Below are 107,923 nucleotides of genomic sequence, written 5' to 3' on the forward strand. Positions count from 1 at the left end.
AAAGAATTCATAGCGACGCAATTAAACTGAATGAGTATTAGAAGTAAAACACCCTCCCATCCCAACTGCCCCCCCCCCCACATCCCATCCAAGCCCAGGAAGTGCGGCCTGCTTCAGACCGCAGGTCCCTATCCAAATCCCATCCAAATCATCTCGTGGCTGAATCCTCCTCCTTGCAAAATCTCGTGATTCGTGAGATTTTCTTTCTCTAAGAATTTACCTGTTTTAACCTCAAGTTAAATGAAATATTATTGCACCATCAGATAGAGTAAAAGTTACTCTTTCATATTGGTCATTTATTTTGTATACAATATTTTGTTAAATAAGTAAATTTCTGGCCTGAAAATGTGCCTCAAAACTGAATTTTCTTCCTCTGTTTTCTTTTGCAAATTGTGCAAAACTTTTTATTTTGAGCCTCAATGATATCTATATCACCATAAAGCTGAACTTCTGTACTTTCTCACAATGCCACTCTTGATATGCGGCACCTTTTATTCGGGTCAAGATCACACTTTTCCCAACAAGGTACAAGACGAGATTTCTGAAATTTTGTACTTGCATGAAATCCAGAGCTCTGATTGGCTGGATAAGGTTCACGGTTCACAGAACAACAGGCGCGGGGTATTTGAGGAGATTACCACATGGGAAGTGTGACCTTCCCACGAACCCAGGCACTGGAACCGTTGGAATTTGCCATTGTGTGGTCTTTTTGACCAATCAGAGTGCAGTATTCTTGTTTTCAAGCTGCTTTATGTACTTGGCAAATGAAAAGTGTGATCTTGACCTGATTAAACCAATTCTTATTTTGAAACCTATATCATTTCAAAGCATACATATTCAGCTTTATCATGGTATAAAAATCATTTGGGCTCAAACAAAAATAAAGTGTGAAAATAGCAGCTTTTGTCAGGTGAAAATATTTATTTTGTAGCATATTTTAGATCAAAATTTTAACCTATATTACAAAATCTTTGAATAAATCCAAACACATGACCTGAAAGAATGATTCTTCTTCTTTACAGTGGTACCAAATTCATGAAATTCAATGCACAATTAGAGCAGCAATGACCGAATGAAAAGAGGTGTTTTGGTCCGCATCAAGCTCATTAAATATGCAAAACATCTCAAGTCATGAATATCACTTGGATGAAACAAGCCACTTTCTTGGGACCTGCAGTCTGACTGCTAAACCCCAGCTACCCTCCATTTCAATCGGCATTCTGTACCGCAACCATGATCTAACTTGCGCACCTGAATCTTCACTCCAAATGCAAAAGAGCCACTCCGGCCCCAATCACACCCCTCCCAGAGAGAGATAAGAGACTAGTCATTCCAGAAGCGGGATCCATTATATCTAGTGTATACAGGGACACTAATTATATCCCCGAGAGCGCGCCATAGCTCGTATATTCACTCTTTATATATACACAACGAAAAAATAAAGCCCCCCTTGAACAAACATCCATAATTTCCGAACCACTGGGAGTTTTTAATATATTTTTACATGAGCGTGAAGGTAATTTTATAAGAATACCCTCTTATAGTGAATGTTACGGACGTATCTTATGTCTTGCTTCAGTGAGCACCGCCAGAAGGCAAAATTGTCACTTTTGAAAAGTCACAAGCAAAATATCATGACTTTGATTCCAGTTTAATGGAACGAATTCCACATTCTCACCATGAAAAAATAGTCGGATGGCTTGTAAAAGGTACTTTCTAAAAGACGATACCACTTTTTTGGCTAAATTCACGGTTGAATAAACACAGTCAAAATTTGCTATCATTGCAATTTTTACACATTTCTATCGATGAACATGATCGAATATGATAAGAGTATCTTCAACAATATTCATCATTTCACGGCTCAATGAACATTCAATGAAAACAAAAAATACGATTTTTAGATATCATCGGCAAGTAATGCTTTAATTTGGTAACTGAAATTATCTTTTCTTAACCTGTTTCGTGATGTTCATGACCAATTATCATGTTTCAATAATTTAAAGGCGTTTAATTAAAAATTCACGCTTGAATGAACATGTGGAATGTGATTAGCTCTTTTTTACGTTATTGGAAAAAAATGCAATTGCTAACTATGGATATCTGTCACAAACCTTGCATACTAAATTTGATTTGATTTTTATGAAAATCCCTATGTTTAATGCTTCAGTGAGCACGCAGTATTCGAAATTATGCAAATGAGAAGAAAGTTCAAGGCTTTGGCCCCACTCTTTGCCGTATCGAATGGTTATTTTGGTGTGCGCACCTTTTGGATAGTATCACTCTGAAGCCATGTGCGAAGTTTCATGAGTCAAATAATTGGCAGAAGTAACAAAAACCGTCCATGAAACAAACCCTCATTTCACTTTTGTTAAAATTTTGACTTAATCCTCTCTCATAGACATTGTGTACACTATGGGTGCATAATTATGTTTGAGAATAAGTATAACCCCTTATTTAATATGGTGGAGCTTTTTTTCAAAGCTGTCCTTATATCATTTGGCAGTAATGTTTATTGACCTATGGGCAGAATTCTATGCAGAAATGAAATTGATTTGTTTATTTATGGATGAGTGAGCACGCCTCAAAGGGGGAAAAGGTGCATTTTCAATGTCACTGACTCATTTTGATGGGTTATAAAGTTAATAATGGGGGCAAATTTGGTATTAAATGTAACTTATTTGGTGTTGTTTTTATTATCCATCATTTTTATTACCACACACTTTCCGAACTTTTTACACTTTCATGGTTGAACGAGCACACTCAAAAACTTAGGAATTAATACTCTTTTTACTGCATAAACGTATACTTTTCCTAACAATTTTTCATGATCAGTTGGACAAATCAGTGGTGGATCCAGAATTTTAAAGTGGGGAGGTGCCGAGAAATTGGGGGAGGGGAGCCACTAACATTTTCAAATTTCAACATGATTTAACAACTTACAGAGGATACTACCATAAACACCCATGATGATACGTCACAAAAAGAATGTGTTCACTCAACTATAAACATACGTTATCAAAATTTTGTGTGGAGTATCTAAATGCTGGATAGTAAAACCGCATTAACACCATAAAATTCACCAAAAAACAACCTGTGCCCAACTTTGTCATGTTTGTATTTACACAATCTGAAAAACGACTCTTGTGACTTTCAAAAATTGTCATTTTTAATTCAGTCTTTGATTTCTCATGCATGACCACACCGATCAATCTCATTTTTCCCCAGGAGTTGCTTAATGCGTGTACAAAACCACCTACGAAATATTATATTTCAAAATTATTCCGTTAAAAAGTTACAGCATGTTGATTTAGGGGGGACTTACTTTTTTTGTTGTGTATATATTATTATTTCTTTTACATTTTCACTCCAGAAGGAACCATAATGCACCCCAAAGACAAAAAGCCCACCCAAAATGACTGCCCCGACCCACTCCAAGAGGAGTGCGACTATAGGGACCAGACCACCCACTCACTTGAATTTACTTTGCCCCAGCATCCCTAGAAAATAAATTTGTCCCATTTTCTGAAATGGTTTGTTAATAGACCTCTCTGTTCAGCTAGTTTTCTTTCTTCTAGTCTATCTTCTTGTATTTTTTCCTTAATATGGTTAAGGGACGGTGGATCTTTTGTGTTTCTACTATTTTTAAAAATTTTGCCTCCGACGAAGATTCTGCTAGGATCGAAAGCTTAGGCCCCTTTTTTACTTTATAATTTTTAAAAATCATATACTTTATTAGAATTATTATGTGATTTAATAATTGAGCCTCTCCTCTACACCTCTGAACACCTTTTTTTCATCTATATTTGTAATAATAGGGAGTTGAAGCATGTTCCCACATTCTTTCCATTTAGTTTTTATCTTATCACATGAAAAAAATATATGATCATATGTTTCTTCTTCTTTACTGCAGAATGAACATAAATCATCTGTTGTCATTTTAAATAAATATAAATATTTTTTGTGTATAGTATATTGTGTAATATTTTTATATTGAAATTCTCTGAGTCTGCTGTTCAGAGTGGATTTTCGTGGTCTTAGAAAAATGTCAGAAATATCTTTTCTTGTTATATTATATTTTTCCTCAAGCTTTTTAAATGCTTGTGGTATATCCGTTTTCATACTTACAAGAGTATCATATATTATTTTTGATGTGATGTCTTGCAAGTCAAAAATCCTGCCCTTTAATTGAGGGTGGCCCGGGGGCAACGATGCATGAGCTGAACTGATACCGATCCACGATCCAGTATATGTACGTAACTTGCCCTATCTTGACAAAGACATCCTTTTTACATGTTTTTTTTTCGCGCATGGTATCCACTCGTCAATGTAAGTGGCCTCCCGGGAGCGAATATTTTTTCCGTACATGGAAACGCTATGGGATATGCATTATTCATAAGTTGAGCTAAAAAACCGAAGTGCCCATGCAGGCGCATGGACTTCGCGATAGTTCTATAGCTTCATCACTTTGTACATGAACGTATGGACGAGCACAAGTTTCGATTTCTCTCTTCCCCTCTCTCTTGTAATCTCTATCCCTTCCTCTCTCTTAGCACACTCTCTCTATGTTTCTTAATGAATAATGAATGAATTGACTAGCATAATGTCCTCGCCACCACCCCCATCTAAATCGGGGCAGTAAAAATGGCAGAGGTAAAAATGGCAGAGGTAATAATGGCAGAGGTAAAAACGGCAGAGGTAAAAATGGCAGAGGTAATAATGGCAGAGGTAAAAATGGCAGAGGTAAAAATGGCAGAGGTAAAATTGGCAGAGGTAATAATGGCAGAGGTAAAAATGGCAGAGGTAAAAATGGCAGAGGTAATAATGGCAGAGGTAAAAATGGCAGAGGTAAAAATGGCAGAGGTAATAATGGCAGAGGTAAAAATGGCAGAGGTAATAATGGCAGAGGTAAAAATGGCAGAGTCAAAAATGACTAAGATAAAGATCATGACATGCTATATCAACAAGGAAAAGACAGAGCCTTTCCAGTTAATATCAGTCATAATTATTGGCCTTGAATGGAATCCTATCGACGGAATGAGCATTATGAACTGAAAAGATATTATTTAGATTTTTTTAATCATTTTAGGTTAGCTCTATACTTTATCGTTCATATGATTAAACTCAAACATTTTCAGGCCAAAATGATTTCAATTAGTGAGTGATGAAAGGATTTATCTTTGCCATTTCGTAGAGTAAAACAGCACTTCATCACATACATACCAAACGAATTTTAATGTAAACACCAAAATGTGCGCTACCATTAACACACTGAAATAGACAAGTTCGGGATTTCTTCGAACAACTTGCATAGTTGCATTACTTGGATAACAGAAAAATAACAAAACGCTCTGTAATAAAAGTAATTTTTCATATTTCAACATCATAATGGATCCGAATAGATATTGATATGATACGTATATAGTTCAATGTAAGTGATATAATAATAGCACTTAGTGTTTAATTTTCAGAGCAATACCTCATTGCAGCTAGTCCAGTGGATGGCAGGTTCCTAAACTAGTTTCTATGGGTAACAGTTACCGCATGAATTTGGAAATGTGTAGCGAATCAAGGATTTTATTTCAAATTTTTAGGCTTTTCTTAGGTACCATTCTATCGACCTGTTTTGAAGGGGAAATTCACACTGACAAATGATTTACTGTAAAAATAGCAGAAAATTTATTGGTGAAGGTTTATGGAAAACCCATCAAAGATTAAGAAAGTTATTAGAAGTTTGAGTTTTTGATCTATGAAGTCATATACGAGCAGCTGCCCCGTATTACTTTTCAAATTTTTAATCAGTTCATGATTGCTAAAAAAAGTCTTTCAGGGGCGGATGTGAAATGATTTGTTTGTTGATATACTACAATAATTATTTAGAGGGGTCCACACAATACAAGCACTGCTTTTTAGTGGATCCCTCCATTTTCTCAGAATTTTATTTTATAATGATATTTTGCTAATATATAATACTTTGTTTTGTTTTACTTATGGAAAAATATCATATATTGTACATGCCTCAATGTATATTGTCTGTATAATTTCATTGTAATTATTTCGATCACTTTACTTCGTTCTGTTGAAAATGAAATGAATTGAAATTGAAATAAAAAAAAATTGAAAAACAATAAAAAACATTTTCATTTTTTTTAATGACATTTCATTGATATTTTTTATTACACCAGATTTGGAAAAACTGCTCGCAAATGACGTAACCATTAAAATGTAAAATTCTAATAGCTTTTTAAATCTTTGATGGATTCCCTTAAACCCTAACCAATATCATTTTGATTATTTTCTGCTATTTTTACAATAAACTTTATGTCAGGGTGAATTTCCCCTTTAATACTTGGGTACAAAGTGTGCTTCAAATTTGAATATTAGAAGAGCGATTTGACATGAGAAGGCTGTGCATGTAAGTCCAGGAATAAATTAAGACAAACCAACTCAGGTGTTATCAATTTGGTGCAGAAAATCTACAGTATGATTTTAAAATGTTACCCTTTCCATTAGTCAAACATTATAATTCTAGTTTTCTTCTCAGAACCTTTTTTTATTTAATCTATTGTACATGGAGGGGCTTTTGGATATTTGTCATGGGGGTTTAAGACTGGCCATTTATACCTCTGTCATTTTTACCTCTGCCATTATTACCTCTGTCATTTTTACCTTTGCCATTTTTACCTCTGCCATTTTTACCTTTGCCATTTTTACCTCTGCTATTTTTACCATTTTTACACCGAGCCTCTAAATCTCTTTTCCTTACTCTAACATGTCTAATAGCCAAGTTTTCTTTCTCTCACGGTTGCTCTGTCTCTCCCATCTCTCTCGGTTATTTCCCCTTTCTCTCTCTTAAGTTAAAACAAAGGCATGATAATTGTAGTGTCTTCGGATAATGATTTTTGTTTTTGATCGACACCACGCGTTCGTCCATCCCACACTGCTATTTGTACCATCACTTAATATTTTTTAGATGACCATGTCGTCGGCGATCATCCGAACCGTCGCACAGGTACGACAGTGCAAACCCATTTCAGAGAAATTTGACTTCAAAGTTTATTAAAATTTCAAAGTTTATTTTAAAAAAATTGGGGGGGGGGCGATGCCCATGCACCCCCCAAATTTTTTTTTTGAAAGTTTCACTGTCGAATATTCCTTGCAGACACATATAAATAATTTTGTGGGGGCTAACCGAGGTCACTTAATAGATTACAAAATCATAGGATATTGCATAACGAGTACAAGGGAATGAATGTCCGAATATGGTGCTGTATAAAGGAATAAGTCTACACTCTGAAAATAGTTGGGCAAAAATGTCCAACTTTTAACCAACCCTGGGCAACATACTGTCTACACAACTATTGGTTAAAGTCTGTCTAAATTGGGTAATAAATTTGTTCAGTTGGATAATAATTGCCCAGAATATATATATATATATTACCAACATACATTACCCAACACAGTGGACAGTATGTTGCCCAACATTTTAAGTGTGTATGGTGAAAACAAGAGCTAGACAGGAGAGACAAAATTGCTACGGCGTTATCTCAGAACCTATCAACTTGATAATGTGTCTTATTTCGTCTATGCCTAAAGAAATTATGTAAGTTGTTGGACCAAAATAAGAATTAAAAACAATCAGAATGTATTCATTTATTTTTATTTATTAAAATATCTTTATACAGGATAACAAGCACAGAATGACTGTTTTTCAGCATGGTCCTGTTAACATGAAATAACAATAAATGATATACATGATAAATTATTGCAAAACCATCCATCGCACAAATTGAATGCTTAAGATATTGCATATAAAAATTTTAGAGCTATTTGCCAGATAAAATTCATGAAGATATAATATCCTAAAAAAATGACAAGGCTTCCAATCAACCTCTGACCGTATCGATATTAAAAATAATACAAAGTGTAAAGTTATTTTTTGTCAAAGACTGAATAGTTACCCCCAAAATGATAATAAACTTGCGAATTTTTATAATTATATGGGACATTATTATATTGCATAACATGAAAAAGGTCCATCATAATAGACCCACTGTAAAGCCGGTATAGTAAGGATTTTTTTTGTGGGGGCTTATTTTTTTTCGGGGGGGGGGTGTTCTCTAAAGTTGATTTTGTTTTAGTTTTGTAATAGTAGGCTTACTATAGGTGTATCCTTTAGAAAGGGCAGGCTATATCTGTCCATGTTGTTAAACTTTGTGGATGTTGGTATAGCTCTTGGATATAACCAACCACTTTATCAGTAGAACAATCAGTGGCGGCACCAAGGGGGGGGGGGGGGCATTTGCCTGCAGTCAAGATCGTTGCCCTTCCCCCCTAAAATTTTGACAACTGAATAAAAAAATGAATTAAATGCTATCATAAACATCCTACTCGAGCTATAAAGTGCTCCAAAGCAACATTCTTACCCTTCAAATATTAAAATTTTGTCACCATGCCATTGTTAGCTCCCAACAATATTAGTCTCTAACACAAATCTTTCAGGTCATTATATAAAATTAAAAATTTCGTCGCGCTTCGTGCTCGCAGTGGCTGTCGATTGAGATAAATAAATGCGTTCAATAGGATAACATGGGACTTAAAAATCCAGTTTTCAAGCCGATTTGCACAAATTCTTTTTCTAGAGATTCGAGTTTTCATTATTTGTTTTAGCAAGATATACGCATCCTGCATGTTCATAATTTTCAGCTACGCGCTAGCATCCATTGTTTAGTGAGATACCCATCCTGTTCATGGTTGCTTAAATGGTGCTTAAATAACGTCAAGTTATCATATCAGGATTTTTTTTTAGCTAGCGCTTTGCACTCGCATTATATATTGGAGAGATATAATCTTTATAGTTCTTAACAGGTCCATTTTCCAGTCAGAAGTGCCTACTTTTAGAAATGTTAGCTCGTGCTTCGCGCTCGCGATTTTGTGTAAACAGGCAAACTGAAAAAATTCATGTCCGCCTTTGCCCCCCCCCCCCCCCGTTGAAAATCCTGGTGCCTCCACTGGGAACAATAATTTCTTCAATTGGTCAGCAGATAGTCAGTAGGGGGCCTACTTGTAAAATGACCCCCCCTCCCACATGCCCCCAAGAATGAAAATACATCCCTTCATTATGATTAGTAACAATTTTATTAGTACTGCACTATCATTATTGTTTTTGCTATCATCCATATTCTTCTCCTTTTTGTTATTATTATTAGAATTGATATCATTATTATTAATATTAATATTATTATTACTACGATTATTATTATTATTATTACTACGATTATTATTATTATTATTATTATTATTACTACGATTATTATTATTATCATTATTATTATTATTGTTATTGTTATTATTATCATCAAGTCCTGTTTATACAGGGTATATAGCCTGCAGACTGTTCACACAGAGGGCCCTGTTACATGCCCACAAATACAAAAAGCAAAGGACAACAAAAAATAGAACGATACAGCAAAAAGAAAATAGGCCTATAAAAACATAGTGTAAGTTTTCAAAAAGACAATATAAAAATCATTGAAAGAGCAAGTTTTGTATGTGCTAGTCTTTACGTGGAGACACACTTGCTGATCAAATTTTCAATCAGGGTCTGTGCCTGCAGACTACTAACATAGCTCCATGATGGGATGTTGACAGTGCACTTCAGAACCAGCTCCAATTTTTGTTGGAGTTAAAGGGGGGGGGTTACCCTGAAGGTTGTAAAAATAGTAAAAATAATAGAAAATATTGGTAAAGGTTTGACGAAAATCCATTAAAATTAGAATTTTAACTTTTGGATTTGTGACGTCATAAACGAGCAGCTGTCCCATATGTTATGTAACATAAAATGCATAAATTTATTTTTTTATGGTTCATGATGACTTATTTTTGTTCTTTTTTTTAGGAACGGTTGTGAAATGATTTGCCTATATTAATATACTTAAAGTAAAAAAAAAATACAGTTTTCTGATAAAATGGCATTTCATTGATATGTTTACCATACTGTAGGAAAGATGCTCGCATTTAATGACGTCACAAATCAAATAATTGAAATTCTAATCACCCTTTTTTCTTTGATGGATTTTTCTCAAACCTTCGGCAAAATTCTTTCTGCTATTTTTACAATAAACTTTTTGTCAGGGTGAACTTCCCCTTTCCGAAGAGCAAAACGCGACGGTCCAAACATTATCTATGGCATGCTATGATGGGCTTCATACAAATACATGAGATTTGTATAGCACACTCGAGCGCACTTTCCATCTTGATTAGATGTTCAAGGCGCTTCAGAGCAGAACAAAAACTATTTACATAAGTTATAATACATGTCTGAACAATAAGTCAATGTCTATCAAAAAGCACTCTTATACATTTTTCAGGTTGCCCTTGAAGGTGGTCACCGAAGTCTGGGTTTTCAAACTCTGTGGGAATTCACAGGCTAGCATGAGCAAAGGCCCGTTCCCCGCATGATTACTTAGCAACTGGAATTTTAAGAGATTAGATTAGATTAGAGATTAGTATCGTAAATTTCTAGAGGGTTGGTAATTATGCATTGAGAATGATTTTTATTTTTGGAAGTACTTTAGCCCCATATAATATCAGAGGGACATTTTTGGGGGACGCGCTGTATATTATATACGAAACAAAAATAACGACGAGGATGGGATTCGAACCCACGCGTGCAGAGCACAATGGATTAGCAGTCCATCGCCTTAACCACTCGGCCACCTCGTCAATCTGGCTATACAGGAGCGCTTATAATTTTATATCTCCAGTGCGTATTGGGCTAATTCTAGCGACCATTAGCGCGACCGTAAAGATGTCGCGCAGTTAGCAGACCATCGTACCCAAAATACGGTGTCTTCAAAAGGACAAACAAAATCGAGAAGACTATATAAATTTTAGGTTTGGACGTAAAAGTACAATATTACACTGACTCATATTCATTACACGTAGACGGGATGAATGACTCATATTCATTACACGTAGACGGGATGAATGATTATTGTAAAAAAAAAAAGTATTTTGCTGAGGGAATCAAAATCAAGGATTCCATGCAAGTTACCTTTGGATGGCAGTTACCATTATAATGGTTACTTAGGCGATGGGGCCCTTGACCCTAATTAGACTTGGGAAAGCCCCCCCTCGACATTTTTCGTGATATATCCGCCACACAAAATTACTTGACTGCGTCGCTCGCTGACTTTATACTTCCAAGTCTCGTGCAACGAGAAAATTGTGACCCCCGGGTACGCGGTTCCGAAATTACACAACATTTCGTAAGTGCATGCAGACCCAAAATTGCTCAAAAACGTGAATTTTGTACAAATTCAATGCAAATAGTGTTTTTAGTCAAAATTCTTGTCTTTCCTTTTATGAATTGAAATAAATCAATTTCATCTTGTTTATGGTCAAAATAAAATCCCGACAATTTCCATTGAAAAAAAAACATAAAAATGCATAAGAAATTTAGAAAACAATAAAATACATAAAAAACTAAATGTGATTTTTTAAAGTAATAATAATTATAATAATAATAATTGTAAATTTATATTGCACAATTTCTATTTGGATATACTCAACTGCGCATTACAATACATAACAGATAAGCAGAAAAACAATTATTAACAGGATACGCTTTAGAAGTAAATTTAAGTTCGCTAAATTAATCAAAGAAAAATAAGTAAATATTTATTATTTCTACATAATACATAACAAAAAAGTGACTTATTTATTAAAACTCTCTTGAAATAGGTGGGATTTCAGTTTAGTTTTAAATAAGTTGACAGAGGATGCATTTCTTATTGAGGAAGGGAGACTATTCCAGAGTTTGGGTGCAGCACTGATAAAGGCACGGTCACCTAGTGTAATCTTTGTTTTACATGGTGGGAGACTGAGGAGCATTGTGTCATGGGAACTACGAAGCCCGTAAGACTGGGTGGGTGATTTTAATTTAAGGAGTTCACTGAGATAGGTGGGGGCCATGTCATGTAGTATCTTATATGTTAGGAGCATTATTATTTTTTTTTTTTTAAAAGCAGTATTTCTGCATTTATTAATAAATCAAAATTACAAATTTATAACAATGATATAAAATCAAACATACCTACTGATCAAGTTACAAAGGTGACAATTGTATAGTAGTTAAGTAGATATATAGACATAATATTCATGTAAACAATAACAAATGAATTTAAATGCAGAGGCCAGCTATCGTAAGCTGAAAGCTTGAAATAATAGCAGCCAGGGGAGGCTACATGGAAACCATAATAAAAATACCGGGTCTTTATTATTTAAAAATGATGTCACTTATATTGCTTAAAATATAATAAAAGGAAAGGGGGGGAATTTGAATTTGATTCGCTGACGTACTGGAAGCCAATGTAGATCGTGGAGTAGGGGCCTTACATGGGAAAATTTGGGGGAATTACAATTGAGTCTGGCACATGCATTTTGAACACGCTGTAATTTGTTTATCTGAGAATCTGGTAAGTCAAAAAGTAGTCCATTACAATAATCCAATTTGCTTGTTACAAGTGCATGGACCAGTGTATTAATACATGTGCTGCTTAAATATTTTTGGATATGACGTAAGTTGTAGAGATGATAGAAGGCAGTTTTGCATGTTTTGGATATGTGGGTTTCCATGTTTAACTGCGAGTCAAACCAGACACCAAGGTTTTTGCAACCATGGTCTGCTTGACTACAGTATTTCCAACTGTTATGCAATCTATATATAGTTTAGACACTTGTCTAGGTGTTCCAATGATAAGAAACTCAGTTTTGCTATCATTGAGTTTCAACTTACTGCTCAAGGCTCAACATCCATCTACGAAGTTCCTGTAGACAGTGCATGTTCAAGAACCAAAACACAGGACTGTTGTTGTTCCCTGACTGGGCTGAAGGAAATGTATAATTGAGTGTCATCTGCATAGCAGAGTGTGCTTTGATAACCGAAAAAAGTATACATAGTAGAATAGAGGGAAAAAAGGAGAGGTCCGAGCCTGGACCCTTGGGGAATGCCCCATCTAACGTCAAATTTCTTTGAGGTAATGTCACCAATTGATATTTGTTGCTGCCTATCGGAAAGGTAAGACTGCAACCAAGACAACATTTAATCAGATTCCTATAAAGAGTTTGTGAACCCAAAATGAGCATTTAAGTGGCAATATTTAGTTAATTAGGGCAAAATTTTAATTTTACACATAAATTAGCATAATTAATTAGCAATGAGATTTCTTGCAGGATTTTATCTTACAGTTTTGTAGATTATGACATGAGAAATGCGTGTGCCAATTTTTGTCGAAATCGCGAGATCGACGGCCGAGATAGGGGCTGATTCAGTCCCCCCCCCCTTCACGCTTTTTTTTATAATGATGACAATCATGATCGTACACAGGAGGGGCGTCGCTTGGCCTTTTCCAGTAGGGGGGTGTGGAGGACCTGATTACCGTCAAATATCGGTAGCGACTACCGACGTCCGGCAACCATGAATCTTGGGAGTGTTCGACATTCTCCTTAGTCACATTTTCTTTCGTCATACCCAGGATCAGTTTCAGCTTTTATCGATTGGGAGGGGGAGAGATATTTTAATCAACACTTTCCCGTCGCGGCCGCCGAAATCTGATTTTCTTTTTCTTTCATTAAGCATGTTAAGGGGTCAGTCCTAACTAAACTTTCATTTTTAGAAGCAACATAAGGTATTGAATGTGGCCTGAATATAAATTACCACGCGAGCGCGAAGCGCGAGCTCAAATTTTTGGATATTTAGCCATGAAAATTGTACATTGTGAGTAGTTTTTGTAATCATCATGGGGTATCTAACCAAACGATCTGAAAATGTTAATATAATGGACAGTAGAAAGACCTGATAAAGACTGTTCGCAGAGATCCATGAAATAATTTTTCTCTCAATGCGAGCGCGAAGCGCTAGCTAAATAATTGTATATTTCGACATAAGAACTTGATTGCAACCATGAAGAGGGAAGATATATCAACCAAACAATTGATGCGAGCGCGAAGCGCGAGCTGAAATTTTGATTTCCGTCCAGAAAACTGGACATTTTAAGCACTTTTTGCATGAGTACAGCAATTCATGTTTTATACTTTTAATTAACCTTTCTGAAAAAGGACATGTTTATCAACTGTTTGCAGTGACTCATTAATATAATACATTTCTCACTAATCAAATAGACCGAGCGCAAAGCGCGAGCTGAAATTTTTATAGATATTGGACCTGAAAACTGGACTGTTTAAACATTTTTTAATAAGGGAACGCAGTAAACGAGCTGAAGTTTTCTTCAGATTAAGAACTAAAAACAGATCATTCGAAGCAATATAACCATGAAGAATGTCGGCATAGAACTAAGCAACTGTTGCGAGCGTGAACTGATTTTTGTAAAAATTATTTTACAACCTAAAATTTGACACTTTCAACAATTTTTGCAATCATGAACATGATGGTTATCTAATCAAACTTAGATTTGAAATCGGACATTCCATGTAGTTTTTATATATAATCATGAAAAGGAAGGGTATCACTGAATGATGCGAACGCGAAGCGCGAGCTGAAAATTTTGCATATTTTCACGTGAAAACTAAATATTTTTATATATTTTTACATTAAAACAAACTCAGTTTCTGCATCTGTAATCGAACAAGCTGTGTATCTCAATAAACATTAATCCGAGCGCGAAGCGCGAGCTATTTTTTAAATTTTTATATTTGACTTGAAAACTAAACGTTTTTACATGATTCTATATCAAAACAAACTCGGTTTCTGCATCGGTAATTGAACAACATGTGCATCTCATTAAACACAATGCCAGTGCGAAGCGCAAGTTGAAAATTTTGGGATATTTTTACTTGAAAACTAAATATTTTCCATGTTTGTACAGGTTGATTTAATTTGAAACAAACTCAGTTTCTGCACCTGTAATTGAACAAGATGTGTATCTCAATAAACATAATGCGAGCGCGAAGCGCGAGCTGAAATTCCGATTTACCATCTCGAAAGGGAACATTTTAAGCACTGTCCAACATGAAGGAGAATGGTTCCCTGTCGGTACCGAAGTATGAAATGACAACTCTTGATACTTTGACCTGAAAACTGAACTTTTTCACAATTTTTATAAGAACAAACTTTTTTTTTCTTTCTTTCAATAGCATTTATTTAATCATCTGAATATACATTTCACATTTACATCAAAATACATTAAACATAATCAAATAATACATACGGAAGACGATACAGAGATTTACCAGTACAGTTTATGTTCATATCTAGTCTCCTACGCAATTCTGATTTAAATAAAAACGTTAGATTTGATGGTCTATTGTCTACTTTCCTGTAATTACGTAGCAAAATTGATTTATACACAGTCCAAAAAGCTATATTAATGATATCATCTAGTTCTTTGTGCTCGTTATATTTTATCAAAAGATCGACATCGATAACAACGTGTTTATTGAAGGCTTTTTTAATCAACCAAATTATATATGACCAAAAATTTTGATTCAATTCACAAGTGATCAAAGCATGTGTTATGTCTTCTTCTACATGGCAACTAAATTACAATAAGCATCTTCGCTTATACGCCATTTACATAAATTTCTTTTCACAGGCAATATATTATACAGTATTTTTAAATTAAATGATCTAAGTTTGTTTTCTTTTACTGTTAACAAGTTTCTCTCGAAACAAATATTCCAGCCTATACTCATTTTCGAAATATTTTCCCAAAAGAAACAACAATGTGAATTTGACCCTTCAAGACGTATAATATAATTGTAAAAGTATCTTGAAGGTACATGGTCCAGACATTTTACTGAGTTACCTATTTTTAGTTTGGGTATATCAAGATGCGCATATCTTTGTAGGTTCTTATTAAAAGATTTTGAGAGCCAAATTTTTGGTATAGCTTGCCTCAATTTTGAATAATAAAAAATGACAGATCTTTTACTGTTTTTAAATTTCAACATTGATGAAATTTCGGATACATCTTTAAAGCCTCCATCCACATTCAAAATGTCTTCCAAGTATATTATTCCGCTATTATACCATTCCTTGAAAAATAGTGGTGATTTATTAAAAACAATATAATGATTAAACCATAGAATATTTTCAGCCTCATGTTCTTTTCTGAATAATATTTCTTTATCAATCAGACTCCAAGCTCGAATTATTTCAACATAAAAGGGAGGTATTTTCTTGTCAAACAATGGGGTAACATTGTGAACCCGAAAGTCGCTATTCAAGATTAGATTAAGAGTTCCAAAACGCTCAAACCAATAATTTCCAAGTGTTTTCAACATAGAATTTACCTCATTTGTTAACCTTCCTAACCACCTTAATCTGAAACTGACTTCTTTCTTTTCTATATCAACCATTTTCAAACCACCTTGTGTGTAATCTTTGATATGTTCATCACATCTTCTAACCTTTTCCATTCGTGAATTCCAAAGAAATTTGAAAAACATTCTATTTAGTTTCTTAATAATTATTGATGGAACATAATTAAACATAAGCAAATGAACTACTTGGCTTAATGCCAGGCATTTCACAATCGTCACTCTACCATATAATGTCAGGTTTCTTTTTCGCCAATTATCGAGGAGACGCATTTTCTCTAACTTATTTTCCCAATTTGCACTGTTAGCAATTTGCTCATTATTAGAGATAAAAAAGCCCAAATATTTTACCGGGTTTTCTGCCCATGTCAGGTCAAGGTCTTGTATCACCCATCGATTTTTTTTTCTTACCTATCCATAAGAGTGCAGTTTTTTCTTTGTTAATTTTAGGACCGGCTACACTACCAAAATCTTCTAATTCAGTTAAAATAATTTCTAATGAGCTATCGTCTCCAACAAAAAAGGTAGTATCATCTGCATACTGTAATATCTTTAACTCAAAGTGACCATTGGTTTCATCAAAACAAACACCTCTTATAGTATCATTTTTACGTATTTTGTTTGCAAAGAATTCAGCTGCAATCACAAACAGGAGTGCCGAAAGAGGACAGCCTTGCCGTATTCCTCTTTGCACTTGAAACTCTTCTGTTATCCTGCCATTTACAATTACTGAACTTACTATCTGATTGTAAAGGACACAGATCCAATTGCGAAATTCATTGCCAAAATTCAACTTGTCTAAGCATTTCATTATAAAAGATATATCAATACAATCAAATGCTTTGGTGAAATCAACCATCATGACCGCACCTTCAACATTTTTTTCATGCATGTAATCTATCATATCTTTAACAATTCTTACATTGAAACCTCCTAATCGTCCTTTAATATACCCTACTTGTGTTTCCATAATAATACTCGTTAATATCTTTTGTAATCTTAATGCTAGAGCTGTTGCAATTATTTTATAGTCGCAATTGAGTAGTGTTACTGGTCTCCAGTTCTTTAAATCGTCACTGTTTCCTTTTTTATAAATCAAAGTTATGAGACCTTTTCGTTGTGAAGGCGACATCTGTCCATTACTGAAAAATTCATTGAATGCATATTTCTTCCCAGAAAACTTGATAAATTCGATAGGCAGGCCGTCCATACCTGGCGCTTTATTCCTCTTCATAGAGAAAACAGCCTTTTTGCATTCTGCCATATTCATTAAGCCTTCACATTTATTTCTTTCATCTTGACTAAGCCTTTTCACATCTTGTGAGAACACATATTTATTCATATGATCTAAATTAATATGATTTCTCTTATACAGATCTTCATAATACAGTTTAACTTCTCTTAAGATATGTTGTTGCTTAGTAACTACATGTCTCTTCCCATTCACTCTTAGTTGAGTAATAAGCTTATTTTCCCCATTTTTTTTTCTCAAGGGATAAAAAATAGTTTGTGTTTTTTTCCCCTTCTTCCGTCCATCTGATCCGTGACCTTACTGCGGCCCCTTTACATTCATTTATGTATAACTTCTCTAACTTTTCTTTAACTTGAAGGTATTTTTCTTTTGATATATCATTATTTCTATTGTCTAAATCACATTCATATTTGGCTAACTTAATTTCCAAAAGTTCTTTTTCACGTTTTGTTTTCCTTTTTCGTTTGCTAAATTTCTGAGAAAATTCTCTACATTTAATCTTCAGAATCTCTAGTTTCATCATAGAGGTATTTCATTATCACTGAGACATTTTGATATAACATTTCTAATTCCTGTCTTAAAGTTATTGTCACTAAGGTAGGAAGTATTTAGTTTACAATATCCTGGACCTTTAATTATATCGCTCAATCTTAATTTCAAAGAAATTGCATTATGATCTCCCTTATCAACGGGTCTAATGTCTGTAGAGACAACTTTCCCCAACATGTCCTTACTTATTATCCAATAGTCTAATCTGGATGCAATATCCATATTCATATTTCTCCAAGTGAATTGTCTTACATCTTTGTTAAATTTTCTCCAGACATTAATAAGGGAACTCAGTAAACGAGCTGAAGTTTTCTTCAGATTTAGAACTAAAAACAGATCATTCGAAGCAATGTAACCATGAAGAATGTCGGCATAGAACTAAGCAACTGTTGCGAGCGTGAACTGATTTAAAAAAAATTATTTTACAACCTAAAATTTGACACTTTCAACACTTTTTGCAATCATGAACATGATGGTTATTTAATCAAACTTATATTTGAAATCGGACATTCCATGTAGTTTTTATATATAATCATGAAAAGGAAGGGTATCACTGAATGATGCGAACGCGAAGCGCGAGCTGAAAATTTTGCATATTTTCACGTGAAAACTAAATATTTTTATATGTTTTTACATTAAAACAAACTCAGTTTCTGCATCTGTAATCGAACAAGCTGTGTATCTCAATAAACATTAATCCGAGCGCGAAGCGCGAGCTATTTTTTAAATTTTTATATTTGACTTGAAAACTAAACGTTTTTACATGATTCTATATCAAAACAAACTCGGTTTCTGCATCGGTAATTGAACAACATGTGCATCTCATTAAACACAATGCCAGTGCGAAGCGCAAGTTGAAAATTTTGGGATATTTTGACTTGAAAACTAAATATTTTCCATTTTTGTACAGGTTGATTTAATTTGAAACAAACTCAGTTTCTGCATCTGTAATTGAACAAGATGTGTATCTCAATAAACATAATGCGAGCGCGAAGCGCGAGCTGAAATTCCGATTTACCATCTCGAAAGGGAACATTTTAAGCACTGTCCAACATGAAGGAGAATGGTTCCCTGTCGGTACCGAAGTATGAAATGACAACTCTTGATACTTTGACCTGAAAACTGAACTTTTTCACAATTTTTATAAGAACAAACTTAACTTCCGCATATGCAATTGAACAAGCTGTGTATCTCAATGCGAGCGCGAAGCACGAGTGGAAATTTTCGATATTCTGAGGGAAATTTAGGTAACATTTTCACTAAAAATATGATGCGAGCGCGAAGCGCGAGCTGATTTTTTTAAATATTTAGACTTTAAACCGGGACATTCTTATCACTGTCGGTACAGAAGGGCGAGTTGAGAACTATTGATGTTTTGACTTGAAAACTTAACTTTTTCACACGTTTTTTTAATATAAAGAACAATCTAAGATATGCATATTCAATTAAACAATCTGTGTATCTTAATGCGAGCGCGAAGCGCGAGCGGAAATTATTTGATATTCTGAGGGAATTTTAAACAACATTTTCAGCAAAATTTTAATAAATATATGATGCGAGGGCGAAGCGCGAGCTGAATTTTTGAGATGTAGATCTTAAACCGAGACTTTCTAATCAGTATTGGTAGCCTATACAGCGAGCTCCCCACGATCACAATGCGAAAAAAATCTTTCTTTCTTTCTTTCTTTCCTTCCTTCGTTCCTTCCTTCCTTTTCCCCTTTTTTTTCTCTTTTTCCCTTTTCCTTTCCTCTTTCTCCCTTCTTTTTTCCCCTTTAGTCGCTCCTTTTTTTTTCATTTTTCCCGACGATATCCAAATAGTCCGCGACCGAAAAGATAGTACATGCCTTGATTTCTGTAATGTCCTTTTGTTTAATTTACCGCAGGCTCAGTTATATAAGCTTCAGAATGCAGCTGCTCGCCACTTTGTCAAGTAAACGCTCTCATATCAATCCCATCTTGTATTCGCTGCACTGGCTCCCTATTAAAAATCGGATTATCTTTAAGATTTTGTTGCTTGCTTTTCATAGTATTCTTGGATCAGCACAACACAGTCTTTCATTTATCAATTACTACAGACCAAGCAGGTCTTTGCGCTCATCCACTTCTGGCTTCCTTGTCATTCCAAAAGTTTCAAAAACTTGGGGGGAAAGATCATTTGCTTTTGTGGAATAGCCTTCCTGAAGACACTAAAAAATGTACCTCTGTCGAAGCTTTCAAAAATCTTCTAAAAACTTTTTTATTTAAATATTAGCTCTTTATGCGCCTTGAGCACTCTACAGAGTGGATTTGGTGCTTTATAAGCCACATTATTATTAAATTAGTGGGGGGGGGGGGTGTCGCCCCCGGTCCTCACCCCCTTTTTAGCGACGGTCCTGCCCTGATCGTACATGTGAATATTTTCATGGACATCTTCATGGATTTCTCCAAGAATCAAGTTCCCTAGCTATTAGTCAAGAAAAATACATAAATGTTTATAGGTTGTTGCCCTTATCATAATATCCTGGTACTAAGTAATACTGTATAGTGCCATTGTTTTGGGTTTCGGTGAAAAGTGCATAGATACAGGCTATATCTTAATCCAAATCAATAAAACAAGAAAGTCACTACTAAATGTAATTGCCATTTTAAAAGAAACTCTTCCCAATATCAACCTCATGTTTATACTTAGACAGCTGGCAGCCGTCTGTTTCGAGGAGTTTTTTAACATTTTATTTTTTTTCATTTCTCTGAGTGGAGCCAACGGAGTTTAGCGGAACGACCAACATAACAGAGACCGAAGCTTTTGGTCTAGGATATACTATGAGTATAAATGAAACCATTTATGATTTGCTATTTTCAAATCACGATAGACTTTTTTTTTTCATTCGTTAACTTCCTCCGTTCGATCTCGCTGTTGGTCGCTAGCTAGCTAGACAGGGTACGCTATCGATATCGCTAGCTAAGCTAGATCAATTTGTCGCATCACACCATAGAGATGTATACTAGTAACGCTAGAGGGCGTACTTCGTCAAATCGCTGTGATTACGTGGAGACCGTCCGCCATTGCTCGATAGGTATTCGCAGCCTGCCATGCGCGTACAGTACCTATGGGGCATGTACACGGATGAGCACAGAACATGACAAATTGATGACATATGAGCACGAAAGCATATGGAAAAGCAAAATTGTAAATATTGCACTGGATTAAAGTTCAAATACAACAAAAATCTAGCAAAACTGAGGTCAAAAGGCCTATATAGGCCTATCTATAGCGCATAATATAGGCCGATACAGCTATAATACAGGCAAACGATTTAAAGTCCCAATTGTTTTTGCTTAGGTAAAATTTCGATACATTAATATGACTTCTATTTTCTAATGATTTGGAAGAGATGAATATCAAAAATAACATTTAGGCCTAGGTCCTGATATATAAATTTAATGTGTTTTAATATGATTTGATGTACATTAACCTAAGAAAATTCATAGGCCATATCACAGTGTCTGATGCATCTGAGACGCTGTATCGAAAAAAAAACCACGATTGTATTTTTATAGTTCATAGTTTCCTAATTACTATTATGCTGATTGCTGATAATTTATTTCTTCACTTTAGATAATTGTTATAATTCATTTTCCATATATATATCTACACAATAGGGCCTATAATAACTCGATCCCTTTTCCCCATGTCTTACACGCTGATGTAAACCAACATCACAAAAACTCGCGAATCATAAAATGACTTTTTATTGATATTTGGAAATGATTTACGCATTGATTCAGTTAAAAATTGATGATTTAGATTTCCTTTGCTGGCAACCATCCCATCATATTTATAAATATGTATATAAAAGTATACTTTCTTACTTGCGATCAATGTATAGAAAAGTTTGTTGACAGCAAAATTTGCATATCAAATGCGCGCATGCAGTCGTACAATTTTGCAATGTACAGGAGGCCTAATGGGGGGTTGGATGTTTATGTACAGTGTTATTGCCTTGCAAACATTTTAAAACTTCGGAGAGTAAACAAATCACAATGCGCAAAACAATTTTACTTTGATTTTCTGGAAAGTATAGACTTGATTCTCCCCGGCTGAAAATATGCTGATCGGCAAACTGGCTGAAATATTTTGTTTATCGCCGTTGTTTCTGATCCTATAATGATTGGACCAATATCATGTGAACAAATCAAGGATAGAATAATAAGGAGAGGAAGAAGGGGGAGAAGGAGAGAAGAAAAGGGGCGGGATTATGATATATAATTTGTATTATACTATAAAGAATATTATTACTACTGCAAGAGTGTATAAAACTAATATCATGAAAGACATCAATGCAAACTTATCATAATTATGAAAACGGTTGCAAAATTGTGAGTACTAAAACCAAACATAATTATGAAACAATAATATTGCAAAAGTGACAATACTTGGAATAAGATATTAAAGATCCTAATTTAATCTCAAATTTGATACCTGCCTTGAAATTGTGTTAATTAACTGTGTCTGTGTCGCTTGAATAAATGAACTTTATGGCAAATATTTGTAAGCACTGGCACCGGCCTAACATATAAACAGATAAACACGCGTTTTGAATATCCAGTTTTGTTTTTCATTTTAAAAGTATAACTGAATTTGATTTTCTAGTTTTCTTCCTTTAATGTCATTTGCTGGCCTATGGACCTGAGTTTGGTTATTCGATCAGTTTTTTTTTAAATAAGATTTCCATGGATGAACAAAATTATTATATTATGTTACGGCGTCGCGGAATGATTTTGAAAGTGATGGGGTGTATAAAATCACAATCATTTATTATGTGTAATGTTCATTTTCATTTCAGGGAGGGGTCCGGTCGCGCCCCCTGTATTTTATTTTGATCAGTATGTTAAAGCGAATTTGCTTAGGTGTGTTTGTTATTTTAATTGCACACACGGCCCCTAAAAAGCGAATTAAAACAAATCTAACTTAAAGTGAAGGGAATTAAAACTGTCATTTTTGAAAAGTTTGAACAAATTAGGCTATATTCTCGACATTTTAAATCAATATTTTATTTTCGGGCCATATAGGCCTGCAGATTTTGGGGAATTTATTATGTTCCTATAAGAACAAAATCAGCACGTTCACCAAATAACACGAATTTCAACATTGATGGTGTAACGGGAGGCTCACCAAGAACAATAATGAGATGCCCTTTAATAGCGCATGTAGATCAAAACACTAACTTATACAGAATTATTGTACAACTTAATATATAAAAATGATAGGCCTATATTTCATACAAATTGAAGCAAGTTACATATCATGTAGGCCTATATAGAAATTACAAAATTATATCCAACATAAACATAGAATCAAAGGACGTATATGTGGGAAGGATGGAAGGAGGACGATGCAGTTAAAGGTAGGGAAATCCAGAGAAGGGCTAATTCACTGCAGTCTTTTGAATTAATTGTCAATCTTTCTATTAATGTCCGCTGTATGTTTTTATTTTTATATGATTGTTTATATGATAGTATATCAACATTGTTATCTATTACAGGCCTATAAACGGACAGGTAAATGCAAATTATTTAGAATTTCATCCCGAGAAATCAGGTTTTTAAAATGCCAAATTAATAGCATAATCCCCATGTAATCACTCTAATAGTGTATTGAGATGCAATTTGTCATTCATATTTTCGATTTTTATGAGGTTGTATTCTTTTCTTCAAGATAAAGGCCGGAGACGGCACCCCTTTTCACAGCGTTACAACGCACGAGCTATGGGTACATCCGGGTACTTTTGCGAATCTATACCTATCGAGCAATGGCCGCCACGCTCCACACAATCACAGACGTTAAGTACGCGCGCCTATGGCGACTCCGCACTCTAGCGTAGTTAGTATACATCTCTATGCATCACACAGATACATGATCACGACCGTGTTCTCTCTTACTTATTGAGCTGGAAAGGAAAGATAAATAATAACGATGTCTGTGAATCAAATTGAGATCATAGAAATAGACAAATGGATCGAAGAGAATAAGAAGTTTTTTCTCCCACCTGTGTGCAACAAGATGATGTAAGTGAATAGGCTCAATCGGTCTGCAAAAATGAGGGCAAGCCCCTACCGGCTACCGGTACGGTACGGTTATTAAACCCAGGGAGCTCCCGCCCGCGCAGCGGGCGGGAGCCCAGGAGCTTACCGTGTATTTGACCATAGGCATAGTCACCGGACTAGGGTGATTTATGGTCTAAATATTTCTCCAAATGAATTGTGAAAACAGAAAGTATACAATAACCACGATTATATGGATGAAGGTCTAACGAGTGGCAGTTTCCTGACATCTGGGCACAGACTGGAACCTCAAAAAAACGAAAACTTAAAGTTCTCTCCTCTACCCCAGTCCCGACCCCAGTCTCGATCGGCCATTTTGTTATGATAATTGATATGATTCATAACAAAAATTGCCGATTTAGACTGGGGTAGAAGGAGAGAACTTTTCGTTTTTTTGAGGTTCCAGTCTGTGCCTCGATGTCAGGAAACTGCCACTCGTTAGACCTTCATCCATATAATCGTAGTAAGTGCATAATTTCTGTTTTCACAATTCATTTGGACTTGGAGAAATATTTAGACCATAAATCACGCTAGTCCCGTGAGTATGGTCAAATACACGGTAAGCCCCTGGGCTCCCGCCCGCACAGCGGGCGGGAGATCCCTGGGTTAGATATAACCTTGACTTGTTCTCAGTTATATGTTAGGGCCTATAGTATAGTATATTTATATTATAATCTTGTGACTTTTGTGTGGCAAAAAAGGGTGGCAATGTTTGGCTTATTTTCACTTTTTCTTTGGGACAAATGCTTCATTTTTTTTACACTGACAGTTTCCATTACACCTATTCGTCATACAACTTGGCTCTTAAGTAAATTTGATTCTTTAAATTATTATTTTCTTAATTAAAAATAGAGATAAAAAAATGACAATTTTCTTGCCATATTACTTTCCACCAATAGAGGGCGTACACAAAAATATGCCCAAAAATCAAGTTTTTGAGCGCTCTGGTGAATACAAAAATTATTCCCAAGTTACTAATGAAAAATAAATTGCAACTGTATGAAAATTAGTAATTTTGGTTACAAAAGTGATATTTTAATGATTTTTTAAAGCGTGTGCTCTGTACAACATTGGCATACCATAGTCTGTCTAGACCAAAAGCTTTAGTCTCTGTATTTTGGTTGTTCCGCTGAACTGCGTTGGCTCAATCGCCAATACATAGACTGAAGAGCTTGGAGGCCCGTACGTACAGACAACGTATTAGCAGTAACGTTAGTTCTAACTTACTCTAGCATTCGGCGAAAACCCGATATTCCGATCGTTTTTTGTACATAAAATGTCACATTATGAAAAAGAAATCACATCCATATTTACGAAAAAATGTTTAAAATTCAGAAATATTGTACCTTAGACCGCAGTTACCGCTAATTCCTTTAAAATGATGATCGAAACATCGTCATCTTCGATCCTTTCGTTGGTCAACGTAAGTTGCCATCTTGGACGACGTCATCATCCTTACAGACGTATTTACCAGTCGCTATATATCGAGATTTGTGCCGCTGCTTTGCGCTTGTAGATGTGCCTTGATCGCATTGATTGGCCAGGATATAGAAAATTTAATCGGAAAGCCTTGATAAAAGCACAACTCGTTGAACGTAAAGGACAACAATGCACGGCTGCCATTTTTTCCTTTCCGGCAGAAAATTTAAAAAAAAGGAATAACGGGGGAATAACTCATCGGTAACGTATATTTTCGACATTTTTGTTGAATTTACATAGTATCAAAAGAAAGATTAAAGTCTAACGAAAATAGTGGGCCTTCGTTCAAGATAATATAATGTCATTTAGAATCTAAAAAAAATTAAAATGCAGGCTCGCACTAACACACTACCGTCGGTGAATGGGGACTACAGTAAAATGTCAGAAATTGTTGAATAAATCCCCGGAAACGACGGTTATTCCTGTCTAACCCTAGTCCTACCTGTAGATTCCCCACAGGCAGGATGGTTGCAGTGAACAAGTGGGCAGTATCCTGACATCGAGGCACAGACTGGAACCTAAAAAAAAACGAAGTTCTGTCGCGGTAGCTCTTCTTTCAGAATTCATATAGTCTAGTTCTAGACGATTTTAAACGAATCTATTTGCACCACGATATAATATGTTCTATTCCGTGCGTACGCCCAGCCGAGTGTGCGCGCAAAACCGAGAACCTGTACTCCGAGGAAAAATCGTCTAGACCAGTTGCTCTGCGGTGACGTCAGAGGTCAAAGGTCAACGGACGAGTGCTTCATAAATATGCATGAGTTACTTGTCAATCTCGCCGCGCCGAACAACAGTGCAACGTTGTTTACGTTTTGCACGTGTTATCAGCTGTGTGCATGCATTGTACACATGGGATTGATGTAATACTCAGTAGATCTATGTGATATGAATACATGTACACGTATCATACGAAAGTTTGAGATAGTTCATTATTTTTAAGGCTACAAATAGACATTTCATTGTTGGGAAATTACTGTAACATGCATAGGCCTATAGTTATTTCACTCAATGTGCATATCTTGGTTAAATCTGTGGGTATGATGTATACCATCATGATATATGAAAGAAGGTGCTAATGTACCAAATTTCAAACTTCAAAACAATACAGACTAGTTTTTCCACTTTATTCAGATGGAATAATTAATATATACAAGTTTGAATGATATATTTTATATTCTTCTTCATCTACACATGTAATTACATAGAGGTAATTTGTCTTAGTATGGGTATTGAAAATTAAGACTCATAAATGTAAACTCTCATTCTTGTGAATGGATCACATCACGGTACATTTTACTGTGGGCACTTGTAAATATATCATTTTCAATGTCTTCTTTACATATTTCACTGTCAGAGAGTATGACAAAAAGGGTTGAGAAGTACATGTACTTTGTACAGATTAGTACAGAGCTGTGAAAGGGATAAGGAAAACAGAATAAAAATCATTAATGATTTTTAAAAGTAGATTAATCTCAGGCTCACAAAAATTTTGTATGCGGATTTTGATGCGTGCAGTGCATCAGATTTTGGAAGAAAATCTTTGCAGTTGTCCTTGGAACTTTTAGTTTATTTATTTACTTTACATGAACATCTAGATAATGCGTACAATTATTTTTGTTGTTCAGCTACATTATAATCTAGCTACATGTAGCCAGGAAATGATATTGCCAATGATGTACATGAAGCCTCTTCTATAAATAAAGGCACCTTTTCTCATTACATTTGAAGTACAGTATTTATGAAATATATTTTTGCAGCCATTATGAAAGAGCATTGTGTTCAGATCTACATGTAACTTGCCAGTTAATTAAATTGCTAGTAACTATTCCATTGCAGTGTAAGTTTTACATGTAGTTTGCATAGGCGGATCCAGCTTTTGGCGAAAGGGGGGGGGGGGGGCACACTGCCGAGCGGCGCACATAATTATTTTTGCACTTCACCGGCGCCATAAAAGAAAATGTTGAAAAAGGGGTAAAGTCTGACCCTGTCAAATGCTCTTTTCAAAATGTAGGATTTTCAGTCATGCCATTTTGCATGACCACACGCAGATAATATTTCCGGGGGGGGGGGGGGGGGGGGTAACTCGAACATATTTTTGAAAAAATAAAAACGATAGAGTAAACGGTCCGAGCTGCTCAATGGGGCGATTATTTTTTTACAAGTGTAATAAAAGTATTTGGTGCACATCTCACATTTGCACATTTTTCATAGTTTTCATGAAATGTTAAGGGAAAAAATGTGTTTTCACAACAACTGATCGGGAATTTGCCCCCCCCCCCCTTCCCCCTTGCTGCGTACGAACATTCCCTGAAGTCCACTTAAACATATATCATTATAACAGAAAATATACATGAATATAAACATACTGTATAATCTTTCTAAGACATATATAGAGAGAGATTGAAAAAATTATTAAAGAAAGAAACAAACAAATTATGCATGTTATGTGCGATTTCAAAATCTCGTGTACTAACCCTTTTATTGCGATGAGGCAAATACTTGTGTATATTAATTGAGATACAAGTTTTTTTTTTACTATATATACAAAGGGGCGTCGATCCTTTTTTCAGATTGGGGGGGGGGGCAAAATCATGAATCAACTTTCCAAAGGCGCTCGATCACACAAAACAAACTCACACACACTCATATGTATATATATATATATATATATTTCAGCGCGAGCTGAAATTTTTTAGTATACTGACCTGAAAACAGGAAAAAGGTGCCTTTTAAAGACTGTTTGTAGTAACTCATGAGGAGAATACATATCTCACTACACAGATAATGCGAGTGCCGAGGGCGAGCTGAAATTTCTTTATATTCTGACCAGAAAGCTTGATATCTTATATGCATTTTGGTACCAATGATTAAGATGGGTATCTAAAAAAGACAATAGATGCGAGCGCGAAGCGCGAGCTTAAAATTTTAATATTTCGATCTGAAAAAAATGAGTTTAATGGACGTTTTTAAAAAAGAACAAGATTATATCCAACAAAAGATTATTGCAAATCGAAGCGGGACTTCTTTTGAGGTTTAGAACTGAGAACGGGACATTCTATTCACCTATGTAATTATGAAAAGTATGGGGTTTTGCTACAGAAATGGTGCGAGCGCGAAGCGCGAGCTGAAAATTTTTATATTGCAATCTGAAAAGCGGACAATTTGAGCACGATTTTAAACAAAGAACGAGTTGTGTAGCTCAATCTTGCTTGCTGATTTCTGTGTAACATTACCATCTTATTTTATTTTTGTACATGCGGAATTATTGGGGGAGGAGGGGGTGGGCAAAACGATATATGATCGACGCCTCTGTATATACAATGATACTACATCATGAATCATTCGGAATACATCACCAATCCAGGTTTATATATTATCATTCAATTTTTCATGTACATGATGTATACATCATGTACAGAATTTAGTATATATTGTGATGCTTTTCACTAAATCTAATGCAATTTGTAATGATGAGTAATTTTATCTAATTAATTTGATGAAACTGGATATGATGGTTATGACCTGAATTCAGAAAGAGATCCTTCAAGACAGAGCTTTGGAAATAGTTCTCCTGTTTTACAGGTATCGTTATCTTTGTTTTTAACTTCTTCCTGAGTGATCAGATGAATAATATTTAACTTAATGGAAGATGAAAATAAATCAAATTTTGTGGGGTAAACATTTAAACGTTAAAACAAAGATATTGACAAACTGTATTAATACATTGAAAATGATATTTAGTGGTTTAAGGTCTAACGAATATACGTCTGGTTGCGTAATTATACACTCCCTGTAATAGCAACGGGTTTTAGCAAAGTTTTGGACTAAAATATCGAATCATCTTCATAAAACACTTTAGTAGCCGTCTTACACTAAAGGCCATACAGGTGGCACAACGTGGAATGTGTAAAGAAGAAAAGTGACTGACCTTTTTTTATTAAAGCATTGGAAAATAAGATCAAAATTAAAGGATTTGCTCTACGCTTTTGTATGATTCTGGGATATTTTTCAATAACAAAAGTTTAGATTTTATGACATCTGTGTGAAACTCCCCCGCCCCAGTCCACTCTGTAAGGGCATGTGATAAGCTTTGTTATGACCATTCAACAATAAAATGTATAACCAGGTGCCGCTGACCATTCTTGACCGGCGCCGATCTAGATTTGGTTGGCAATAGGCCCTTCTTCATTATTCTACCGGCGCCTAATTATTGGAACCAGGGGACGCTGATTATTCTTGACCGGCGCCGATTTAAATTTAGGTGGCGCCGGTTAAGACAAAGGCAGCGCCGATTTGTCTTGACCGGCGCCGATTTAGAACAAGTAGTGCTGATTATTTTTACCGACGTCCAGACGTCACGTAAGATTCAGGCAGCGGCAAATGATCGACTGGCGCCGATTTGGAACCAGGAGGCGCCGATTATTCTTGTCCGGCGCCGATTTAGATTTAGGTGGAGCTGATTATTCTTGATCGGCGCCGGTTAAGACTCAGGCAGCGCCGATTTATAATCAGATGGCGCTGATTATTCTTGACCAGCCCCGATTTAGAATGGCGCTGATTATCCTTGATCGGCGCCGGTTAAGAACTCAGGCAGCGCCGATTTTTCTTTACCAGCGCCGATTTATAACCAGATGGCGCCGATTATTCTTGCCCGGCGCCGATTTAGATTTACGTGGAGCTGATTATTCTTGTCCGGCCCTGATTTAGATTTAGGTGGCGCTGATTATCATTGATTGGCGCCGGTTAAGAACACAGGTAGCGTCGATTTTTCTTGGCGCCGATTTATAACCAAATGGCGGTGATTATTCTTGTCCGGCGCCGATTTAGATTTAGGTAGCGCTGATTATTCTTGATTGGTGCCAGTTATATGCTGGCAGCGCACAGCTGATAATTTTTTACCGGCGAAGTTGTTGGGAAAAGGGTAGTTAAAAGAAAAGATAAGGAAGATGATATGACATTATTGTGCTTTGCTGGGGGATAGTATTTCCTTTACTGTCGCTAATATTATATCAGTGTATATTTTTTTTAAGCGGCGCCTTTTCTTTTCTTTCCTTTATTTTTATTTTTTCAAGCAGCGCCTTTTCTTTCTTTTACTTTTCTTTTCTTTTTTTTTTTTGGGGGGGGGAGCGCGCCCCCTGCGCCATCCCCCTGGATCCGCCACTGGTTTGTGATTTTTTTAATTTAGAAGCTGTATTATTAAGAAGTAAATATCTTAAAGTCACTATAGCGTATCTAAGGGGGGGGGGGGCAGTCTGCCCCCCTGACGAGCCACAACCCATGCAAAGGACGTATCCTGGACCCCTGACGAGATTGAAAGGCCTTTTTTGCCCCCCCCCCTGACGAGCTTGAAGACCTTTATTGCCCCCCCCCCCCCTGACGAGCTTGAGCTTGAAGACCCTTTTTATTTGCTTGTCAATTTTTTTTCAGGTACGAAGTTCTTTATTTCACGGTGATTGAATACTTTTTTTTGTTTTGTTTTGCCCCCCCCCTGTGGAAAATTCTAGGTACGCCACTGTTTCAATTCAATTCAAATTTATTTATTTCACTTCCATCAAACAAAAACAAATTGTGTACCATATATAAACATACATTTTTGTATCCGTTGTAAACAAAATTAATGATACATCTGTTGTGAAAAAACACTTAGACAATTTGGGCAACACATTGTAGGTTTTAAATACGTATACTATTTTTCAATAGAAATTAAATTAAGATGGAAATGGAGGGACCCACTAAAAAGCAATGCTTGTACAATGTGGGCCCCTCAAGAAATAGATAACACAACAAATAACAAAATAACAAAGTATAAATACAGATAATCAAATGAGAAAAAATGAATAAATGAGAGGGAAACACTCACAAAATAAATACAAAGTTATCAAAAATATATAGTTTGATAAAGGACAAAACAACTCGTCCTCAATATCTACCCTTCCCCACCCCCCCCCCCAGAAAAAGAGAAGAAAAAAGGGGAGAATGCCCTGAGAAGATGGATGGGTGCTGCTGTACGTAGATAGAACACATGCCTCAAGCAAACTGGATTCAATGATGTGTATAAAAGGAGAAAAAATATATAAAATAACCTGGAAAGAATATAATGCACAAAAAATAATGATTGATGCCGTAAACAAATAACCGGTAGGAAGGCGGATAAGCGGACAGGAGATGAGAAAATAGAGGAGAGGATATACACAATAATGAGCATATCTGCATATGAGAAGGACTTGTGTCAGATTTTTTTTTTTTTAATAAAAAAAGGATAATAATTATTTTATGTTTTAATTGTGGTGGTGGTGATTTTTTTTTTACCTGATTGCTAAGAAAGCATGAATGCTTGTAAGCAAGCAACCAGAGGACCGACGGCTTAAGGTCCCCTCCGAAGGACCTTAATTGTAATTGTAATTGTAGTTTAAAGTAATAATGATGACTTGACAGAGATGATGAATTAAACTTAATTTGGGAGTATATTATAAGGTTTTAATAGAGATAATTTGAATTTAGTCTTAAAAGAGTTCAAAGATTTTGCATTTGTTATATCATTATGAAGTGAGTTCCATAACTTCGGTCCATCATATATAAATGCGTTCTGAGCCCGCAACGTTCTTAAAAGTGGTAAATGAAATTCACCCAATCGCCTTGTTGGATAGTTGTGAATGGATTGATTTTTTGGAAACATTGAATTAAATACATTTGGGAGGTTGTTGTTGTTATAGTTATACATAAACTGACCGAGATTAAAGTGATTAAAGTGATATACTGTACGTACTAATATGACCGACTTGTTTCGAGTTTTGTTTTACCGCATTCAGGTCATGGTTCTTTATGATTTTTTTTGTTCCAGAGAGAGTTTACTCAGTACACTTCAACATATATATGCAAAATGGAGACAATTACTGTATTCTTGTTCTACTGCAAATGCCAATTATTGTTTGGTCAGCCATACTATGAAAAAACTGTACATTTCAGATCAAACTTGCCAGTTAAAGGACAAGTCCACCTCAACAAAAAGCTGACTTGAATAGATAAAGAAAAATCAAACAAACATAACTCTGAAAATTTCATCAAAATCGGATGTAAAATAAGAAAGTTATAACATTTTTAAGTTTCGCTTAATTTTTCAAAACAGTTATATGCATATCTTAGTAAGTATGCAAATGAGGGGACCGATGACATCATTCACTCACTATTTCTTTTGTATTTTATTTTATGAAATATTTTGATTTTCTCGTCATTGCCTGTGAAACAAAGTTGTCTGTGAAACAAAGTTTCATTCCTCCCTGAACACATGTAATTCCATTATTCTCACATTTTGTGATTCGAGCAAAGGGGTACTAATTGTCGAATTCGTAAAAATTGAAATATTGTATTATTCAAACAATAAAAAACACAAGAAATAGTGAGTGAGTGACATCATCGACTCTCTCATTTGCAAATCACTGAGTTGAGTATAGAACTGTTTTGTGAAAAATAAGCAAAACTTTAAAATGTCATAACTTTCCTATTTTACGTCCGATTTTGATGAAATTTTCAGCATTATTCATGTTTGATTTTTCTCTATTTATTAAAATCAATTTTTTCTTTACCATATTACTGCCATGTGAACAAAGGAAGCAACTCTGTGGAACAAGTTTATGAGGAAATGAGTAAAATTGTCATTGTCATTTTACATGTGGAAATATAGAATTTCTTGTTTTTTTAAAAGAAACTTGGGGCCATGTGACTTCAATTAAACTGGCATCATGAAGAGCTTACATAATTAACCCAAATCAAGGGGGATGGTCAAGTTTGAAGGATAAAAAGTTGCTTCCCTCCCATGCAGTAGGAACACTCAAGAAGACATCGTGGCCTCGGAGGAAACTTTTTAATTCGAGAGAACTTTGTTCTGTTGGATCTTCAAAGTCGTTGTTCCCAACTGTTCGGACATAGGCCTATGCAGGATGGAATCTCTGATAGAATGACGTTCATTTTCCGTCGCCATCACACCATATAAAAAAAAACGAAGATAAGTGATCAAGACCTGTATGCACACTATAGCTGATTTGGTAAACAAGCAAGAAACTGAATTTGGAAACCGCGCGCAGTATACAACACACAATACAACCAGGGAGTCTCCCTGATACAACAGCACGATACAGTATACACAAATCTATGGCTTATGTTGTGCTGCTTTGTGCGATCTGATTGATTCTGTAATCCATATACGATAGTCTACGCTTATAAACCCTATTGTAGGTATCAGGGGAAACATACACGATACGATTCATTTCTGATGTTTTTGTGTGTTTAATTTGATTTCTTTTATCAATTATTTATAACAAAAAGTCCTTTCTTAGGTAACTGATATTCATTTTATCGGTAGATCACACCATATTTCTCAACCGAGTAATCTTCCCTGCTGTTAACAAAGACTAGCGGCTGAACGGGAGGCGTTTCCACTTTTAACGACTTTCCCTCAAAAATCTGAGGGAGTGACGTCACCGCAGAGCAACTGGTCTAGACGATTTTTCCTCGGAGTACAGGTTCTCGGTTTTGCGCGCACACTCGGCTGGGCGTACGCACGAAATAGAACGTATTATATCGTGGTGCAAATAGATTCGTTTAAAATCGTCTAGAACTAGACTAGAATTCATAGCAAAATGGCCGATCGAGACCGAGGGTGTAGGGCGCATGCGCGAATTTCACCGAGTCTATATGTGCTAGTGCTATAGCCTCGGTCTCGATCGGCCATTTTGTTTTGAATTTTGAAAGAAGGAGAGCTACCGTGACAGAACTTTTCGTTTTTTTTAGGTTCCAGTCTGTGCCTCGATGTCAGGATACTGCCACACGATAGACCTTCATCCATATAATCGTGGTAAGTGCATAATTTCTGTTTTCACAATTTATTTTGCTAGATATTTTGACCACAATCTACCCTAGTCCCGTGAGTATGGGTAAATACACGGTGAGCTTCTGGGCTCCGGCCTGCTTCGCGGGCCGGAGCTCTGGGTTAGATTTATCCAAGTCCTCTCGTGGCTGAATTCATATCCCTGCAAAATCTCATGAGTTGTGAGACTTTTTTCTCAAAGAATTTAACCATTTTCTCCTTGAGTAAAATTGTACCATGGAAAAGAGTCTTTTATATTGGTTATTTCTTTTGAATAAAATGTTATGATAAATAAGTGAATTTCAGGCCTGAAAAGATGCCTAAAATAAAAGTCAAACAGAATTTTCTTTAGGTTTTCTCTTGCAAATTGTGTAAAATTTTGTGTTTTAGGCACAAACATTATTTATATATATCAGAAAGCTCAAACTTTGTACTTTCATACAATGTGACTCTTGATACGTGACACCTTTTAGATGGGTCAGCAGCCAGCTTTTTCCATCAAGATGCAAGACATGATTTCTGAAATTTCTGAGTAGGTCTAGCATAAAATCTATAGTTCTGATTGGCTGAATAAGGTTTCAAAACAACAGGCGTGGGTAATTTGAAGAGATTACCACATGGTGAGTGTGACCTTGCTGAGGCCAAGTGTGGAGAACATTGGAATTTGCGTGGGTGTGTGGTCTCTATGACCAATCAGAGCGCCGTATTCTAGTTTTTGAGCTGCTATTACTTGGCCTATGCAAAGCTGGCTGCTGACCAATCTAACATATCTCTTGTTATAAAAATATAAAAGCTTAGATCTTTAGCTTTATCATAATCTAAAAATCATTTGGGCTCAAGCAGAAATTAAGTGTAAAAAGAACATTTTTTGTTGCATGAAAATAATTATTTTGTTTCATGTTTTAGATCAAAAGTTTCCCCTATATTACAACATCTTTTTAAAAAATCCAAACACATGACCTGAAAAAATGATTTTTCTTCTTTATAAAGATACCAAAAACATGAAATTTGGTCAATATTTAGAGCAGCAATGGCCGAATAAAAAGAGGTGTTTTGGTCCACACCAAGCTAATTAAAGGTCAAGTCCACCCCAGAAAACAGTTGATTTAAATAAATAGAGAAAAATCAAACATAAATAACGCTGAAAACTTCATCAAAATTGGATGTAAAATAAGGAAATTATGACATTTTAAAGTTTCGTTTATTTTTCACAAAACAGTTCTATGCTCAACTCAGTGATATGCAAATGAGAGAGTCGATGATGTCACTCACTCACTATTTCTTTTGTTCTTTATTGTTTGAATTATACAATATTTCAATTTTTAAGAATTTGACAATTAGGACCTCCTTGCCTGAACCACAAAATGTTAAAATAATGGAATTCCACGTGTTCAGGGAGGAATGAAACTTCGTTTCACATGACATCGACGAGAAAATCAAAATATTTTATATTTCATATAATAAAATACAAAAGAAATAGTGACTGGATGACGTCATCAGTCTGCTCATTTGCATATCGACCGGATGTGCATATAACTGTTTTGTGAAATTAAGCGAAACTTTAAAATATTATAATTTTCTTATTTTAAATCCGATTTTGATGAAATTTTCAGTGTTATGATTGTTTGAATTTTCTCTTTTTTATTCAAATCAGCTTTTTGTTGGGGTGGACTTGTCCTTTAACAATGCAAAAACACTCTAGTCATGAATATCACTTGGATAAAAGCTACTTTTTGAGGGCTTGCTGACCGACTGGGCTAGATATCCTAGTTCATAGACACAGGCGGATCCAGGGGGGGGGAGGGGCCCGCCCCCCCTTATTGGTGGAGGAAAAAAGGAAAGTAAGAAAAAAAAGAGGAAAAAGGATAAAAAAGAAGAGGAGGAAGACGAGTGAATAATGTAGGGTTTAAAACTGCTGCTGCCAGTTGTAGGGTTTAAAAACTAAACACCTACTTGATGAAAATAAAATAATCAGTTTTAAAACAACAGCATAACTCAGGAACTAAACTTAAAGGGATCGTTTAACTTTGTGAGCTGCTGATTTAAAAAATTCTCAAACTGAGTTGAAACGTGCGTATGAGTGTCTGTATTTGTCCTCAAAAACCCTGAAACAGACCACAATATAGGACGAAAAACTCTAATTTAGATACAAGTAGCAATTTATTAGCCTGATTTTGAGAACCGTCTAGTAGACGGGTTCAGCTTATGACCAGTTTCCTCCAATTCAAAAAGTCCGTTGGCTATTTTGACTGCCTTATGTTGTGTGTATCTCCTATACACACACTATTAGCTGCACTGTACATTCAGTGTATACCTTGTACACACTGTATGTAGGTCATGCTGTGTTCATCTAGAATTAATGTGTTGTGGTGCACATATTCCCTGTATACACATAGTCATTGAAACCAACTCCCAATTATTTCAAACTTTGGTTTACATCTCCAAGGTTTTAAAATTGATCCTGTAAATATAATACTCTGAAACTTTTGGGATGGTATTTTTACACTACAAGCCTAATGTTTAGCCCATTTTCAGGAACCAAAAGGAGAATTTTCTAAATCAGAACAAAGTGAAATGATCACTTTAACAGCAAAACATAACATATCAGGAACAGAAGACAGAGAATAACTAAACAAAGAGACTGGATCTGTAGTGTCGTGCATCTGTGTCTCATTGACTCATGCATTCATTAAAATACTCTCTCTATACCTTTGGCCTTCCTCGGCCCACATCAAAATTGTTGCTACAGTAACAACATTATTTAAAGGGATGGTCCGGGCTGAAAATATATCTTAATACATAAAGTAGAATTCACTGAGCAAAATGCCAAATATTTCATCAAAATCGGATAACAAATAATAAAGTTATTGAAGTTTAAAGTTTAGCAATATTTCGTGAAAACAGTCGTCATGAATATTCATTAGGTGGGCTGATGATGTCACATCTCCACCTTCCGTTTTCTTATGTTGTTACATAAAATCATAATTTTTTCATTATTTCATACTTGTGTGAATAATATGTCTCCCTTATAGTGAAATAAGTTGCAGCAATAAATATATAATGCACTTAATCAGTTGTCAATCCAATTTTTCTAGTTCTTGGAGGAAAAACTTTGAATAAACCTAATTTCATATAATAAAATACAAAAGAATAAGTGGGGATGTGACATCATCAGCCCACCTAGTGAATATTCATGGCGACTGTTTTCACAAAATATTGCTAAACTTTAAAATTCAATAACTTCGTTATTTGTTATCCGATTTTGATGAAATTTTCAGCATTTTGCTCAGTGAATTCTACTCTATTTATTAAGATATAAATATTTTCAGCCCGGACCATCCCTTTAAATCATCTAAACACTAACCAATGAAATTAAAGAAAATAGAAGAACCCAACTGAAATGTAGTAATCCATTCATAATATAAACCAATGAGGAATAAGATGAAGGTGATAAAAGATGTCTGGGTGATTATGTAATAATGGCATTAGGAACTAAGGAGTCAGGTGAGGGATGGAAATGAGTGGAACACCTGAATAGAGAAGGAATGAAGATGACAAAAGAGAATCAGAGGAAAAGAATCCAATGTGGAGAAGGATAAATTAAAACTGAATATAATTAAACTCAAATAACCTATGTTCAGACTGCAAGGGTAGTGCTGCAGAAATGCAAATGAACTCAAGTCTCGATGGAACAGAAATGTAAAACAGCTGAAGAAAACACAAGTTAAAGAAAATGAACAAAATAGGAAAATTACAAAATATCCATCCTACAAAAAAAAATAAGATGAGGGGAAGAAAAGTTATATGTTAGGTGATTTTCATATCTTGTTCAATATGGAGTTTAAATATCAAGTTTGGAAGTCAATATACAAAACATATTTCATCTCGGAAATTGAACTTTCATTATTTTGTGTGATTTACAAATTGATTTTTTTAAAGTGCTTTGTAAAAATGTCAGTTTTATGGTCGGAATATTAACGTTTTCTGCTCGCGCTGCACGCTCGCAAGTTTTTGATTTATCAGGTACCTATTTTCGTGTATTCCATAAAGTTTTCAAAATATTCCTTTTCGGGTCTGATTGTCAAAAGGTATCAGCTAGCGCTGCACACATGGCACACTCACATTTTTATTGGTGAGTTATGTATATGTCTCAATATTGATTATACAGCAAACTACTTAAAATCCCCATTTTCATGACAGTTTATAAAAAATGTTGGTTCGCAATTTGCGCTCATTAATGGTTATACATCCTATTTATAATTACAAAAGTGCTTGAAATGTCCAGTTTTCATGCCAATATATCAGATTTCGCACCCTCATTAGGCATTAATGAATAAGATATTAATTTAATGATTAAATTGTCACGTTTGTTTCATCTCGTGCTTAGCAAGAGGAATAGGAAGATAGTCATCATTTTCATATGATGACATGTCCTAAGGATGTCCCGGTCCTATGTCATAACTCAAAGTACACAAATATCAGCTCTTTATTAAGTGCGATCCATATCCATCTCACAATTTTCCTACAAAGTGCTTGAAATATTATAGAGCTGAAATTTGACTCTTTTTTTCAGATCGGAATATCAAATAGTTTAAGCTCGTGCTTTGCGCTCGCTATGTTTTTCATGATAAAAGATGTATTCAAAATGCCTAGATTTTATAGCTCCATGGTCTAAATATGAAACAGGTGCACGCAGGAGTCGAGTACCGGTATCTGAATAAACATACATGCACCCAGGTACGTTTATTTAGATACTCGACTTGTTCTCTATTTAAATCATTATCCAGTTTCAGATCACAATATCTAAAATTTTCTGCTCGCGCTTTGTGCTTGCATTATTAATGTAGGAAGATCCCCTATTACTCATTCTTTTCATGATTTACAAAACATGAATAGAGTGTCCCGTTTTGAGGTCTAAATCTCGATATTTTTTTTCCGCTCGCGCTTCTCGTCAAAATTTTAAGCTCGCGTTTTGCGCTCGCATTATTTAATTGTTGAAATCTGTAATGTCTTCATGGCTAAATGCAAGCAGTCCCTATACCTTTTTGATCAGTTCAAAACATATATAAAAATTTTCTGCTCGCGCTTTTCGCTCGCATTATTAATGTAAGGAAGATCCCCAATTACTCATCCTTTTCATGATTTACAAAACATGAATAGAGTGTCTTCTCGTTCAGTAGGTCTAAATCTCTGAATTTTCCGCTCGCGCTTCGCGCTCGCATCAATTGTTTAGTTATATACATTTTCTGTTTAAGTTACAAAAAGTGCTTAGAATTTCCATTGTTTAGGTAAAAATGTAAAAAAAATTCAGCTCTGTACCCAAAACTTTATTCACATAACCCACACCACACTTATAAAAACATGAAAATCCTCTCAATGCAGTATGCACGTGTCTTTTTTTTTATGAGGGGGAAGGGGTTACTTTGGAGATTAACTCATTAAACATGTGATTATAGAAATAAGAGTTCAAAAATATATTTATTTTTTTACTTCTTGGGTTTCAGTGAAAATTGGCAAGTCTTAATTTATGAAGTGGAATTGCTTTCATGAATGTATGTTGCTGAAAAAGTAACCAAGGTGTTAAAAATATTTAGAAATGGTCCAAAATAGGGCAGAGATTGTATTAGATAGTTTCCAGGGCCCTTGAACAGGCCCTAAGGCCTAACCCCTGCTGCAGGGACTTCTTGCTTCACGCTCGTATTGTGTGCTTTCTGCACATATTTTATCCTTCGCGATAGGTTTCAGTTTTTTTTAGGTGACTGAGTGGCATCCCTGATGTACACATTCTGTTAGAATTTGCATTGTTATTTGATGAGAATGGCCAATTTCACTGGGAATAAGCACAAATTCAGCTACCCCGTAACAAGGTCTATGATCACTCATTTACTGATTCCTTCACACCATAGAAACAAATAGAATTTTTCAAGTGTATTGGTCCTTGTCACAGAATTTATTCAAGACTTACACCCCACTTTATACCTGACAACAAACCACTATATCTCACTCCCATACAATATTGCAGAATCTCATGAAACATAAATAATTTCCTTTCATCACTATATTTGTTTTATATACAGGCACAGTGAAGGGCAGATGAAGTCTTTCTTTGTTGGTGGTCCAAATGTCAGGAAAGATTATCACATAGAAGAAGGAGAGGAGGTACGGTCTTTTTTTATAAAATGTTGATGAACTCCACTGAAGAAAAAAAAAGATTCTGTAATTATTATTTTTTTAAGTTATCCATGTATGTGATATATTTTTGGTGTTGAATAAATTCATTTACCAATTCATTCATTCATTCGCTGACAAATTCTCGTAGTTTATACTAATGGATCAGTTTTATAATGTATTCTAGGTACATGAATTTGCATAAATATCTGTGTGAAGTCATTATGTTGAAAAACACTACTATTCACAATTAATAAATGGTTTGTAAGGGTTAACAGGGGGTTGTGTTGTTAAAATAACCTTCCTAAAAAGTTGTTGATATTACACATTTCACATCATTACATCCAAGAAATGGCCATCTATTTTCTAATTTCTTTGAAGTTGTTTTGATATTATAGTTGGAAATGTCAAGAAAATGAAGAATATTCCATTCTTTCTTGACTCTGAAAGTCAATTATGTGGGACTACAATATGTTGTAATATGTAGTTAATTTTGACCTTTTCAACAAAATAAAATGAAATAAACTATTTAATTTCTTTGCCGGAAGACAGAAGGGCCCAACTTCATTTATGTGCTAGTTCTCCATTTTCATCACTTCATAGAATCATCCCTGTATTCATGAACAATCTTATGTATTTTTTAACTTTTTCATTATAACACTCCTTTTGGTGCAGTAAATATGCAGATTATGAAATCATTATAACCTGTCTGTTGTATTGTTCTATTTTCAGCTTTTCTACATGAAGAAGGGGGATATGTGCCTTAAGGTTGTTGAGCAGAACAAACATAAAGATATTCACATCAGAGAAGGAGAGGTAACACAAACTAGACATGTTTATTCAATGTCTTCCAAATATCCAAGTATACTGGCTTTGTTGCATGTAATTTCATTTATAGTCCAGGCTAGATGAGGCATGAAATTGTTTTTTCATATATACAATAATTTTTTTATGTTTTTTTTTTGTCAGTTTGTGTGAGCTGATTACGAATCTGAATGATGCCACTCGTGAAACCTTGAGCATTTTCCGCAAATTGACAAAATCCAATATGGCCCCCAAAATATGCAAATTACATATGAAAATCATAAAAATTGCCCACACATTGGCTATAAAATGCATGTACATTTAATTGTGTGGCAGGAGTGAAATAGTCCCTGAAAAAATGATTTTTGACAAAATATTTATATTCTCGATTATATTCAGAATGGCTGCCAGAGACCCCTGTATGCCCTATTATGTAATTATGTACAATATGAATGGCGAAAACTAATTTTAACAAAAATGTGCACCATTATGTCAAACCCTCGTTGCAGATTCGCCGCACCAGCTCATGCGGTCGTATACCCCGATAACAAAATCCTCGGAGGAACCAAGATATTTCATTCCCAAGCACTATCAACCCTGAATCGCCCGATAATCCCTCTTATGTAACATTTCTCCGCAGGCGCAAGCCCGAGGGTTAGACCATAAACAACAGCTGTGATATTGCATAAGAGCAGCTCTGCCTGTAGTAGGCCTATCGGAATAAAATTATTATTTGATATTTAATCAAGTTTGCAAAGGCATATTGTATTTTGAAATTCAATGGTAATTTGTTTTCAATTTCGAACGAAGAAAATCGGCCCTGAAAAAAGGATACTGTTAAAGAGAATAAAAATGATTGCATGCGCTGGTGGGCCGCAGAGTTTGATTGAATCCTCACGCTGCGTATGCAATAAAGAAAGAAAGATCGAAGCCAAAGGAAGAAAGGAAGATAGGAGCCGAGGAAGTAAAGAAAGATAGGAGCCGAGGAAGGAAAGAAGAAAGAAAGAATAACATTTAAACAAACAAAAATAAACGTAAAGAAGGAAAAATAAGAGGAAACACAGAAACGTAAAAGGAGATAGGAAGAGAGACAGAAAGAGAAAGGATCCATGATATTTCATTTCCAAGCGCTAGATCAACCCTGTATCGCCGATTATCCCTCTTATCAGGCAAGCCGAGGGTTAGACCATGAACAACAGCTGATATTACGTAAGAGCAGCTGTACCTGTTGTAGGCCTCTCTGAATTAAATTCTTGTATTTGATATTTAATCAAGTTTTCAAAGGTATATTGTATTTTGAAATCCAATGTTATTCTGTTTTCAGTTTCGAACAAAGAATATGGGACCCGAAATTAGGAAACTATTAAAGAGAAATGAAAATGACTGCATGTGATGGCCAGCAAGTTTGCTCAAATCGGCGCGCTGCATATGTAATTGCGGATTAGTTTTTTTTTTCAGACCCATCGTGGTCAAGAAACACATGTTTAGATACTTAAATAACTGGCCTGGGGTGATTTAGGCTTTCCATGGTTCGTAACAGGGGTTAGCCTTCTCCAATGATGGTTTTGCGTCATGCTAAACTGCAAGTAATTGTTATCTATGAAACTGAAGTAATGTATGAAAATCATCATTACTAACAAGATATATAATTTATTATGTCATATATGGGATAAATGCTGTATTTTGATATTCAAAATAGCCACCATTGGCCCTAACAGTAGTATATATACAATGGGAATGGGGACCAAATAATTTACAAGAGTGAGCACTAAAATGGATGTTATTGTGATAAACGAGTGGAATACGAACATAATTGTTAATAAAACATATTATTCAATATACTATGTTTGTGATAAATGCAGTATTTTTATCTTCAAAATGGCTGCCAAAGGCCTTACAGTATTATGTACAATGTGAAAGAGGGCCAAAGATATCACAAGAGTGAGCACTAAAATGCATGTATTTGTGATAAATAAATGGGATATTGTCTACAAAAATATATATTTTTTAACGAATGATATCATGCAGGTTTCATGTTTCTGTTAAATACTGTATTTTGACTTTCAAAATGGCCGCCACAGATATTGACTGTATTATGTACAATGCGAACTGGGAAACCAATTTTCACAGGAGTGAACACCATAAATGCACGTAATAGTGATCTTTGAGCAAAATATTGTCTGAAGACATGATTTCTAACAAGATATATAATTTCTTCTGCCAGGTCAGTGATAAATACTGTATTTTGAAAGTCAAAATGGCCGCGACAGGCCCTAACTGTATTATGTACAATGTGAATGGGGACAAATAATTTTAACAGAATTTGGCTTTGCTAAAATGTGTTGTATGAGTGAAATATTGTTTGAAAACATGATTTCTAATGAAATTTGCCATATCTTATAGCATTTAGGGGATTTTAATATTTCAAAATTCAAAATGGCCTCCATATATGCCCTTTTGTGAAAATTATCTGTCCCATTCCCGGAGGGGCCACTTCCATTGACGAGTGGATACCATGCGCGACCACGGGGTCTTGAAAAGCACCCTAAACACGTATTTTCCATATTCTGAAAATGCACCCCTTAATAAGTATTGGCGTGTAAAACTAGATACCCTTAACAAGTATTGGAAACAAATACTATTGGCAAGTATTCCCAGAATTGAGCCCCTAAACAAGTACAGCGATGTATTTTCCATATTCTGAAACGAAATGATACTCTTGGCAAGTATTCCCAGAAATGAACCCCTAAACAAGTACAGCGATGTTTTGTTGTTGTCACGGGTCCGTCGGTCGTCGGTTTTACCTTTACACACCATTATTATGGTTTAGTACGGCCCCATCTTCCATACCTCGCGCAAATCTGACTCTAAACACGTAGTGTTGGGGCAAAAAGGACATCCTTTATAAAACATTTTGATATTGTTTTATCATCCCCGCATATTTGACCCTAAACAGGTATATTTTTCCGAGCGAAATAGATACCCTTTTTTCATTATTTTTGTGTTCTTGACACCCTTATCACGTTACGTACGTAGCGCGCCCTATCTTGAAAAAGACATCCTTTTTATGTGTTTTTTTGGTCGTGCATGGTATCCACTCGTCAATGTAAGTGGCCCCCCCGGGGTCCCATTCAAATTGTACATTGCGGCCATTTTCAATTTCAAAATGCAGCATTTATCACCTCAATGACACAAGATCTATATTTCATTAGAAACCATGGTTTTATACAATATTTCACTCTTACATCATAATTATATGCAATATTTATAGTCAAGCAAAGCCAAATTCTGTCAATATTATCTGTCCCCAGTTACAATACTCTTATGGCCTATGGCAGCCATTTTGAATTTCATAGTACAGCATTAATTACCTTCATGACCAATATGTAATGTATTTAGTTAGATTTTAGGTGGGAAACTGTTCGAATCCCAATCACAACAGGTATACCCTTGGGCAAGGTATTTTATTCTGATTGTCTAGTCTTTCGGAGGAGACTCTAAGCCGTCGGTCCTGTGTAAGGGAGAGTCACACCATTTGCACGTTAAAAAACCTACTCCTCTTTTCGTAAAGAGTAGGGAAGTTATCCCGGGGAAGTAGTTAACGTATTAATTTATTACTTATAATCACTTATTTATAATCCTGTTCCTTTGTAAAGTTGCATTAGGGTAATTTGTACTGTATTATAGTAACCTTTCCAGATTAACTGTCTGACACTTATATGACACGCATGTGTTGATAGTGTCGTTAATTTTTTATCAATCAATCAATCAAGACAATATTTTACTTATACATCACAGTTACATGCATTTTATGGTTCTCATACTTGTGAAAATGAGTTTCCCTACAGCATGTAACATGAATTTAGTTAGGGCTTGTAGTTGTAGCGGCTATTTTGGATGTCAAAATACAGACATCAACCTACATGGCAGAAGAAATGCTATATTTTATAAAATCATGTTTTCAAACGATATTTTACTCATAGAACAGAATTATATGGATTTCATAGTCAAGCAAATCCTAATTCTTACAGAATTCTGTCCCCATTTACATTGTAGAAAATACTGTTACGGCCTATAGGGGCCATTGTGAAGTTCACAATATAGCATTATAGAATAGTGGTGATTTTTTTTTACCTTATTGCTAAGAAAGCATGAATACTTGTAGGCAAGCAACCAGAGGACTGATGGCTTAAGATCCTCTGCAGGTGACCTGGTAATGAGGATTAATGCCTTACCAAAGGGCACTAGCGCACCGTGTGGGAATCGAACCCTGGTCACCGGAATCCGAAATCCCCGCTCTACCGACTGAGCTATCGCGCCTCCACATACATAATTTATCTCATGCATGACCAAAAAAATGGTATATTTCGCTAGAAAACATGTTTTCAGACAATATTTTACTCCTAGGCCTATATATAGATCACATTTATGGTTCTTACTCTTGTGAAAATTAGATTCTCCATTCGCATTGTAGATAATACAGATAGGGCATGTGGCAGCCATTTTTAATTTCAAAATACAGCATTTATCACATATATGTACATGGCATATTAAATAATATATTTTGTTAACAATTATGTGTTTAGTCAGTATTCCACTCGTTTACATGTATCTTTATAATATGCATTTTAGTGATAACTTGTGATATTTTTGTCCCCATTAACATTGTACGTTATACTGTTATTTGGCGGCCATTTTGAATATCAAAATACATCATTTATCACATACATGACATAACGAATGATATATTTCATGAGCAATCATGTTTTCATTCATTACTTCACTCATAGATCACAATTTTTTTGCATTTTAGTGATCATTTTTGTAAAAATTAGTCTTCCCCATTCATATTGTACATAATAGAGTATAAAGGGATCTACGGTGGCCATCAAGAAAATAATTGTTTTGTCAAAATTCATTTTTCAGAGAGTATTTATCTCCTGCCACACAATTACATGCATTTTATAGCCAATGTGCGGGCAATTAATGACTTTCATGGGTAATTTGCATATTTTGGCGGCCATATTGGATTTTGTCAATTTGCGGAAAATGCTCAAGGTTACACAAGTGGCATTCAGATTCGTATTCAGCACCCTCGAATTGACAAGAAACCATAAAAAACAAGGTTTGGTCCATCGCCTAGCTATGGGGCCTAGCCTGGACTATTAGTTGAGTTTATATCAGACTTCCTTCAACAATTTTGTATAATAACAATTATTTTTGGCTAAAGCTTTCCCAAAGAGATAGACATTTTGTCATTACTCTGATTGATATTGATTTGTCCTTCTAATGATGGTACTAGCTTAATTGTCGATGTTACCTAGTTGTTGCTTGGATTAGAGAACCAAAAAAATAATTCAAATAATGATGCTTCTGCTCAAGGCTTTCTCAGACAGATTGAGAATCAGTTATTGCTAAAAATTAAACTTCTTATTTTATTCTGATGATTATTTTCATATTCTCCTCTACCACCCATCCCTTTTCAGATCTTCCTATTACCAAGCCGTATTGCTCATTCTCCTCAGAGGCAAGCGGACACGATTGGCTTAGTGCTGGAGAGAGAACGTGCTGAGGAAGAGAAGGATGGACTGAGGTAAATAAAATACACATTAGCCTGTATTCTAAACTCCAGTTTTAACTTAAAACTATTGTTTAACCAGGAAAATTACTGTTTAACCAGGAAAATTACTGTTTAACTATGGGTAGTCACTGAAAATTTACACAATTTTCATTCAAACTATAATGACTGTGTGGGCATAATAATTTAAATAATCTTCTTCACAATGTAATTGTTGAGAACGAAATTATGAGGAGTGGTGAAATAACAGAGTAAACACAAGAAATTTACAATGTAAACAACATTTTTGGCCTCTGTTTATTTTAACACCGACATAGACCATGGCCTAAAGTCAAACCAGACTACAGAATAGAGCCCTGTTTATAACTTTTGAAGCTGCCCATATCTTAACGAATTCTGTGAAATGCATTTGAATGCACCCCTAATATCTCTTACACTTGAATCTGTACTTGAGCCTCATTCATATATAATGTGACAAAGCTTAGCAATTTGATCAATAATGTTTAGATATGATGAGACATATCATCTCACATATATATGCTTTGTCCTGCGCATTATACTCAATTCAATTCTCAGAAAATGGTCCAAAATGTACAGACAAACCCATAATGAATCATGTCTAATGATATCATTATTTGTCCTCACCTTGGGACAATAACTTCTACAATATTTTTTTGAAGACATCTCATATCCCATTGATTTTGTGCCCAAGATGTTTCTAAGTTTTGCTGCTGAGCTGTGTTTCTAAGCTGTGATTCTTGGCTGTGTTGCGTAGCTCTGCGGCTCTATGCTTGAACGAGCATTTGCAAGATAGCTGTAATTTCATTGGTATGGACATTTTAAAGTCCAACTCTTGTTTTCAAGAGACCACAAACATGATCAAACTCAGGTTCTTGATATCAGTAACTAGCAGACAGAAAACCAAACTGAGGTATTTTGAACAATAAACAATCAAATAGATGTACCTTTTATGAATGTTCATGCTTATATCCAGTTTAAATGAAATGTTGTTGCCTGCCTGTATTGACTGAATTGCCAAATGTATTGCATGCCTAAGAAGGCAGGTTTCAGAGAACAAAATTTAATACCTATATTAACATCTACACTCAGAAATACACTAAAATTCATTAGTGAATCAGACATCAAATGGTCTTCTATATGTATTTCTATATTCAAGTCAAACCATCTACATTATCTACTTGGTTTCATATCAATATTAAGTTTACTACCGATATTTAAGTGGGCTTTGACTTTCCTGGACAGGTACTATGTAGATGGCACCCTAGAGAGACTGTATGAAGAATGGTTTCATTGCGTGGATCTCGGTACCCAGCTAGCCCCTGTTATCAAACGATACTTTGCGTCAGAGCAGCACAAGACTGGGAAGCCAATTGAAGGTACTAATTTATTCCATTCTGCTAGGAATTTTTTTGCTCTTAGGGGGTAAAGGAAAAAAGATTGATTGCAATGTATTGAAGATCAAGTGAAACCATATTATAAAGACCATTCAAAGGAGACAGAAAAAAAATCAAGGTAGTATCAGGTACTATTGTTTTTCTGATTTGGAAATGGAAACAGAAAAAACAGAATATTGAGCCAAAAACTGATTCTGAATTTTTTATTTTAAACAGACAAATGGTCATTTATCAATAATTTGTATTACTAATACTGTAGGCCTGAAATATATAAAATCAAACATTAAAAAATAACAGTTTTTCTGTTTTACTGGTTTTTTTTACAGAATTATTTTTAAATGTTTTCTCTGCATAATGAAAATTTATCAACCTTTTAGACCTCTTCTGTTCGTTTTAGATTAAGAAAAACTAAGCACTTCTTTGCAATTAATAATTAGTCTTGCTTTGACAAAACAGAAAATTAAACACTGGAGGAGGAGAATGGGGTGTTGAAGTGGAGGATGAGGAGGAGGAGGAGGAAGAAGAGGAGGATGAGGAGAAGGAGGAGAAAAGAAACCGAGTGAGAAAAATGAAATTATTAATTCTCTTCAGCAGACCAAAATATTTAAGAAATTGAAAATTGTATTCATATCAGATACAATAATTTAACAAATATGTAACAAACATTGTCTTGTCGTTTTGAAGTTTAAAAAAATGAAGAAAAGCTTATTTGGAATCAAACCTGGACCTCCACAGTAGGAAACATAGCACTAGTATCAGTAGACAGGAATAACTGTCGTTTCTGGGAATTTATTGATCAATTTATGACATTTTACTATCATCCCCATTCACCGACGGTACTACGTTAGTGCGAGCCCGCATGTGTAATCATGTCGCCCAATTCGGGTCTATAGTGTTTTGTTTAAATTTTTTTTTTTTTAGGTCTAAATGACATATTATCTTGAACGATGGCCCACTATTTTCATCAGACTCTACTCTTTCTTTTGATACTGCACATATTCCAAGAAAATCTAAAGTATACGTTACCGATAATTTATTCCTTATTTTTTGAATTTTTCTGCCGGAGAGGAAAAACTGGCAGCCGTGTGTTGCTGCCCTCTACATTCATTGAGTAATGCTTTTATCAAGGCTTTACGATCAGAATTTTCGATATCCTGGCCTAATGCGAGCAACTACACGAACGCACGCACATAGACAAGCGCAAGCGGCAACGCAGCGGCACAAATCGTGATATATAGCGACTGTTAAAAACGTCCGTAAGGATGATGACGTCATCCAAGATGGCAACTTACAATGACCAACGAAAGGATCGAGGATGACTATGTTTTGATCATCATTTCAAAGGCATTAGCGGTAACTGCTGTCTAAGGTACGATATTTCTGAATTTTATATATTTTCTTGTAAGTTTGGATGTAATTTCTTTTTTATAATGTGACATTTTATGTACAAAAAACGATTCTCTACATTCATTGAGTAATGCTTTTATCAAGGCTTTACGATCAGAATTTTCGATATCCTGGCCCAATGCGAGCAACTACACGAACGCACGCACATAGACAAGCGCAAGCGGCAACGCAGCGGCACAAATCGTGATATATAGCGACTGTTAAAAACGTCCGTAAGGATGATGACGTCATCCAAGATGGCAACTTACAATGACCAACGAAAGGATCGAGGATGACTATGTTTTGATCATCATTTCAAAGGCATTAGCGGTAACTGCTGTCTAAGGTACGATATTTCTGAATTTTATATATTTTCTTGTAAGTTTGGATGTAATTTCTTTTTTATAATGTGACATTTTATGTACAAAAAACGATTCGAAAATTGGGTTTCTGCGGAATGTTAGATCTAACGTTACTGCTAATACGTTGTCTTTACATACGGGCCAACAACTCTTAAAGGAGAATGAAACCCTTGAAACCAGCTGAATCCACATCAAAGAGAAAAATCAAAGAAACATATTGTTGAAAGCTGAGGAAGATTGAATGAATAATAAGAAAGTTATGAGAATTTGAATATTGAGATCACTAATGCCATGTAGTTCCTCCCATTGGCAATGCGACCAAGATCTGTGATGTCACACACGTACAACTCCCTCATTACTTTAGTACTTATTTCACTTATATTCTCACTTTTATAGAGTCTATCACAAGGTGAGGAGTTCTCTTTATGAGAGGACAAGTACAGAGGTTTCACAACATTATATAATTGATGAATCGTTTGTCATATGATTAGAATGAGCAAAAGGAGATGTTTTGGGGTATATTTTCAGTGTCCAAAAGGGGAGAGTTGTTCATCTGTGACATCATAGATCTTGGTCGCATTGCCAATGGGAGGATCTCCATAGCATTAGTGATCTCGACATTCAAATTCTCATAACTCTTCTATTGCTAGTCCTATTTTACTCAAACTTTTGTTGATCTTATTCTTTGATTTTTCTGCTTTCACAAAAGCTAACTTGCTCCAAGAGTTTCATTCTCCTTTAAGTCTATGTATTGGTGAGTAGAGCCAACGCAGTTCAGCGGAACAATCAAAATACAGAGAGACTGAAGCTTTTGGTCTATAGTATCAGTTGCTATCTGAGCCCTGCCCTGCTTTTAAACCTAACTTGGCTTGGTGCCTTTTGTCTTTATGGACAGATTCCTGTAATATGTGTTGCATTGGGGACAATTGTCTTTACAGATAGGTGGTACATATGACTATGCAGCTTGTTTGCTAAAGCTGGTATGACTGCATCAGTTTCAAATGTCACAAAAGTAGGTTGCAAGAACTACTTTGACCATTAACAATATAAAATTTCATTTAGTCAATAAAAGTAAACACAAAAATGAAGAAAAAATGATACATTTATGTATTTTGGATAGAAGAACAGAATTGTCATTGGATTTGTACATGTGATAAGACTTTGATCATTTTTTATTTGGACGTTCAATCACAATTCTATTTTGGAAGACTTCTTTCGCACCCTGTGGTTATGGTATGTAGGTTTTAAGGTACGTATCATACATATATAAAGAGTATTCTCCCCTCCCTGGCAGCTGATACTATTACTTTTAGAAATCAATTAGACCTCAAATGCACAAGACACACTTGTGATAAATAACAGATAAGTATGGTTCAATGAACATTGCCTTAAGTAGAGGATGATAACATGATTATTGAATTTGCTACAAACAATTAAATAGTTGAAAACAATTATGTGTATGGGCCAACCTAAAGATGCACCAGCCCATTAAGGTATATATGCATGTATATTAGGCCAATTATTTTTATTATTCTTTTAACATTGGACCTTGAGACCATTTTTCATCTTTCTATGATCAGTAGTAATTTATATTTGAGATTATTGATTTGTTTACTTATTGATTTGCTCAGCAATTAGATGTGATACTACCCGCCTCAAATTATGAGAAAACATCATATAAAATAAGACCGTTTAAAAGCTTTGTTATATTGTTCTGGGTCAAAGTCGGAAAAGCAGAATTATTTACTTGAATCTATGTCTGATGTCACAGACTTAATTAAAGATCAGTTTGAGTAGTACACTGTAAAATCAAAACGAATATTGGCATGAAACTGACCCCTAAAATACTCTAATAATTTTTTTATTGATCTCTAAAAAGATCCATGTCAGAAATAATTTTGTACTCATAATTTCTGCTATTCTTTCTAGCAAAAATAATAAAATTAATCATACATCAATAGTTGCTTTCCTCAATCATTCATGCAGACATGTCCCATTACAGATGCCCATTACTTGGAACATGTCATGTGAACCAAAAGTATATTTTGTTCTTCATTGTATTGCCTTTTTGAACAAGACAAACACAACCTCATTTTGCATTTCATTGATATTATAGCCATTCTTGAGCCAATTTGGCTCAAACAAATGTCACTTGTGTTTATAATTCACAATTTAAGATCAGTATATATGTAGTCAGGTTTGTTCCAGTTGATACGTATATCCCAAGATCGACAAAGTTCTGGCAATAGTCAACAGCTAAACAGAAATGTTGCAGAACAGACTTCTCCTTTTTTTCCTCGTTCATGCAAAGACTGGAATACACTACCTGATGATAACAAGTTGGCATGAACAGATACCTTTAGATCCCATACTTTTAAATTTGTTAAAGAGTGCTCAAGACCATTACAACATATTTTAGTTTCTGTTTCTCTACATGGACTAGAAAGTCTGCCAATGAGTGCTCAAGACCATTAAAAGCTATTTTAGTTTCTGTGTCTCTACATGGACTAGAAAGTCATACCGAAAAAGAAGCTCAAACCCTCCCACTACTTAACCATCTAAAAAATATAGAATATTTGATGTTACAATTCTAATGATATAAAATATTTAAGTTTACCTCGAATAACAGCTGTATTTTATTCATTTATTCCCCATGAACTCTTCCAGAAATCACAGAGTTACCTGATTTTTTAAAAGAAGCCTGATGATCCTTTCATGCTCCCAAGAGTGGATTGATGACAATCTTAGGGAGAATGACACGTCTCTGAATGGAGATGAAAACTAATTCACTTTTCTATAAATTCTCAAAATTCACCTGTACTTTGTTTTCTTCTCTATCTTGGACTTTTCAAGAGGGATGTCAGTTACTATACATGTATATTCAGAGAGAAAGCCTGGTGGCCCTTTCATGTTTGAAGAGTTGATTGAGTAAAATCCGAAGGAGATTTTTTTTTTTTTTTTTAATTTCTCTTAATATGTTCATTTTCTTCTCTCATAGGCGTTCTCCCAGGAAATTATCAAGTCACCTGGGATATCGTGACAAAGCTTGGACGCTTGTATAAGCCCAAAGAGTGGATTGAGGAGAATCAAAAGAAGATTGACTCCGAAGGTTCAAACTCTCATTTTGGAGATGAAACACATTCCAGTACCTTGTTAATTCCTCGACATTTATTTTGTCTTTTCGCTCAGGAACTCTTCCAGAAAATCCACCAGTTACCTTGGATTCAGAGATTAAACTTGATGACCCTTTCATGCTCCAAGAGTGGATTGAAGACAACCGGGAGGAGATTGATTCCAAAGGTTCAAAGTCTCTGTTTGGAGATGATAATCAATTTAGTGTGAGTACTTACTCTATTTCACTCTTTCTCATTTACTGACTATTTCTAACTCAAGTATTCATTGATATAGTCACTCAATCATTTACTCACTGAATTCACAAACTTAGTTATTTATTTGGATATTTATTCTCTCATTCATTCACTAACTTGTTTGCATACTAATGAATCACCAGCCAGTTCCCTTTACCCATTTGTAATTCATTCACTCAACCATTTACTTACCAATATACTCACTCATTTACTTAATCATATACTCATTTATTTACTCACCAATATACTCATCCACTCACCCATTTTCTTATTAACATACTCATTTACTCTTTTATTTACTCGCCGACATACTCATTCACTCACCCATTTTCTCATTAAAATACTCACTCATTCACTCACTCATGTACTTACTTATTTACTCATTCACTTACCAATGCAATCATGAAAGGACAAGTCCACCCAAACAAAAAGTCGATTGGAATCAAAAGGAATAAGCCAAAAAGCATAACACTGAAAATTTCATCAAAATCGAATGTAAAATAAGAAAGTTATGACATCTTAAATTTTCGCTTAATTTCACAAAATAGTTATATGCATATCCTTGTCATTATGCAATTGAGGAAACTGATGACATCATCCACTCAATATTTCTTTTGTATTTTATTGTATGAATATGAAAGATTCTAATTTTCTCCTCATTGTCAAGTGAAACAGTGATTAATTCCTCCCTGAACATGTGGAATTAGCATTGTTTAATAACATAATAAACATTCATATGACAATAAAATACTATGTCCATTGACCCAAAATGACCTTTTTTTTTACCTTGATCATATGACCTAAGACTTGTGCAAAACAATCAGTGATCCTTGATTCCTCTCATGTCATGAACTACATCCATAAACTTTCATAGTTATGACATTTCAAAAAATTAACCATGGTTAAGATTTCAATGTTGATGACGCCGCCATTTTCAGAAAAGCAGCGCTTTTACTCTCGCTCTGCTATGCAGGTGAGACAAAAATTACCCTCTATATGTATATACATACACAGACATGCCTTAACGATTAAAGTGATCCTTAATTATCTGCTCTCTCCTGAGCCTTCCTGCGACAGCGTCGTGGAGGCCAGGAGGAAGGTGGACACGCGGAGGCATTTCCTCAGGCTCAGGTCCTGGAATATCTGGCTCGCGCCAGTCAAGAGAGATATTCCACAGGACCGAGCAAGACACTATGATTGCAAATGTAGTGTCCACCTTCAAGCAGAGATAATTGAGGCAAGGGAACCTCCTTTTCAAACGACCAAAAGACCGCTCAATAATACAACGCCTTCTTTTGTGGGCAGCATAATAGCGTACCTGTGGCCGTCCCTGAGGATTCAGGAGAGGGGTCATGAGATACATGTAGGGAAGACACGGGTACCTGAAATGGAAATTAAAGGAAAAAAATACATGTAAGTCTCTTACTATTAAATTTATGTAGGGAATTGGACGCACTAATTAATAAATTTCCTAAGCAATTTATTTCAAAGCAATACAGTAGAAATTAAAAAAATTATGATCCATTTCTTTGTCTTGCCACAGCTGTTTGCACAAATACAAAGTAATAAGTTGTAAATTCAATCCAAAATGGACAAATTAATTCTACTTACTAATAATGAATTAATGATTAAAAAATTGTACTTTCTCAGTAAACCACATTAATATCTAATCCCCCCCCCCCCCTTCCCTCAAAGAAAACTATGCTGATGAAGTGAGTTCTTTTATTTTGTGTAGGAATTATGGATCCCTTTTTTTTTTTCATTAAGAAAAAATGAAATGTAATTAATTAATTTGAATTACAAGATTAATAAATTGTGGGGGGGGGGGTCACGGTTTGGGTGCATGTGACATCTCAATAAAGTTTCATTAATTCAGATTATTCTTCAATAGTCATTGAAATTATAACAATTAAACTACATATTTTGGTGTAGGTTCCTCTAAGATAGGATACACTTAATGACCAGTGTACATACCCACTATCTCCAAGAAGCCACTCAGCACCATCTGCCCTTGCCTCCAGTTGTTCCTTCAGTGAGCTCTCATTGAAAATTCGGGAATCATGAGTGCTGCCAGGCCACCTTGCCACAATACTTGTTTTTTTCCCAGCAAGATCACAAACTACCTATTAAATTTGAAAAAGTAGACATACATGAATCACACATTTACATGTACATTGAACTTAGCTTTGCAGGAAATTCAACTGCTCTTTTCTGATTATTGCAACATATTCTTCCAAATGTGTAATTTGACTCAACTGCCTGCAGTAATCTCCCAACATATGAATTTGAATGAGCCTTATATTCGTTAATTGATATGTAAAATCTTAATAAGACCAAACATTTAAAATACCCTTTCATAATCATTGATAATGCAAGAAGTTAATAGTTTAATGAATTCAATTTTTGTAATATCCTATTTGCAATATTCAAATGAAGGGTATGGATAGATGACATTTATAATAATCTATTTAATAATTGCAGTCTTGTGTTGAAACATGTATATGGCCTAAATCAGGGATTCTCAAAGGGTGGCACGCACGCCACTTGTGGCGCCAAGAGCCTTGCGGAGTGGCGCGTGGGAGCCGGTACAAAAAAAAGGGGAAAAAAAATAAATAAAAGTTTGATCTACTATTAACCTGGAATTGAGGTTTAATAATTTTATAACAAAGGGAATACAAAAACTTGACTGTATTTGAAATTTAAATGCTTATTGATTTCCTTGGATTTTGTGTAATCTAGCATTCGATAACCCTATTATGGAGGATCAATCGGATGGTGTTCTTCTTATTCATTATATTTTTGATGTATTTATTTACGACCAGTTAAAAGACTACGTACATATGTAAAAAAAAAATTTGTATGACTTGGTTGAGAATTAAACCCACGACCTCCCATTCATGAGGCGGACGCTCTACCACTGATCACCATGCCCGGTTTGCTTTTAAACATGAATCTCAAGAACAAATGCAGAAACATATTTAACAAACATTCATTTGAGGAAGCCATTAATCATTTTTTTTAAATAGTTTCAAAATTCTATATAGAACTTTAGTATCCCCACCTACATGTAGAGCTATCATATAAAGCAAACAAAATTGAAATTCATCAACAAATGAAGGAGAAAAGGTATATTTGTGATTTATGAATAAATTTTAAATAAATTAGCACAAATAATTTTCAAGTAAAAATTTCAAAATTCTGTGTACAAGTTTGGTGAACCTTATGAAGCTCTACCATACCAGTTGGAAGCAAAAAAATCAAAATCGGTCAAAAAATGAAGCATTTTATGTGAATTTTTAAAAATACGCATAAATTACATGTAGCATAAAAAAATTTCTAGCCATAATTTCGAAATTCTGTATACATGTTTGGTGAACCTCATGAAGCTCTACCAGATGGAAGCAAAGAAATCAAAATCGGTCAACAAATAAAGAAGAAGCATTTTTTGTTTAATTTTGAAAAATGCGCATAAATTAACATATTTAATGAGTTAAAAAACTTATGTGTAGATGTTTAGAATCCCCCACCTAGTGCTATCATACATATATATATTTTTTTAATTGTGGACGGATGACAATCTCGGGGGGGGGGGGGGGGGGGATGGGGCAAAAGTTTCAATTTCGCCCGTCCTCTACTACGCTACGGCTACGCACATGATTATTGTATACTATTATATTTTTTTTACTAATTTAGCCTATCTGTAGACTAGTAAGTTATTTGTTAGGACAGTTCGGGCCAGGGGCAGGAGGACCACTCACACTAACGTTAGCCTAGCCCTAACTTAGGAAGTCTTAGCTGAGCTCAGTCAAACTCAGCTCACTCACACGTATTGCGAGGTTAATATTACTATTAGTATTACTACTAACAGGAGGCAGAAGGACCAGGAGGACTCAGGCAGCTAGCTTGCCACAGGCACAGCCTCAGTCAGGTTGTTTAGGAAATTGGGCTAAAAATACCATGGCATGGAATGCAAATCATCATATTCCATGGTTTCTTAAGTTACTAATGATAGGCCCTATCATTTATTTAATTCGTTTGAAATTCGCTTTGTCCATGTTACATTGAGATCTAATCAATGTCCACCCTTGTGCGAGGCGAGATCGCGATGATTGAAGGATCGAGCGAAACTCGTGTATAACTTCCAACACAAAAGTGAACGAATGGGACTAGCATTAAAACACTGTTGCGATAACGTAAAAAACAACAATGTCATGGTCTTTTCGAATGTCAATTTATTAATTTAAAAAATACGAGGTATGGATATAATGTAAATACGAAACTGAATGAAAATAGGCATCGGAAATATAACGATATACTTACGATTTGTGCTTGAACTTGGCCACTATCACACAGAATGAGGCAGATTTGGACTGAATCGTCTGCAAATTTTTCTTCAAAATTTTGGCGCCAATTTCGATGAAAAAGATGGACAAGTCGATTTTGCGCACGCGCGAAGGATTAAACCACCCCAAAGAGCAGTCTAGATTAAAACCAAATTATGATGTAGTTAAACCCCCCGGCGGTTTAAACTTCTTTTATGAATCGCAAAATCAAGACCGTGGTCTAAATTTAAACCTTATATGGGGTTTAAACCTCGACCATGGTTTTAACTTCTTTTGTGAATTCGGGCCAAGGAAGTCTAGAAAAGTATTTTGCTTCTAAGATTGAAATGTTCTAATCTATTAAAGTGTAGATTTATGAGGTGTTCCCTTGAATGGCATTAAACTCAATGCTTATTCAGGGACTAGTACCCAGAAGTGTTTCATAAAGATTTAAGTCTAGACTAAAAGTCATGCTTAGATTCAAACATACACATGCAATGGGACGTTTGAGTGTGATTTTAAGTCAGACTTCGGTCTTTGTGAAACACCCCCTGATTTGTCTATATCTTACAATACATTCATGAGGTTTTACAATTTCCTTTTTAGGTCGTGATGTGGGGAGCTGGATCTGAGTCGGGTGGTTGTGAGGCGGCAGAGGTCTGGCTGTGGCAGCTGGTAAGTTTTGACCATGTCTCACAAGACATTATAGTCCTTTTCACATGAAGAAGAACTTAACTGTTCTATAAAGGCTTTGGAGCGATTAAAATAGGAGTTGAGATTACACTTTTTGAGTACAAAAAAAATTAATCAATTCATGATTATGAAATTATTGAGATCAGCAATCTCATTTGTAATTTATGTTGATATTGTGAGTAAGAAATAGAAGTTGAGTTCAATCTCTATCAGAAATTGATATCAATTTTGTGATCAAGAAATAGAACCTTAGACCACTCACTATTTGACATTGATATCAATCTTGTAATTAAGAAATAGCAGTTTAGACCACTCACTATTTGACATTGATATCAATTTTGTGAGTAGGAAATAGAAGTTGAGTTCAATCTCTTTGTGAAATTATCAATTTTTGGATTACGAAATAAAAGTTGAGATCGATCACTATTTTAAATTGATATCAATTTTGGTAAAGATCAATCTTCTGGGTTTTTTTTGTAAACAGAGAGGAGTTGAGATCAATCCCTATGATAAATTCTTGATTTAAGAGCTGATTCGATATCAATCTCTACAATAGAGATTGTACTCCAACAATTGGAGCGCTGTGTGTAAAATCTTGATATGATGTGGCCATGGGGAGAAGGTGGAATTGCTACTAAATTTAATCAATTTTTTTTGTCCAATGCTTATTTGCATTGTGTGCAGTCGAAATCCATCCAGATTTCAAGGACAACTCCACCACAAAAGTTGACTTGAATTATTAAGAAGCATAACACTGAAAATCGGAATCGGATGTGAAATTAGTTATGATAATTTAATGTTTTGCTTAATTTCACATAACAGCTATTTGTGCATCCTAGTCAGTATGCAAATGAGGGTACCGATGACATCACTCACTATGCCTTTTGTGTTTTACTATATGACATATGAAATATTTTAATTTTGTCCTCATTGTCATGTGAAAGAAAGTGTTATTCCTTCCTGAACATGTGTAAATACCTTTGTTTTAACATTTGTACATCTGTAAAAATTGAAATATTCTATAATTCAAACAATAAAAAAATCAAAAGAAATAGTGAGTGAGTGATATAATTGACTCTCATTTGCATATCACTGAGTTGTGCATAAAAATGTTTGTAAAACAAGCAAATTTTTAAATGTCATAGATTTCTTATTTTACATCAAATATTGATAAAATGTTCAGCGTTATGCTTGTTTAATTTTTCTCTCTACAAATCAATTCTTTTCTAAGCTGGACTTCGATCTTCAATTCTTTCATCTGAGTATCCTTCTTACCCCTCCCCTTTATTTCTAATAATGTTGATGATTTCATATTATAGTTGTAATTGGTATTACAACTAAATGATTTGACATTATTCATAATGTAAAATCTTTCAAGTCTTATATTTATTTATTTTCTTTCAACTAAATTTATACTCAAATACAATACATTTTCCATACTAATTACTTAGTATTATTTAGTAGTAGTTATAGTACTCCTCACTGTCATATTGTTTGGTATCTTCCAGGAGGGAAAGTCAGACGTTGGTGTTGGTGATGTCAAGGTTAAGAAGTATGAACTCAACAAAGATGAATGTATGCTGATACCGAAAGGAACAACGTAAGTATTCTTCCTAGATCCTAGAAGAGGTTCCTTTTAGAAATTCTAGAAGAATCTTGTTGATTCTATTTTATTATTTTATTCATATTAACCTTCATTTTCTTCAATTTCATAAATTTTCTTAATTTTTCAAACAAAATTCATGCAAAGTCAATATAAAGAATATAAATATATGCAAGTTATATTTACAGAAGAACGCGTAGCAAGTAGAGTTGACGAAATTGTATGTTATAGAAGTTTAAGAAAAACAAACTTTATTGAATGTAATATTTTATCAGCTGACATCACAATTAAACATCTAAGAGATGGCAGAACTTGAACACTTTAGATATGTTCATTTTCTGGTGGGGTTCGCAAACTTTTCAGCACCACTGTATGTGTAATATAATGAAGTACTACAAATTGTTATTGAAATCAAACATAATTTTTTTCCTCAAACCATCCTCACCAAACACTGTTTGATATATTCTTTTTTGTTGCAACAGATATACAGCCACAAGGGAGAAGGGTTCCCTCTGTTTGGTGTGCTTCCAAGATCCTAGACGCAAGAAACCGGTAGCAGCTAAGCCATCAGGAGACCAGTGAAACTCATCTTCTACACATCCCTAAAGCCCAGTGCACACTATGCCATCAGATGCGACAGGATTTTTTAGTAAATCGCATTTTGTAATAAATATTAAAGTTCCAGATGTAAAAATTATTTCATTTGAATTTTGGCATAATGTTAGGTATAATAAAATCATTATTTTGCTTTGCAGCAAGCCATGTGGCCGGAAAAAAAATAAAAATTGGTTTCAAGTCGCAGCCGATGACATCATTTGGATGATTTGGATTTGAATTTGCTTTCATTCCTACAGGGAGGCTCGAACTAGACTGAATTTCGATTTCAGTAGTCCTACCAATATTCTCATCTCTGATCACTAAGATTTTATTGGTTGAAATGTTCATATCAAATGTTATTACAATTTCTTTGAAATTGGGATCGCAACGAATCACATAGTGTGTGCTGGGCTTAATGGCTGAGCTGCACAGAGAGAAGATTGAAATTAATTGAAATATACTGCTACACAAAGGAAAATTTTGTTTTCGTCGCAAGTTTTATAGGTCTATATGAAATTTTTTTTTATACCTTAAAGGTAAAGATGAATTGCAAATATATTGCTCTATAAGGGGTAAACAAGTTTCACCTCAGTATATTGAATTTTCTTGGAGGTAGAAAAAAAAAGATATGAGATATCTATATCATGTTTCTTTCAAGAATAGACATTGCTTTGACGATTTATAGGAAGGATTGAATTTTACTGCTGGATATGGGAAATATATATATATGTTATCCAAGAAAGATCTACTGCCATATTATATATACTGGATATATTTGATAACTAGTTATACAAATTCCAAGAGTAGTACACTTATTAAATGTACAAATGCCATTCTAGAGTATATTTTTATTATTTTCTGTATTTCTGAAATTTAATGAGGCTATGAAGAAATATAACTTTGATTAACAATCAGTACTGATAATTCCTGTCTTGAATAGTAAATGATTTCTTAAATTTATTTTTATCTGAAGTTATGAAATTTATGGTAGATATGTAAACACCACAGATCTGCCCAAACAATACAGATGTTACTGTAATTATATAAACATATGATCATTTTGATGGCATAAAGGAACTTGGCAGAGCCAATAAACTGCATCATGTTGCAGCATTATTTGTGAATATATGAGCTCCACTTATGTGCTATCACATTTCTTTTTATGCAAGTGCTTCATTTGTTACATATATGAATAACACTGCGCTTTTTTATAGATAATGTTTAATGGCTGTAAACTAGCTCACCCCAGTTAATGTATATCCCGATCAAAATACATTTTGATGCATATGTGAACAGGGGTGTATTGCTTTGGCTTTATGGCAACATTTCTTAATGGGACCTTTAGGGAGGTTTTGAAGCATGTGATGGTGCACAACAATACAGCTTTGTAAGCCATTCTCATGCCAGGGACTCTTTCATGAAGCTGTTTTTAGAGAGTTACTCATGATTACGAGCAAATGAATCATGTTCTTGGATGCTATATCAGATTCTCAATTTTTGTCTCACCTGCATAGCAGAGTGAGACTATAGGCGCCGCTTTTGCGGCGGCGGCATCAACACCAAATCTTAACCGAAGGTTAAGTTTTTGAAATGACAGCATAACTTAGAAAGTATATGGACCTAGTTCATGAAACTTGGCCATAAGGTTAATCAAGTATTACTGAACCTCCTGCCGAGTTTCATGTCACATGACCAAGGTCAAAGGTCATTTAGGGTCAATGAACTTAGACCATGTTGGGGGAATCAACATCAAAATCTTAACCTAAGGTTAAGTTTTTGAAATGTCATCATAACTTAGAAAATATATGGACCTAGTTCATGAAACTTGGACATATAGTGAATCAAGTATCACTGAACATCCTGCATGAGTTTCACGTCACATGACCAAGGTCAAAGGTCATTTAGGGTCAATGAACTTTGGCCAAATTGGGGGTATCTGTTGAATTACCATCATAACTTTGAAAGTATATTGATCTAGTTCATAAAACTTAGACATAAGAGTAATCAAGTATCACTGAACATCCTGTGCGCATTTCAGGTCACATGACAAAGGTCAATGAACTTTGGCTATAATGGGGGTATCTGTTGAATTACCATCATAACTTTGAAAGTTTATGGATCTGACTCATGAAACTTGGACATAAGAGTAATCAAGTATCACTGAACATCCTGTGCGAGTTTTAGGTCACATGTTCAAGGTCAAAGGTCATGTAAGGTCAATGAACTTTGGCCATGTTGGGGGTATTTGTTGAATTACCATCATATCTCTGTAAGTGTATTGGTCTAGTTCATAAAACGTGGACATAAGAGTAACCAAGTATCACTGAACATCTTGTGCGAGATATAGTAGTTTTCAAAGTCAACACTGCTGCTATATTGAATCACGTGATGCAGGTGAGACCGCCAGAGGCATTCCACTTGTTTTAATTCTCACTAGCTGAGCTTGAAATATAAATTTTGCCAGTTGAATTTCTTGTTTTTAGCAGGCATTAAGAATGAATGCAGTGTTTATTATTTTTTCATTCAGAATGTGATAAAAGAGCCGGGAAATTTTTGGGTATGTCATTTACCAAAAGATCACATAACAATTGTTCATCATGTCCTATGTACCTTTTTGAACCGCTGTATGAAGCAATCACTGCTATGTCAGGTAAGGCACCTTACCAAATGCCCATGCCATGTTTGTAAGCAGAAATCCCTCTATAAAGTCACTTAGCGTCTTTTGCAGCAGCTCTCCAACATTCCATATTGTTATGTCTATGACGAAATGTAACTATTTACAATGAATGAAATGCTTGCTGGATTTGTCAGCCTAGCTCAGTGATATTTGTGCAATGAATGGCAAGGTTGCTGGTTCAATTCCCAGAATGATATAGATTTGATATTAAGTGTACCGTACCGACGTTGCACCATTCAGTTTTGGAGGCATGATGCCAATTTGTATATCCTGAAATATTTTTCATTTATGTCAAATAGACTTCCCAAAAGTCTGCATGTTTTAACTAGTATTCCTTGAAATTTGTTATTTTATTAATCTAGTTTGGCCAATTATAAAGTGCTGAAAGGGGGAAATTCCACCCTGAAAACAAGGTGATTTAATAAATGTAGGAGCAGCAAGAGAAGCATGTCAAGAAGGTTTAGTGAAAATGCCTCAAATGAGAACAGATCATGGAGTTATAAATTGTCACAGTTTTACTTTTGTGACATCACTTTCAATCTGCTCTGCCTAATCTGTATAATGAATCCCATTTATTTGCATATTTAAGGGTTCATGACAATGCACATAATGGGTTTTTGTTCATAGAAATTTTAACAAAGTAATGTTGTTTTTTTATTGATGCAAAGATAGAGTAATTTTTAAAAATATGAAGAAAATGGCATTTTATGGAATTCATCAGATACATGACAAGTGATGTCACAAAAATAAAACAATAAAAAGAGCAATATTCTGATATAAACTTTGATGGATTTTTTTCAAATTTCATTGATTCATAATTTTCTATGTTTTTGCCTTTATTAGAACCAACAAATGTCTAGGTAACCCTCAAGTTTGGTAATCCCAAACACCTTGTTTTACTCTATTTTACTTTATTTAGCATGCAAGAGGCCACTAGGCCTCACCTGGCAGCTGAGAATACAAATAGGTGATTCAATTTACTGTACACAATTTTTTTTTTTACTTCAGATTTATATTTAGATTCTATGTCTGACATTTGTAAGCGCTGTGATACTTGTATAGCGCATATATGAATAACCATTATTATTATTATTATCATCATTATTTATTCTTTTTCCACTATATCCAATTCATCAATTATAGGTGGTAGAAATCAAATCTTCTGTAATAATTTCTGTAAAACAATCAGGTGAATTTTTCATTACTATACTTACAATTGTTCTTTGAGATGAAGGTAGGGTCTATTCACTGGCATATTTTGCGTTTGACTTTTTACATGTATTTTCATAATAAAAATGTGTGAAAATTGATTGAATGGCATTGTTGGCATATTTTCTGTTCTGATGATAAGGCGCTATGCTCAGTTTGTTCTTCCGAAAAATTGCATTAAAAACAGACATACTGAAGCTTTTCAACATGCATTCATCGGAGTAAAATCGCATGAATGAACAGAACGCTAGAACAAAACAACTGCCTGATTTGTTTACCTTGACAGCCAATTATAACCTGTTGTTTAGCATCCATTTCTTTCTCGGTTCTATTATATATTGTTTCATTCTAATAATCTGTTTAATCATGGAATTTTACTCCAATGAGTGCACCTTAAAACGCTTCAGTATGTCCATTATTAATGTTATTTTCTGATTATGCAGCACCAAATACTTTTTTATTTAGTTTGTCCTTTCCTCTTAGTTTCATTTTCTTATGATTTACACAAAGTTTTTAGGCAAACACATGTATATAATTTAACTAGAAAAATTCCTACTCCTTTGTTGCATTAACCAAGATGCTTTTTTGGTGGGCAGGGGCATGGGCAGAAGTCAATTTTTTATTCAATTTTTTGTTCTTGCAAATTCATAAAGAGCATTACCTACAAATAAAAATACCATAAAAAAACATTTACTGTAGATTAAGAAAAATTAAAGGCAGTTGGTAAGATTGTCCAGGACATAAATCAATGATTCAGCTGAAAATCCATAAACAAAAAAGGTCAGCCCTTGTATATAATCCAAGTACTAGTAGTCGGATATTCAAGATATCTGCAATGTTGTGTTAACCCAGGGGGGGGGGGGGGCACTCAGTATATAATGCGTGGTGGGTATGTGCCGCGGAGAGGGCCCCCATTTTTACACTCAAATTTCCTTTCCAAAGCATAGCATTTTTATCTTATTGAGAAAAAGAACAAAGAAAGCCATTCCAATGCAGAGCATTTTCTTCTTCTTGATAAAACAGAAGAAATAAATCCTTTCCAAAGCTACGCATATTGTTCGTAAGGCTGTTCCGGCCGCATTGTTCAACTACAATGAGGTGCATTTTTGGTGAAAAGCGGCCCGCAGAGTGCTGTCTGACCATCGCCTCTACGCAAGCACACCTGGACTAGCTGAATGCACGTGTGCGCGTTCCATAGGGATGCATACGCACTCACACGCAGGCGAACCGTTCCAAGGACCCCTTTTTCACCAACATGTAGTTCAGAAGACCCTCCTTATTACAATAAGCCCGTTCCAAAGCCCCCGTTTTTTGTTTCGCCCGTGGCACATACCTACCACTTTTTTTGTTGAGTATGTGTCCCCACGGGTGTTAAATCTACTGAACTATTTCTTTGTGTTTTAGGATACAAAATACGAAATATTTTCATGTTTTTGCCATTATAATGTCAGAAATTGATTCCCGGGGCTCCCTGCATATGGAATTGCAGTACAGTTGGGATTCATTGAAGATTTTCCTTATTGTCAAATCTGCAAAAAATGGAATATTGTATAATTCAAACAAAGTGGTGAAAGTGTGACATCATTGATTTTCACATTTTCATATCACTGTTGTGCATATAACTTTTTTCAAATAAGTGAAAATTTATGTCATAACTTTCTTCTTTTCCATCCGATTTTGATGAAAATTTCACTGTTATGTTTGCTTGATTTCTTTCTTTTTATTCAAATCAACTTTTTATAAAAATGGACATTGCCTTTAATATAGTGGGAGAGAATTTCCCTGGGGGAAATAAGGCATACAGGGATGTGCCGCTGGAATGGGTCACTTTTTTGGAACATGGGGTATGGTCTTATGCTGGAGAATCCATCCCTAAACATGTGTCATATGGCCTCAATTTTTAGATACTGGCCTTAAACAGGTCCATATTCTCCTCCAATTTAGGGTGATAACATTTTTTGTTTGTTTGATAATTTTGATAAATCCTTAAAGGGTACGTACCTTTTTGGCCAAATTTAAGTGACCCGTAAATATGGATATGGGTTTTGAACCTTCAGCCGCACACCCCCGTCCAAACCAAATCTACATGTAAGTATCCCCCCCCCGGAATTTCCTATAACTTCAAAAACAATAAAGACAAATTACAAAAAAAACCTTTACATAATTCTTTATTTTTAACAGAGAATTGTTTAGTTTAATACAAAATGGTTGTTTGTAATAGTTACATATGGACAGAGTCTCTTCGCATATTTTATGAATAAAAAAAAATCCTCCTGTAATATGAAAAAAGCAATAAGCCTCATTTCTCCATTAAAATAGGTAGTCAGATATAGATCGTCTAGTCGTGAATTCCTCGTAGAAATCCCCAATAGTCTTCAATCTTAGTATTTATGCCTTATCTATTTTTCTAAATGTAAAATTTCACACACACACACAAAAAATCGTCTGCTAGCTGCTGATCACGTGGCCACCTTAGTCCTGACGTCACAGCAAAACTGCAAATCAACAAGGAAGAAGGAAGAAAATCCGTGTGGATAAAATTGTCGTCCGAACGCTTATATTTGATTATTTCCGACAGCGCCAACGGATTTATTAAACTGGCCCTTTGACTGGTAATCTAGAGTAACGGACAGCGATTTTACAGTAATTTTGAAACGGTAAGTTGTTGAAGATTGTGCAAATATGAGGTAATTGAGAGAGGTAACATGCGTGGTGATGGTGAAGCATTCGAAGGGTATCGTATCCGCCTTTCTCACGGGCCAGGGTACGGTATAGCCGCAAACAGCAAAGCCTAGCGCGAGCCTGAAGACGAAGGGCCAGGAACAGGTGAAGCGAATTACAGCTGTACCGTAGGATGGGGGGGTCGGGTGTCCGGACACTTTATATTTTTGAAGCCTTCTTTTTTGTCTTTGGATTACACTAAAAATATGAATTCAATACTTATTAATCATCTTCTATTTTGTTCTTTATAATATTTCCTAACATTTTGTATACCCAGTTGTTGTGTGTCCGGACAGGTTGTGTGTCCGGGCGATCAATTTTAGAAAGTCATTTGGAAAAATTTACAAGGAAAGTTTTATCAATTTTTAGTACAAAATGTCAGGAAATATTATAGAGAACAAAATAGAAGATGATTACAACTATTGATTTCGTATTTGTAGTGTAATCCAATGACAAAAAAAAAGGCTTCAAAAATATAAAGTGTCCGGACACCCGATCCCCCATCCTACTAAAAATTGATGAAACTTCGCTTGTAATTTTTTCCAAATGACTTTCTAAAATTGATCGTCCGGACACACAACCTGTCCGGACACACAACAACTGGGTATACAATACAAGCTCGGTGGAGTGACGCTGCTGAGCTGAGTGCTGATTTTCAGTGCATTGGCCATTGCATTGCGGTATTTTGATCTGCAGACTGCATTTCTGGTGAATTCTATATTTCTAAAACGAGGGAGCAATATTTGTAGACCAAGGGCCGCGCCGTGTTCTGAAAATTGTCTTAAGGACGTTCCACAGTTAAAGTAAAATCCATGTAATTTTCACCAAACTTTGCACATAGATACTTTAGAACCTTAATATTCGAAATATGCAAAAATTAACATAGGTCCATGTGCTTGATTTTTTGCTATAGAGCTTCAAAGTTCACCCAAATTGATGTTCTTAAGAATTGCGCATTCAAAAGAATTTGGCATTTTTAGACCTCCCAAGATTACTACAATGAGTTTAAACCTCTATTACTCAGTCAAAATACATGAAAAAGTCATCAAATTTCGCAAGAGAGTTAATAATTGTATCGTTATAATGGAGAATCTATTTATAGTGCTATATGTTTGCAATTTTAAGTTTAACAGCGCTGTCATTTCTTTAAAAAGGCGTAAACGATAACAAAATCCCAATCTAAAAAATGTAAAATTTCAGTAACAAACTACAAACGTACAATAAATGCTGCACTTTATTCAAAATCCATGTCATTTTCACCAAAATTTGCAGAGTTGTAGAGGAAGGTATACCTAAGGCCAAGTAAAAAAAGAAAGTAGTTGATCGTCCTCGCGCGCATCTATTTTGGCCGCCGCATGAAAATTTTTACTATTTACTATTTTCAAAAATTGGCTAAAAAAAAAAAAAAAAAAAAAAAAAAATTGTGATGTTTCTCGTCCGCGCCCGATTCCCTTTTTGATAGCAGCATCAATTGTCTTGATATTTACTATTTTTATGGCTTCTGAGTAGCGATTTTTTTTTACAAGATTGGCAAGCGATTTGCTCCCATGTGCTCTGGGATCTCTCTCGCAACTTCAAAAACAATTGCTAAAAAAGTCCGATATCGCCGTAACTGCAAGAAAGAAAAAAAATTCTGATTTGGTTTTTTATTGGAATTTTGAAGATACCATCATAAATTAGCAAGAAAATAAAGTTTGCAAACTCGGAAAAGATCACGGATTTCTTCATTTTTAGTGCATTTTCGGGGACCCCGCTTCATGAATCTGAACTAATCCGTCGCGTGCTTTGGAAATATGGCGCAGATAAATCAATTTTAATGACGTAATTTGTATTTTAGCGGGTATTTTGGTGAGTGATAGCGCCTGTACTTCGATGTGTATTACGATGATTGACTGTGCTTGTGTTGGGTGAATGCATGTGTGCTGGGCATGGGATGATGTGATTGACTGTGCTGGCGCGACATGTGAATTTGTGAAATGGATTGAATTTTCTGGCGAGTTTTCTAACGTCAGCAGGCAATGCATTGAATATTCAAAAAATTATTTCAAGATTGAAAATCATTAATGGGATTCCAGTAAGTGCCAATTCTGTTCAAATTTGATAAACTTCATTCTTCCTTGGGCTATTCGATTTGATGGACAATTGTAAAAATTAGTTATAGATCTAACACTAACAGTTACAAATATTGAAATAATAAACATTACTGGTATGTGAATAATTAACAATTAATTCAATAATCATTTAACATTTGATATCAATTAAAAGATGAATAAAAATTGAACAGTATTAAACATTATGTAAACGAACATACAGCCAGCTGGAAACTGCAACGCGAAACCATGCCCAGAGCTAAAAAAGAGATTGACTCTGGAAAACTGAACATGGCTCCATGGTAATGAAAATTACCCCCCCATGCATTTTTTACTCTTACATATATATTAATATGGAATAATGTTTAAATCATTCACTTGACATGAACATTTTGTTTTACAACAATACAGTACCGGTATACATCAGTAATACATCAATAGATTTTATTGCAATATACATTTTCCATAGATTTCCAATCAATTGTATATATTATGCATATATATCTATATATATATATTTCTACTCATAAATTATCAATATTGAGCATGCATCGATCACATAATTCGAGCTTGACATGGCCTGACAATCATTTGAATAAAAAATAGCAAAAAAAAAAGTAAATAGTAAGGACCTCCCTCATCACTGATGTCAAAAAACGGGCCGAGAAAATGCCCCCTTGTTTTCAAAAAAAATAGTAAGATAGCAAATAGTAAGGACCTCCCTCATCACTGCTTTAAAAAAACCCGGACGATCAACTACTGTCTTTTTTTACTTGGCCTAAGAGGTACAAACATTAAAAAATAGGGGTTCATGTGCTTGCTTTTAAACTATCAGCATTTTTATTAGAGCAAATGTGCTTTTTAAAACACCAAAAATGCGCCGAATGCTTTGTATCTATGTGAAGAAAAAAATCAAACCACTCTACCATGTATTCAAACTTGGGGTAATATTCGTGATTCTTGGCAGCAATGCAGAGTAAAGTATTTTGAAATTGTAGAAATTTTTTTTTGAATGGTCCATGGAACAATTCCATTTTTTAGCTTCATGAAATAACGCATCGGATCTGCAGTTAAAGTGCAGAAGATGAGAAAAATCAGCTCATACCCGCAGCTAATTAATCACCTGTTCATCCATTGTGACGTCAGCGCGCAGAGTGTAAACTATGCGCAGATCATAATGCGCACAAACATAAGTGTGGAACGTCCTTAAGAGAAATATTCTTGTAGGGCCTAATTAAATAGGCCTAGTTACAATAAAATCCGTATTCCGAAAATTCTTGTATGATGGTGGTCCCCAAGTCTGCGCACCTAACGATTTGAGTTAAGATTTAACATGAACTTCTTTTTATTTCACAAAATCTCTCTGTTAATAATGTTCCTTATAATTATTATGAGTAAGTGTACCAAATATCTCATTAAAATTTGAGAAAATATAGGATTTTCTTTAAAAAACTTTGGGCAGTCATTTTCAGATTGAAAAAAAAAATGGTACCGGTACCCCATGTCTGCACACCCACTCACTTTGCACACGATTCAGGTTTTTTTTATGAGAAAGGCTGCATTTTGAGGCCGTCACATGCAATGCCCAAAATTCATTATTTTTCCATCATTTTGAGTCGGATTTTTTAATGAATATCTGTCTATGTGCTGCATGAGTAAATTTTGTGTTCGTTGCGTATCTTCTTTTACTAGAATCGCGCAGATATGCGTGTGCGCAGACTTGGGGGAACTTGCCATACCTTTTCTTGTAACTTTCGCTAAGTGCGTATGATGTCAGAGCTAGAATTATGCGGAAAGTTAAAAACGGCGGATAAATATCCCTTTGCGCAAGATAACATATATCGAGATAAAAGGTATCTTTGACTTTGCGTTCTGTTAACTTCCTTGCAAAATACAAGAAAATTTACAAGAGGTAGGGAGCCAAGGGCCGATTGCACGAAAGGGTCTTTCCAAGGACCATCTTTCGTGTCGCCCATCTTTTATGATGCGCTGTTTGCGGGATTTTCTGAAATGTATGATAAACAGACAAGGGGGACTGCGCAGACTTGGGGGAACTTGCCATACCTTTTCTTGTAACTTTCGCCAAGTGCGTATGATGTCAGAGCTAAAATTATGCGGAAAGTTAAAAACGGCGGATAAATATCCCTTTGTGTTCTGTTAACTCCCTTGCAAAATACAAGAAAATTTACAAGAGGTAGGGAGCCAGGGGCCGATTGCACGAAAGGGTCTTTTTAAGGACCATCTTTCGTGTCGCCCATCTTTTATGATGCGCTGTATGCGGGATTTTCTGAAATGTATGATAAACAAATGAAATTTGTTAGCTAGCATTTTAATCGATTTGTATACAATTTCCTGATATATCACATCATTTTATAAACAAAGATTTTGTTTACTCTAACAGATGAATAAAATATGTTTGCAGGTAATTTATTTAACATGTGTTTCACATGGCGTATCATAATAAATGGGCGACACGAAAGACGGTCCTTGGAAAGACCCTTTCGTGCAATCGGCCCATGGGTTGTAATAAAAAACGTTTTTTTATAAAAAATAAAAAAAACGTTTTTTATTGTTTTAAAATGTTTAAAATCGTTTTATTACATTTTTTTCCAACAAATAATGCAACTTTTCGTAAATCAATTAAACTATACGGTACAGTCTGATTTAAGCTCTTGATGTTTTAAACATATTATTGGAGTAAGTAAGAGAAGACTACAATGTTTGTTACTGAATTTCCAACAGAAAAATTCATTTTTCCCAAAAAAAATTACTAAATCATGGAAATTGAATGCCACCCCCCCCCCCACTAAAGTTGACATTTCATAAGTTAATTCCTCATACATGTGTATATACATGTAGTCCCGGTGTATTTTTAGTCTTGTCAATCTGGGGGGGGGGGGGCGAGAAGAATTTGCACAATGGAAGAAAATGACATACCGGCACTGTATAATCTATGGAGTTCAAAGCTTAATTGATTTGAATCAATTATGCCAATTTTAGTTCTTTAGTTAATATAAATATTAAGCCCTTGAACTGCTTTTTTCAATTGAGGAATTTACATGTAGATCAAATGCATAAAAGATAAAAAATCAGTATAAAAAGTTTTTTTCATTTTTTTTTTAAATGGAAATTATTGGCAATAATTTCAATTAACAAAAAGTACAATAATGATACAGATTTTGACAAGAATTTACAATTGACTTTATACATGAATCATGTTTTTAGCAATTTGGGGTCTGACATGCACTTGTTGTGTAATATCATAACCGCATACCCATGCATGCATCCTAAAATAGTCTTGAATGATATGGCGTACGTGGCCCTGTCACGTTATAGATTTATCATATAAATTTTTGAGGGGGCCATTGAGGTCCCCTGGGATTGTTAGGTGTAAGGTTTGCTAGCTGATTATCTTATACTGTTTAAAGTACTTTTCTTCATCTTTACAAAGCGCAAAGTGTCACCTGCTTTCGTGTGTACTTCAAGAGTAAGATGAAATGGAAGTGTTGCACAAGCATAGGAGGAGCCGTGTTGTAGTGGTTCTGACTCTCGCCTTGTAAACAGAGGGTCGTGTGTTCGAATCCCACCGCGGTCTGGCGTCCTTTGGCAAGGCGTTAATCCACACTTTGCCACTCTCGACCCAGGTGCTAAATGGGTACCCGGTAAGATGTGAAAGTCATTGTAGCTTCTCCAGTTCTGTGTGCGCCTCATCGGCGACTGACTGGAATACTCCCCAGGGAGTGGAGGATGTGCATACATTGTGTGCGGGAATGACTGATTTAATCCAATGACCGGGGTAATAATATATCTCTAAAGCGCTTAGACACGTCGTTTCGATGTATTAAGCGGTATATATAAGCAGATTATTATTATTAAGCATAATAATGTTTTACAAACCGCCGCCTTCCCGCATATTAGCGCGGACTGCGCGTCGCCCTCCCGCTCAAAGGTCGTTAGCGCAAACTGCACGTCGCCTTCCCGCAGAAAGGCTGTTGGCATGCAGTTAAGAGTGCGCAAACGGCCTTTGTGCGGGCAGGCGATGCGCAATCCGCGCTGACGGCCCTTATGCGGGAAGAGGGCCAGAACGTGTTGAAAGTGCGTCAAAAGTATATTCGGTGTTACATTTTTACGTTAACATGTTGATTATGGATAATTTTGGGCGTAGAATCGACTGAACATAATTTAAAGCCGATATGACGTCACTTTGATACCAAATCTTGATTAGCTACTTAAAACCTATCTGTGAAAAGACAAATTACTCTAAACAATGTGCAGTATATAAACTTTGTGTTATGTGTTTCTTTAAGATTGACCAGAGTGAATGTTGGTTTATGCTTCTCACATGCCTAAAAAGTGTGTATGAGATCCTGAAAATAATTTTATGGCATCAAAATGATCATTAGATTTAAAAAAAATACTTAAAAATCTGAAAAATATTAACCGTGCTTTATCAAGTGGCGTAGACTTGGGTAAAACGCAAAGTATAACACCACGAATGTTTTACTATGAGGAGGGTTTTTTGCTGAAATTATTCTACAAGTAACTTTTATATCTGGAAGAGGGGCGGGTAGCCCTAATATTAGTGCTGCAAGTCAGGCGGCATGTTCGGGTTCGGTTCGGTTCGGCACGGTTCGGTAATTTTTTTCCGAACTTTGGTTCGGTTCGGGGTTCGGCAATAAATGCCAAATTAAATTTAACATATAAAAAAATAAAGTTCGCCGACCCACGAACACATAAATTCCCGAACGATCTTTCATATATTTATAATAAATTTTGTTTCTAAAAAGAATAGTTATGAAATTGTTGCATAACTTTCTTTTGTTTTAATCTTTAAACAAAAAATATGAGTCATTTCTACTTTCATTTTTAAAATGAAAAAAAAAAATCAAAAGAAAAAAATATTGATAACGAGAGAATCAGGACATTAACAGAATTACAAAGAAAATAATTTTTTTTTTTCATGATTATTTCATGTAGCTAAGACCATGATCGATTACAATGTCATTGCCAACGCAGCTTCTCAAATTGGAAAGTGTTGATCGGGAATGTCGAAACAGTAGACAAACAACCTCAACTCAACTGTTATTATACTGGTAAAATTCACATTCCAAAGAATATGAAATGTTTTAGAAAGTCCCTATTTTCTGAAAAGTGGTTAAATCTGGTCAATCAATTACTTTAAAAAGATAAAATATCAGTCCATTCTTGGTCCAGAAAGATCGACGCTACGCGACTTCAAACATATTTCCAACACGAAAATGAGTACATGGGACTGTACTGTGTATTTTAGTGTTGTGAAATCACTCGGCGATGATCGTCAGAACCAAGACGGAACTGATAATTTATTATTTCATTTTCAGTAATTGACCAAATTAAACCACTTTTTTAGAAAATATTGACAACGGAAAAACATTTGAAGTTCGGAATACGAATTTTACCTGTATAATAGCAACTGAGAGCAGGTTGTTTGGACTTCCTGTTTCAACTTTCCTTACCAACCATTCGATTTCCGGAACATCGATCAGGGAACATGCGTTGATTTGGTTTGAATTTTTATCTTTTCTGTTTTTTTTTCAACCTCATTCCTTCATCTCTTATTTATTTATCTTTTATATTAATATGGAAATTTCAGAAGGTGGAATATATTTACTTTACCATTACTTTGTCAGTCACAAGGAATTAATTTATGTCTTGTATTTTTCTTTTTTAAATACAAAACAATTAAATGTACGTCGGATTAGAGCAATACGTAATTCAACTACACTTTTTAACTGAGTTAAGCTTAAAATGTCCCCACGTTTTATGAAGAAAAAAATAAATTCATGTTTATAAAAAAAATTGAAAATGATACAAACTTAATCAAACACGAGACCGAAGCTGTCATACTTTGTCATTTACAAGGAATGAATTTATGTCTGGTTCTTTTTCTTTATTAAATACAAAATGATTAGGTCCGATTACGATCACGATCGATTACGGCAATACGTAATTAAACCACACTTTTATACCAAGTTTAGCTTCAAAATGTCCCCTCATTTTATCAAGAAAAAATATATTCATGTTAATAAAATATTCTTAAGTTGATAACAGTTCAATCAAAGACGAGATGGGAGCTATCAAAATAGATTTAAAAAATATATAGAGTGGAATTCTTTTTGTGCACAATCACTAACCAATATTTTTTTATTTTATTTTATACTTAAATATATGTAGTCAGTGCATTATTGCATTGCAAATATTATTATTATTTTTTTTTTCCCGAACTACCGAACCAGGCCTTTGTGTTCGGTTCGGTTCGGTCCGGTTCGGAAGTGCCAAGTTCGGTGAACTTCCGTTCGGTTCGGCAGTTCGGCTACAGCACTACCTAATATGCATTATCAACCTTTATTTTGTTTGCATTATGCCCGGAATTCATGTCATTTGGAATGGAAGGGGAATCGTACTCGCCATGCAAAAATAAACGGCAATGTACACCCTACACGGTGCGCTGCGATGACTGCGCTGTATAAAAAGACCGTTTTTTAACAGGTTTTGGGGGTGTTCAGTCAAGTAAAATCGGCTCTAACATGAAAACGGGCAGCTAAATTTGGTATTGACTTAAAGCTTTAATAGACATATAGCAAAATGATGATGATAGATTTAAACGGAAATCCAAACGTTTCTAATGTTAATGCAAAAAACATGTATTATCAGCCTATTTCAAGGAATAATTATCCCATAAACGTCCTGAAATGTGTCTTATATCTAATTTGAACCCTTTCACACGAAAAAAGAATATATCAGGATTATGTGGGTGCCATTTCAGATTCCTACATGAAAAAACCTCTTGTGAAATGGCTTGTTTTTCAATTAAGTTGTCATATATGTGGCATTTCGCAAAATGTCACATTTTACGATTTGAGGGAGGAAATTAACAACCTTTATGCAAATTCCCGAATGAAATATTTTGCTGAAGTATTCTTCAAAGTGTTGTCTTTCAGCTGGGCATGACAAAAATTAAAAATCTATAATTGCCCAAAATGACTTTTGGCGCAATTTTGTTTCGCCCCGGCCCACTGTGCGGCGGTTTGTAAAACATTATTATGCTTGTGCAACACATCCATTTCATTCAAGAACTGCAATGTATTTGAGCTTATTTTAAATGGTGTTTCTTTCCCTGTCCAAAAAGTGAGCACAACAGATATTTTGTTGAAATAAGAATATTCTTAATATGGATTGATGTACAAAATTGAACTGGGAAGAAAGGAACATGACAAAGAGAAAGGGAGAATGAAGGGGGAAAGAGAAAGAAAAGAAAAAGAGTGGTGTTGAGAAAGAGTTTTAATTAGAAGAAAATAGTACACCACTTCAGAAATAAAAGTATGAAAAAAAAAATTCATCTAAAATCACATCCATGCAAATTTACAACACCCAAGCCTATGTGGTGTTTTAAAACATGTTTAAAAAAAAAAAACGGGTGTTTTAAAACACACCGTTTAAAACGTGCCAACCCTGTAGGGGGCTATTGTAACTTATTGTTGCAAGCGATATTTTTCCGTCTGCAATAATTATTTCTTGCTGCATCCCGCAAGAACATCATGTTTTACAAAAGGAGACATTCCAAAGACATAACGACGGATTGGTAGACTTTTCAGCAATTAAAAATTGGTGTTCGAGACGATGAATCTTTTCAGAGAAAATATGTCTCTGAGAATAGCCACATGTATTTTTAGCACAGAAGCGCACAAGCATAAGCATCGGGGCGCAAGGAAATTACGCCTCATCAACAATGCGCTTCATAATTTTTCAGAAGAGACGCTTCTATTTGTTGACCTAAGCATATAAAAAGCTTAATGATTGGTGGATGATGAAATATTGGGCGTGTCAGAGATAAAATAGGGGACGTCCTTACAGAGATAAGACAATTTTCAGAATACCAATTTAAGAGAATTTTAGCGAGCTGTTATCTTGCTGACTTACAAGAAAAGTTAAGACAATTTTCAGAATACCACCCCAAAACTGCTTCGGTCTCTGTTACATGTATGTTGGTTGTTCCACTGAACTCCGTTAGCTCCACTCACCAAGTCCAAGAAATAATTTAAAAAAATTTAAATGTTTAAAAACTCCTCGAAACAGACGGCTCCAAAATCACATGCATCGCGAGAACTTGTTCCAAAGCAATGCGATCATTTTTGTAACAGTTGCAGATTGGTATTTAAATTATGATTTTGGTTGAAATATAAATTGTTTTTGCTGTTTGACTTTGATTGGTGAGTGTTTAGATCTGTTTAGTTTTTAAGAAGACGCTGGGTCGATCGCCCAGGTTTGATTGATCCCATGATTGCGCACTCAAGCGGATAGATTTTCGACAGTGACATGTATATCGTCAATTGCTATCTGTACCAATGGTTGAATGTGGAAAAAGCTCCAGGACATAACAAATATATAATTTTACAGCATTATTTTTAAGTGTGAACTTTTTTTTATAAGCACTGTATAGATCTAGGGGGGGGGGGGGGAACCTTCCCAAAATGTTGCTGAAATTTCACATTTTACATTTTAATGGTGTCCTACATATATTTCACAATTATGCCTTAGTTGTTTACTTATTTTAATTTTTTATTTTTGGTGTTAGGCTTATTCCTGTTGTTCTGTATATATACAGTCAGGATAGACATTTTATTAGTTTGGCAAACCAATAAGAAATTGCATGTTTAAGGATGCTCAATGAACACATGCTCCCATGTATTCATCAATGTGATTACATGTATATTAAAAGTGGGTGTGAGCTTAAGTTGAAATTTCTTTATCAAACAATCCACCTGAAAGGCACCTTCCATCAGAATTACCCATCTCTGACAAAAAGTACCCTTCACATTTTGCATAAAATTGTGTTATGAAGTAAATTTGCTCTTTTTTTAAAGGACAAGTCCATCCCAACAAAACGTTTATTTGAATAAAAAGAGAAAAATCCAACAAGCATAACACTGAAAATTTCATCTAAATCGGATGTAAAATAAAGTTATGACATTTTAAAGTTTCGTTTAATTTCACAAAAGAGTTATATGCACATCCCGGTCGGTAGCAAATAAGGGTACTCATGACATCACTCACTCACTATTTCTTTTGTATTTTATTATATGTAATATGAAATATTCTAATTTTCTCCTCATTGTCCTGTGAAACAAAGTTTTATTTCTCCCTGAACATGTTGAATTACCATTGCTTAACATTTTATGGTTCAGTGAAGTTGGTCTTCATTGTCAAATCTGCAAAAATTGAAATACATGTAATCAGGCCTCTACAAATTTTTTTTTGTCCCTTGCCCTGTTGGGCAAGTGATGAAAAAGTTTGCTTGTCCGATAGAAAAAACTGCTTGCCCTATTTGTTTTATTTTATTTTTTTATTGTGACGGCACTATTATTTTTAAAGGTCATACAAAATAACAACAATTGAGAATCATGTACAGTCTAAAAAGAACACACATTTAAAAGTTTATTTTCAGCAACGTAGGCCTGAGTCATTACGTTTATTTTGATTTTTTTTTCGCTATTTATAAATGGGGCTTAGAGTCTAATTTAAGGTTTAAAAAAAAAACCTTCACCAAAAGTTGCTAAAATTTCATATTTTGCCATATTTCCTTAGAATTGTTTTGATTTAATTGGAAACTATAAAGAAAGCCAGTGAAATATATTCAGCTCTTCATTGACTCTGAAAAAGATCGTTTTATGATGTTAAAAAAAAAAAAAAAAATCGAAAGTGGAGTGGCTAAAATTTCACATTTTGCATCTTTAAATCCATGAAATGATCATTTATTTTCCATATTTCCTTGAATTTTTTTTTTTTTAACAAGTTGGAAACATTCAAGTAAATTGAGAATATTCACCTCTCTCTTGTCTCTTCTTCATCATTTTATGATGTTACACTCGGTCAATGTTTTTTTATTGTAGTCCCGCATGTAGACTTTCATGGTTTTTTTTTCATGATGTTGCAGCATTGATCGTTGATCTTATCGTTTGATCGTTTTGATCGTTTTACACTTAGTCAACACCAAGAAAGTCTGCATGTGGGACCACAATAATATAAAACATTTACCGAATGTAACATCATCATAAATCAGAGTCAAGAAAGAGAGTCAAGAAAGAGCTGAATATTCTTCATTTTTTCAGTAGTTTCCAACTAAATCAAAACAATTTCATGGTAATATGGAAAATAGATAGCCATTTCATGGATCTTTGCAAAATGTGAAATTTTAGCCACTTTTGGTGGGTTTTTTTTGGTGTGCATCGGCAAATTGCTCAAGTAGCGCATGCGCAGTCATTGCACACATAGAACGTAAGATGCGATGGCACGGTTTTTCGAACGAGGTACCTGGCGATAAATTATTGGAAATTGGCGCTGATTTTACATCATTTTCCACTGGTTTTTTTTACTGGTTTGACATAATCTGAGAGATAGTTGTGATTATCCAAAAGATATTGAAATTTAGAGGGTGTACTATTATATTTTTTTTCCAAAAAAAAAACTTGCCCGATCGGGCAATTGACTTTGAGAAATGCTTGCCCGCACATCATTTTCACTTGCCCCGGGCAAGCGGTTTGTCGCACCCTGCATGTAATGTATAATTCGAACAATAAAAAACAAAAGAAATAGTGAGGGATATCATTGATTCTCTTGTTTGCATGTGACTAAAATTGTGCATATACATGTAACTATTTTGTGAAAAATAAGCGAAACTTTAAAATGTCATAACTTTCTTATTTTACATTCGATTTTGATGAAATTTTCAGCATAATGCTTGTCTGATTTTTCACTATTGATTCCAATCAACATTTTTCTGAGGTGTACTTGACCCTTAATACAATATTCATGTAGGCCTATTGACTTCATTTTAGGGTGGATAACAAGTCAAAAGATTTGAATTGTTAAATGGAATCAAGCTTTCCGTTTTGTTTTGAATATATATTCTTTGAATAGAGAACCTGATAATACTTTGAATTGCCATTGACACACCCAGGGAAGAAACCATGGGAAAATACCATGAACAAAGCAAATCGTTCTGCTTGAATTGCCACTGGTGTAATCACTCAACTTTTCATGTGTATTGAAGCCAGAGAAACAAGGCTTGCATGTTTGTCTTCATACCACTGCAGGCCTCTACAAATTTTTTTTCGTCACTTGCCCAGTTGGGCAAGTGATGAACAAATTTGCTTGCCCGATAGAAAAAACTGCTTGCCCACAATTTGTTTTATAATTTTTTTTTATTATGACGGCACTGCTCTTACTTTTAAAGGTCATACAAAATAATTGAGAATCGTGATTCAGTATAAAAGAACACACATTTAAAAGGATATTTTCAGCAAAGAAGACCTGAGTCATTACGTTTATTTTGAAAAAAAACTTCACTATTTTATGGGCTTTTAAGGTTTAAAAAAAAACCTTCACCAAAAGTTGCTAAAAATTCATATTTTGCATCTTTAAATCAACGAAATGGTTATCTGTTTGCCATATTTCCTTAGAATTGTTTTCATTTAGTTGGAAACTATAAAGAAACCAGTGGAAAATATTCAGCGCTTTATTGACTATGAAAATTCTTTTTATGATGTAAAATAAAATTTAAAAAAAATCATCAAAAGTGGAGTGGCTAGAATTTCACGTTTTGCATAGATCTTTAAATCCATGAAATGGTCATTTATTTTCCGTATTTCCTTGATTAAAAAAAAAAATTAGTTGGAAACCATCAAGAAAATTAAGAATATTCACCTCTCTCTTGTCTTTTATCCATCATTTTATGATGTTGCATTCGGTCAATTTTTTTTTTATTGTAGTCACACATGCAGACTTTAATGGGTTTTTTTCATGGTGTTGCAACATCAACAGAAAACAATCGTTGATCATTTGATCGTTTTGATCGTTTTACACTTGGTCAACACCAAGAAAGTCTACATGTGGGACCACAATAATAAAAAACATTTACCGAGTGTAACATCATCATAAATCAGAGTCAAGAAAGAGCTGAATATTCTTCATTTTTTCGGTAGTTTCCAACTAAACCAAAACAATTTCAAGGTAATATGGAAAATAGATAGCCATTTTGGATTTTTGCAAAATGTGAAATTTTAGCCACTTTTGGTGGTCATTGCACACATAGAATGTAAGATGCGAACGAGGTACCTGGCGATAAATTATTGGTAATTGGCGCTGATTTTACATCACTTTCCACTGTTTTTTTTACTGGTTTGACATTATTTGAGAGATTATCCAAAAGATATAGGGTTCATTTCCAGAACAACCACTTGCCCGATCGGGCAATTTAGTTTGAGAAGTGCTTGCCCGCACATCATTTTCACTTGCCCCGGGCAAGCGGGTTTATCGCGCCCTGCCTCTGACATACTAAAAAGAAAATGATTGGGACTAAGCAGTGGGATTTAAAGTCTGACTGGGAGCCAGGGACACCAGTGTTCTGAGTGTTTTGTATTAAATGTGCATATTTATTCACAATCTATTTCTGTAAGTACTAATGACTAATGACTAATAAATTTGATTATACATACAATGGACACATTCTAATGTAGATCACAAGGAGCTTTTAGTTTTATATTTGCACATTGACAATAGTTGACTGCCATGTAGTGATGCCATTTAAGATATGTATGCATGACAATCTGTCCCTATAAAAATTGAGGATGGATAAACCAATATTGATTTTTACAAGATGTAATGTGTTGCCAGTTAATAGGGGCCACTAAAAGACAATTGGGAGTTACAATATGTGTTCACTGGTCATTTACATGTACATCAATGTAGTGAGTGTGGGGGGGGGGGGGTACTCAGAGTTGTAATGGTTAGGGATGTATGGCCCCAAACATTGAAACCATACCCATGAGAACAGAAGTTGCTTGTGAATGGGGGTGCTTGGGAATTGGAATTTAACATTCAATGGAGCCCGGGGGGGGCCAGTCAAATATATTGCTGTACACACGCATGACCAAAAAACAAGTTTAAAGGGGTGTTTTTTCAGTTTTGGACGCGGTCCGCGCATGGACTGTTAAGGGTATCAAAAACACAGATTTTCAAGAAAAAGGGTGTTTTGAAAGACCGGTCAATGGTCAATTGCGGGGTCAAACTTATTTAGGGTATTTTTTTCCCCCAAAGCTTTGTTTTAAAGACTAGCCAAACGTGTTTACATGTAGGATATGTTTTTTTCCCGAGCTTTTTCCCCCGAGGTCATATTTTGGCGACATCTTGTTTAGGGGCCAAAATGTGTAAATTAAGCCCGCGAAAAACTTGTTTTAAGGTGGGCTATTTTGCACACACAGAAAAACTCATTTAGGGGGTGTTTGGAAATTTCTTGGTCATGCGTGTGTACAGTAATATATTTGACTGCCCCCCCCCCCCCTGGTAATGGAGTCTTCAGAAATGTCAATACGCCAGCAACGCATTGAAAAGCGTGCCAATGCACACATACAAATTTTATCCACATCCACAGGGGTGCCGTCTTGTGCTCATTTTCTGAGCCGCGGGGCTTAGGATGGGATAGTTGAATAAAGTTTTGGGGGCTTACAGAACTGCGTAGCTAAAGGAATGAAGGAAAGTGGGTTGGTCCATGAAAATAATGATGTGAATACACGTACATGTAGGGGGTCATTATAGGGTTGACATCCTAACACTTTAAACTCTGTTCTACATAGTACTATGTGAATCCACCTTTGTTGAAAAATTTGATACCAGATTACCAGAATATTATTCAGTTTAGGTATTCATTATTACAACCAATTAGGGCTACGCATCCCTGGTTGCACTTCAATACTGATGTATAGGACTACATGCATGACCAATTGACCATAGGTTTTCAAAACCAGCGTAAAACACTATTTTTGTATCAATTTGTTAAATATACCCTTTGAAATATTTCCACATGTTTTTTCAATAGAAATACAGCTAATTAAGGAATTTAAATTATACATGTACATGTAGTCTCACCAAAATCCAGACAAATTTGGGGGAAAGGATACAGTAAACATGATTTGACCAAGGAGATATCTCCTTGATGTGACAAACCTTTGCTTCATTTTCCAAGATCTTTTACTTCTGATTTTGGGCATTTTGACACCCATATTGCATCATCCACATCATGCTTTGACCAGCAAAATCTGCCCTTTTTATGACTTTTCTGGTCGTGCGTGTGTACAGCAATTGTTAGTGCCCCCAGGAAGTTGTCTCTACGTTCCCTTGTACAAAATACTCTCAAACATATCCATTTGAAATTTACACTGTCTTTAATTTTTTTTTTTGGATCTAAAATAGCCTTACTTTTTCCTTGTTCACTTTCTTTCATTTTACCACTCTATTTTTCTTCTTTCATACCAATCTTGATATGGAAATTCCAGTAGAGTTTGAAGTGCTTCTGCTGTCCCTAACTGTCATATAGTGTATACATCGACGTGTAACTGTCCAATCATTCCTGGATTCTGGCTTTTTCTTGTGAACCTTTAGGAACACATGTAATAGCCCTTCATTTCCTTGAAGTCATGGATTGTACCCCAGCACCCCTTTAAAATTTAGTTGTGTGAACTTCCAGATAGTTCCCTTGGGCCTGACTTGGTAAACCCAGTTATAAAATGTACTCTTTGGACAGCCCATTAGAGGCTACATTATGAATTAAAGCGATCCTCCATTGACAAATCATGGGTAAATCAAGGCTAATCTCAGAACAGAAAAAGGATTTAATTACATGTAATACCCCTTTCATACTGTGCTTTTCCCGGTGAACTTCGCTGGCGAAGGGGAAAGTGTCCAGTATGAAAGGTACGCCGGAGAACTTGCCCGGCGAATTTGCCCGGCGAATTTCCCCGGCGAAGTTCGCCGGTGAAACGGCCAGTATACAAGCTAACCGGAGGACTTCTCCTCTTTAATGATGTCAGAGGTCATTTTTTCTCCTCGAAATCCCCTGAACTGAGATTCCGAGCGCTAGCTAGCTATTATTTCCTCGGCTAAATGTGGAAGGCCACCTTTATGAGCGATCCGAAATTTTATCCAGCGCGCGACACTGGCACTGGTCCGACGGTCCCAGACCAGTAAAAATTGCTGTCGGGCCAGTAACTTTTCAAAAATAGCCAGATATACTGGTCTGACATAACCAGTATAAAATATATCAAACAAATATAAATGATATTTTCTCCTCTTTAGTAAATAATAAAAATGGCTTTGGCACCTTAAAAAATGGTTTTCCAAAATTGAGAAATGGTTCTCATGAATGATGTTGCATGTGTGTATGTGTTTACTTTTTATTGATATATATTTTTTTTGGGGGGGAATAAGTCTTCATGATTTCCTTTCTTTTGGAGGACCAGTAAATTTTAGGTTGGGACCAGTAAAAAAATTGAAAAATTGGGTATCTACATTACTGGTCCAAAATGAATAGGTTGGACCAGTATAAAAAAAGGGTTAGTGTGGAGCCCTGCTATACAATGGGGATAAAATGTCCCCATGTGTATTTTTATTTCAATAAATTTCTGTACAGTGTACATGTGTGTACAAACAAGCTGCACAAAAAAACATTTTGTGTGGCAGTTACATGTAAAATGCATGGCAGAATGCTTAGACAATTGCAATGCTATACCAGGGATATAATTCTGTCACATGCAGACACAGGGCCTTATCTTAAGGTTTAAGTGTACATACAGTATAAGCAGAAAGCACTAATTTTACAAGGAAGTAATCAAATCATACATGAACAATTATCTTCCGCGATTTCGAATGCAAATATGTGAAGTAGATTTCATTCATATTCAACAGATTCATTGAATTGCAAACAAACAAACCGAACCATGAAAGCACTTGTATACATGTAAACCAATGGGTATGACTATGGATTATCTTTTCACAGTTCACATGCAGAAGTGCACAAATAATTCAAAAGTAGTTCACATTTCATGGTTGGGTAGTATTAATCACTTTGCCTTTCTGTACAGTATTGAGCACTGACTGCTTTTCCATTTCCTGATTGAAAATGTAAAAAGGTGGGACTACAGTACAGTGAACATGTAAAAAGTGCATCAGTGGTTTTCAACATCTGTTTCACTAATGGCCCACTTTTACTTTCAAAATAAATCTTTTGTGACCAAACTTCATTCTTGATTTATTTATGAGAACATCTTTCAGAATTCTAAATTTCAAATGAGAGAGAAAACAATACCCACTGAAATTATATGAAATATAAAAACAAGGAAAAATTGACATAATGTGGTGGGCCCCTTATTACAAGTACATGCATGTAAATATCATTCATACAGAAATTGCTGGATGAATTTTCTTCTTAACATTGCATTGGTAATATTATTTCATGCTATTATGTGGTTGGAGTAAACAGTTCAATATCATTCAAGCTCACTCCCTCCAAAGCCTACCCGACGAGTCCGCCGACCAACACGCACAGAATGCCACCACTGACATACCTACCACGACGCCGACACACACACACGCCGCCGGAACTCACCCCGCCGTCTACACACCGCGTCCGCATACCAACGCTAACTCGTTTCCCGCCAAACCGCCGACCCACACACAGAGCACCACCTACGACGTCAGCCCGCCGTGACCGCCGGCCCAGCGCTTTCCCCCACGTCCGCACGCACGCCACAAGTACCGCCGCACGCCGAGCGAACACTCACTCCTGAAGACGGACAGTCAACCTGTCCGAAACGTCGAGTCTCTCTACTACTCATCATCTCTACTCGCCGACTCAAGCCAGCATCTCCTCATCAGCTCTACTACTCAAGCTGTTCTCAACTCATCAAACTTTCCTGGTTTACAGTCCTTTTCAGGACTACTTTCAAGAAAGAATACTCTACTCTCAAATCTCCACTTTCTCGCCTATCCATTTCTTCTCTTCTTCTATCCACTGTTTCTATAACACTCCACATGTTGTACCGTAAACCACATCAGCGATTGTACATGCCACCATGCAAACCTTCAAACAACATCTGACTCAGCTCTACGGGGAGCCTACTCAACGCACCGCCAGGCAACTTAAGCGCGACCTAGTTAAATCAGCTAAGCTTACCAACCACCTCACCTTCCTCAAACGCTGCCGCCACTCCGACATCATCCCGCCAGGAGTACAACTCAAATCTTCCGTTGACACCCTGAAAGCCAAACGCATCCTGCACTAAGCCAGCTTAGACCTTACTCGTGAACGCACTGCACGCACCCGACACCAACTCCACGATCTCAACTCAAGCATCGCTTCTACTCAAACCCAACTTAGCCAACGACTCAAGCCAGACGATCTAGACAAAGTTCAGGGATTCAACAACTACACATCTCGCAAAGCCTTCCAGTCCACCAAACTGAAGCAAATGAACAAGTTCGACCGACTCCACTCCCGCAAGCCTTCACAAGCCAACCAACAACCTTCGACCGAAGCAACCAAGGACACCGTAATCAACCTTAGCCGACACCAACTTACCCAAGCCGAACACAAAGTACTCTCCCTTGGACTCAACTTCGCCGTAGCTCCTAAGAAGATCCCTTTCTCGGACATAGTACAGCAAGTCGAACCCAAGCTCCGCTTTCTCTCCTAAGCGGCAGCCAACGAAATTAGACTCAAAGTGACCAATGCCCTCTCCGACGCAAAGCCACCTAAACAAAACCTCTCCAAAGAAGAACACTCTGCCATCCAGGACCTCCGACGTAACCAAGCCATCCACATCCTTCAGGCTGACAAGGGCAACGCCACCGTTGTCATGGACCAAGACGTATACGATGACAAGATCGAAGACATTCTCCAAGACAAGGACACCTACTCCAAACTCAACAGAGACCCAACTCCGGCCAATGAAAGGAAAATCAACCAACAACTGCTGACCCTACACCGATCCGAGGCACTACCCAAGGCACTCTACTTCCAACTCAGATCTTCTTCAGCCAAGTCACCTATCCTATTCGGACAACCCAAGATACACAAGCCTAACACTCCTCTCCGTCCTATCATCTCCACCCGCAGGTCACCCTGCTACACCACAGCACGCCATCTGGCCAACATCCTCCAGCCACTCGTAGGCCAAACCCAGCACCATGTCACCAACTCCAAGCACTTCATTGACATCATCTCCAAGACCAAGATCCGGCCCTCCGACACACTCGTTAGCTTTGATGTCGTCTCCCTCTTCACCAGCGTACCTGTAGACCAAGCATGTGACATCATCAAGCAACGCCTGATCACCGACCCAGACCTCGCATCCAGAACCAATCTCACACCAGACCAGATCCACGACCTCCTCCTCACCTGTCTCAACTCCAACTCCTTCAAATGGCGCAACAGCTAATACAAACAACTACAAGGAGCAGCCATGGGCTCACCTCTCTCACCAATCATCGCTAACATCTTCATGGAACATTTCGAGCACCAAGCACTCAAGACTGCGAACAAACCTCCTTCACTCTGGCTCCGCTACGTCGACGACACCTTTGTCATCTGGCCGCACAGCACACCCGACCTTCACCAGTTTCTCAACCACCTCAACCTCCAGCACCCCAGCATCAAGTTCACCATGGAGACCCAACGCGACAACTCAATTCCTTTTCTAGACATTCTCATCACCAAGACACCATCTGGATTCCTATCTCACCAGGTGTACCGGAAACCCACCCACACAGACCGCTACCTCAATTTCCGCTCACACCACCACCCATCTGTCCACCAATCAGTCGCCAACACTCTCATCAGACGAGCCCACCAACTCAGCGACAAGGCGCACTTACAACAGGAACTCAAGCACGTGACCAATGCACTCACCACCATCAACCATTACCCCAGGAGAAGGATCAACACTCAACCGTCCAGCCACCAACCCAGCACCAACAGCACCGAAAACCCATCCGAAACCAAGCCGATCGCCACCATAGTACTTCCCTACATCGGCAAGACTTCACACCGACTACAACGCATCCTTCACTCTGCCAACATCCTCGTCAGACACCAATCCTCTCGCAAGCTACACTCCATCCTTCACTCTCACAAGGACAAGCACCCATCCAACAAGCAACCAGGCGTCTACAGGATCCCCTGCGACTGCGGCAAAGTCTACATTGGAGAAACCGGCCGAGACTTCGACACCAGACTCAAGGAACACAAGACCCACCACCGACGCAGCGACTGGGACCGATCTGCCATCGTCAAACACGCACAACAGGAAAATCACCGCATAGACTGGGACAAGAGCCACCTAATCACCAACATCCGGCACTGGAATACCAGAAGGGTCAGGGAAGCCATTGAGATACATCAACACAACACCGTGTCTCAAGACCCTGGCCTCCACATCAACAGCATCTGGCACCCAATTCTACGTCACCACCCAACTTCCAACCAATCCACAACCAACCCGCCGTCCACCGTCACACCACCAAGCCCTCCTACCCAACACAGCAGTCTGATTGCATCACCAACTCAACCAGCGACTTCACCGACGCACACACCACCGACACCTCGCTACAACCTCCGCCGAAGACCCAACACCTCATCCGTTCACCAGGCCACCCACTCACTCCCTCCGAAGCCTACCCGACGAGTCCGCCGACCAACACGCACAGAACGCCACCACTGACATACCTACCACGACGCCGACACACACACACGCCCCCGGAACTCACCCCGCCGTCTACACACCGCGTCCGCATACCAACGCCAACTCATTTCCCGCCAAACCGCCGACCCACACACAGAGCGCCACCTACGACGTCAGCCCGCCGTGACCGCCGGCCCAGCGCTTTCCCCCACGTCAGCACGCACGCCACAAGTACTGCCGCACGCCGAGCGAACACTCACTCCTGAAGACGGACAGTCAACCTGTCCGAAACGTCGAGTCTCTCTACTACTCATCATCTCTACTCGCCGACTCAAGCCAGCATCTCCTCATCAGCTCTACTACTCAAGCTGTTCTCAACTCATCAAACTTTCCTGGTTTACAGTCTTTTTCAGGACTACTTTCAAGAAAGAATACTCTACTCTCAAATCTCCACGTTCTCGCCTATCCATTTCTTCTCTTCTTCTATCCACTGTTTCTATAACACTCCACATGTTGTACCGTAAACCACATCAGCGATTGTACATGCCACCATGCAAACCTTCAAACAACATCCGAAATAACACTTGTGTTGTGCCACCATTCAATAGGGTGCTATCCTCTCACAATATCAGTTGGTTTGATACTAACATCATAGTCCCCACTTCAGTGAATCAGTTGAGAATTGCTATTGAACATCAAGGTAAAGACCTTGTTTATATACAAGTACCCCCTAACCCCCACCCCATCTTCCTATGCTTCACTCTCGGTTTCAGTCACCCTATAGTAAATGTCTTCCTTCCTGTTCACTGTTGAAATTAAAATGTGTTAAATTTAGAACAGAACCTCACCTTCCCCCTTCACCCATGGAAACCTAGGTTTATCAGTCTTACTAAGTCTTACTCTATGACTATCTTGTGTGATAAATATTAGGGCTATACCTGCACAGTGTCACACAAAATGTAAATTAGGCCTAAATTTAAATCAAAAGTTTCTTGATGGCTTTATAGAGAGAAAGGCTATTGGGGTCAATAAAAAAAATCCTCCAATTGGCCAATCAGCCAGCCGTGACACACATTGGATCTTGGGATCTTAAATAATAGATCTGTCCTTTACGAATAAATATTTAAAACTAGATTGTTGCTCAAGTTTTTGTAAGAAAAGTAGAAAACCCTAAAATACTTGAGCAACCATTTGATTACATACAATTTTGTAGACACTCCCCCGACACTGGACATCACTTAAAGCGCCCTGCCATTGACAAATCATGGAGAAATTGAATCAATACGAAATTTGCAAAAGGCCAATTGACTTGCATAATATAATCTGTCCGTCATGAACGCCCGTCGGACTAATGCGATAATGATATTTCACATTTTGCTCAATATCAAGATTTTTAATAGCTAGGCATGGATACATTATGGTCTGACGCTGTGAATGAATAATCCCGAGTGCGTCTGCACCTGCAAATTAGCGGGATAATTCAAGAATAGCACACGATTTTGCAAATAATCCTAAGTTAACCTAGGATTGCAATCTCGAGATTAATCCAGCAAACTATCCCAATGATTGCATCTCCATTACAAATAATCACAAGATTGTTCAGATCGGGATAATTTGCCAGATCAGAGATAGCGCGATTACAGTATATGAAAACCCGGGCTGGTGCAGACGGCCCTATTCTTAGGATTAAACGTTTAAGTGTAACACATGACAACACGCAAAGTACACAACACCCCCTCCTCTCTCTCTCTCTTTCTTTCTTTCTCTCTCTCTATCCCTCCCCTTCTTTATATCTCCCATTCTCATTTCTTACTTTTTCTTATCCTCCTAGTCCATCATACAATGTAAAACACATCCATATGCTGTCAGTGGACTCACAAAAATCAAGCAAAATCAGCAACACACATGTTATGCGGCGGAGGTGGGGGGCTACATGTACTCTAATTATTACATGATACCTATGTGCTACACCAAAGGTTAAAATAAGGGGTTCTGGAATTAAATATAAGTCTTAAGGGTCTCAGGAACGGCTATACATGTAGGATCAACGATTGCTAAAAATACAATGCAGTGGAACTGTACAAAGTCTGTTGATTTGCGTGTTTTGGTGTGTTGCATGAATACGCATCAAATTGGTCATGACGTTGTTGTAGTCTGCAGGCATAGATCCTGATTGGAACTTTGATCAACAAGTGTGCCTCCATGCAAAGACTAGCACATACAAAACTCGCTGTTCCAATACAGGCTTCAGTACATAAGGCATGAGTAGGCCGCACATTCAGACCCTTAACTCGAGTGAAGGGTTTGCCCAGCAGACCATTGTTTCTGCGTGTTGGACCAATCAGCAGTGTCTGAATCGCTGACTTCGCTGTGCAGAGCCTTGGCTGTCCATTGAATGCAAATCACCACTGTGCTGCGCTGAGTATGAGCAGGCATGGAACGAGAAAACAACGAAATGAAGGGTCTTTTCACTATTGGATCACAATTTAAAAGTATCAAACTTATATTAATGACTCTAGGATAGTTGTTTTGATTCGGGATGAAAAGTACTTTTTGCTGATTTTCGCAATTTGATACCCTTTTTCATTGTAGTACATATAGTACATATCCCAGGCAGTAAAAACAACCCGTGGGAGCATGATAGTGCCACCTTTGTACTTGCACTGCCCCCACCCCCATATCCCATCTTGATACATAACATGCATGAATGAGAATAAGTTTTACATTGTATTGAAAAAATATGCCGTCTTATGATTCCAGCACCAGGTAGGCTAGGCAGAGATGTGTTTCATCATGTCTGGTGTAGGCTTCAGCTCTTGGTTACAAGAATCATCCTGGTTTCCATGGCAACCTTGGAAAAACCCAAATTAATGGAAATTAAAAATAAGCACAATACAGAAGTTGAAAGACTCAAGGCTGTTGTTACAACACAAAGGATGGAATTACTTTTGTAAAAGTATCTCCTTGTTCTGATGTAATTAAGGGCCTTTTCACATGTGAATTATGAATCATCATTGTAATAATGATTGCAATTTGTCTTTAGAATCATCGGACCAAATCCAAAACTTGAAATTCAAATAACTTTCTTAATATTTAATGGATTTTCCTCAAAACTTCCCCAATATTTTTTATTATTTTTCTGCTTTTTTTACAACAGAGTTTTTATCAGGGTGAATTTCCCCTTTAAGAGAAACCCCCGGTAAAAAATTAAAAAATGATGAAAGTACATGTTCATGTAGATTGACATTATTTTCTGTGGGTTACCGTATACATTGTTACAAATACTTAACCTTCAGACAGGCAAAATGCCAGGTATTTTTGTGATCAGGCAAGTGTAAAAGGGGTTCCTTATTTCAGGCAGTTTTATGCCTGTAATAGTATTCATATTTATTGGGGGGAATTCATGTTTTATGTATCTTTTAAAAAAATAATAATAAATTTGAATGTTTTATCTATTATATATTTCTTCAGAGTTTTCAGCAGCATTGGACAAGGCTGATGATTTGACAGGTGAAACTCACTGTGTTCTAATATCAGGTATCATCAGTACTCCCACACGAGAAGCAGAGCTGTGAGTCTATCTGGTTATTTCACCATAATTTTTATAAAGGTTTTTTTTGTGGTGGGTCGTCAAGCTCATATGCCAATCGAAAAAGGATACTCCAGGCTGAAAATAATAGGATTTGTACAGATTTATAGAGTAAAATCAGACAAACACAATGTACTGGAAATTTCACCATTAAAAATCGGACAAGCAATAACAGTTACAATATTGTAAGTTTTGCATTATTTTGATGAATATGCGATAAGCAAGCTGATGATGTTATATCCCATTCTTTTTTTATTATACTATATTAAATTATATTTATTCAATTTTTTCCCTCCAAGAATGAAAAAAAAATAGATTGACTACTGATTTAGTATGTAAAATTATTGCTGCTGCAACTTACATTTCCTTTTTTTTAAAGTGAGACACACATGTGTGAAAATATGAAATAATTATGATTTATTGTTATAACACAAGAAAATGGATTGTAGGAACATGACATCATCAGTGCAATGACGGCATGCTTATAACTATTTTAACAAAATATTGTTAAACTCATTAACCTTGTTATAATATCAGATTTTGATGAAATTTTCAGCATTTTGCTCAGTCAATTTTACACTTTTTATTTAGATAAAGACTGTAGTCATTATCAGCCTGGAGTACCTCTTAAAATAAATGAAAAATCTTGAATTATATCTGATAGAATGCACCATTTATTCCAAAATTTTCAGATGATACATGTACATTTCAAACCTTAAACTTATGAAATCAAGCCATGGGGTTACTCAATTTTCTTGCTTGAAATTTGTTCAGATGTTGTGATATTATCCTGTTGTAAGGCCGCCATATTTGAAGTTACAAGTTCACACCTTGCCTCGAGATAATGCTTTACATATAGCTTTAAGTGCCATCTTGTGAATGGGGAACTTCCCATTTAATGATATAAAGACTTTATACATAAAAATATGTAGAAGGAGGTTCTTATACCAAGAAAGTAGCATACTTCAAAGTTTAAACTAAAATAATTCTCAAAGGTATAATTTTGAGTAGTCTTTGCCTTGTTTGCAGCTTGTCTTTGTGTAAGGGAACCATAGTATTTTATACTGGTACAGCGTTTCTTTTATTTTATAGCTTATTACTGGCTTTTCTGCATGTAGGTGTGAGTGGGTGGTTTGGAGAAATTGCAGTATTAAAATAGATTCAATTTCATCGTTCACTCTCAAAACAACAAACAATTCATAGAAAGGGGGTGTTATTCGTACCAGCACATGTATGTCCTGGTAGAAATATTTGGCTCTGATTTTACAAATTCCATTCCCATAAATGAAAATTGTTATGTACTTGAAATGGTACCAAATTTCCATCATAGTCACAACTCAAAAGGGTAATTTTCTGTGTCAATAGCCAAAAATAGGAGAATCGATATTGAGCATCATTGGTATTTTCTGAAATGTAAAATAAACTTTCATCCGACAACAATGTAAAACTACATGTAGGTGTGATCTATTGAAATTGATTTGAAATTTTCACTTTTAGTTTGAGGCAGAGATGAAAAAGATTATTATTTTGGTCTAAATGGGAAGTCATAATATTCTTATTATACATCTGGTGTTGAAAATAATAAGCATTTAATGTGCATGTTTTGTCCAATATCAGAAATGGGTGGAGTGATCTACCACAGACCAATTGTCCTTGTTTCATGTTTGCATTAGACAGAGTATTACTTTAAAGCCAGAGTCATATCGATTATTTTGAAAACCGGTGTTCGACAGCTTTAATTCGATCGAACATCGATGCATCGAATTTTGAAGGCGCGGCAGGAAAATCAAGTCAATTCTTTTTTGCTCCGGCAGTCGCGTCGCTGCGCTATGAGTGTTGCACAAGCAGATTACAAAGCAAAGTTTGTTTGTATTTTTCATGATCTCAAAACACAAAAAAAGCCGGGGACCAATGCAGAATTCTTCCCAAAATATCATCAACAATGATATTTGCAGATGACAACATATAAGTTTCAAATGAAACAATATCAAAGACATGAATCACGCAGAGTCGATCCGAACGATTTTCGGTCAACTAGCATTCGCAGTCCAGACTCGCACACACCAGCCCCGCCCGCAGCGCCGTACACTCACTCTCCCAAAACGACAGGCGTGCTTGCATGATGCCAGCGCCAGCAAACAAAGTGCAACCAGCGGTAGCACTGTAACTTGCCTGAGATTGTGTATAGTTGGATCCAAAATGAGCTCCAAATTGATGGGAATAAATACGTAATGTTCTCTGGATGGTCATTTGAATTGGTATTCAATGCTGATATAACGATTGTGAGGAAAGATTGTGGAATATGAGTTATGACGATGTTCGAGAATTAATCCTGATATGATAATCCACTTTTTTAATATTTTAGACACAAGACAAGAGCATGCGATCGAAATAAATATGAATGTCTTGGATCGAGCTCTAAATTCATATAAATTATTATTGGATGTTAAATAATTACGCTTTAATAAGATTTTATGGCCATACTAAAAATATTGACGATGTCAGCAAAGTATGTCATGTTCATTAATAGTATTACATGTATACTGGCATTTTTATTTTTATTCCATCTCTGGCCTGGACGTCTCCGGAGCTAGCTCCGAGAAAAAGAAGCACAATGCGCATGCGCGTTCGTTGACGTAGGTAATATTTTCCATTCATGAAATCAGAGCCCAAAGTTGGGCACAAACTAGCTTCAAATTGATGGAAAAAATATCAAACGCAATTTTCTCTGTTTTGTCATGTAAAATGTTATTATATGGTGATATTACGATCTTGAAAAGAGTTTCTGCATGTTGACAATTTGTTCGAGAATCAATCCTGATCTGACGTGATAATTTTTTTTTAGACAAGTGCACTCACTCAAGGTGATCGTCATGTGATGTCCGTCATTGAAAATTGAAACAAAATACAAACGTTTCACATCAAGCTCTAAATTCATATTGATGATTATCATATGCAAATTATTGTTAAATAAATTACGATTAAATAATGTTCTATGGTCATGATATTAATATTGTTCATGATAGCAAGGTTTATTTTACGTTGATCACATCAATTTTCTGGTTTGATTAAAGCACAGTACTGTGCATGCGCTTCACAATCGATGACTTCCTCCATTCATGAATTCATCGTGCATAAATTATTTCGGCACAAGCAGACGAGTAAGACTCGAACTATGATCGAAATAAACTTCAAATTAATGGTGAATAGGCATCATTATTACACAATCGGTTTCATTTTGGGGGGAATATGAATCAAGTAAGTAGTAGTCAAGTTGGACATTACCGTTTATTTTTATGATTGATTGTGTGAACTTAACGAATCGGCGGCTGACGTATATATATTTTTTTTTGATGCACCGATTTTGCAAAAGTTGCACCGGCGCTCGATGACATCGATCGAATACCGATTTTAAAATCGATTCGACTCAGGCTTAATTACTTTAACACAATATTCTGTGCATCTTTCAAGATAATGATTTTATACCCCTTTCATAAACCCAATAAAACACAATTATGCGGCTAATAGCAGCATAATTTGGTCGTAAAATCAGAGGAGGACAAGAGTTATCCGCATTATTCTGATGCTGCTATTATCCGCATAATAGCGGCATCGGGACAAGATTTTGAGTTTATGAACGTATTTCCAAATAATGCGGATAATTGCCATGGTGCGGTCACAAGGTCACCCTTTTCCAACACAACCGCATTGGAGGGGGCGTGTCCAGTTGTCATGACGATTATCCGCCTTTTTCAGGACGGGCGCTCGTAAAAATAATTTATGGAGTTTGTGAACGCAATTTTTATTGAATTATCCGCATTACTCTTAGGCGGCTAATTGGAGGATATGTTTTATTGGGTTTATGAAAGGGGTATTAGGTTTACATGTAGGTATTCATGAAATGCAGGGCTCCATAAAAACCTGTGAAATTACAGTCAATACTTTGCTTTTCTTTGGTCAAATTATCATCAGAGAAATAATCTTACACAAGTACTGAGTTAGATCACAAAATCTAGTGATAATAACATCTATCTGTTTGTGTGACACCATTCTTGTGGAATCTGGATTGATTGTGCACATCAGGCTGTTTATTATTTCAAGCTAGTTTTGAAACAGATGAACTATCGGATTGAGTAATTCAATTATTCCTCAGATAGTTGTGTGAACTTACATTGCACCCTAAAAGGAGAGATTCCCCTAATACTGGAACAAAAAAGGATGTAAGATTAGTTTCGATAGTAACTGTGCTTTGTGCAGATCGCGGGATCTATCATGAGTTATTGTTTCCTATTTTTATTTTGTTATTCACGTAGAAGGATTGAGAGTGAGTGAGTCGAAAACATCCTGCCGGATCTTGTTGGATCCAGTATCGGCAGGTTTTTATATTTCCCCTTTAAAGGAGGTGTAACAACCTCAAGTGAGAGTTACTATATAGTACATGTGTAGGCTACTTGTTGCTCATTATTTACTGTATGTATATTGATATGTATACATGTATATTCTTTTTTTTTCCAGTATCTGTGTGATTTGAAAAAAAATGTTTGTTTATCGGTTTATTTTATTTTGTTATTGGTGATTTAAATTGGTTATGATTACTTTTCAATTCAAAATCTCAACTTTAGATCTACACAACATTCTCGCCAGGTTCATTCTGACACTTGGCGGCGCAAAGTGACGCAGGCCGTGCAGCGGCCTCGGTGCGTGCGATGCGCGGTAGCTATCGAAAATATCAATATCGACGAGCTTAGATTGCTGCTAAATGCACCACATTTTATGTCTATTTAATGCTTCTCCGGCCACACAGCCGTAATGGTTGCGCGAATTGCGATTGAAGCAGAAAGGCAAGTACTGATAACTTCAAAAAGGTCAAAGGAAATGATTTAAATTCAATCTCATTTTATATTTACAGTTTATAGATTTGTTCACATCGATGACATCGATAAATTTACTCAATACTTTCCAATGTCTAGATCGCTACATCCTGAGAAAGTGCGATTAATTTTGTGAATGCGTGTTGCTTCTTATGTCAATGACCGACTACATCTACGGACCGTATGCGTAGTAGCCCTTTGAGCTTGCGCCGCGCCACGCCCTTACTAAATCCAAAGATTGTTCCGACTTTATGTGGAAGCCTCAGAAGTTTTCTTCCGAGGCTTCCAAATAATGGGCTTTGGTATTCATGAGACTGGGTCCCCAACTTATATAATTTGCATGTTTGTTTGTTTTGTTTTCAGATACTCACTGAAACTATAACTCTCATAAGACTTCTGTTGATGATGTTTATACTAATAATATCCAATCAAGATTCGTTTATCACTGTCAATTATTGCTATGTTCATTTGTATTGTTCTTTACTCACCTATAAAATAATGGATGTGCTCATCACGAGAGTGATCTTTTAGTCATTCATAATACTTTAATAATATTACGATTTTGTAGCTTATAGCTTAATTGACAGGAAAGCAGATTTCTATTTTTAAATAATACACTATGTAGGCCTACAAATACAGCATGTGTGAAAGAGAGAGGAAGAGGGGAGGTTGTAGGATGGGAGGGAGCGAAAGGATGGGAGGGAGCGAAAGGGGAGGGATCGTGGCGTGGACAATGACAAAGGGATGTTGAGATCGTGTGTGTGGGATTGGTGAAGAAGTCAATATTCGAAGCGAATACATATTTATAAACGTGATGACGGCTGAATAATCTTTCTTTACATGTATATTTTGGCAATTTTAAATTTTAAAAATATTTTCTTGCACCATGAGTGGGAAGATCGAGGTACGTGATTCAATAAATTGCATCAGTTTTAAAGGTACAGAAATTCACGAACAGATTATTAAAAAAAAAAAAAAAAGAGTCAGAAAGATCTTCTTAATTTTATAGCCCCATCCAGTGTAAACAACATGAAGAATATTTGAGGTCACGAAATCAGCTGATTCGCATTCAAACAACAGGTTAACAGGTCACGCACATGGCACACATTCCAAGGGTGGGAATTCGGGGAAACCCGTTTTCAAGCACAATGATTGGCTCAACCCAGAAAGTGAATACTAATTAGATCACGTGCCATCGGCTTTGGGGCGTCTCGTTCACATTCTAACTCATTTCATGAATATCATCCACTCGCGGTAATTAGGCTAACGACATTGTAAAGATAACTCCATATAAAGCACAATTCCGATATAAAACATATAAAGTCATAAGTGAAATTGAAAATTTCACCCAACGATATTCAAATTATACTAGCAACTCATGTGGGCGTGAACAAACGAAATACATATCCTCTAAAACGTTCACACATATCAACTTCAATAATTCGTACGTGAAATGAATATCTGTGAATGAATTGTCAATTCCACTTTGTTGAATGTGTACTTCTATCGAAATCTATTGAATCACGTACCCCTCCTGAGTAATAAAGAACAATACAAATGAAAATACACTGTACGTATAACTCACATTAAAAAATGAGTCGTAATATGATAAGTGTGAATAAATAAAGATTATTACTTACGAAAATTATAACAGATTCAATGAATATCTGAAAATTAAAAAAAACATTCAAATTAAATCAGTTTTGGATCCCATCTAATTTTGGAAGACTCGGATCCCTGCGGATCAAGGATTTTGATGCCATGTGCGATTTGTATTCTGTATGTGGCCGTGGCGAGCGCGAGTTCAGTGACACAGAACTTGGTAGACACACCGTCGCGAAATTAATCAACACTTTCAAAAGATCGATGTAGAGATCAAGACTTTGGAAATTATGGAGTAAAATTGGAATATAAATGTGAATAAATCATTTTGCTTTAAGTAAATGAATTGGACATTATATCAATCCATTCATTTGGCTTTGTCATTATTAACATGATCTTTGAATAATTTTCTCAATTCGCTCTACGGCAGTGTCATCAGAAATGCATTCAATGAATTCGTGTAGATGTAGCTTTATAAGGCTGGGACTAGATGAAACTAAATTTCGATCGAATTTTTATATTATTTTTGACACACTTTACTTTTGACAAAATAAGTGACATGACAATATTAACTGAAATTCGTAACATCTAGATTACATTGCCCAACCCAGTAACCCACGGTACCCCTCTCTCCTCACTTTATTTTTGAGCGTATTTACTACCATTTTAAAGACGTAAATAATTTGAGCAATGCGATACGCAAATGCAAGGTAAACATCTTCGCGCTTCCGGAAGAGAGAGTTAAATTGGGCCTCGAGTCGAGGTCGTATCGTATATAGCATAGTAGTGAGTGAGTCAAAGAAATCCCGGGAAGAAATCGTGGACGAAATAATCGACAAGTTTATTTTAGGATCTGAAAAGCAGATTGTTTTTTTTTAAATATATTATTCAGTTTTTTGTGTAGATCTAGGCCTGTTTTACAGTTGTCGGCCACGGTTTTCGGGGAAGTTCGCGGTTGGCGGATTTGCCCTGAAAATTTTCAGGGTAGTCAGCGCCCGCCAACCGTGACGCGTGGTAGCGAGAACGTTGGATCTAGAGGAGTATGGTAGTGGCCTATAACATCTTATAGGCTAGTTTTAGTAACATTCTAGCCAAATGAATTTTCAAAGAATCAATTAAAATGTAATAATCAACTTTTTACACATTGTAAATGAATATTGCACCAAGTAATTTTCATAGTAAAATGAGTAAGTACGGTAATCAGCAAATACATGTAAGGAAAGCATTCTGTCACTTGAACTGGTAATTTTCATGCATCACCAATGTTTGTCTGTGTTGGCAAGTTTCTATGTTGTCAGGTATTCAGCTCGGTTTCATTATTTCAGAATATTTGGTCTGCTTAAACTATTTCAGAACTTAAAGTTGAATGTGACCCTGTAAAAGAAAATTATTTTCATGATGACTAGAGTTTGAATTTTAATAATACTTTTAGTTTTATTATTAAGTTAGACAGCGAGCCTGTCATAAACATTTGAAGAATGAAAGCAAAGATTTTTTTTTCATTCTACATTAATGGAAAGATTTTGTAAACTTCTTTGATAGAAAATTAGCATACTTATACCAAGTATTATGGTGTGGTGTTTCCAGACATACTATATACCGGTAACATTTAGCCAAAATGTAGGCAGTGTAAAGGGATTAAAGTACAAAAGATTTAGAGATTGCTGTTCTGAGAATGATAGGATCTGAGGAAGATATGGAATGGATGAAATCTCAAATCCAGTTTGAAATAAATAATGCATGGAAACAGTTAAGGGAGCCGACAAGCTACTCACAATTGATGATACAGGAGATCATTTTCTAGCTCTTGCAAATATCAGATCACTTATTCTTTCAATGGTATTGAAACAGCTTTGACAAGTTTGATAAAGGAAATCATAAAATTGTCTCTGCATTGATAGAGTATGAACAGTTCCCTATATTTTTTAGGAAAGGTGGAGAAGGAGGAGATATGAGGAGGGGAGTAGTGAAAAGACGGAGAATGTGGAAAATCAACAAAAGGGGAGGGGATGGGAGGAGGAGGAAAGAAAGAAAAAACTTGGGGAATGAGGAGCAGGAGAAGATAGAATAGAAGAACTTGCAAGGGATGAAGAAAAATTGTACCGGTAGTTGTAGGAAAAATGGAGAATTAATAAGACATGAAATGGAGGTTAAAGGAGGAGGGTGGTCAGAAAATGGAGAGTGGGAGGATGGTAGGAAGAAGAGTATGGAAGAGAAATAAAAGAGGAAGGAGACTGGACTAGGTTTGGGAAAAAATAACAATTAATGAAGAAATATCAGTTAGTGAGAAAAATCACAGATTAAGTTTGGTAGGAAAATGGAAAATAAAAAGAGATTAAAGTTATCTAGTATTTGTAATTGTAAACTGCACACAGAATCTAATGTTTATGAAAACAGGTCATGGAAAGCAACTCATATATTTGGAAAATTAATAAGAGGAGGAATAGAAATAAGGGAGAGAAGGTGGATGTTTTTGGAATGGGGACGTAGGAGGATGGGATTAGGATTGGGAAACAGAATGGAGAGTGAAGAAATGTCAATTAGTGAGGAAATAATCAGATTGGGGAAGAGGAGTAAATTTTGGTAGGAAAATGGAAAATGAAAACAAGATGAGATCAAAGTTATAATTTAGTCCATATTTGAAAACAGGACATGGAATCTAACTTGAGTATTTTAGAATTCCAGGAAGAAATTTTGAATGAAGTAAAAAGCTAGACTGAAATAATCGAAAAATGTTTACTGATATGTTTGGCATTGATCTTCATTACATTTGAATATTGATTTTTTTTGTTGTTGTAATTTTTAGTTTGAACCTCATTTAAAAATGTGATGTAGTAGTAAAACTACTTTTGTATACAATTAAAAGAGTATACAAGTGTTGATAAAACTGACGAGTTAAAAAGGACATATGATTATTAAAACGATTTTAATTCTAGATTATATGTAACACTTTGACAACTGCCATGGGATGATTACTTGTACATGCATTTCTATTGTAATTACTTATGCTCTGTAAAAGTTGTTCCCTTATGGTAAACATAGTTCTCAAATCGCATGACCTTTACAGTCGCATTTCTTGGCAATACCACACCAGAAATCAAACTTTTCAAAGATTTCATATTTTCAGAATTCATACTTTGTTGACAGCAGTGTGTGTGTGTGGGGGGTGTACGTGTGTACGTACTAAAATGTAGTTACCAAAACTAATCGCAAATATAGTGGCATATTGTACACTAATTGTACACAACTACACACAAGTCATCTTTTTATTTTACACAGAGACCCCAAATTGGAGCAAATATATATAACTTATTTATAAGCTTGTTACTTCCACTTGCAAACTGCAAAAAAAAAAAAAGAGCAAAATAGAGATACATGCACATGTACATGGATCTGAAGGGGGAAATTGAGAGTGGAATTGTAGTAAAACAAGCTTGGCTCACGTTGACAACAAGAATCAAATGAAAGTGGTTTGCAAATGACAAGAAGGTTCATTTACTGAAATCCGAGGCAAGCCGATTGGCGGAGTAAACAACTTGATTTCTTTTCCGCTGTACCCCTCTGCAGTGAGTCGCAGGGGCTACGTTTAAAGATGGAATCCTGGTAATAGGTTAGACTTTGAATCTACTTCATTTCCTTGGTAATTACAGAGGCCAGTGTAGATTGGACTGCTGGATTGATTTACCTGTGATCTGTGTGATTGACACATGTGCCTCTTGTTTCACTACAGCAGGGTAAAGGCACTGTCACACATATTCATCTAATGATACATGCTTTGAATCAAGCGCATACATTTAAATTTGACTTCTCATAAATGGTAAATTCATTGTTCAGCTTCTTTATTAACATTAACATCCAGGGAGTGTACTAATGAGATATGCTTGATATGAATGATTGTTACTCTTTGTATATAAATGTAGTTTGCCAAAGACTTACAGTTAATGCTTTAATTCTACAATCAATTGTATCTGTTTTAATACAGGGCCGTACATGTAGTCTTATAGATGTTGATAGACTGCTAGCACTTAAAAATCTTTTTTCACCTTGAATTTGGAACAAGTCGAATGTCATCACTATTGTTAGATAATAATAATTATCCAAGTTTATTAAGCAATGTACACTAGAATGAAACCTTAATAATACAGGCCTAATATTGCCCCAGTAATTGGATTGTGGCTTGCCCATATACATGTATGGCAGTATGTGTCAAGGCATTGAGATTCATGTAATTACTGATGTGTTTACATCCTAACCAGGGGCGGATCCAGGATTTTTCAAAAGGGGGGCGGCACATTTTCCATTTTCCTGAGGACAATCAGGCACACTTGTGTAAAAACGGCATATTTACATGTACATTAAAAAATTGTATAATGGCTCTCGAAAGGTGGGAGGGCACGGGTCAGATGTGCCACCCCCTTGGATCCGCCACTGATCCATACAAATTTGAATGCTTTCTGTTTTACATGTGCAGTATTATTAGAAGAACACACGAATTTGAAATATAAAATCATGGCAATGAAGGAAGTTAAAGTGAAAGTCTTGCATACTATATACAGTATACACATTCTCATGCTTCCACCTGCTGTAAATTGCTATTGGGGACATTACATGTATTTTTTATCAGGGTGTCTGTCCCTCCCATATTCATTCCTGCAATTACTATAAGAACCGTTTGACAAATCAACTATTTTGGCCACAAGTCAAAGGTCATAGAGGTCATTATTTAAAAATGCTGGAAGTTACATGTAAGTATGTAGGCCTATTATGTTTTTGATCTAGCAGTTGCAAATGGATAAATTTTAACTGTATTTTAAGAGAATCCATCTAGTTTGAACTTGTTTCTCTTATAACTTGTGTTTGCAATAATCACATTGTTGGAGACGATTCGTAAATAAAGTAGGCCTATAGTTGATACATGTACTTGTACTCTAGGGTATTGTGAGGTCTGAAAAATTATTCTTATTTACATACTGACAGGGCATGTGTGAACTTGTGCATTCACATTATTTTGGACAATTTCTATTATGGTACTTCAAATTATTTTTTCACTGACTCGCGGTAAAATGGTTCATTTTACCCCGATCCTGTCCAATCTGAAAGTTTGTCATATCGGCATAGTGGAATAGGGGCTTAGGTCTTTCAATCTCCCTGCAGCAGGGAGGTTGGTGTTTACATGTATAATAAACTGCATACATCCAGATCTAGACTATATGTCAATTTGTGTTTGCCCCCAACCTACCAGGAGGCCTATACCATCTTTATCACTATATTTTAGGAATTTTGAGATATTCATTCTTCCAGTATGTTGATATTTTTTTAACTTCCCCTTTCATGTTAGGTTTCCATAATTTCTTTATTTCAGTTTCCTTTTCCCCCAATTTGAACAAACAGCCTTGATCATGGTTTTAAAGTTATCACTACATGTATTTTCCGTCTTGTGATAAGTGAACAGGTGTCTTTTCAAATTTATCCAGGATAGATTTGTATTTTGAATGTGATCCAACAAAATTTAATCTAAAGGCTACTTCACCCACTTGTATACCTGACTCATGCAAATTGTGTGCTCAGAAAAGAAAATTAGGGGGAGTGGGAAGTGTGTACATTTGTATTGGGGGTTTTATGAGAGAATCCTAGTAGAGGAAAGGCACCTACACACTTCAGCATAGCCTTGATAGTAGAGTAAATCCGTCATCCCTTTCTTTTAAAGGAAGCTGTGAACAACATTTGCTTGTTTTTCTCATAAGATAGTCACATTCCTTACCTGTTTTGTTGGCAATCAGAAAATAAAAGTGAAACTAGAGTTTGCCTAGCATCTGTAAACAAATTATGTTTTAGCATCCACCATAGTTGTCTGTGCTCTACTTCAAAAGGTCCGGCTTTGGAGTTTCGAAACTAAAGCCCAGGAATTCAAAGTATCAATTGAATTTCTATATTTTTGTCTCTCCCGGAACTGTCTTTTTAATTGATATCTTGGCATCCAGTGTTGAGCTCAGGCATGCACGTTGTGTTCAGCTGAAATTTTTAATCTGGAATCACAAATATGAATGTGGAATAAAGAACACAAACATCAGTATGGCTTAGCCTAAATTTAAGCGGTGTTTCATCAAGACTAATTTTCCATGTTTCAAAACCATCTACCAAACTCTGGAAAGGTTGAATTGAGTGTAGGCCTACACATTGCATGTGTTTGAACAGAAGAAGGTGCGTTGTAGAATCACGATTGAGACCCCCATTGCAATCAAAATGATTTATACATTTGTAGTATTACAGAAATGTCTTTCAAACTGTACCTTTTACATAGTACATGTGCATTTCAAAAGAAATTTGTTTTTATGATGGACAGAAGTTCAATTAAATGCAACCTAGTGAACATGGAAAACCATGATTCTAGCCCTAATATAAAAAAAAGATTAAAATTAAATGCTACCTATGTACATCACACATTGCAGGAATATATTTTTTGGGGAAATTTTCTGTTATCAAAATGAAAATGTTTTTAATGTTATTATTTATGGATTAAAGGTTGGTACTTCCTACTTTTATTGCAAAACAGGATAAAATTTCCTCCTTGGCCTACAATTTGATGACTCATTGCTCTAGAAAACAAGCTATTTTGGGTTGTCGTTTGGTATTTACCCTTCATCCAAACTAACATTGTACTGTAAGTTTCTTGTTAAAGGAGAATGAAACCCTTGAAACCAGCTGAATCCATATCAAAGAGAAAAATCAAAGAAACATATTGTTGAAAGTTTGAGGAAGATTGAATGAATAATAAGAAAGTTATGAGAATTTGAATATTGAGATCACTAATGCCATGTAGATCCTCTCATTGGCAATGCGACCAAGATCTGTGATGTCACACACGTACAACTCCCTCATTGCTTTAGTACTTATTTCACTTATATTCTCACTTTTATAGAATCTATCACAAGGTGAGGTGTTCTCTTTATGAGAGGACAAGTACAGAGGTTTCACAACATTATATCATTGATGAATCGTTTGTCATATGATTAGAATGAGCAAAAAGAGATGTTTAGGGGTATATTTTCAGTGTCCAAAAGGGGAGAGTTGTTCATCTGTGATATCATAGATCTTGGTTGCGTTGCCAATGGGAGGATCTCCATAGCATTAGTGATCTCGACATTCAAATGCTCATAACTCTTCTATTGCTAGTCCTATTTTACTCAAAATTTTGTTGATCTTATTCTTTGATTTTTCTGCTTTCACAAAAGCTAACTTGCTCCAAGAGTTTCATTCTCCTTTAAGGTATTAATTGGTCTTGGTAATAGGGGATTAGTGTAACATACACATAACTGATGGATTGAAGCTTTTTAGGGAGATGATAGTATAGGTGTACTTGTCTCACAGACAAATTTCTGGAAGGGAGAAATACAAATGAAAATATGAATAATTATGGTGTTAGCCTGTGATGTTGAAAGACTTTAAAGGTTAATTCCATCCTAACAGCAAGTAGATCTGAATAAAAGGAAAAAAGTGTATCACTGAAAATAACTTCGAAGTCAAATTTGAAATTTTGGAGAAAGCTAGTTTTTTTAGTATATTACTGTTTGTGCCATGATAGTGATATATGCAAATGAGAGAGTCAGTGATGTCACTCACTCTTTCATATAATTAATTGTTTGAGTTGTACTGTACAATATTTAAATTTTTGCAGATTTCTTAATACACAGTAAAAAAAATAGCACGTTGTTTAAGCCTGTCACTCTAACAACAGGTTGTTTAAACTGTTTTGTAATTGTTTAAACTTTTTAAACAACTTGTTTAAAAAAATTAAACAGCTGTTTAAAAAGTCTAAACATTTGTTTAAAAAGTTTAAACAGTAGTTGTTAGAGTGACAGGCTTAAACAAAATGCTTAAAATTTTAAACAGCGTTTTTACAGTGTAATATCAAATCATGATAGGTTACAACAATGGTAATTCTGTAATGTTAAGTGAAGAATCAAACATTTTTTTACATTAAATTTATTGAAATAAGAGGAAAATCAAATATTTCATGTGATAAAATACAAAAGAAATTTTGTGTGGGTGCCATCAACCGTTCCCTCATTTGCACATAACTGACCAGAATGTGCACACTTGTACAACTGTTTTGTGAAATTTAGCAAAACTTATTGTCATGACTTTTAAAAATATTATTTGACATCCGACTTTAGTGAAATTTTCAGCTTCAAGCTTGTTTAAGTTTTCTCTTTAATATCAAATATCAACTTTTTGTTGAGAATAGTTACCCTGTTAATTACATCCTCCTTACAATCAGCTTGAGTTCTTCGTAATCTGGTAGTTTACCTAGATCAGAATGGGCTGGATATGAAAACTCAGACACGCCTGACCAGTGTTGTTCCTCCTGAGCCTGGTTTTCCCAGGGCTCACAAACGTTTTGTGATGGGTTTGCATGGAAATGGAAAAAAACTCGACATTAGTATTTTGATAAAAGAGTGCAAAAACATGCGCTTAAATGGACAAAAACTTAGCCAATTGTTGAAGGGGGTCAGTTGGAATCTTTTTTTTTTCGGGAGAATGAATAGCGACTCTAAGCAACCCCTGCAACAACTGGTGAAGCTTTCAAACATTTCAAATGCATGTTTTGTGCACTATGTTTCGTAATTTGATACAAATGTTTGACTTTTCGAATTTATGTCTCGCCCACCAGAGGTGAAGGTGAGGCAGTTAGTAACTTTTCAACAAACTTGGATGGTAGATGTAAAGGGGACCTGCATGCAATGCTGCAG

The 107,923-nt window shown here is 35.7% G+C and overlaps 3 protein-coding genes and 1 non-coding gene across 4 annotated transcripts; 2 read left to right on the forward strand and 2 right to left on the reverse strand.

Moving 5' to 3' along the window:
* Window positions 1-10,643: 10,643 nt before the first annotated feature.
* TRNAS-GCU (transfer RNA serine (anticodon GCU)) lies at window positions 10,644-10,725 on the reverse strand. Its single transcript has one exon. It is a non-coding gene; the product is annotated as a tRNA-Ser (tRNA).
* Window positions 10,726-23,949: 13,224 nt separating this feature from the next.
* Window positions 23,950-64,851, forward strand: LOC129264963 (3-hydroxyanthranilate 3,4-dioxygenase-like). Its single transcript, XM_064101933.1, has 10 exons — window positions 23,950-24,187; window positions 34,493-34,556; window positions 40,646-40,727; window positions 41,469-41,552; window positions 47,027-47,133; window positions 48,382-48,515; window positions 53,471-53,619; window positions 58,578-58,646; window positions 60,173-60,264; window positions 60,750-64,851. Exons 3-10 carry the CDS (start codon window positions 40,662-40,664, stop codon window positions 60,847-60,849), a joined length of 801 nt encoding a protein of 266 aa, XP_063958003.1. The 5' UTR covers window positions 23,950-24,187; window positions 34,493-34,556; window positions 40,646-40,661; the 3' UTR covers window positions 60,850-64,851.
* LOC135154595 (putative nuclease HARBI1) lies at window positions 54,646-56,729 on the reverse strand. The gene is made up of 3 exons (XM_064101329.1): window positions 56,715-56,729; window positions 55,624-55,772; window positions 54,646-55,031 (listed from the first exon to the last, which is right to left on the reverse strand). The coding sequence occupies exons 1-3, from the start codon at window positions 56,727-56,729 to the stop codon at window positions 54,671-54,673; spliced, it is 525 nt and encodes a 174-aa protein (XP_063957399.1). The 3' UTR covers window positions 54,646-54,670.
* A 21,209-nt stretch (window positions 64,852-86,060) lies between the features above and the next one.
* On the forward strand, window positions 86,061-89,150 carry LOC129280268 (uncharacterized). The gene has a single exon (XM_064101362.1). It carries the CDS (start codon window positions 87,894-87,896, stop codon window positions 89,148-89,150), a length of 1,257 nt encoding a protein of 418 aa, XP_063957432.1. The 5' UTR covers window positions 86,061-87,893.
* The last annotated feature ends 18,773 nt before the right edge of the window (window positions 89,151-107,923 follow it).

Source organism: Lytechinus pictus, chromosome 7 (genome assembly GCF_037042905.1).
Source record: "Lytechinus pictus isolate F3 Inbred chromosome 7, Lp3.0, whole genome shotgun sequence".
Classification (NCBI taxonomy): Eukaryota; Metazoa; Echinodermata; class Echinoidea; order Temnopleuroida; family Toxopneustidae; genus Lytechinus; species Lytechinus pictus.

Excerpts from the sequence above, each read along its gene's own strand:
- LOC129264963 (XM_064101933.1), top strand. The coding sequence starts at position 40,662 with ATGAAGTCTTTCTTTGTTGGTGGTCCAAATGTCAGGAAAGATTATCAC. Across the intron at positions 40,728-41,468 it reads ACATAGAAGAAGGAGAGGAG|CTTTTCTACATGAAGAAGGG; the intron begins GTACGGTCTTTT and ends TTCTATTTTCAG. Across the intron at positions 48,516-53,470 it reads GACTGGGAAGCCAATTGAAG|GAACTCTTCCAGAAAATCCA; the intron begins GTACTAATTTAT and ends CTTTTCGCTCAG.
- LOC135154595 (XM_064101329.1), bottom strand. Across the intron at positions 55,032-55,623 it reads TGGCTTCTTGGAGATAGTGG|GTACCCGTGTCTTCCCTACA; the intron begins GTATGTACACTG and ends TTTCCATTTCAG.
- LOC129280268 (XM_064101362.1), top strand. The coding sequence starts at position 87,894 with ATGGGCTCACCTCTCTCACCAATCATCGCTAACATCTTCATGGAACAT.